General features: G+C 39.2%; 1 protein-coding gene across 4 annotated transcripts; it reads right to left on the minus strand.

The window, feature by feature from the left end:
• Positions 1-14,345: 14,345 nt before the first annotated feature.
• MAP3K1 (mitogen-activated protein kinase kinase kinase 1) lies at positions 14,346-97,165 on the minus strand. Of its 4 annotated transcripts, none has more exons than XM_053590322.1 (20): positions 96,752-97,165; positions 53,237-53,387; positions 49,595-49,795; positions 46,251-46,451; positions 45,731-45,847; positions 44,892-45,040; positions 38,786-38,907; positions 38,104-38,185; positions 37,832-38,015; positions 35,348-35,626; positions 31,801-31,922; positions 30,018-30,109; positions 25,699-25,888; positions 24,118-25,399; positions 23,607-23,759; positions 22,708-22,870; positions 20,904-21,035; positions 19,650-19,792; positions 18,813-18,944; positions 14,346-16,961 (listed from the first exon to the last, which is right to left on the minus strand). In XM_053590322.1, exons 2-20 carry the CDS (start codon positions 53,378-53,380, stop codon positions 16,812-16,814), a joined length of 4,038 nt encoding a protein of 1,345 aa, XP_053446297.1. In that variant the 5' UTR covers positions 53,381-53,387; positions 96,752-97,165; the 3' UTR covers positions 14,346-16,811. The 4 variants fall into 4 exon arrangements, with proteins under 4 accessions (XP_053446297.1, XP_053446275.1, XP_053446289.1 ...); XM_053590300.1 differs by lacking the exon at positions 96,752-97,165 and adding an exon at positions 95,469-96,021; XM_053590314.1 differs by lacking the exon at positions 96,752-97,165 and adding an exon at positions 94,430-94,920.
• Between the last annotated feature and the right edge of the window lie 47,014 nt (positions 97,166-144,179).

Here is a 144,179-nt window from a genome sequence, read left to right on the forward strand (position 1 = left end):
AGGTTAGCTTGGTAGACATGGAGATGGGTTTGCTGTCCAAATCTATCCTCTTCTTCTGACTCCTTTTTCCTACTTCCTATTTTTTCTAGTTTCCCCTAATATTCTACCCAATTGAGGATAAGGATGCATGAGCTGTATTTTTCCATTTAAAGCTCTTTTATACTATTTCATGTAGGGAATATAATCTTTAACATCAGTGCCCTAAAAATCCACAAATAAGGCATGTGTCCCTGGATGGATTGCAATTTCTATGGTTCAAAATGAGATGTAACTCCATCTTTCAATAATTTCTTGAGCTTCAACTATATCCCAGGCTCTCCTGCAGTAGACAGATACTAAGTGTCAGATAGTGATTAATGGCCTGAAGAAAGTGAGGCAGGGCACTGGGAAGAGAATGGGCTGAATATCGTATGGAGTCCCTCCAGATGCACTGTCCACACCCTGGGGGACTGACCAGTTTGCACATCATCAGTGTGTCCCTTGTCTCCTTGCTTTGATCAATGGGGACTGCTGGCAGGAAACTGTAGGGAAGGCAGAGAGGGAGGTGTGGGTCTCTGTGTATGGCTATATCCTGACCAAAGGTTCTTTTCGTATAACCCTTTGCTCTTTCTGGGTTTCTTTCAGGCTAGGGGTGGCAATAGCATTCCATTGGCTCTGGCTCTATGGCTTTGTACCATCTCCTTGTGGTTTTCCTCCACCCTATCCATGCCTTTATGCAATCCTCAAATTGTCCTGATCTGTGTGTATTGTCTGTTTCCTGCTGGGACCCTGATCTCTTTTAAAAGGTCACCTGCAGTGGGACTAGAGGTAGCGACTTTGGATAGGGTGATGCCATGAATGACTGAGACCAAACTGACAAGAAGGCACCAAAGTTGGAAAGAACCACAAGGAGAGTCTCTAAATAGCAAGTGCAAAGACTGTAAGGTGAGAAGGAGCTTATTGGTCAGTGTGGCTGGAACATGAGAAAGTGGAGAAAGGGAAAGATGAACTCGGGGAAAGGGAGGTGCCAAATCTCAGGGAGTTGGAATTCTTGGTGTGATGGGAAGTCATTGGAGGGTTTGAGCAAAGCTCTGATAAGATCTGATCCATGTTTTTGAAAGAACACTGTATTATGTGGAGAAAAAGTGGGCACTCCCCACACAGGAAGGCTAACCAGGAGGCTGATGCAGAGCTGGTGGGAGCTTAGACGAGAGTGGTAATGGGGAGATGGAGAGGGTGGGTGACTCAGGATTGTATTTTGGAGAAGGAACTGACAGGACTTGCTGATGAATTGGATATGGGAGGGTGAAGTTTTAAAATGCCTATGAAAAATGTAGGTAACTAGTTGAACATTTACATCTGGAGCTCTAAGCCATAGCTGGAGATAGACCCTACAGCCAGAGGAGGGGATGAGATCACCGGGGAGGAAAAAGGAGAGGGCAAAGAACATAGATCAATTAAGACCATGGATCCCATGAAATGCAAACCTGTGACATCTTGGTCAAAATCGGCTTTGGTGATGAGTTTGAGTGTGTCTGAGTGTGTTCAGGAGAAAATGTGAGGTGAGGAAGGGGAAACAAGTATACACATTTCTTTCAAATTAATTTTTCTGAAAGAGAGACAGAGAAATGGAGCCAAAAGTACAGAGGAATTTGCTAAGATTAAAGATGGTACAGCATATATGTATACTGACATATGGAATGGTCCAACAAAGAGAAAGATACGTGTGTGTGTTTGTGTGCGCGCGCGTGCGCAGGCAGGAGATAGAGGAAGTAGGAGACAGAACTTTGATTTCACAATTCTTTGGTGGAAGAGAGACTATTTAGAATGGTGGATATTCTGTAGGCTATTTGAATAGCTGTGTTATCTAATGTGGGTAACATAACTGGCAAATATTTACTCAGTGACAGCTATATGCCTAGGTATAGCTTCAAAAGATTACAGTCTAGTTGGGAAAACATAATTTATAAAGACTAAATATTAATTACCATAGGGTTTTAGTGTGAGTTACTGGAGTTGGGTAGTGCTTCAAAGACAAAGTAGAAATGGAAGGGCAGAGATAGTAGAGACCTGCACGTTTTGAAATTTGGCCTGGGGACAGTGGGGATTCCTAGGGTCTTTTCAGGAGTCTACAATGACAAAATTATTTTCTTAATAAAGATGTTATTGTGCCCGTAGCACAGTGGTTATGGCGTCAGCCACATACACTGAGGCTGGAAGGTTCAAACCCAGCCCAGGCCAGCTAAACAACAGTGACAACTGCAACAAAATAAAATAGCCGGGTGCTGTGGCAGGTGCCTGTAGTCCCAGCTACTTGGGAGGCTGAGGCAAGAAAATCACTTAAGCCCAAGAGTTTGAGGTTGCTGTGAGCTGTGACACCATGCACTCTACCAAGGGTGACATAGTGAGACTGTCTCAAAAAAAAAAAAAAAAAAATTCTTTGACAAGAGTGGAGTTTCCCAGACGTCACATGCTGTGGGATAAGACAACAGACAGAACACAGAAGCACAGTGAGACTCCAGCTGTCTTTAATTAAGCCAGAAATAAAATTAACGCTGGGAAAATATAAAAAATACCACTCTTCATTTTTTTTTGACTGGGGGAACTTGTTATTTTTCATAAAGACACGTTATCCAATTTAACATGTCATCGTTTTTTCTTTACTTGTAATGAATTAATAAATACATAAACATTTATCAGTTTTAATACTGATGCAGTAAATATCAATAACTATAAGCCACATTAAAAGAAACTCTTTGTGGGCTCTAGATAATTTTGAAAAGTATGATAGGCCTAAAGACAAGAATGTTTGGGAAGCTTAGTGTTAGAATCACCACGTATTGTGATTCAAACTTGTGAGAAGGAAATATGTAACAAGGCATTTCATCAAATGATGAAATTAACACTAATTCTGTGGATTACAATAGTATGTTGCATACTGATGAAATTAGAACAAAGTATTTTTTAAGTCATTTTGTGTTGCTGGACCTAAAATATTGCAGAAAGTGGGGGAGAAAATGGTCTCTGCTTGTGTGATTGAACAAAAGCCACCTCTTCCTCCAGCCACTTTACTGACATCTACTGCGGAAAAAAAAAAAATGTAACCGATATACAAATGTATTGGGATTCCAGTGCGCATGATGCCCCGTATAGTTGTTTAGGACACGGTCATGGCAGCCTTGAATGTCAGCTGGAAGGATTCTGTGGTAGCAGTTCGCAGCTGCACTGATACCAAAAAATTCGAAAACTACGAGCAAAGGTGCAGATGTGAGATAAAGTACTACGGGTTCAGAGAGCAAGAACATAATAATGAGAGCAGCAGAATAAAAATTTTGCATTAGGAATAGAAAATAAAGTTTGGGGCAGAATAAGGTCAGACCATTGGAAAACCTTGATGTTTGAGGTAGTATGCAATAGTCATTGAAAGTTCTTGGGCAGAGTGCTAGCTGGAAACAGAGTTTGGGAAGCTCAGTAGAACAATGGTTAGCAGGATGCATCAATAGATGCATGAATGGATATATGTGATGGATGGGTGGCGGCCAGCTGAAAGTAGTGGTCCTGAGGCATCAAGAATCTTGATGTAAAAAAAAAAAAAAAGAAGAAGAAGAGGAAGAATCTTGATGTAGAGGGGTCGGGTGCAGTGGCTCATGCCTTCAATCCTAGTACTTTGGGAGGTGGAGGCAGGTGGATTGCTTAAGCTCAGGAGTTCAAGACTGTCCTGAGCTAGAGTGAGGCCCTGTCTCTAAGAATAGATTGGTGTTGTGGTTGGTGCCTATAGAAGCTACTTGGGAGGCTGAGGCAAGAGGATCACTTGAACCTAAGAGTTTGAGGTTGCTGTGAGCTATGACACTAAGCACTCTAAAGTGAGACCTTGTCTCAAAAAAAGAAAAAAGAATCTCAATGTAGGGATTAACAAATTGTGGTATATATATATATACACCATGGAATACTATTCAATCATAACAAAGATGAAGACTTTAGATCTTTTGTATTAACCTGGATTAGTAAAGTATCATAAGAATGGCTCGGTGCCTGTGGCTCAAGCGGCTAGGGCCCCAGCCACATACACCTTGAGCTGGTGGGTTCAAATTCAGCCCAGGCCCGCCAAAACAACAATGATGGCTGCAACCAAAAAATAGCTGGGTGGTGTGGCAGGTACCTGTAGTCCCAGCTACTTGGGAGGCAGAGATAGGAGAATCACTTGAGCCCAGGAGTTGGAGGTTGCTGTAAGCTGTGATGCCACAGCACTCTACCCATGTACCAGGGCGACAGCTTGAGGCTCTGTCTCAAAAAAAAAAAACATAAAAAAAGTATCATAAGAATGGAAAACCAAATATTCGACATTCACAATACTAATATAAAGCCAGTAGATGATCTAATAGAAGCCCCCACAAGGGAAAAACTCAATTCAATTCAAGTTAGAGAAATGGAGGAGGGGAGAGGATTGGTGTGCTCCCCCTAATGGGCACAATGTAAGGGCATATGGCACCCTTTTTGGGTGTGGGGCACAACTATAAAAGGGACTCTTAAAACAAAAGAGAGAATCTTGATGTAACCTCTCCTCTGTTGTACAGTGTTGAAAGGGGGTGGGGAAATAGGAATATCCTGTAACAATAATCATCCAATCTAGGTTTCAGACAGGAAAAATGAAATTCTTAGTGATTGCTTTGAGTATTTTTTTCTGTTTTCTTAGAGAAGCACTGAGATTTCTGCTCTATTCCGGAGAAAGGTGTGAGGTAACATTTGATTTTCAGATGGTTGGCAAAGTCAACACACTGTTGAGAGCAACCTTAAATTAAAGAAAAGTTTTACTGTGCTGCCCTCTTCTGGATATCGCCCAATTATCTAATTCTACAGTGTTCATTTAGTAGGTGCTGGATTGTCACTGAAAAGTAGGAACTCAACTGCAGAAATAAAGAAAAAGAAAAAAAGGAAATCAAGATAAAGTACAAAAAGAAATTAAGTAAATAAAAGTATGCAAACTTAGAAGTAGTTTTTCAACTTTTTATTTTGAAATTTTTAGTGTGCATGAACTTTTTCTTTCTGTTTTTATGTAAATTTTACATTGGCTTTCCAAGAGTAATATTTTTCTACATAAGCCCAATAACCATGATCGCATCTTTTAAAATAAACATTAATTCAACATCATGGCTATGTAGCCCATATATAAAACCCTCTAATTGTACCAAATATATTTTTATAACTCTTTGTTATTTTGTAATTTATTTTTAAAATATGGACAAAAGTTCATATACTAGTCTACTTTAGTCTAATTTAATCTACATACTGTTTGTGTTTTTTCATAACATAAAACTTTTATGATGAGATCAGGCTTGTTGTTTGGTGTAATGTTCTATGTTCAGCATTTTTCCAAATGTTTTCTCATAATTTAACTCAGCTTGTACAGTAGACATACACACACACACACACACACACGTTCTCTCTCTCACACACATACATATTGTGTACTTCTTACCACATCAATAGTCACATAATTTCAGGCTGCCTCACTATGCTAATGCCAAATGTGCCCCCCATTTTTTAGACAGAGTCTCAGTCTGTTGCCCAGGCTAGAGTGTCATGGTGTCAGCCTACCTCACAGCAACCTCGGGCTCAAGTGATCTGCCTTCCTCAGCCTCCCAAGTAGCCCGACACAATGCCCAGCTAATTTTTCTATTTTTAGTAGAGACAGAGTCTTGATCTTGCTCAGGCTGGCCTCAAACTCCTGAGCTCAAGGGACCCTCTCACCTTGGCCTCCCACAATGCTAGGATTACAGGCATGAGTCCGTAATCCAAGCCCATCCCAAAATGTGGCTGCTTTTTTATTGTTGTTGTTTAGCAGGCCCCGGTTGGGTTCAAAGCCACCAGCCCCAGTGCACTGGGACAGCATTCTAACCATTGGGCTATAGGTGCCCAAATGTGGCCACTATTAAAAAGTGGCAACCAACAGACTTTCACTGGAAGATACTAGTTTCGTTGGTACTTAATAAGTAATCTAAGGCGTGAAACTCTGGCTATGTGAATATTCTGTTTCCCAACAACATTTTACTAAATGATTTCAGCATCAATGCGGATGCTTGCCTGAGTCAATTTTTACACTGAGGTTCACAAAATGATGCATTTTTATTCTATCACCCTTTGTGTATTTATTCAGTAGTTTCTTAGTTTTCTTCTGTAAAGAAGCGCATTCCTTGCAAATTAATACATTCCTTTTGAAAAGATGTTTGGAGAACACTTAGAGATCTAAAAGTAGATCTGCCATTCAATCCTATAATTCCTCTACTAGGTATATACCCAGAAGACCAAAAAGCACATTATAACAAAATATTTGTACCAGAATGTTTATTGCAGCCCAATTCATAATTGCTAAGTCATGGAAAAAGCCCAAGTGCCCATCGATCCACGAATGGATTAATAAATTGTGGTATATGTACACCATGGAATATTATGCAGCCTTAAAGAAAGATGGAGACTTTACCTCTTTCATGTTTACATGGATGGAGTTGGAACATATTCTTCTTAGTAAAGTATCTCAAGAATGGAAGAAAAAGTATCCAATGTACTCAGCCCTACTATGAAACTAATTTATGGCTTTCACATGAAAGCTATAACCCAGTTATAACCTAAGAATAGGGGGAAGAGGGAGAGGGAGGGGCGGGAGGGGGAGGATGGGCGGAGGGAGGGTGATTGGTGGGATTACACCTGTGGTGCATCTTACAAGGGTACATGTGAAACTTAGTAAATGTAGAATATAAATGTCTTAACACAATAACTAAGAAAATGCCAGGAAGGCTATGTTAACCAGTGTGATGAAAATGTGTCAAACGATCTACAAAACCAGTGCATGGTGCCCCATGATCGCATTAATGTACACAGCTATGATTTAATAAAAAAAAAAAATTAAAAGAAAAAGAAGCGCATTCCTTTTCCCACTCCTGCTCTCTAGTAATCACGGTGGACTCATGGATGGATCTTTTAAACTCAGTGTATTAGGCTCGGTGCCTGTGGCTCAAGCGGCTGAGGTGCCAGCTACATACACCTGAGCTGGTGGGTTCGAATCCAGCCCAGGGCCATAACCAAAAAATAGCCGGGCATTGTGGCAGGCGCCTGTAGTCCCAGTTACTTGGGAGGCAGAAGCAGGAGAGTTGCTTGAGCCTAGGAGTTGGAGGTTGTTGGGAGCTGTAATGCCATGGCACTCTACCCAGGGCGATAGACAGCTTGAGGCTCTGTCTCAAAAAAAAGAAAAAAATGTATGGGTTTTTTCACAAAGGTACTATTTATAAAGTTGCAAATGTAGGAAAAGCCACAAGGGACAGTGCCAGTGCAGTGATCCACTGCTGGTGGCATCCTGCATGTTTGTTTGTTTGTTTGAGACAGAGTCTCATTTTGTTGTCTTTGGTAGAGTGCTGTGGCATCACAGCTCACAGCAACCTCCAACTTTTGGGCTTAGGCGATTCTCTTGCCTCAGCCTCCCGAGTAGCTGGGATTACAGGTGCCCACACAACACCTAGCTATTTTTGTAGTCGTTGTTGTTGTTGTTGTTGTAGGTTGGCCGAAGCCAGGTTTGAACCCGCCACCCTCAGTATTGTCATTGTTGTTTAGCAGGCCCTGGGCTGGGTTCGAACTCACCAGTCCCGGTGTATGTGGCTGGCACCCTACCCACTGAGCTACGGGTGCCGAGCCTTGACATGCTTTTTGACCAAGTAGGCTGTGCTCATCACCTCCGCGTCCATATTTGCCTTGACACCTTCCCGCTGAGATCCAGTTTGCTCCACTGGAATGGTCCCTGCCATTCACCTTCTGAGACTTCAGTCCTTGTCTGTGGCTTTTGAAATTACCACACTCATCTTTCTTTAAATACTTTCTCCTTGGCTGGGCGCAGTGGCTCACGCCTGTAATCTGAGCACTCTGGGAGGCTGAGGTGGGTGGATTGCTTGAGCTCATGAGTTCGAGACCAGCCTGAGCAAAAGCAAGATCCCGTCTCTACTAACAAATAGAAAAACTGATGTAAGAGGATCGCTTGAGCCTGAGTTGGAGGTTGCTATGAGCTATGGTGCCATGGCACTCTACCCAGGGTGACAGCTTGAGACTCTGTCTCAAAAAAACAAAACTAAACTAAAAACCCCAACTGTCTCCTTTCTTGATTCCCCCGATCACGTGTTTGAACATCACCTCTTGTCTCCATCTATCCTGCCCCCTCTCCGCCTACGCTTTAAATCATCTTCAGGGTTCTGGTCTTGGTCATTTCTTTTCACTGAACGTTTCTCCTCAAGTATTCTCACCCAGTGTCCCTCACTGCTACCCATGGGTGGTAGGTGCTAGAAAGTCACCTACTTGATGTCCCTTTTTCTCCGACTGCCTTACAGGGAGGAAGTTCTGGCCAAATGAGGTCTGAGTGAAAATTTGCTAAGAATTTTTAGGAAAGTTTGTGTTTTCTTGACATAGACATTACTTTTTCATTCATTTTTTTTTTTTCCTCCCAATTGTAGACTGGAGAGCAGAAGTTGAGGCGAGGGATGAAAGCCTCCTGCTGAGAAGAGTGCAGTGGAAAGATAAAACCTGGTAACACTGATGACCTCAGAGGGCTGACACACCAGCCCTGGTCTGCCTACTCCTGGACTTTTACATATGTGAGAAAAAGATCTGTATGTAATCAAGTCCCTTTCCCAAACAACTGAATATAACCCTACATGGTACATCGATGGCTTCAATACCCATTTAAATGTTGAGAAACTAAAATATCTCTAAAGGTACTGTTGTGTATACACTGGAAATTTCTACTGGGACATCCTCCAGGCAACTTGCATTTAAGTGTCTAAAGCACATCATGTCCTCAAATCTACTCTTGTGGTTTCCTAGTACCAGTAATGGCACCACTGTCCACTCAGGTGACCCAGCCAGGACGGGAGAAGCACCCTCCTTCTCCTCATTCTCCTCACACCCGATACCATCTTAAGTTCTTTCAGTTCTGCTGTTGACATCCCTCAGGTTTGTTTCCTCCTGCTCCTTACCATGATGCTCCTCATAATTTCTCTCCTGGATCCTGAAACTGCCTCTGACTTTCTCCCTGTCTCTGTATTGCCCTCTCTTCCAGATGCTAAGACAGTGATCTTTCTAACAAACAGATGTGATCACACCATTCCCTGCCCAAGATTTTTTCAGTATCTGCTCATCCCTCTTCATTTCTCATCCTATACCCTTCCTCCCCATTTCATCTTGGGTACCACCTTGTCTCAGGATGACTCCATAGATGGTGAGAAATGTTGAGCAAATTGGCTTCAAGGAAAGCAAGCTATCACTTGGTAGCTATCTTAATAATGAACTCTAATAGGAATTTTAGCATCATGGGAAAAGGAACTTTGGGGCATGAAGTATTTGTCCCTTTCAACATCAGCTTAGCCTAGTTTTACCTCTACAGATGTGACAAAGCTGTAACTGAGGGTTGGGTGGCATGGGCCCCAGAGATGCCAGGGTGACTAGCAGAGATGAGATTGGCTTGGTCATGGATGGAGTTTTTTTTCAGTAACAGATTGTGTAACAGTGATCTATTGTAAAATAAAATCCACATTACCGCCATGGAAGCATAATGGAATGCTACATATGTGGATTTGGTTATAATTAGGCTTTAGTGATAAGCGTTTCACATCAGTGTGTATAATGAGACATTAGTTTTCTCTCAGACGTTAGTTCTCTAGCTTCTATAACTAGCATCTCTAATTCTATTCATAACTTAGAAGACAAAAATCTTAGCGCCAACTTCACAAAGTAGAGGCTCCCTTCCAATTTTCTACTTTCCTTCTTTTGTTTTATAAGCTTAGGCCCAGGTCAGATGTCAAAAAGATCAGTCTAGCCCCCAAATGAGTTTTGTCTAGCTTACAGTTCTTAATAAAAAATTTAAATTAGGGCAGTGCCTGTGGCTCAGTGGGTAGGGTGCCAGCCTCATATACCAAAGGTGGCGATAATGGGTGCCAGCCTCATATACCAAACCCGGCCCCAGCCAAACTTCAACAAAAAAATAGCCAGGTGCTGTGGCGGGTGCCTCTAGTCCCAGCTACTCAGGAGGCTGAGGCAGGAGAATCGCCTAAGCCCAGGAGTTGGAGGTTGCTGTGAGCTGTGTGACGCCACGGCACTCTACCGAGGGCGATACACTGAGACTCTGTCTCTACCAAAAAAAAAAAAAAAAAAAAAAATTAAATTCGTTTCCATTATTTAAAAATCAGGAAGTTATACCTAAAATTCAAATTTCCAGCTTCTCTTGGAAATTTGAAGGCTTTGGTGATACTGGGCTTTTATTCTGGTATGGTAACTATGGCTCTCTTGGACATGAATCTGACATGAACTCTCAGGTCTGCCACAGCCTTGCTAGGGACACTTCTAGTCCCAAAGGCTCCTTTTCTCTCTTATGCCAACTCAACCTGAGATTTATGCTTACAGCATCATTTATTTATAAAATTGACGAACCTAAAAAATGTCATGACATAGACAAGTGGCCATTTGTATAAGTTTCCATTGGTCACTGTTTTTGTAATACATTTTGTATTACAACAAATAAATTACTATGTCAGTTCCTAAATGCATTTCCACATGAGCACAGTTCCCCAACATTTTCTCAGGTTCTGTCTGACTTGCAGATTTGGTCATTTTATAAACTTACAAATACCATTTAAATATAATCAAGGAGCGATAGATTCCCTCACTTCATCTGAAACAAAAAGCTTTTCTCCGTGTTAATATTTTCTGAAGTGACAGAGTGCACCCTTTCACAAAAATATCCAAAACTTACTTAGAAGATGCATATTTTAAAATCAGATGATACAGACAACTTGAAAAAGGCTTCTGGACCCAGTGATATAAACCAGGTTAATGCACTTAATGCATTAACTTCAGAGTGGATGAAGTCTCATGAAGTTTGAGTGAGAAATGACTACAGAAATATGAAGAATACAAAGTGGAAAACAGCAACACATGACCACGGGGCACAGGCTGAGACTACATCTGTGGGCTAGACCAAATAAGTTCCTCAGCACAGTTGGAATTGCAGAATGATCAAACTGCCCCACTTCGACGTGCTCCAAAGTATGGCTGAAAAACAGTAGCTGGTGAATAAATCTGTATTTTCCCTCCCAACAGTGCAACCTTAGAAAATAGCTTTTATGCTTTTCTTTTTTGTCACTTTTTGGGTTTTCTTTTATCTTTGTGTATATTAATGCATTTGTGGGGTACAATGTGCTGAATTGATAAACAATGTGGAATGCTTACATTGAACTGATTAATGTAACCATCATCTCGCTTGCTTGTTTGTTGTGGTAAGATATTTTATACTCTATAAAATTTATACTCTATTTTTTTTAGGCAGAGTTTCACTATGTGGCCCTCAGTAGAGTGCTGTAGCATCACAGCTCACAGCAACTTCTAACTCTTGGGCTTAAGTGATTCTCTTGCCTCAGCCTCCCAAGTAGCTGGGACTACAGGCGCCCGCCACAACGCCTAGCTATTTTTTGGTTGTAGTTGTCGTTTAGCAGGCCTGGGCTGGGTTCGAACCCGTCAGCCTCGGTGTGTGTAGCTGGTGCCCTAACCACTGACCTACAGGCACCAAGCCATAAGGCCACAGAGTTTCACTATGTCCCCCTTGGTAGAGTGCTGTGGCATCCCAGCTCACAGCAACCTCCAACTCTTGGGCTTAAAGTGATTCTTTTGCCTCAGCTTCCCAAGTAGCTGGGACTACAAGTGCCCACTACGACACCTGGCTATTTTTTGTTGCAGTTGTCATTGTTGTTTTAGCTGGCCCGGGCTAGGTTCGAACCTGCCAACCTTGGTGTATGTGGCTGGCACTGTAACCACTGTGCTACAGGCACCGAGCCTATATTCTTAATAGTTTTCAAATGTACCATTGTATTATGCACATTAGATGAGGTCCCACCAAATGCCCTCCCTCCTCGTGACCTCCCCCCTCCCTTTCCCTCTCTCTCCTCTTCCCTCTTTCTTTCTGGACTACAGTTATATCATTCATATGAATGTGTAGGTGATTATATGTTGGTTTCATAGGGGTATTGGGTACATTGGATACTTTTTCTTCTATTCTTGAGACACTTTACTAAGAAGACTACTCAACTAAAAATAAACCTACTATTCGAACCTGCAATTCCTCTACTAGGTATATACCCAGATGATCAAAAATCATTTAGCAACAAAGACATTTGATCCAGAATGTTTATTGCAGCCAAATTCATAATTGCCAAGTCATGGAAGTAGTCCAAGTGCCCGTGGACTCATGAATGGATTGTGGTCTATGTACACCATGGAATACTATGGAGCCATGCTATGCAGCCATAAAAAGATGGAGACTTTACACCTTTTATGTTTACCTGGATGGAGCTAGAACATACTCTTTTTATGCTTTCTTACACCACATGATCTAAAGAGAACTGTGTTTAATCTGTGCCATCTCAGAACTGTAGCAGTATTTATATGTAAGTATATAACATGTCATATGATACATATGATGAATTGTTAATTGTATAAGTCATAAACTAGGTAAAAAAGTTTCTAAAAACTTAATTGTTTAAAAAGCTTGCTTTCTTGGGCGGTGTCTGTGGCTCAGCCTCATATACCAAGGGTGGCGGGTTCGAACCTGACCCTGGTCAAACCGCAACAACAAAAAATAGGGTGTTGTGGTGGGTGCCTGTAGTCCCAGCTACTTGGAAGGCTGAGGCAAGAGAATTGTCTAAGCCCAAGAGCTGGAGGTTGCTGTGAGCTGTGACACCACAGCTCCCTACCAAGGGCGACAAAATGAGACTCTGCCTTAAAAAAAAACAAAAAACAGCTTTTCTTCTTTTCGTAAACCAAGTCCTTAAATATTGATTGTGGAGACTGTATGTGAGGGGAGGGGATATATAGAAAATCTCTGTACTTTCCACTTAATCTTGCTTTTAAACCTAATTGCACTAAAAAATAAAGTCTATTTTTTTTTTTAAAGCTCTTAGGTTGTAGTGAGGGCAGTGGGGTTGGAGCAACAAAAGGCAGCTAAGTTGGGTGGGGATCCAGGCATTGGTCACATGTGGGGAGGAACCAAGCTAGTCAGTATGTGGAGAATAATTGGAGCCAGGGTTCTCATTACCTGAGAAAGGAGGTACAGATTTGGAAAGTTTGAATGAAACTTGGCATTAGATCAGAACTCAAAGACTGGTGTGAACACATGATTTTTATGTGACTAGTCTGCATGCGACGAAACTGTGCCTATTCATATATGTATGAAAATTATATATGAATTTTATATTATATATAATTATATAAATTATATAACGAATCTTAAATATATTTATATCTTATGAATCTTACAAATAACAAAATTATATATTAATTATACATATAGTTACATAAATTATATATGAAAATTACATATGTAATTTTCTAACCCCACAAAGAAGGCCTGGGAGCAGTGACACCCAGTAGTAATGAGCATATCTAGCAGCCACATCTTGGTTTTCAAATACTATTTTCCATTAAAGGAATTAGGGCTCTTTGGGCAAAAGGATGATCACAGGGCCACAGCAGATGGAGCTCAAAGTATGGAAGTGCTCAAAGAATGATGGCTTGCCAAGGACAAAGATGCTAGCTCTCAGAAGTTCCCCCTAGCCAATGTGAGCAAATATACAACAATATATGATAAAAGTAAATGAGAGAAGAGAATGCTCTTCCTTATAGCAAAGTGCCAATGAATACAATACAGAAGAAATGAAGGAACTGGAAGATCACCATTTGGCAACTAACAGAGAAATAATTCAGGCAAGAAAGCTAAGAGCAGAGAGCTAAAATTAGATAAGACAAATAGGATATTTATGTAGTCTCAAAGTATCACCCCATAGCATACTTAATATAAAGGTGGAAATTAATTATAAAGGGAAAGATAACTCTACAGTTATCCATCATGGTTAACATCACCAATGATGGGACAAACCGTCCTCTGAGCTCCCAGCTCTGATACACTGAGAAGAGCACAGCATCACCCCCTATGATTTTCCCACTAAAAATGTGTACTCTGAATCTAATTATGAGGAGTTTAGAAAAAACTCAAGTTGAGGGGCTTCTACAAAACAATAACCTAACATCCTGAAAAAAAGTTAAGGCCATGAATGTCAAGGAAGAACCAAGACACAGTCCTGGACTTGAATGAGACTGAAGAAACATGACAGCTAAGAGCAACATGCGGTCTTGGGTGGGATCCTCTTGCTCATAAAGGACAAAACTGGGCAGCTGCCAACAGCTGACTATGGTCTCTGAGAGAAGTGTATATATGAGTTCTTTGTTGTATTCTTGTAACTTTTATGGACGTGTAAAATTATTTCAAAATAAATAAAAGTCACAACTTTTGTTCAAAAACTTTTATTTACTATAAAGACAAAAACACCAAAATAGGTACAAATACTATAAAATTGGTTCAATGGGGTAAAAATTTTAATTAAAATATCTCGATATATTTAAAATAACAAAGGATACATTTAAGCCAAATTTTCTTAACCCAGAGATTTTTTTTTTTTTTGTAACATTTGCTTACACAGTAAGGTGCTAATAGAAGTTAGCCCTTAAGCCCTGGAAGTCTTAGGAATCATAGTCACACAGCAAATATAATTTCATTGTGAAAGTGAACTTTGGTAGAAGAAAAATCTATAGGACACCTGAGGTAGTAGAAAGTGGAATAAACAGCAGTAGACACTATTTACAACTTGAGTACCAAATAACATTAAGAACACGAAAATAATTACACAATACAATTTTCAGTCCAGCTTTGATCCAAAGAAAATAAGAATATTACATCACATTTGCACTGAAAACAAAACAAAAAACAAAACACCACAATTACCAGCAAGCTGAGGGAACTGCAAACAAACTCAAACACAATGGACTCTGACACTGATAGTTTGAGTTTGAAATGTGGTGGGCATGGTGATCTACAAAGTAATACTGATTAGCTGAGGTTCCTCAGTTTATACAGTTTACATTTCTGTCAGACACAGTATTAATCTGACCAATGATCTTCCAGTACATAAAATGGCAAGAGTGCATCCTTTAAAGCTTGCACATGAGAGACTTGGAAACAATCTCATTAGAATTGTGAAAATTCTAAGTAGTCAAAAAACAAAAGCCAACAAACAACACAAAAAAGAAAATAAAACAAGTCAAGTACAACACATTTAGAGCTACCGAACTTCACATTTCTGTTCTATTTTTTAACTCTTCAAATGTTGCCAATCTTGCAAAACAAAGGAATGTAAAATTTCACTAAGAAACATACACATAAAAAAACAAACTGCCTTTTAAAAATTATAAGCAATATAATCCCTGTAAACTTATCTTGTAACTTATTTCACTTCCAATTTGTGTTGTACATTTAAAATGTACTCTATATAGCTTATTTAGTTTATCCTGAGTCTTTGAGAATAACCAATTCTATTTCACACTGGCTTCTGAAGAGTTAAAACTAAAATCTCAAAGCTGTATTTATCAGTACTTGATTTAAAAGACTCACAAAAAAGGGATAAAGGAGCTACCATTTTCCTTCAGGATTCCATGCACCTGAACTCAACCCTAGAATAAAACCATTAGATAATTGTGCAAAATTCAAGGAATTAGTGAATAAAATTCAATCATTTTCTTTCTGAACACATTTTCCAAATTCAAAGCAAATTTATTGTTTAAAAACATTACTAATTAGTAGTTGAGTAATTAAGCTAAATTAAGTTAATTTTTGTTTTAATTATCAGCCAGGCCTACTATAAAGGGATGGTACACAGAAGAAGGAAAATAGTAGTTCCGTGTTATCATCACCAGTGGTGGTAAATGACGGATTGTTACACACACAGTAAGACCTAACTGATGTGAAGTTTACTAAAGCTGACAAAGGAAACCAAAACGTTATAAAAATTCAAATAAATTTCAAAGTAATCTTGATCTTGGTTGCGAGCTGCATCACAGAGAACAGTTGATTTTTCAGTTAATTTACATTGAACCTGCACTATAAGAGCAGTGACTGACTCAAATGTAGGTAGTACTTTATGATATTCCAATTTAAAAACAAAGTTAAATCTGTATTTAAAAAACTCTTGCAATAGCAAGATATTTAATAAATTCTAGTTCACACACCTAGTTCTATTTTTTTCTTATTTGCAAAGATCACCTTTCCCTGAATATTAAACAAAAATGAAGGTGAAATGAAAATACAGAACCATAACTTCCAAAAACGAAATGAATGGGCCAACAGTAAAATGCACAATGAACCACAATTTCCCAGGCATTAAAAAAAAAATAAAGGTCAACTGTGGGTCATAAAGAAGTTATCAACTTTTAAAAATATATGTATTTACTGCTACTCATAGCATACTCTGATTTAAAAGAGGCAGATACTGATTTTACAGCCAGTGACAAAAAAATTGAACGAAACTGCAGAACCCCCTGCTTGTGATAACTATATGAAATGGAATAATTATTGAGATATTAAAATAGATCCTGAGCCCCTCAGCCGCTAATATTGCTGAAAAAGTGCTCCAAAAATAAAATTATGTTTTGCTATTCAGTCATGCAAACTTCACTGTTTTGCTGTTCACCTAGGGCCAGTTCTTGGAAAGGCACAGTTTACAGTTCCTGCACAAGTTTGGACTTTTGCTTAGGTACAGATCATGATTTGTCAATCACATACTTAGGTAAGGGTTCCCCACTGGCCTGGTTCATAGCTGTTCAGTGGCGTGAAGGCCAGTCGATTATTGGCATGGCTCCCCACAAGTTTTTTTTCTCCTGTTGAGCATCCTGTCTCTACTGCAGTTTATTCGTGAAACTGGCTACCACGTAGTACGGAAGACTGGATGCTTCAGTAGCTCTCTTGATGGAGGTCTGTCCTGAGGTTGAAGTTCTAAACAACGAAGAGCCACATCTCGTAAACCAGGAGACAGGTGTGAAGGGATCGATGGGGCAGTAGTCGCACTAGCAATCTGTAGGAGATAAAGGCAGAGCATTGGTCCTTTCCACAACTGGAACTGCTAATACAGAAATGCATCTACTTTATAACCTCATTTGCATCCTGAATGTAGAGGAATTGAAGCACAAATGGGAAGACTTTCTGCTATCAAGAAATCTATGGAAAACTCACCCACTGGATGGACAGGTTTCCTCTAAGAGTCTGGCAAGTTTTAGGATTTTAGAATTTGATTAAATCAATCCTATTCAGTTGGATCTAGAGTTTTCCTTATTGTCTAAATGAACAAGGCTAAGTACACATCACAATGATCAGGTAAGGAAATTATTCACTCAAATGAATTCTGCTTTCCTCATATTCAGTCTCTGAGATGGTTTGTCCTTTTTGTGAAACATAAAACTTTTTCTATGTTTTCAGCACAGAGTGAGAAAGACCAGATCTGGTCAGTCTATTTAGTACATAGAAAACACAACTGCATTAAACTTTTTTCTTCAATGTTGGACAAATCCTAATTCTTAGTATCAAATATACTAAAAACAACTTTTTTTTTTTTTTTGAGACAGAATCTCAGTTTGTCACCCCGACTACAGCGCAGCAGCGTGATCATAGCTCATGGCAACATCTAACTCCTGGGTTCAAGCGATCCTCTCATCTCAGCCTCCCAAGGAACTGGAACTACAGACAAGGGTAACGATGCCTAGCTAACTTTTTATTTTTGGGGGAGAGATGTAGTCTCACTCTTGCTCAGGCTGCTCTCAAACTCCTGACTTGAAGCTATCCTCCTATCTCAGCCTCCCAGAGTGCTAGAATTGCTGGTGGGAGCCACTATGCCAGGCATGAAGAACTTTTTGATAAATCTAAATAATTTTAAGTCTAAATAAATTAAATCCACCTAACTACAAGAAAATCTTCCCCCAAATGTGGACTGTGCCAATTTGAAAATCATTTTTACTTATTTCTATGGTTTCACCAAAATACTGAAAATAAAATCAAACTTTCAAATTGATCCTGGCCTTGAGTATTTATTGTGCAACTTCTGTTTAGGTTTCTGTGGAAGGGAATAAAAATAAATCAGACAGGAATGGCCCTCAAGGAGACTCAGTTTGAAAAGGAAGATAAGACAGGAACATAAACAAGCATAAGACCAGCAAGAAAGTGTCAGACACAGGTACATACTAAAGTGTGACAGTCTGGAGAAGGACCAGACCCGTGTGCCACAGAGTGCCTGAAGTAGGAAGAGTGCTGAATGCAAACTTGAATTAGAACCAGAACCACACAGACAAGGGACAAGGTCAGTAAGGAAAACAGAGGAAAAGAGCAATAATAGCAATACCGCAAACTAGGTCCTGTCAGAGTGACTGAGGATCCTACACAGCTGGGGAGGAACTTACGGCAGGTGGGGGCGCCTGTGTGGGCTCAGTGCTTGCCTATGGCCCACAGGTAATTTTATCTTCATAATAATCTTAGAATGTAGGTGCTGTTCTTCTGCCTACTTTACAAATATGAGAAGGCAGGATAGATACAAAAGTAATTGTCTTATGGTCATGCGGCCCGTAAGAGCCAGGGTTTGAAACCAAGTCCGAATGACTCCCCAGCTTTTGTCTACAAAAGTTAACTATCTCAACCATTATTACTGTTCAGTGGTAGAAATGGAGAGAATGAATTTAAGGGTTGTAAGAAGGTAGAACTGGATTGCCAATTGACTAGGTGTGAAAAGTAAAAAAGTTGTTAAGTTAAATTCTGCCTGAATAAATGACAAGCAGAAATCACCCGCATATTTCAAGGAAGATATACCTTCATCTTAGAGTGACACTTAGGGAGAGCCCATGAAAATTTGCCCCCTGCCTATTTTAGCATAAATAATTACCTTAAATATCAAAGCAAGATGATTAGAGTGTTTTTCTGCATTCCAAGGTGGTTTTGCACAAGCCATTTCTATAATAGCACAGCCAACGCTCCACACATCACAGCTCCTACCGTACTGCTGGCCTCTTAGTACCTGAGGATAAACAAAGTCAATTTGGAAATGTGACTCATTTAAAAAAAAGGGAAAGCCATTTTGTAGTTACAAATTCTAGTTTTTAACTTCAGGGTAAATAATGGTACAAATAGTAATTATATGGATTACCTGAGATCTCATTTCATTAATACGCTTAATTTTCTGTGCAATACGAAGTATTCTGGACAACTTTGAGATTCTGTACTAGAGTGACATCACAGAATTTTGCTCTTAGCAAATTATGTGGCCAGAGTACAACAAATAATCCCTATATATGAACACGGAGAGTTACGAGCACTGCAGCAGAGGCTGAGTCAGCACGGCAATGCTTAAACTTTCCCACTACTGCCGAGGCTTTGCTCTGTGTGCTCATCTCTCTCTGGAGCAGAGAGAGAACTATTTAAAAAAATTTCTATTACGTGCATTTTTGGTTAACTGCAAAACAATTACTATAAAGTACTCAACAATTCTTTGTAAGAAATAGCCTTTCATAGCAAATCTATTAAAACCTATCTTTTTAAATTGTGTCATGACAAAGATGGAAAAGTAGGGAATAGGGTATGAAAGGAAAGATGTTATTGAAGTCTTATGTTCAGGGCTTGTGGACTTTTAATTGGTAAGTACGTACTGGATACCACCGCAAAATAAATCGGTATAGTGCTGTCATGAAGAAATACTTTCATCACACACAAAGCTGCTGCTCACCTCAGGTGCCATAAACGCAATTGTCCCCAATAACTGCCCCTGAAACTCTCCCGCACCAGTTCCTTTTGACGCCAACCTGGCTGCAGCTCCAAAATCTGCAATTCTTAGTCTCTGACCTGTACTGTCAATTAGCAAATTGGCACCTGTCAACAAACACAGCAAATGACCTTAAATGTTAAAAACAAAAAGAGAGATTAAAAATCCAGTAATATGTTACTAATGAAATAGGACAATGACAAAAGAAAGAAGTGGACTGCCACCTTCTTTTCCTTTCACTTCATTCCTACAGGTCTCCCTAGTTTATATATAAAATCTAAGTCTCAGAGGAAAAGTCTAAAAAACAGTATTAAGGTATAAAGAGGTCAAGACAGAGATTTTAGTGAAACTCATATTAATGAATGTTGAAAACCTTTAATATTTACAACTTTCTTCAAACTTCAATGTAATTTACATTTAAGACAATGTTTTGTTGAAACATGCTAATCTAAATCAATTCAAACCACAGTAGAAGCTCTAAAGCTGACAGCACCTCCCTACAGTGACCGTCCCCTTAAGCTGTCCTACTTTTCACAAACCAGACGTACATCACATGTGCGTTCACTGCGGCAGGCCTAGCTCCTTGTTGATGACCTCCACATGTCAACCCGTTTGTTACAGTCCTTGGGGTGGTCAACTTACAGAGATTCTACTGTATATGCTTTATTTCATAATTACACCTTAATAAAAAGCTAATGTTAGAAAATTACTTATATATAAAATTAGTATATATAATATACTCAATATATTATATCAAATACTGCCTAAAGAGATCCATGATAGAAAACCACAGTTGCTCTTAATAAAAATAAAGTGACCTGCAAAAGATCTGAGAATTTTTTTCTTAAAAGAAGTTTATAATATCCCCATTATCCTAAATAAAACCAGGAACAGGATCTTTCTGGGAGTCAGTATATCATGAGGCCAAGACAAAGAATCCCTGTACCTCGATTTTCCACTTTCTGCCATCAACTAGCAGTAAAACTGTGGGAAAAAATCAGTCTCTCTTATACTGAATATACTTTTCTATGAAAAGAGGAAGACAGATTAAATGACCCTTGAGGCTCCTTTCTGTTCCAGTACTTTACTGATTTGCGTTACTCGGGAGAACAATCCCATAGTTAGAAACTTAGGTTAGAAACAATAAACAAAGGTCCAAATTTTAAAATTACATTTGTTTTCTTACTGTCACTAGATAAAAATTAAAAGAATCCTCACCTTTAACATCTCTGTGAATGATCTGGTTTTCATGGAGATATGAAAGGCCACGAAGTAACTGTTCAGTATAGTTAATAACTACTGATTCTTTGAAGGCTCCATATTTACTCAGCAAATGAGCCACAGATCCTCCTATATGAAAAATACAAAACAGAAACAATTATCATAAACTTAAGCCAGAATTAAAATTGTTTATTAAACTTTGGTTCCTAAAGCTTGCACTGCATGAACTCACAGTCACATCTAAAATATTAAATTTATACCCTGTATCACAAGCAAAACTGATTTAAGAACACATTCCTATATTATCTTAAAAATCTATTAATTAGGGCGGCACCTGTGGCTCAGTCGGTAAGGCGCCGGCCCCATATACCGAGGGTGGCGGGTTCAAACCCGGCCCCGGCCAAACTGCAGCCAAAAAATAGCCGGGCGTTGTGGCGGGCGCCTGTGGTCCCAGCTACTCGGGAGGCTGAGGCAAGAGAATCGCTTAAGCCCAGGAGTTGGAGGTTGCTGTGAGCTGTGTGAGGCCACGGCACTCTACCGAGGGCCATAAAGTGAGACTCTGTCTCTACAAAAAAAAAAAAAAAAAAAATCTATTAATTAGAAGACATTTTCACAGATCCCTCATGTAACTAGTTTATTGGAGGGCCAAGATTTAAAAAAAAAATTTTTTTTGAGACAGAGTCTAACTATGTCACCCTTGGTAGAGTGCCGTGGTGGCATGGCTCACAGCAACCTCAAACTCTTTGGGCTTAAGTGATTCTCTTGCCTCAGCCTCCCAAGTAGCTGGGACTACAGGTGCCTGCTACAACGCCTGGCTATTTTTTTGTTGCTGTTGTTGTTTAGCAGGTCTGGGCTGGATTTGAAAATGGCAGCCTTGGTGTATGTGGCCAGTGACCTAACCACTGACCATGGATGCTGAGCCAAGATTTTAGAAAACTTTAAAGAAGTTTAGATGAAACTTTCTAAAATGTACAACTCACTTCTGTCTTCTTAACCAAAATAAAAAATGCCTTTATACTAGTGACTTCAATGCTAACAATGCTAACATGCTGTTTAGCAGAAGGCAAAGAGAACATGCAAAGGTTCCAGAAGATATGGAGTTAGGCTTTATTTCTTACCATTTCCTCGTCCTGACCTTGGACAAGTCATAAATTCAGTGAGTCTTATTAAAAAGTGTTTATAATAGCCAACCATCTACTTTGTATTATGAAGACCAATAATACATAATACATGTAAGAACTGACTGGTCAATGAAATGCATTCTTAAAATACACACAAATCTAGGAAGTTAAACTAAAGAATCTATTCACCACATCTCAAGTCATTTATTTTACTGTATACATTGTATAGTACAAAATAAAACTCAGTCTTTTATCTGTTCAAGTAGATGACAAGACTCAACTTTATACTTCAGTGCTGGTTCACTAATAGTAAGTTTAAATTGTATGTTTTTTTTTTTTTATTGTTATACTGAAACACTTCCTAATCTGTCCAATTAATGATAGTCACTTGGAAAAATATGGATCTTATAATATCAGGCATTAAAAAAATCATTCTTATAAACAATGCTACCCAATCATTTAAAAACATACTAGAAAAACTTAAAACATAGAGGTAGTGAAAATTTTACTTATGTTGACAAAAGACAAAACAAAGTATCTGCAGGTCATACTAATATATTAAGGGCAGTTTGTTTTTAGAAACTCAACTGTTTAATAAAAATAAATGTTCATTAGCTGTTTTTCCTAAATTTAACAGCAGAAAGTTAAATCTATGTTCTATTATTTGTACATGAACACACCTGCCATCCATTCGATGAAGAGATTGTAATTGCTCTTCTCACATGTGGCCCCCAACATCCTAATGATGTTCGGATGATTCAGATGGCTCATCATTCTTATCTCTTCTCTTAATGCTTCCACCACTTCTTCTTGCTCAGAAGATGTGTTTCTGACGTACGTCACCTGTTTCAAATGAACACGTTCACAAAGTTTTGAAGTTTTCACTAATCTGATTTAAAATGGACAAATCCAAATTGGCTTATATATAAGGAGCAGATGGCATGTATGTTCATGGATGTAGAGCACTTAAAAAAAAAATGTCAGACTCTCTTAGTTAAGAATCTAGTTTAAGAAGCAGTGCAATATAGTAAACATAGTGGGATACAGCCAGTATATTTCAAGTGTTTGAAGACAGAGAACAAATGAGAAAAGTCTAGTCATGGGAGAAGAATTAAGAATGAAGTCATTTTCCTATCCGGATTAGCACGCTCATTATAAAAAGCATGTGGCGCCTGTGGCTCAAAGGAGTAGTAGTACTGGAGGTGGCGGGTTCAAACTCGGCCCCGGCCAAAAACTGCAAAAAAATAAACTACAGGAACCCTAAGATGGCACTGCACCCACATACTGCTGAAAGAAGCAGGAAACCATCCCTTTACCAACCATAAAAACCAAGAACAAAAAACTAAAACTTCCACAAGCTTCATCTTGATATTGTATTTTATAATAATTATGCTTCAACTTTAATAATACAATTCATAATGTTACTGGTGCTTTGGCAATATCTACTTGAAAATTTAGTGTTTCTTAAAGTTTAAACAACTAAAACACATACACAGGACATAGCCTTTATTGTTTTTATTTGCTCATGCTTCATTTTGTAAGTTGAATAATTTTGTTGATATGCTCTCTGGATATTTACCTGCTTAACAGCCATTAAAGTTCCAGTTCCCACATCTTGAGCCTGATAACAAGAAGAAAATGCTCCAAGGCCTATCTGCTGACCTTTCAGCCATTCAGTGTCTTCTCTGTAGGGTTGCTTTGCTTTGGTATGTCCTGGTAGAGTCTCTGGTGTCTACATATTAAAAGAAAGCCACTTTTTAATTATTAAGTTAAAAGAGTAAGATTTTGTGACATTAGCCTGGCAAAGTATTACTTTATGTTTAGTCTGGCTTCCCAAACCATCTATAAACTTGACCTCTGAATGGGTGGTGCTGGTGACCAACATCAAATGTAGAAGTAATCACCATTATACCATCAATCAGAAATGCAAGGAGGGTTACTATTTAAATGATACAAACCTTACTGTTACGTAAGAATTCTATGTGAAAAACCTGTTTGCAATGATTAACTTGTTAAAAGCAGCATTTCTGAATGAGATTCATTTTAGCACGGTCCAAGGCAACTCTAACCTCGTAAGAATTTGTACTCACATCCTGTTGAATGATGATGATATCTTCCCCATTCTCAACCTGAAGCTGAGGAACTACGGGAAGGGCATCCTGAGATGCTGACATTGCCATGGCAATCGCTAAAGCTTCCTCCTCTTCAGCTTCCATCTTTTCTTTGCACTTCCGATTGTGATTCACATCATCTTTGTAGGTATCATCATTTTCAGCCTTTTCAGGAGAAAGGACAGCAACTTCTGACTTAAAAGTTACTGTCGTATCACTTGAAGGCATGGATGCTTCAAGAAGGTCCTCAATACTGGAGTTGAGCTCTGTATTGACATCAAGTCTGCATTTCTCCTCTACTGGGGTGAACACTGTCTCATCACTGGGTATGACAGCATTACTACTATTGCTACTGCCAAAGCTGTCATCACATTTGGTACTGTTCAGATCAAGTGTCATGCTGTTTTTTGAGACATCTCCCTGTTTACTTGCATTGCCTGGGGTAGGTCGAGATGGCTTTGGCCTGTGTATATTACTAGAGAGCAGGGGTCTTGACTGAGTAAAGATTGGAGAAACTTTACCCGAGTCTTTGTTTTCAGAACAGTTTCTCTGGAATTGTAGAGAAAACTTGCGCTGCATTTGAGGAGATGCAGAAGGTATTTTGCAGGGAATGAATCCTTGAGGTCTATGTTTAGACACATCTGTTACAGCGCTGGCTGGCACGGATGGGGCTGCTGCAGCACAAGAGGCTGACTTGGCTGGGAACATTAACTGGGAATGATGAGATAAGGGAGAGGAGTTCAAACACTGACTGTGGGGTCTGCCTTTTGTTTGAACCATTGGCTTTGGTTGCTCTGTTGTTGCTGCTGAACTAGGAAGTCCTACTGAAATGCCGGCCAGTCTGTCAGAAATGTCCTCTGAACTGGCACTCAATTTTGTAGCACATAATCCTTTTCCAGTTTTCTCTAAATGGACTGTGCACTCAAGAGAACCATTCTCTGTGGTTTCTGGACAGCTGTTAGGAGCAGACGCCTGCAGAAAGCTGTCCTGTTGCCCACTCAAAGTCTCTTCTATGCCCAGCTGGATGGCCTCGGCGATTTCCACCTCATCTGCAATAGCCATCAAGCGGCGACGCATCCTGGAGAAGTGAGTGGAGCTGGAAACACTCAGCATTTCTAACAGCTTTGAAAACACGTGGGGTACTGTAGTAACCATTCTTGCAGAACTCAAATAGATCCTTCGGGAAAGTTTGCCAACCATTGAGTGGGTATTATCAATGGACTGCAAAGCAAAGGTCAAGAGGGACAGCAGCTTCTTATACCTGAAACAAAAAAGCAAAATTACGAGACAGTCTGGATTACTGAAAAATGTATGTACATTTAAAAAAAACAGCAGTAATTTATAGCTTGTACAGTCCAAAATCCATTTTAGTATAAAGGGTCTACAACTTTCTAATTAAATAGATTTCAGGGTTTTATATGAATCAAATATTAAGGTATTAGTAATCTATGCTCCATAATTAAGAGTGTTTGATAAATCTAAAACGTGTCATTCTCAGGGAGAATGCAGGGTGGATAGGAAGATGCAAGTAATATGTGATATTTTTAAAAGAAAAGTTACCTGATTTCAACAGGCTCAGCTTGTGAAACTTCAGTACTGACAATATGAGGATAGAATTCAGCAGGAAATTCCAACAACAGTCTATCTATAAGACAAAGGCGGCCCAGGAGTTCTTGCCAGTTGTTGGATTCAGTTTGGTTTCCAAGAATACAATTTAAGACATAATCAACACCACCAATACCAATGGAGCCTACAAAAAGGAAAGTAAAAATGAATGATTAAAAAATAATCACATTAAAATCTAGACCAAACCATGATTAAATGGTAGAAGGCCAAAAAAAAAAAAAAAAAAAAAAAAAAATACTCCGAATTCTACCAGTTTCAAGAGTTTATCTCTTAGATTAATTCATATTTCTAAACTTAGCAGAGTAAATTAATTAATAAAGTTTCAAAATCCTGGAAATTTGGAAGATGGCCGACTGGTAACAACCCTCAGCAGAGGCTCCTGACCGGAGGGAGAAAAACTGGATGGAATCGGACTCCATGAAGCCAAAGGTGGAGAGCTGAGCCAAGAAAGAAGTTTGGCAAGCTGTAACTCCAAAGAAGAGCATTCAAGAAAACAAATTACAGGTACAAAGCCTATCGACTAGAGGACAGGAGACCCATTGCAAGCTACCTGTGAGCGAGCGGAGAACAAAAAGACCTCTCGTTTTACCTTGCTGGAGAGAGCCGGAGCATTCTGGTAGGGTGCATAAATGCTAATTCTCGAAATCTCTTCATGTTGGGTGTTTCCCTACAGTTTCCCACCCAAAATATGTAGTGACCATCCTTATCTTTCTTTATCTTTGTTGGTTTAAAGCCAATTGTATCTGCTACTAAAATTGTAACTCCTGCTTATTTCTGGTTTCCATTTGCCTGTATTATAGAAGTCCATCCCTTCACCCTGAGTCTATTTTTATCCTTTAAGGTAAGATGAGATTCTTGTGTACAGCAGATACCTGGTCTGAGTTTATGTATCCAGTCAGCCAGCCTGTGCCTCTTTAGAGGACAATTTAAACCATTCACATTAATTGAGAGAATTGATAAGTCTGATTGTGTTTGGGGTATCAGGATATTCGGATGTCCAGTGGACATTTTTAATCCTTTCACACTGTGGAAGTTGGGTTTTGTTCAAAAACTTCTGGGTGAGTTTACTTTGGAGGTAGAGCATTGTGCTGGTCATTGTAGAGGATGAGTCTAAAAATATCGTGGTGAGCTGGTTTAGTTATGGCAAATTTCTTCAACATTTGTATGTCATTAAAGTATTTGATTTCTCTATCACAAATGAAACTCAGTTTAGCTGCATACAGGATCCTGGGCTGGAAGTTGTTTTGTTTTAGGGGATTGGAGGTTGATGACCATCCTCTTCTGGCTTAAAATGTTTTGCCTGAGAGATTTGCAGTCATTCTGATATTTCTCCCTTTGTAGGTGATGGTTTTCTTATGTCTGACTGCTTGCAGAAGTTCCTCTTTCGTCTTAACTTTGCCAAAGTTAATCACAATGTGTGTAGGAGATGCTTTATTTGGATTGAGTCTTGTTGGGGTTCTGAAACTGTCTACTATCTGAAGTTCTGTATCTCTTGGAATGCTTGGGAAATTCTCCTCTAAGATCTCTTGGAGTAAGGCACCTACCTTTAGGATCATCCTCTTCTCCTTCAGGAATTCCTATAAGACAAATGTTTTATCTTTTGGATTGATCCCACAACTCTTAGGGAATGATTAGTTTTTGCTGTCCATTTGTCTGCCTCTTTGAGCATTTGGGAACGTTCAAAAGCTTTGTCTTCAGTTTCAGAAATCCTTACTTCTGCCTGCTCAACTCTATTACTGAGGGATTCTACTGTATTTTGGAGCTCCTCAACTAACTTTTTGTTTCCTGCTACCCCTTTTCTCATTATGTCCATATCTTTCGTGACTTTGTCTTTGAATTCATTTTCTTTCTTTCTTTTTTTTTTTTTTGAAACAGAGTTTCATTATGTCACCTTCGGTAGAGTGCTGTAGCATCACACTCACAGCAACCTCTACCTCTTAGGCTTAAGCGATTCTCTTGCCTCAGCCTACCAAGCAGCTGGGACCAGAGGCACCCACCACAACACCTGGCTGTTTTAGTTGTCATTGTAGTTTGGCAGGCCCGGGCTGGATTCGAACCCTCCAGCTCTAGTGTATGTGGCTAGTGCCCTAGCCACTGAGCTACAGGCACCGAGCCAGAATTCATTAATTTCTTGAGACAATCTTTCGAATCCAATTTCTATCTTTTCTTCCATTCTATTTTTATCTTATTTGCCATCCATATTCTGAATTCAACTTCTGACATTGCTGCTATTTGTCTGTGCATGGCATCTGCAGTTATATCTCCTTATCATTTTGGGGGGAGGGGGGTTGATCTACTCTGATTATTCATGTTGCCAGAGTTCTTCTGTTGGGTCCGCACCATGTTTATTTTCCACTGTTTGGTTATTAGAACTGGTAGGGTGAGATTGGATTGGGGTTCCCAGGTAATAGAGATAGCCCCTTACCAAAGTACTAAGCTTTGTGGTTGTGGCTTATCTCCTACAACCTTATAAAGGCCCCCTTCAGAGTTTTGGCCGGAGACTCTGAGGATCTACTTGGTGAGATAGTGCAAGCCTACCTCTGTTTTGATATCAGCCAACCTCTATCCTATCCTAAGAAGCCACAGTATTAGGTTTAAATCTCGGGTGTGAAGAAATACATACAGCTGCGGCGCCAGCCCCCGCCCTTCAGTTCTTTTCCTCTTTTCTACAGAACTTTGAAGGTCAACCTCAGAATGTTCCCGAGTAGACAGCCCCAGACACGAGTTCCAATTAGATTGTCTCAGGCAGTGCAAACCCTGCTCAACAGAAAGGGATTCAAGGGTCTCCAACAGTACAATTGGAGCCAGGGATCCCCACCCGCCAGACTCTGTCCACACTGTTGTGCACTTCCGTGCTCACAGACCCAGCTGGAGCCAGGGGCCACGCCCCCACCCACCAGTCTCAGTCCACACACAACTGGCCTCTGCTTGCCAGACCAATTGGAGTCAGGGGACCACGCCCCCACCCACCAGTCTCAGTCCACACACAACTGTCCTCTGCTTGCCAGACCAATTGGAGTCAGGGGGCCACGCCCCCATCCACCAGTCTCAGTCCACACACAACTGGCCTCTGCTTGCCAGACCAACTGGAGTCAGGGGCCATGCTCCCACCCACCAGTCTCAGTCCACACACAACTGGCCTCTACTTGCCAGACCAATTGGAGTCGGGGGCCACGCCCCCACCCACCAGTCTCAGTCCACACACAACTGTCTTCTGCTTGCCAGACCAATTGGATCAGGGGCCACGCCCTCACCCACCAGTCTCAGTCCACACACAACTGGCCTCTGCTTGCCAGACCAATTGGAGTCAGGGGCCACGCCCTCACCCACCAGTCTCAGTCCACACACAACTGGCCTCTGCTTGCCAGACCAGTTGGAATCAGGGAACCACGCCCCAGCCTGCCAGTCTCCACTGCCTGGCAAGCCTCTGTTTGCAGGCTCTGTTGGAGTTAGGGCACCACACCCTGCCCACAGGTCTCAGTCTTCACCCAGTAAGCCTCTGCTCATACCCTCCCCACCCCCAGACGGGGGACCACACTCTTGCCCTCAGGTCTTGGTTCACACCCAGCAAGCCTCTGCTCTAGGGTTCTGTTGGAATCAGGGGAACACGCCCTTGCCCTCAAGTCTCAGTCCATGCCTATCAAGCCTCTGCTTGCAGGCCCAGCAGGAGCTGGGGACTAGCCCTGCCTGCCCAACTCAGTCCACACAGGGCAACCACTCTCTGGCTGTGGGTGCCATCATAACACGGTGGGGTCTCAGTGTGTGACACATCTTGTACCCTCAATGAATTTATGAATATTTCATAAATATTGTTTATTTATGAAACAATAAAAATCTCAAGAATGGAAAAAAAAGTATCCAGTGTACTCAGTATTACTAAGAATATCAATATACAATCACCTACACATTCATATGAATGGCAAAACATAACTACAGTCCAGAAAGTAGAAGGGGAGAGGAGAGCGAGGGGAGGGGAGGGGAAGGGGAACATGGGAGGAGGGAGGGCAATGGTACATTTCAAAACTATTAAGAAATGAGTATAATTGTGATGGATGTGTTACTTAGTTCAATGTAAGCATTTCACATTGTATATCAAAGCAGTACCCTGAACCCCATAAATGCATCAATGTACAAAGTTATGATTTAATAAAAAAAAAAAAAAAAAATCAAAATCCTGTAAGAATCTCTCCTCAGCCTCATTTAAGGAAAATGATAAAAACACACTATGTAAATTTTAAGTAGAAAGTTATTACCAGCTTTTAGTATTTCTCTTCCAACTGCCAACTCTCCTGCTTGGCCTTTGCACAACTCCAGCAGTGTTGATATGGACAGCTGACTGGTACGGCTGAAAAAGAAAGGAAAGCGACATCAACCCTGGCTCTCAGATAACATACACATCAATGTTTGAGGAGTAAAGCGATGTCTTATGAAAAAGTGGAGAAATAATGTTTTTAGGAGTGCTTACTTTTGTACCAATAAAATCGTATTAACAATGTCACTGTAGGGCGGTGCCTGTGGCTCAAGGAGTAGGGCGCCAGTCCCATATGCCGGAGGTGGCAGGTTCAAACCCAGGCCTGGCCAAAAGCCACAAAAAAAATAATAAAATAAAATAAAATAAAAAACATTATTAGGCCTAATTTCTCAAATTTAACTTACCTTCCATGTTAACCAACGCATCTTTAGTACTGCCTCTTAGACAGCAAGTACTGATTTAAATGTCAAACTAGATAAAAGACTTACCAGATTTTTTAAAATAAAAAGAACGAAGACCCTGACATTTTGATTTCTAAACTTTCACTAAGAATCTCTTAAAAACAATTATTTTCCATCCCTTATATTCTTTTATATAGCCAGAATGAGTTATAAATACCACAAAATTTCTTCACACTATTTTTTATGGTTTTAAATCATTTAGGAGACCAGGTAAACAACCTACTTTAGAATTTCAGAAAGTAAATAACAAATGCCATGAAAACAATGATGTTCTCAGAAAAATACCCAGTCTAATAGAGAAACATGATTTTTCTCATGTATTCTACAAATTATTTGTTAATTTACCAATGTTTGTCAGATACATAATGTTTTCTTCTCTAAGCAATAAGGAACCATCTAATACAACAGATCTCTGTAGAGAAAACAATGAAAAGAAAAGATAGACCTCATGAGATAAGAAACTACTCAAAGCTAGGTATGTCATTTTTGGAACCTACAAACTGAGTCATATGACTTGGGGAGGAAGGAAATCGGATTGAGGGCTCAGAATGTGTGCAACAGTGGGGAAGGGAAATTCAATGCTTCTTGCTAACCAAGATCTGCTAGGATGGAGAGAGACGGGCAATGCCAAACAACTGTTTATAGTAGGATGCTTATTGAATGATAAGGGATCCTTCCTCCTTTCTGGATGGGGAAAACAAAAAGAGAACCATTGGTCTTAAAGAAAAAAAGCATGGCTTGTGCTCATTTTTACTGTCACCATACTACCTTGTTTCTCTATCTTATATATTTCCCCTCCAGTTAGGGTTGTTATTCTTGTTAATTTTCAAGGATATGAAGGAATATATAAAATTAAAAAAATTAACGAACACTGTCGTAAATGGAGTGAAATATTACACTGACAATAATGAAATGGGTTTAGTATTTTTTTATCCTGATAATAAGGCATAAGCAGGTATAATAATCTCAATGGTTCTTATACTGTGTAACTCATTCTATAAAATGGGATTATACTTTATGGATATACACATCAGCTAATGTTCTTATTAAATGAACCTTGAATTCAGAATGCTATAATCAATCAAAAGACAATAATGTGGAGGTCTGTGAAGTTTATTACCTTGGCTTTTACTTGCCATTAGTTCTTTCCCCTGGTCCCTAAGAACTTTAAGTGCTACATTTTAATTCTGAATATCAGATTTAAAAAAACCATACACAAAGACTCACTTAATACATGTGTATCAAAGACACTAGGTGTGAGGCTTGGTGCTGGGCACTTTTAAGACAAGATGGTTTTGAGGTGGATCACCAATATGGCCTTACCTATTGGCATCTGCACACTTGACTAGGATGGTGTCTACAACTGGCCGGAGAAGTCTCTGAAGTTTGATTCTTTCTGCCAAACTGTGGCAAGGAGTATATACCAGCATGGCTCTCAATGTTTTCTGAGGAAAAAATAACTGAATGTCAGGTTAATTACATTTAAAAAGTATCAGAGACAATGGCCTATTTTGACACAATCTGAGCAACAAAATAAATAACAGAAATGGATTATAACCCACAGAATTAAATTGTAATACATGACTCTATGATAGAGACAAATAACTTAATAAACCAATAAATGGTGTAGAAAAAAATTCTCTGGACTCTTTCTGCCTGAATTAATTTCAAAAGCCTGAATTAATTTCAAAATGGAAAGTTAAAAAACTGATTTTTAAAAAGAAAATTAGAACAGGAGCCCAACCTGAAAGAGTTGGGGGGAAAGCTAAAATAAGTGGGGAAAGCTAAAATAAGTGGGACAACAAAATAAATGACAGCAGCACTGAATGTAACCCCCAGAATAAATGCCCATAAGAATATGAATTATTATGAATGCCCATAAGAATATACTGATGTAGGGAGGCGCCCATAGCTCAGTGGGTGGGGCCCTGGCCACATACATTGGGGCTGGCCAGCTAAACAACAATGACAACTGCAACAAAATATAGCCGAGCACTTTGGTGGGTGTAGTCTCAGCTACTTGGAAAGCTGAGGCAAGAGAATTGTCCAAGAGTTTGAAGTTGCTGTGAGCTGTAACGCCACAGAACTCTACTGAGGGGAGCATAGTGAGATTCTGTCTCAAAAAAAAAAAAAAAAAAAAAAAAAAATCCTTCCAGTGAAGTCTGTGGATTTTAATTGAAATAAAAATTAAAACAGATCAGGAAAGGACACGAGGTGAACAGTTCAATGAATTTTCATAAACCAAATGATTACACTTGTCTAACCAACACCCAAATCCAGAAATAAAGACTATACTGATGTAAATTAAAAACTGATAGGTATATAAATGAGGAGATACTTCTTCTTTACAGAAGAATTCCAATTAACTAATGTAGAAGAAATGAGGAAAATAGAGAATCAGTATTACAAATACCATTTTTAATGGCATAGTAATAACTGCCACAGGCAAGATTCTCTTACAAATGCTAAATTCAGTGAATAAAATTTTGAGGAGGAAAACAGATATTTGCATAATCTTAAAATATCTCTCTGAAGATGTTTATTAATAATAACTTTACAGCAGAGAAACTCAACACACATTGCCTTAACCAGCAGCACAACCGATTATAAGATGCATGGCCACATGGTGGCTGACACAATGCACTAAGAAGGGGCACTTCACCTCAGCAGCATTCTTGTGAAAAATGTACAGTCTTCAATCTAATCATGAGAAAACATCATGAACACCCAAACTGTGGGACAGCCTACAAAGCTGCTGGCCAGGATACTTCCAAAGTGTCTGGGTCAGGAAAGACAAGGAACTGAGGAACTGTCACATGACGATTAAACGCAACATGGGATCCTGGTCCTGAAAACTGGTGAAATCTGAATGAAGTGTGCTGTTTGGCTGTAAAGGACATTATTGGGATTCCTGGAGAGATGTGAATATGAACTTTATAGTACACAGTAGCAGGCTGCTGATGATAAGTGCTCTTGAGTGTGCTGATTGCACTTGTATAGAAGCATAATTCTGGGTCTTGGGAGACACATGTAGTATGTGAGGAGAAAGTGCCATGATGCTTGCAAATAACTTCCAAATAGCTCAGCAAAAAATTACATATGGGGAAAGGGAGAGAAAAAGGGAAAGGGAAAAGAGGGAGGGGAGGATGGTACAAGAAAAAGCAAGGGGAGCTTTGGGAGCAGGAGCCATTTCTGCCTCCAGAGACCTGGCACTCTAACTGCAGAGGAACCAGAACACAGTGTGTCCTTCACATGGTCCTGTCCTGTAAGAGCTCATAGGCTGGTTTGGAATTTGAGAAGAAACAACCAGAGAGTAAGGGGGTACATGGTATGTGCAAAAGGAGTAATATGGCAGAAGGTAGAAGCTGGGAAGATCAAGGAAGGATTTGCAGAAAAGGTACTGACCATAAAAGATGATACTGAACAGTCAAGTATGCCTGAAGGTCTGTGTTGGAAAATACTAAGAACAAATGGTAAAAAGTCAGTCTTTATTCTAGAATGCTGGTTCCTCTAGATGCTACATGAAAAAACAGGCCACAGTCAAGTTAATCTGCCAAACAATGCATCCTGCCCTCACAATGTATATATTATCTTATGAGGGTTTCTCTAAGGCAGTGGTTCTTAACCTTCCTAATGCTGTAACCTTTTAATACAGTTCCTGTGGGTCTTGACCCACAGGTTGAGAACAGCTGCTCTAAGGTTTTCAGTGAAAGATCAGCACATCATTCAAGTATTCCAGTTGGGACAATGAATTGTGAAGTCACTTACTTCTGACCCAAACCGATGTTCATAACCATCATACTATACCACCTCAAAAAGAAGATTCATTAAGCATATTTGTTAGAAGACAGATTAGAAAAAGATTGAGAGAGGAAAGCTTAGAGACTTAATGAGACAGAAAAAAAGACTAGGTAAGAATTATTCTAAAGTAATGGTTCAAAAATACAGAAGACTTTGAGCCCCACTGCTTGGAGACATTTCTGCCTGTCACGTGTACAGGCATAAGGGTGGGGTGGGTTTGATACCTTGATATAGGTATCTAAGGAATAGAAGCCAGGACACTGCTAATCATCCTACAGTACATGGGACCAAACTCTGGTGCCTCCTACTCCCCAATAAACATTTATCTGATCAACCTGTGTTGAGGTTGAGAAATGCTGTTCTAAGGAGATACATACTCAAAATAAAGAAAGTCAAATTAGTCTTCCAAGTTAAGTCCCACTCATTAAAGACAACTTCTAACAGGTTAGACTGGAAAAACAACTCACTGATCTGTATCGTAGAACTCTTCTCTTTGAAAAGGTTCCTGAATTTCCATACAACAATGTGAAATGTTTATTAAAAATAATTTCCCCTTAATATATGCTGAAATTAAAAAAAATCGAAGTATCTTTGATCACTTTGCCATTCCATTAAGCATTTTTAATTTGGTCACATAGAAGGGACCTGCTCAGGAAAATGTAAAAGATATGAAAGGCAAGACATGCTAATAAAACAGTCTTTAAACATTAAAGTCTTTATTTATTTATTTTTGTGGGTTTTGGCCAGGGCTGGGTTTGAACCTGCCACCTCCGGCATATGGGACCAGCGCCCTACCCCTTTGAGCCACAGGCGCCGCCCGACATTAAAGTCTTTAAAACATTAAAACAGAAAAGCAAGCAGTATATAGGAAAATCTGAATGGATTAAAACAGTAAAATTCTAATGAACAGATCAAATGAAAAACTGAAATTTCCCAAGATTATAAAATAAAAATAAAATTTGGTCCAAAATTCAATAAAGGAACTTTACTGTATCGTAAACATAGTATCTATAAACTAACAAAAAAACCCAAACCCACAATGATATGGTTATGAAATACAGCTACTTACTAAAGCAGCAACATACACTTTGTAGACAGGGTCAGCACAGACCATTGATAAAACGCTGCAGCACGCCTCCACCACGTCTCCTGAGACACTGGGCTGGGAAGACCCACTGGCAGCTCCAGTGGCCGGGCTGCTTCCACCGCTGCCCCCAGAATTTCCAGTGCTCTCCCCATTTGCCAACAGCAGGGCCCCACTAACATCATGGGAAAGACGCCTGAGGGCCATCTCTCTTACATTCCAGTTTCTAGAAAATAAGCAGCCAACGAGTTCCATTCCAAACACCTGTATCAAACAAACAGAATGGATCCCATGAGAAGAAAGAAAAACTAATGAACACACAGGATTTTGAGTTAGGCATGATTTTTGATTACTAAAGAAAAACTGGACTTTTTTTTTTTTTTTAAAGAGTCAGGGTATTGCTCTGTTGCTCAGGTGGGAGTGCAACGGCATCATCATAGCTCACAACAGCCTCAAACTCCTGGGCTCAGGTGATCCCACTGCTTCAGCCTCTGAGTAGCTGGAACGCAGGCACATGCCATCATGCCCAGATAATTTTTCCATTTTTCTGTAGATATAGGGGTCTCATTAACGTTGCCTTAGCTGGTCTTGAACTCATGACCCCAAGTAATCTTCTCGCCTAGGCCTCCCAATGTACTAAGATTATAGGTGTTGAGCCACCTCCGGGCATTTCTTAAATCTTCACCATACTATAAATATTTCAAAAATTTCAAATACGTCACGTTATTTAAAAATCATAAGGAAAAATTTTATATTTAAGTTTAACTGGTAATTAACAAAAGTCATTAACATTTATTAGTTGAAGTGAAATTAATAGTAAATTACATTAATTAAATATATTATATACACACATATATATTCATGTCTATGCTTGTAACCCCCATGCTTATCAAAAACTCCCCCTCAAACAAAAAAAATCTGTGAAGAAGCCTAACTTTATCTTCATATTAAGGTAGTGTACAGAGAAAAAACTTCAACGCGACTAAAAAAAATAAAAGCCAAATCAAGAAAGGGAATGAAGTGGAGGTTTCAGGAGGTATTGTGTACTTTTTTTACAGATGACAGCAATAAGCAAAAAAGCAGTTATCTGATTTTGTCTAGTTCAAAAGCATTTAAAAAAAACTAGACTAGACAAAACAGTCTATAGGCCTATAGGCCGATAAGGAACAGAGTTAAAAATCAAACAACTAAAGAAAAATGCTTGTGTTCAAATCAGCAAAAGATAATAATAGACCCAGAATTAATGTGTTATGCTATTGCCATCATCATTATCATGCACCCCAAAGCAAAAGTCCACAAAGAAAGAAAGAGACAAATAGTCTTCCCAGGCTGGGCCAATTAACCAAAAGTAAGCTTAATACCTAAGAGAATTCATATGAGAAAAATATCTAAATATTAGAGATGAATAAACAAACAATTTTTTGGGAAACAAACCATGGCATACTTATTTACATGTATTCTGTTACAAAGGGATAGTAAAGGAACAAGAATACAGTGAACTTTCAGCACTGTTAAGTAGCACACTGTGAGTTTTAACTGTCTTACATAACATTCTTAATAAAAAACTGGGATTATATACAGGGTGGCCATAAAGTCCATGCGCAATTTAAAATAGCGTGCAATTTTAGACTGCACACAAACTTTACGGACACCCTGTATGCTGTCCAGTTCAATCTAAAGCTTAAGCAAGACAAACCAGATCACTGCCTCAGAAAGTGGTCATTGAATAGCTACGAATCAACTTGAGGGCTCGAGAAGGAGCAGGAGAGGGGCTACGTTAAATATCACTAATGAAGTAGATAAAATAATTAAGATGTGTTTATTAATTCTACAGATTTTATTAGCTTCATAATGGGTCACTAACATGCTGAGAGAAGAGAATTTTCAAGCTGAGGAATGGTTATCTTTACAAAAGAAAGGTAATTATCGCGTATTTTTTCTTATTCATCCACTCAGCAATTAATAATGGTCCTTAATAATAAGCCATTAGCATATAGAAAATGAGTTAAAATGAGTTAAAATGGCAGTAAATAAGAAATACAATGGAAATTCTCGGCAGGAATGGGGCTTAAAAAGTGAGAAAAAGTGAGCATTGAAAGATTCTGCTTTTTATCCTTGGATACTCTTGTATGTCTGTTAATTCAAGAAGAGATGTTTCTAGATACAGGAAGTGAAACAACAAACAATTTCTGAAGATTAAGCTGTATAGTAAGCAGCATAGCATTAGTGCCAAAAGTAGAAGTAAAATTAAAATTTTCGGTGGAGTAGGAGCCATGACAGAGGCAAGTAAAAGTATTTTCTCAAATTATGAACAACTAGGGCAGCGGTTCTCAACCTGTGGATCGCAACCCCTTTTTAACAATGAAAATACACTGCGGCATTAAGAAGTTGAGAACCACTGAACTAGGGAAAAGGGGACAAATATGTTAATTGATCTATAAATGTTTCTTACAGAAGTGAACCCCTCACCTGAATCCATGGCTCAGCTAAATCTTTGTAAGCAGGAGGGATTTGCTGAGTTCCATAATGCATAAGGTTAAAGTTGCTCTCTTGATTCCTTCTTTGTGCTCCAGCCAAAGGCTGCTGCTGGATGGTCTGCTGCTGCGCAGCTCTCAAGGGAGAAGGGGAATCCACGGGGCTTGACAACTCATGGCTAAAGGAAAAATAAAAAAACTTGCTAAAAAAAGAACATTTTAACTTTTTTATTAAACACACATAAGCCATTAATTGAAATTTATTACCTATAGAAATCGTGGGATCTCCACTTAGACCTACAAAGGGGACATATTAAAGGTTCTCTATTTCTTCTACATTCCTCTGCCCCTAAAAAATAAAGAAAACAGATCATAAAAAATATAAATGCTTAACATTATTTATATGTCATAGTTCTTCACAGTAATTAGTATAGGATTTATATGAAAGGAAACTCAAAAACTAATCTGATAGAATACTTATCTGAAAGCAGGCAAATAGGTTAAATTATTCTGACGCTTATACTTTGGAAATGCTATTGTATTAGTTGAGATAACATGCTTACTATTTTCCAAAACGTTCTGCCCCATTTGATTACCTAGGCAGGTGCCCCCCAAGCCTGGCTTTGACGCTAGGCCTTCTGAATGCCAGTCCAGGCTTTCTTCCACCTCCTTCCCTTCATGCACACCTTCTAGGCTCAGACTGTTTCTAATTCTATACGCTCCCTTCCACTACCACAAGTAGCATAATATACTGTGTTTCTTTGCTCACACAGTTCTTCTCCTAACAGACTCTAAACTCCAATTTGTTGAAAACTTCACATAGGACCTAGATATACATTTTTTCTTCTCTCAACAATGTCTCCACAAGCCAAGTGACAATCTTAAATAATCCAGTCAGCACACAGTGCAGCTTTGCTGAGTCAACCTGGGGCGCAAAGGAGCCACGTACAGATGGACATGCAGTGATGGTGCAGCTTGTTCCTGCAGCCGTCCTCACACACTGTGAGACTCTCTTCATCAAGCATGCCCAGCAAGCAAATAGGACACATCTGCTCCTCTTCATCTTTTATGCTACAAAAAGGGGAAGCAGAAGTATTGAGCACAAAAGAATAAAAGACAGAATTAATGTCATGCTAAAAGCAATTTCTGCTTCTTTAGAATATGAGCACGTTGATTATAAATTTTTTTTGTTTTGTTGATTATAAATTTTTAAGAGCATCTCAAGTAACTATTTGAGAGATACTTATTTCTGCTATTAATATACAGTAATTTTACATCAGATTCACATACCTGTGTATTCACATAGATTGTGCATGTGAGTTAAACTGTCCTTGCTATGAAAACAATTCAATATATAAACTGCAATTTTAGAAAGAGCATTTGTATCCTCCAAATTCTGTATTACATCTTCTGAATAAACAAAACTATCAGGTTTGACTATATCCAAAAATACACAACTTGATACCAGTTTTAAGTACTGGAGGACCCCAGAGCCCATCTACTCCACACAATAAATTTAAATGCCCATTCCAAACCCTTCTGGTAGAGGTAATATAAACTGATCCAAATCTAGAAACATACATCACTTCTAAATGTATACAACCATTCACCCAGACTTATAAGAAGATTACTTTATAGAGATAAATGGATGAAAAGTCCCACTGAAGGATTACTTAGTATAACGAAAAAATCAAAATCAAACAAACATCAAAAAGAGGTTAAAAAATTATAGCAGACCAAGATACTTATATAAAAAGGACAGAGATCAACAGATAAGGACAAAGAAAGACGTCCCTACTATAGGGCGAAAAAAAAAAAAAAAGGCAGAAATATGATGGTACTCTAACAGGTATAGAACAATTTCATTTATGACAAAATATGGCAAAACCACAACATATGATGGATAATTACATATATATTTGGATATTTCTAATATACAAGGTGCTTTTAAACATTGGTTAAGAAAAATACCAATAAATCAACAGTAAAATGGACAAAAGAAACAAAAAAGACCAAAGAAACTGGACAAAGGAAATAATAAGGCCACTGGAACAACAACAGAAAATAACCAATAAACATGAACAGAGAAGTACACAATGTATATTAAATTAATGAATACCTTATTTAACTTTTTTTTGGATAGTCTGATTGGCAAAAACTAAACAGACTGGTAACATCTGGCCCTGATAATGGCACAGAAGAAATAGGTTCTCATATTCAGTACAGCTGATGGGGAGTAAAAATGGAAATCTCCAGAAATTTTGTTAGTATTTCTTAAAATTCCAAATGTCGGGCGGCGCCTGTGGCTCAGTTGGTAAGGCGCCAGCCCCATATACCGAGGGTGGCGGGTTCAAACCCGGCCCCGGCTGAACTGCAACCAAAAAATAGCTGGACGTTGTGGTGGGCGCCTGTAGTCCCAGCTACTCGGGAGGCTGAGGCAAGAGAATTGCTTAAGCCCAGGAGTTGGAGGTTGCTGTGAGCTGTGTGATGCCACGGCGATAAAGTGAGACTCTGTCTCTACAAAAAAAAAAAAAAAAAAAAATTCCAAATGTCTCTATCCATGACCTAACAAATTCTACATTCTATAATGCTATCCTACAGAAATATTTTAAGTATGTAAACAAAAAATTAGGCCAACGAAAACCAGATGTGCACTTACTATTATAAGGCAAGGCATAGTGTTTCAACTTAATCTTATACAGATACGAAAAGAAAAAAACAAGTATTTTTGTACTGACTTGGGAAAATGTTGATACATAAAGTAAAAATAAAAGTGAACTGCAGACGGCATGACTTTCTATTTGTTTAAAAGTAGTAAAAAGAGCACTTGAGGGTATGAGCGAGTATGTATGCATGCGTGCGCCTGCTTTAGAATGCAAAGAAGAATTTATTTCCTTGCTTTATATTATTTTTAAAAGTTGTATTAAAGGGTTAACAGCAGTTATTTTTAAATAATACATTGTGCAGCCAGGCTAGAGAAAAAGCTTTTGTTTTCTCTCTCTCTCTCTTTTTTTTTGAGAGAGTCTCACTTTATCACCCTTGACAGAGTGCTGTGCCGTCACAGCTCACAGCAACCTCCAACTCCTGGGTTTAGGCGATTCTCTTGCCTCAGCCTCCCAAGTAGCTGGGACTTTTTTTTGTGACAGAGTTTCATCACTCTGTCGCTCTTGGTAGAGTGTTGTAGTGTCACAGCTCACAGCAACCTCCAACTCCTGGGCTTAAGCGATTCTCTTGCCTCAGCCTCCTGAGCAGCTGGACTCCAGGTGCCCACCCCAACACCCGGCTATTTTTTGTTGCCGTTGCCACTGCTATTTTAGTTGGCCATGGCTGGGTTCGAACCCACCACCCTTGGTATATGGGGCCGGCGCCCTGCCCACTGAGCCACAGGCACCGCCTCTTGTTTTCTCTTTTATAAATGCTTTTGTTTAAAGCTTCAGGATGTGATGAATAGCTTTTAAAATCAATAACAATACTTCCATAATAACATAAGGACAAGGCTCTGGAATGCTAAATGAGATTCTCCAAATCATAAAATATCTTTGTGGCAGATCTACCGTCAGACTTTTAAGTGAGAAGAATCTGCCATAACTTACTTACCTCTACAAATTCCAGTCTCTGCTAAGCTCAGGCTTTCCTCTGGGCCCAATATTGCACTTCTACTATCTCAAGCTATGATTCTTGAAAATTGTAAAATAATCAGTTTCCCAAGTGCACAAAAACCTTTCTGAAAAGCTGAACAAAGTCAAGTCACTATGTGTGACTCCTGAGGTGAAGGCACACTTGCTAGTCTCTCCCTTCCAATTTGCCCGCCCTCTTTCCATAATTAAAGAGCTATTCAGGGTGCATGAACTAATGACAGAAAATTAACAGCAACATCACAGAAATGATTTATACAATAATCTCTAGTAGAAGTATTAAAGACAAAAATGATATAAGTTCAACTAACTTTTCAAATTAGCTTATTCAAAAGAGGAAAAACAAAGTTTCATGATTTAGTGAAGGCATAAGTGCAACTTATAACTTAAAATGTTTATCTGACAATTGGGCGGCGCCTGTGGCTCAGCGGGTAGGGCGCCAGCCCCATATGCCAAGGGTGGTGGGTTCAAACCCGGCCCCGGCCAAACTGCAACCAAAAAATAGCCGGGCGTTGTGGGCGTTGTGGCGGGCACCTGTAGTCCCAGCTACTCGGGAGGCTGAGGCAAGAGAATCGCGTAGGCCCAAGAGTTAGAGGTTGCTATGAGCCGTGTGACGCCACGGCGCTCTACCTGAGGGCGGTACAGTGAGACTCTGTCTCTCAAAAAGAAAAGAAAGAAAGTAAAATCAAGGCGGTGCCTGTGGCTCAGTGGTAGGGTGCCGGCCCCATATACGGAGGGTGGAAGGTTCAAACCCGGCCCCAGCCGAACTGCAATAAAAAATATAGCCAGCACTGTCGTGGGCACCTGAACTCCCAGCTGCTCGGGAGGCTGAGCCAAGAGAATCGCCTAAGCCCAGGAGTTGGAGGTTGCTGTGAGCAGGGTGATGCCACAGCACTCTACCGAGAGTGATTAAAAAAAAAAAAAAAGAAAGAAAATAAAACCAAGTGAGCAAAGAGGAACAAAAAAGCCTGAGGCCTACTTTTATAATAAAGTTTTATTGGAACATAGCCATGCATATGCATTTATATATTGTCTACAGCTACTTTCAGGCTAGAAGAGCAGAGCTGAGTAGTTTCAACAGATACCCAGTGGCCCACAAAGTAAAGTATAAAAAAAGAAATGCACTTATAATAACACCTATTAATAACCCATTGAAATTTTTATTCCAATTTTTATGTGCCTTTAATACTTTTTTCATAATTCTATGTAAAACACTCATATATATGACTTGTACATTTCTTGGATTTTTTTTTTTGAAGTAAAGTACATTTACCTGATCAATGAATACAAATGTTTTAAAAAGCCATGTTAACTTTTTTCTTTCCAGAAACCTATACCACTTTACATACAATGAAGCATATCCTTGTAAGAATTGAACTGTTTTCTTATAAAAGTCTCTACTAATTCTGGTAACAAAAACTGTCTATTTTTTTTTTTTTAAGTGACATTTCTTTAGTTATTAGGCTGACTGAACAGTTTCCTTATGTTTGTTAGCCCTTTGAAATTCTTTTGTGGATATTCTTTTGTCCATTTATATACTGTTACCACTTTTATTCTTTTTGGCAAGGTTTTGTTAATTACTTTTTGTAAACATTTTATTTTTTTTTTGGTAAATATTTCTAATTTGTTTGCCCAAATTATTTTTTATTGTTTCTGATATACCATTTAAAATTTTATGTTACCAGATCTCCAGATAATTTTTTTTTTTTACAGTGTTTGGCTGGGGCTGGGTTTGAACCCGCCACCTCTGGCATATGGGGCTGGCGCCCTACCCCTCTGAGCTACAGGCGCCATGCCCCAGATATTTCTTTTGTTTCCTTTTTATTGATTTTAGCCTTTAGAAATAAAAATATGCAATTTCACAAAACAAAAACCTACTTACCTATCTACATAGGACAATCTCAGTATATCAAAACTGTAACTTTAGTGACTTCTCTCCATGGATATATAAATCCAAATAAATCAATAGGACCTCTAATTTATGGACAGTGTCAGAGTGTCTTTTTTTCATCTTAGTGACCAATTTTCTATTTTAACTTTCACTAGTTTTAAATATTTGTTATTTTCTCCAAAATAAAAAGTACAGAAATGCCAATCCAAAGCAAAAAGGCTTGAGAGTAAGTTTGGGTCAGTAAGCTTGAGAAATAAAGCTTAGTTTTTTCATTTTATTTAGAAGGGATGAGGGGTATGAATAGTCTAGATACCTAGATTCTGGTGATGCCTTTGCTCAAATAAGCTGCATGAGGCTTCACACTTACCACTGAACTACATAAACCAGAAAGTCTTTAATGTCCAAAACAATCTGTAAAATTGTAGGCTTCTAAAATCAATTCATTTAGTCAAAATTTTAAAAACTCAAACATTCACTTTTTCCATAGATTAAAAAACCTTTCTTCACCTAGCGTTTATTATATAGTTATCATTTCTCCATTCTCCATGAACTTTGAGGCACTTACAATACTTAAAATACTGATGGGATGAAGATGGGACTTTACTTGGAATAGTCCTTCTCAAACTGAGGTGTCTTGGGAACACATAGGTAGTGCTCTCATAAAAGCAGTAGCAATCCTTTTTGAAGTAATTAAAAAAATCTAACTTCTGCATTAAAATTAATTATGGAATAGAAAGAAAATTCACATGAATTACTATGATAATACTTGAGACCTGAAAAAACATTTACATCTGTTATTTTAAGTTATATCTTAGAATTCTTTAGGCCTATGAGTTCATTCTTACCAGCAATAGGCAATGGAAAAGTTTGACAAGCACTACAGATTTTAAGTAATAACTGTGATTTAACAGCTATCATACCTCTTACTTGCAACTTAGTCTATGTATTTAGAAGAGCATGCTATGCTCTCGCAAGTAAAATATCTTGTAATGAGGATTTCCTAAAAATATCCATAAAGTAGTAGAGTTATAAAATTAAAAATCTTATATTTGGAAGTGATTTTGGAAAACCACCTTGGCTTGTATATAATTTAGTTATAAAAGAACTACACACATTTCCTTCATCACACAGTGCTTTAGCTTCATTACCTATAAAACAGAAATAAAACCTACCTAATGAGAATGTGTAAGAAAAGAACGAGACAACACACCAGGTACTTGGCACAAAGTGATGATTGATAAACAGCTATGACTGATAAACCTGCTGCCTGATTTTTCTCATGAAATGGGACACTGGTTATATTAATATGTTATTTTTTAACACTGTTGTTTTTAGAATAAAACATATATATACACACACACATACATACACACTCATAGATGACCCTTTAATATCTTTAGCCTTGATTTTAACTTGAAAGACAAGATTCAATAATTAAAACATTTTAGAGCAACTTAACAAGTAGATACTTTAAAATTACCCCTAAAATTAGAACAATTAATGCTTTTCATTCATTAGAAAGTACTGACCTGTTTTCTGAACTAGATGTAGAAGTACTAGATGATGACAATGTATGAGAATTTGACATGCGTGAAACAAACTTCTGGATGGTATTACGAGATGGAGCTTTGATCCTTGAGCTACGCCTACTGTGATATTTCTGGAACAAACTCTCAACCTAACATCGGAAATAAGATAGAAACAATGATATCTGTGCCATAAATATACATATGAAGACTGTTAAGAGTTTGAATTATTCTTTTCTTTCTTTTTTTTTTTTTTTGATACGGAGTCTCACTCTGTTGCCCTGGGTAGAGAGGACTGTAGCGTCACAGCTCACAGCAACCTCAAATTTCCTGGGCTTGAGCAATCCTCTTGCCTCTGTCTCCCGAGTAGCTGAGACTATAGGTGCCTGCCACAATGTGAGGCTAATTTTTGTTTTTAGCAGAGATGGTGTGTGTGGGGGTCTCGCTTTTGCTCAGACTGGTCTCGAACTCCTGAATTCAAGCATTCCAACCACCTGCCTCGGCCTCCCAGAGTGCTACGATTTACAAGTGTGAGCCTCTGTGCCCAGCCCTTCAATTTTTATTTGAATACGTTTTTCATGAAGTTGATTTAAAAGGTGAAAAATAAAAACATATAGTTTACTAAGGACGTTTTTATGGCAGGTCAGTGTTTATTGTTTAGAAAAAACTTATTAGGCAATAACTCATAAAATAATTATTTATAAGCATCAAATAACTCTTACTTACCTTCACACTTTGAAAATGATCACTGTACATTTAAATGTAGTGCAAGGAAAAATTTCATGATTATACCATAAAAAGTTTGTTGACAATTTTATTCTAAAGCATTTCTAAAAAATTACCTCAAAATTCTTTAAAGTTTTTCTCCATAACATTGGGTCTGAAGGTTCTAGTTGAAATACCCGGAGCATAACAAACAGCAGATGAATACAAAATGTTCCACGCCCACAGCTACAGTTCTGAAGAGTTAGAAAAAAACCTACAGGTCAATAAATCTGTGGTTCTACCAGAACTTCTAAGTTATCACTTTAAAAAAAATATTTCCAAGTTTGTTATACTAAAGTTTCTATTAATTCATATTCTTCATCATCCTCATACATAAGAACACTCTACATCTTTTTCCATGAATTAATCTTGTAGTTTTTGCTAAATTTATTAAGTAGATAAAATTTGTAGTCTAAGATATATTAAGTCATAGTAAAATATTCATAAATACATTAAAGAAAAATATTAGCCTCAAATACATTTTAAACTCACTTTAGGTTATTGAAGGGAATTAACTGATCTAAACTTATGAACATTACAGTATATAAATTCAAGTCAGTACCAAATGCTATATAATAAAACAGTAACACATCCTACCTGAGGCCCAATAAACACCCGGTATTTATTGTCTGGGCTGTCTCCTCCAATCAGGAAGGAGTTGGGTCCTATTTGCTGTAGTAAATACAGCCTGGCCCGCATCACTTTGTTCACACGGCGGTTTGTTTCCTCGGGGCTGTACGGTGAGAAGCCATCTGGTGAAGGGGCTCTTCGAGGTGGTGTGATTCTGCCACTCTGAAACTTCACAACATTATCATTTACTGGGTAAGTTTCTCACTTCTTGATAAAAAACTATTATCCAAACTGGACAGTCATGTGGCAGATTATATTCTGAAAAATAACTCAACATATAAAATATGATAAAATAAAGTGAGGCAATATATGCTTGCCTGACACGCTCATCTCAGGTGAACTCTTAAAATCCCCGTCATTCCTATAATTGATGATAAATATGAGAGACAACTATGGGGTAATTTTACAAATTATTCTAGAAACATTTGAATTCTTTGAAAAGCATAAAAGCATATAAAGCAATAAAAAGCATAATAAGTACACACCATAAGTAGGCAAAATGGTTCTGTCTAAGGGTAAAAATTAACAATCTCACTTCCTGGCTCTACGTAGGCCTTTACCAAATGCTCTTCTATTACTGGTAACTTACAAACGCTGCTACAACACTCCTCCCAAGGTGCACTTTATAGAGACTCTTTCACAATTAAAACACCTCACTAGAAGCAGACAAACTCCATCACGTATGAAGGTAACATACAACACTCTCACTATGCTCTACTAATTTTCCTAGGACTTGATCTTTTCATCAATGTCCAGTAGAAATTCCAGTTGTTTAGGATGCCTAATAAATAGTTAAAAACTTGTGTGTGGACACAAATGTTCACAGCAACACAGCATTATTCACAATAGCTTAAAGGTAGAAACAGCTGACGTGCGCATCAATTGATGAACAGACAAAATGTGGTATACCTACATAATAGAATATTATTTTACAATTAAAAAATGAATATAGTACTAATGCATGCTGTAACATGGATGAACCTTGAAAACAAGATATCGAGTAAAAGAAAGGCAGTTGTGTAAGATCACCTATTATACAATTCCATTTATATGAAATGTCCAAAAGCTAAATTATTTAGAGATAGAAAACATATCAAGAATTGTCTAGGGCTGGGGAGAGTGCTAATGGAAATCTTCAGACAAAATAAATTTATGAGATTTGAGCAAATGATGATTCATGAACCGGGTAGCTCTCAAAACAGTATGACGTTCAGAGAGCTCTTATTAGCATCTTGAACAATCAGCTTTTATAGATTGAACACAAAGCAAGGTGTTTGCCTCAAGAGGTTCTTAGTTATATAACCAATAGGCTGGCTGGTTGTTCACAATTGGCTAAAGCTCGGTTTGCTTTCCAGGCAGAGAAACAATTTTAGGCTAATGGTGTCTTGATTAGTTTGCTGAAAAAACTGTTAACAGGGCTGGGATTTCTTCTGGGGGTGATAAAGATGTTTAAAAATTATACTGATAGCTACACAACTCTGTTAACATACTAGAAAACCCTGAATTATACAATTTAAATTGAATTACATAGCAACAAAGCCATTATTTTTTTTAAGACAGTTGCTAAAAAGTAAAAAGAAACAAACAAACAAAAAATACTCATGCGCATGTCACTGGCCATGCTCACAGATCTGCAAGATGATGTGTGCAGAGAAATACTTACAGAGCACTATTTTTAGTAAGAAAAGGTTAGGAAGATTGTAGGTGTCCAACAGGCACAATTGAAGCAGCAGCCTTGGACAACACAGCTTCAGTAGATGGCATGGGAGCTGAGAGAAATCACCTCTGCTGAGCCCTGTCTACTTTGCACATTGATTAGCTAATAACTGATTGTTACTATTGCAAATAAAACAAAATTAGTAGTTTATTTAAAGGAATTTCAACATATAGTCAGCAAATATTGTTGGGTATCTTTGGTTCTACTGTAAACACTTTTATTGTAAATATACTTTTTAAAAGATTTATTGCTTTAACAACTGCAGATCTGAAGAAAACCAGATCCTTGTGATCACTATCTCAATCATTGTTCCATTCACTCATTTGCTCTTTAAAGTTAGAAAGTAAGTTTTAATATGCATTTCCACCAGTAGAAGTTTCTCTCATGAATTTACCACCTATGTTTTTGGAAATATCCCTGATGTCTCGCTTAATACGAAAGACAACTGGATTCTCATTGCTGCTTCTGTATTCAACCTGCTGTGATAGGATACTTTGAATAAAGTATACGGAAGAAAACCTTATCTCACACATACAGCAGTAAAAGGAAAGAGTATTTTAATAGCCTTTTGAAACTATTCTAAGTATTCTTCTTTGGTACTACACCAAAGCTCAAAAAGTGGTTTCTTAAAAGCAGCTGTAATACGGAATCTGAAACCAGATCAACAAACTCTTTATACGGGTACATTAAAAATTCAAATGGTATATCTTACACCTTGAACAGATCTTTAACTTCTTAATGATTTTGTTATTAACATGCACTGTGATTTGGAAAATATTGGTTCACTAAGTTAGGCGTATCTCCCAAATGTTCACATATTTCACTATACAACATAAAAAAAAAAAAAATCACAGTTGCTATCATCAATCTCATGAGAAAAATCAATGGTGGATTTGAGTTTTCTAAAATTCTAATTTTTGCTTTGAATTCTCAAATTTATCGTTGGTAAAAACCACTTTAGTTATTTCCCTTGAAGTGACAGTCTGAATTCATCCTAAGGAAAATGTCTGCCAAATACCCAAGTTTGAATAATCATAGTTTGTTGGTCACTCATTCTTTCAAATAATAATGTTCCATGAAAAAACAACTAGTTCAACTAGCTTGCAGCTCTAACAACTGCACAAATGTTTTTCCTTGAGACAACGATTGTATTTTGGTATGTAGCAGAAGTGCTTTATGTATGCATCCCATTTACCACACAGAATATTAAAAAGGTGTGTATTTAGGAGTTGAGACTTAATAAAATTCTGTTTTTCATCAAAGGCACTCAAATGTGAAACTGACATTTTTTTCTTTACTGTCTAATACAATTTCTAGAGTCATAGCCTTAAACTGTGCAAAGGCACTGGGAGCTTCACTGTAAATATCAATTCAGTGAAACAGGCAAACAACACCTTAGTTTTACTATAAAATTAGTTTTGACCCATTGAACCCCAGGAAGGGTTTAAGGAACTCCCCTTTCCCACAGGGGTCTTTACATCATATTACATTTTGAAAATTGAGGTTTTAACAGATGGCTGGAATATTGTTCCCTATGTTGTAAATGAATCTAAAAATCACAGAAATCAAAGTATTTCTTGAAACATTAACTTACAGGCACTGGGGAAACTCTTTTTCTCCTTACTCCTGGAGATTCTGATTTCACTGTGCGACCTGATGGGGAGCTTCCAGGAGAAGGGCTGCGGCGGCCTTTGGGGGCTGGTGAAGTGGTGCTTGCCTGGCCCTCCCCTGAAGACTCAGCCACCAAGTTACTCATTTCAGATCCATCTCCTTTAATAGGGATTGGTTTTACCACCTGAATAAAAAATATTCCAATATTTTGACTACTTAAAAACATAAAAGGTAAGTGAATTTAAACACTGCAGACTAGAAAATGAACTCAATGAGTTTTTATTATCAAATAGTATACCAATATACTAGACAATATATCAACTTTTATTTAGTACTACTTTAAGCCATTAATGTAAAAGACTATTTTTTTATCTACACAAATTTCAGTCAGTTAGGACTTTAGTTAAAATGTTACAGTACAAAATTACGGAAATGGCGTCTGTCATTACATGCCCTCGCTCATTAAACATTCACAATCAAAAAAGAGAGTCAACAAATGTAAAAAATAAGCACTTATAACTTCTACTGTTATTCAACTAGATTGAGGATCTAGATGTCTCTTTCTTTTTTTTTTTTGAGACAGAGTCTCACTTTGTCATCTTCAGTAGAGTACTGTGGTGTCAACAATTCACAGCAACCTCAAACTCTTGGGCTCAGCCTCCCAAGTAGCTGGGACTGCAGGCGTCGACCACAACACTGGCTATTTTTAGAGATGAAGTCTCGCTCTAGCTCAGGCTGGTCTTGAACTCATGAGGTTAGGCAATCCATCCCAAATGCTGGGATTACAGGGATGAGCCACTGCACCCGGCCTAGATGTTTCTTTTTTATTTGTTTTCACAAAATGCAGAACATTGAAAATGATACAGGGCATAATTTCATGTGCTCAAATAGTCTGAATGATGAACAAGAAGCCATTTTGTCTTGTTTTTTCCCAAAATACCACATTATAATAGGTTAGATGTATATCGCAGAAAACCAAAAAGGCCAGAGTTTAAAGATCAACCTCTCAAGCAGACCTGCTTTTTTTTTTTTAAATATTAGAGCCTTCGGATTGAATTCAGCCATGACCAGAAAGCCAAACTGCAGCCTCAGCAGGCCAACCTTTCCACCAAACTTGCCTAACCTGCCCCTCTCCTGTGCTCCCACTCAGCTCTCCCGGTTAATCCTCACTTTGGCTGCAGTGCCCCAGGCAGTATAACTTCACCTGGGAAAACTTACCCATCTTTTAACACTCCATGAAAATCCTACCTTTGATGAAACCTCCCCAAGGCCACAGTTTGACATTCTTTCTCTTTCCTAATTTCTTACTGCTCTTCTGCCTCTCCTCATCTGGCATCTGGTCACAAACTGCTTTGTGATATTTCATTTATTATTCCATTTTTATTTGTGTGTGTAAGTCTTACTTTCCTATTTGCAGATATTTACTTAATAATTCAAGAAGGATTTTTATGCAACTGACATAAAACATAAAAACAGAATCAGACCTCCCAAGTAGACTGTTATCCTCTGAAGGGTAACAGGAAATCCGTAAAGCATAAAATGTAGGGTGGTGTAATTAAGCTTAAATTTGGTTTGTTAAGCACCTCATCCCACACATCTCTTCCCACTCCACTCCTGCCTCATATACAGAAAAGGTACTTAGGTATTTGCTAGGAAGTAGACAGAGAGAAATAACAAACCCTGGTCTTAGAAAATGGCTATTCTTAGTTTGAGTGTAATAAAGGGAAAAAAAGGCCAGGTGCAGTGGCTCACACCTAGAATCCTAGCACTCTGGGGGGCCGAAGCGGTGAAGTGCTTGAGCTCATGAGTTCAAGACCATCCTGAATAAGAATAAGACCCCCATCTCTACTAAAAATAGAAAAACTGAGACAAGAGGATCGCTGGAGCCCAAGAGTTGGCGGTTGCTGTGAGCTATGACACCATGGCACTCTACCAGGGTGACAGCTTGAGACTCTGTCTCTAAAAAAAAAACAAAAGGTAAATGGCTGGTTTCTTTTTACAAAGTTGTGATTTATGCCTCAGGGGTAGTTTTAAAAAGATTTAGGCTCTGTTTGAACATCTCCAGCTCAAGGAGCTCAAAAAGCAGCACATTTAGACTTTAGATGGCTTTATATTGATCAAGTAGAAATACGCCCCTCTAGCTTCCACCTTCTATAAGATGTTAACTTTCTCTTCTCCAAGACAAATCCTTGATTTCTTCATCTTCATCCTCTGACATGAATAACAAATGATGAAGGGTTTTCACCATACTACCTCATGTGAATGATAAATGGAAGAAATGTAGAAACTTAGCTGGAAAGAAAAGACCCCATAGACCCACAGTAGCTAAAAAACCTAGTAAATAGAATTATTTATTCTGTATAGATTTATTCTGTATATCCTATCTCCATGGGACAGACTTAGAACCACAGGACAGACCAGGTACGGCAGACTGCAGTTCAACGAAGAGGGAAGCCCACAGCCTCAGTGGTTGCTGAGATATTCAAGTCAGAGACCAGTCAGTGCTAGACATCTGAATGGAACTTTCTCAGACAATGGAAAATGCTCTGTAATTACACTGTCTAATAAAAGGCGACCATTAGCCACATGTGGTTACCGAGCATTTGAAATATGACAAGACTGAGGAACTAAATCTTTACTTCTATTTATGTTTAATTAATTACAATTTAAACTTAAAAACAGGCATATGGGATGAATGTAGGGCTAAATCATTTGGAAAGGGTGTAGTTTGGACTTCTACTGAACTTTATATGAATCTTAAGTTAACATATTTGCTTTAAAAGGACAAAACTAAAACTAGCTGGTAGAGACTGGTGCTGGGACACTGTAACAACTGGATCTACTTCTCGCTTTGTAAGCATGAAGACTTCATAATAGCAGTCTCGTACTTTAAAAAAGAATAACCATAGCAAAGGATGGAGTATCCTTGCTTTCCCTGATCTAGGAATCTAGGTTTTCTTTCACCAAACCCTATCAAAATTTAATTTATCTTAAACCCCAATGAACCTATTAAACTTTTTCTTTCCTGGAATATTTATGAAATTAAGGTCCTTGGATCCTATCTTAAACATAAAACACCTAAAATAAATTGGGAAAATTGCTCTTTTACAGTTAGAAAGTAGACCAAGCTAAGGAAGAGGGAGACCCGGTCTCTACTAAAAACAGAAAAACTAGCTGGGTGAAGTAGGAGGTGTCTGTAGTCCCAACTACTCTGGAGGCTGAGGCATGAGGATCACTTGAGCCCAAGAGTTTGAGGTTGCTGTGCACTATGACACCACTGCACTCTACCCAGGGCCAGAGTGAGACTGTCTCTTAAAAAAAAAAAAAAAAAAAGTTAGAAAGTACAGTATAAAACTCTAAAAACAGGGTTTTAGACACTGACAATTAGAGGGCAGTGTTGCTTTAAGCATTTAGTGCTCTACTAAACACAGTTAAGTTCCCAGACCATTTAAGTTGCTTAATGAGCATAGTTTTCATTATGATTTGTCTCAAGTAGCCAGACTCCCAAGCAAACAAAACTCCTGCATTTAAAATGAAGAAAGTTTATAAGAGGATCTATTTATGCTTAATCTTTCATCTTCTCCTATCCTTTCTTCTTGAAAGCAGGTGACCCACAGCCACTTACCACGGGGCCGCGCCTATTCCTCCTTTCCAACCACTCATGCTTCCAGGCTGGCATACAGGTTGCCTTCAGCTTCTCCCTGATCATTCGTTCCTCTGGGCGATCGTCCATTTTGTGCAACCCTTTGAGAGTTTCTTTATTCTCCATCTCGCGACTAAAATGGAGGGAAAGACAAGGAGAATGAGAAATTTATAAATGAGAAATAATTCCCAAGTACTAAAAGAACAGAATGGTTCTAGTTTATATTTCCAATGGGCATGTAACCAAAAATATAGCTGCTAAAAAAAATCCAAACCATTCAAGAAAGCGACGCATGTTGTAGAACCTCTGTAAGTCGGTCAACAGACAGAGGTGGTCAAGGAACGAGGCCTACTGTACGGAAAAATACATGCGGTACTAGCTGGACTACAAAAATTAGGTCAACTATGGAGGTTCCACTGTATCGTGAATTATATATTACTTTACTGTTCAACTTATTAAGTAGTACTGAATGTTGCTAATGAGTTTAACAGTGCCTTTAAAAATAAAGTTTCTATTTAGAAGGTGAAAGCTCACTGATAATACTGATGCAGACCTTTGTTTCCAGGTGGTCAACAAAATGAATTCTAAGCATTGCATTAAGCATATTAACAACTAATACATTCGCAAAGACTGGCTTGTTTCTAACTCTACCACCCTCACATACAAACCACAAACCTACTCAAGTACAGTATGTAACAAATACTTACCAGGGTATCTTACTACCCTTTATTTCCAGATTTCCAGTAACTAAGTCAATACAAAAACAATCTGACAGGTATGCTCTTTTTCTGTGAGCTAAATAAATACTTAATAAGTTGGGTGAAGTTTAATTACATCTTCTATGACCCTGAAATAATTTCAAAGTATAACTGATTAAATTTATATTTTCATAGAGCAATACTATAATTCCAGGAGAGAGTATTTGGGGTAGTCTATTTAAAGAGTAAAAATTACCTGTAGGAACATCTTGACCTTTACGTCATAAAATGGTGTGGATCTGCCATAATAAAAGAATCTCTCAAATAGGAACTTTTGAGAATTAACTCTATAAAGTTTAATAGGTAAAGCACCAAGTTCACAAAAATCATTAATTTTAAAATAAACTCATATCTACGTGTGCACACAGATACACACCCACAAATACCTATGCAGATTTTAAACCTGGTTTAACTTGCAGTTAAAGCAAGTATACTCTGGAAGAAGTAACAATTTTAAAAATACTAAGCTTACTTTTTTTTTTTTTTGCAGTTTTTGGCCAGGGCCGGGTTTGAACCCACCACCTCCAGTATATGAGAGCCAGCGCCCTACTCCTTTGTGCCACAGGCACCGCCCAATATTAAGCTAACTTAAATAACTATTTTGGAAAGTCTATAAAGCTAGAGAAGAGTGACTTTTCTACAGTAATAGGAAAAGGAAATACTCAAGAAAATACCAGAGACAATAACCTCAAGTTTACAACAAAGTTAGATTCAGATTCTCTAGAATATTTTCCAACTAATTGCAACTATGAAGCAGTATATAGAGACAGCAAATATATACACATCACATAAATATATAAAAATATAGAACATATATAAAACATACAAGCATACATAAATATATATTTTGTATATATAAAAATGTACTTAAAACCAAATATGCACTAGAGGAAATAGTTAAATTGGCTTAACTGAAGCATCAATACTGTGAGGGAAGTGGAAATTAGAATATTAAACACCTCTGTATCTGGCTAGCCTAGATACGTTTAGGAATACAAAAAGCACATAACGTTTGATTTAAAATGTGCAAGACTTCCACCACACAGATATAAAAACCATCACATAGACTGCAGCAATATGCAATTTTTAAGTTTTGGAAAAGGATTATTATCTCATGTACTTAGAAGTGTATGGTTACTTTTCATACTCTGTGTTATAAATGTTCGGGGTATGTGTAGGAGAAAGTAAGACGGAGGGAAAGAGGGAAAGCGAGAGGTGGGAGGAAAGGGAAAAGGGAAGAAGGCAGAGAAGGAGAGAGGGACAACAAGGAAGGGAGCGGTAAGGAGAATTTGTAACTTTATATTTTCAAATCTGGGGTAGAGACAAATGTTTCCCCCAAATCCATTCTAATCCAGGAAACTCAGATTTATAAGCAACTGACTTTATGAACTGATGGCATACCAAAAATTCACTTACAAATCTGTAGTATGAAAAGCTAACACTCCCTCCAGAGACAATGCTGCCAGGTGTAGTTTGGTTCTAGGCTAGTTCTCCAAAAGTAAGCTCTTTAGTGGAAATGCAGAACTTCTTACAGAAGTCCTCCACTCCTGAGAAAGGCACGCATCTTCCCTCCGGTCCGAAAAGTCTCTTTTCCCCCAAATCTGTTTCAGGAGCATCCCTTCCCTGTTCCGCATTTTTCTCTGGCACTCACCCAAACACACAGAGGACATTCCCTAAAGTGTTCCTTCAATGTATCTGAACGTCTGCACATATCTGAGATTATTTCTTCAGAATAAACTCCCAAAAATGGAATTGCTACCTCAAAAATGTATACAATTTAAGATTTCTGATAATACTGGCAAATAATCTTCAGGAACACCTATCTTCCATTCACAACCTCCACTGGTCTCAACTAGTAACAGGGTCCTAAGGCGGGCTGCACCCCCAATCTTAGTCCTATCCAACCCAGGCTGCAGCCACTCTCTCCACTAAGATCCTCTTGTGTTTTCCTCTAGGTTTAGACTAAAATCAGCAATACTGGGTCAGTGCATGTCACCCAGACCTGGGCCCATCCTTCTGCTATATCACTGCCTCAATTACTTCAATATCTTTCCTTTTTAGGAGCCTACTTTTTGCCTAATTACTGCCCACTCTTTAGGTTTACTCAACTCCTCAGAGACGTTCCTGATCTCAGCTAGGAATACCCAGTTCCATTCTTTCATGGATTTGTATTTCTACAAACTATCCCTCCCTCCCCTCATGAACTATAAGCTCCCTAAATGCAGGGACCAGGTGTTAGCCATCTGTACACCCAGCACCTAACCACGTCTGGCTCATAATGGGTATTAACACATTTTAAAAATCATTTATTAACATCTTTGGTAGTCCCAAAGACCATCCTAGTTTTAAAATTTAACAAGTATTCATATAATTAACTCTCTCTTTTTTTTTTTTTTTGAGACAGAGTCTCACTATGTCACCCTTGGTAGAGTGCTGTGGCGTCACAGCTCATAGCAACCTCCAACTCTTGGACTTAAGCAATTTTCTTGCCTCAGCCTCCCAGTCCCCTGTAGCTGGGACTACAGGCACCTGCCACAACTCCTGGCTATTTTTTGGATGCAGTTGTCATTGTTGCTTAGCTGGCCTGAGCTGGGTTTGAACCCGCTAGCCTCGGTATATGTGGCCGGTGCCATAACCACTATGCTAGGGCACCGAGCCATAATTAACTCTTTTTTAAGACTAAATGTGCAATTTGTATGTTACTCAGTATCACAACTTTCATTGTCCCTAAATTAACCTACAAATATAAACAAACCAAAGTGTTCTTAGTTTCTTTATAAGTAACAATTCTGTATATCATTAATTCTAATGTGTATTTTTTCTCATCTTAGTTATCTGAAATCTGAATGTCTCTTATAATAAGCAAATGTTGCTGCAACTTAATTGGCAAGTTTTTTCCCCCTTTCTTCACGGTATATAAAAAATGGAGTATAAATCTAATTCCGCTTGTCTGGAAGAAACCATGGTTTTAATTTTTACCACATGATTATATGTGTGTACGGCAGTACTTGTCATTCAATGACTATCACAGCTGTATAGGAAAAAACTTTTTTAAACCAAAGCTAATCTAAACAGCTGTAAAGTCAATGAAAGCTGCAAGCCACCTCTAATTCATATTGGCTAATCATGTATGTTTTACCATTATCTATTACCTAGAAACAAACTTGTTATTTTAACTAAAATAATAGGTTTTATATTTCTGATTTTTAAAGATAACGGATTTTAGCAAAACAAATAAGCATGTTTTAAAAAACTACCTTGAAGACTGAACAAAATTTTAGCCAGATAAATTTGAGAAATTTAAATATTGTTACAGAGGGAGCTTTATTTTTCTTTACTGTTTATTTAGGAAACATGAGGCTTCTAACCATTATTCAGAATGAATCTGTCACTAAGAACAGGAAGGACCCTTTCTCCTCTGGGTATCTAGTGCCAGACTCTGTCTAGACCTAAACAACTCAAGTGCTGAAACCTGCCAAGGAAACCGTTCAGTCCTCGCTTCATCCAACCCACTATGGGGCCATTGCTGACGATACTGTCTCTCTTCTTCTACAGCATCTTTTTCCCTAGTTCTGCATCTAATAATCTTACATCAGTTACATAAACCAGACCCTCTGCATGGAGCCCCTTAAAGGCCACCCACAGCACCAAAAAGCTTCCTAAGTATACCAGGATATTTCACATCTGTTTTTGCAGATGATTTTTCTTCTTTTCTTCGTCACCTCATATTCCTTCAGTAATGAATTTCCTGCCACCATTCCATGGCAGATAGCTACTCTTTCTTGGCATGCTAAATATTAATGATACATCATAAAATTAAGTCTATGTTTAGGTATAGGCCTCACTGTATTGGGAGCTCTTCCAGGACAGATTACATCTTACTCACTATTTTTCTATCATTGCCAAATGTCCTGGAGGGACCACAGAAGGTGCCCAACGCAGTGCCCCCTTCTGGGAAGCTGGAAGGCTGGCCCCGCCCCCTTCCGAGGGTGGTGGCTGATGGTTAGGGTGCCCTGTACACTAGAGCTCATCCTACAGCCTATCCTTGGCTTCTCCCAGAATATGCCTCGGTCCAAAGACCCTCAATAACGGGTGGTGTTGTGTGTCTTAGATCTCCGTATGAAAGCCAGACACATGCATATTGTCACTGCAGGCAGAATGGCATTAAATAGAGAAATAGCACAATGAGACAGAAGGAGGGAGAAGGGAAAGAAATCAGTCATAAGGAAGATGGAGAGATGGAGAAGCAATGAAAGTCAACGTGAGAGTTGTATCTGGGTCCCCTGTTAGGCTGCTAGACGACGAGAGCCACTTTACACCACCCTGGGGGATGAATGAGTAGCTTCGCAGGGGCCATGTGTACGTGTGCGATGGAGAAATCCATAAATCCATAAATCTCTTCATGGATTCTTTACTTTGGAGTGAAATAAACCCCAACATATCTCTACACCCTACAACCCCAAAGAGCTTGACTAAAGTTCTGCACAATGCCTGTTACACAGAGGATATTTAATAAACACTCAAAGATAGAACCCTATTGAGTCTATTATAATTTTTAAGTTGATTTTTGAATGGTTCATCATTAGCATGAAAATATTATATTCATCAACAGGTAATGATATGGAGAAATAACTGCCTATGTCATAACAGAAAAGTTACGTTACATGCCAGACAAGGTGTTAGGTGCTCACATGCATCCATTTACTTTGCTCTCCAACCCTCTGAGCTCGCTGCCATCTGAGGCCTGCAGAGGCTAGGTCACATGCTCACGTTCAAACAGTTTGTGAGTAGCAGGATTCAAACCCCTGTGGGTCTGACTCTAGAGCCTATTCTCTTCACTGCTCTGGTCAGTCACTGCCAAATCAGATTTTATTTTTGTAAGTCAGCACTCAGACATCTATGGTGATATCCATTTGATAATAATACAAAGTTTGGAAGTTTTTACAATGGTGACTATTTTATTACCAGAATCAGAGATTACAAGTATTAAAGAAGCACAGTAATTTTTTTCATTATCAGAGCATTTGACTGTCAGAGGAGCAATTAAGACTATAATGATCACATAAAACCTTTCTGGAAACGAATGAGATTTAACTTTAGTATAAATAAAGATTTCCGTAACACTTTAGATTATGGATAACTTTACAGAGAAAGAATCTTGATTCTCTTGGTGTTTGAGGAATTTCAAGGAACTTGGAATGCACTGGATTATTTAGGAGAAGCACAACTCAGAGGTAGCCAGCTGAAGTCCACTTGAGAAGTCCTCCTAACAGAAATTCACAGGCAACCGAAACTGACAAGCTTTGTTACTAAGGAAAGAGGAGAGTAGGAGAGAAACTATCTTCTTAAAAAATACTACTCCATTGTGGGACCTTTTGAATATAAGCTTCCAGGCAGAAAGCAAGAGAAGGAATGATTTGGGTAAGTGTGGGGAGAGACCATGATGAAACAGAAAGGCTGTAACAAGCCCTTCTCCAGGACAGGCGCTGTGCTAACAGCTCCACATGGGTTACCCCAGTCAACTCTCATAGAGTGAGACTCTCACTATCCCACTTTACAGAAGAGAAAAAAGGCAAGGGAGGTCAAGTTACATGTTCAAGGTGATAAAGTCTATAGATGAAAAAGACATGATTTAAACTATGAGTTTATGATATGAGTGACTTCAAGGTCTGTGTCTTACAACAAAAGTAAAATGAATATTTATAAGTGCTTATGAACCTAGACCCGAGTTGCAAACAAAAATGAAGCATCTATATCTCAATACTGGGAAAATTCTGTTTTTCAGGAAGGTAAGTGTCTCCAGAGATATATTACCATTGGCAACCGCTGGCCTGTTCTCTCTTTTGAGCAAGGCAGGATTAAATAAAACACTAGTAAGGGTAACTTTTCCATCTTTATATAATGCAGAATTTATAATATAGTTAGGTTTATGTAAGAAATAACAGTGAATAAAAATGGCTCACACCATAAAAATTAGTTTCCAAAAGATTTTATTCCAGATCATTTTCAGTAATGTTTGATGTTAAGAGCTAAAAGTGGCAATTTTTTACTTGTTTCTAACAATAAATAGGTACTACTTTTATCCCTCTATAAACTGCCCCCTTTAGCTCAATAAAGAATTGATGATTTTTTAATATGGGTGTGGCCCTGGTATAATCAGTTTTATAACATACTGGATGTCTGTAAGAAAGCTTTTTTTTGGGGGGGGACTATTTCTAGCATTGTCTAGAAACCTCCTTATTTAGTTGGAGGATATAGAAACGAATTCTCCCTCAAATGAAGGATTACATAAAAAGTTAAATAATATGGAAATCAAATAACAAAGACAATAATGTAATTATAAGCAATGAATGTTAAGTGCTTTAATAATATCACTGATTTTCTTTTTTTTTGGTTTTTGGCTGGGGCTAGGTTTGAACCCGCCACCTCCGGCATATGGGACAGGCGCCTTACTCCTTGAGCCACAGGCGCCGCCAATATCACTGATTTTGATTGACATATTTATAATATACTGTAAATGCCACACATACTATAAATCCGTTTACCTGACTAAAATAATAGATTCTATTAGAATATTATCCCATTTGAGTTTTAAAATTAAAAAAGTATTTTTCACCACAAACCACAGGATTCTGAAAAGTAGGACACAGTATAGAAACATAAAGCATAGGTATGAAATTAACTAAATTTAAACCAAAACAGCATATTAATGGATAATCATACTGCAAATGTCCACTGACCTAGACAAGGGAAGGGTAAGTTCTTTGAGGGCAGGGCTTTTTCCCCTGTGGCTACAACAAAGCACCCAGGGCAACAGACATCACACGCTTGATAAGTACTAGCTGACTCAGCGTCAGAGTAGCTGGTTATCACTTCTAATCTACCAAGGTCTAGGAAATAACACTGTAGAAGTTGTATCTTCACTCATAATGAACACACAACAGCCCTTAACAACCCAAACTCTAGGGCAAATTAGTGCCTTTGGGGACATGTAAACAATTTCAAAGAGAAAAGGAAGTTTTTCCTACTTCTAAATTAGTAATTTGTAAAAGATTAGTTTAACAGCCATCAGGCAAATATAACAGGGAATTTACAAAACTCAGAAAGTTACCAGTCAGTATCAAACTCTTCTAAAGGCAGCAACTCTGCATGGCTTTTTTTTTTCTGGCAGTCAATCACCTTTGACAACGTCTACATGAGCAAATCTCCCTTTAGAGAAGACAAGTGAATCACAAAGAAAACTGTGCAGTCGCTACACCGTTCTCCTACACGACACATTCTCATATGTTACAAATACATGAATATGCTGTACTTGAAGCAAGTGATATTCTACAGAGTACTGAATAAACTCTAAAGGATTTCTGAGTAAATTATTACTGACAACTCAAACTCCGTATGCTACAAAAATTTAAGACACCAGGAAAACATAAAATAACGTATGCAGACTAGGACACTGTTAAAATGAATGGAGGGTATATAGTTGAGTGAAAAGAACGATTCTCATGTGTCTTCTTTTAAGAGGTGCACTTTCGTTGAACTTTGCTCAAGACTAAATAGTCTTATAGATAAATATAGATAAATATGATAAAAAGGCATCTTTCTTGGTCACAAATATTCACAGAAATATTCAAAGGTGAATTTGAGAAAACTGCATGAAAAATAAGTCTCGTAAAATTAACATACACACGTTTTGGATATACTTCAGCAGCCTCTAAAGTTACTGACACATTTTACATAAAATGACAAAGCTGGACTTTTAGGGAGACATGCTTATTATATATAGTAAATATCATTCTGAAAACTCAAAGAGATTAGATGAATCAAGTTAGCCTGGAAATGAAATGAAAATTCTAGACAACTAGCAATTTGAGATCATGTAAGATGACTTTTTAAATAACAGCTGAGGAGAAAAAAGCAAGAGATGAGGGCAGACACTTCAAGTCAACACTCCTTGTGTGGGGACAAAATGAAAACCAATCAGCCCACAGTGAATCCAACATGTTTTTAGTTCTATAGGTGACCTGAGACTCGAGTTGAATGAAATCTGATGACTTGCCACAAATTATTAACTAACATTTGTTGGTAACATTCACATAGGCAAGTGATAATTGTAAAAATAGTAAGAACTGGGTAATAAAAGTTTGGTGATTCTGTAAGAATCCTCACTTCAGAAAAGATGTGAAAACCTAGTGGCAGAAGAAAAATGCTGCTCCACTATTTATGACAGAGAAAACATATGAACTGTAAAGTTCCTGGCTGGTTCTGGAAGGTTTACTACCACTTACACTATTTAAAAAAACACTTTTCTCACTCATGGAAGTAATCACCTCTGTAACTACTTCTGAGCTGCCTTTAAGCCCCCTTCCCTGGGTGAGGGATGAACGCTACTCTTTTCCTCTCCTACCGGAAAAACTTACTAGGCTTAATTTTCTGAGAGCCAGTGGTTTAGAAGGTGTTTAAGATCAATATAGTCCCATTTCCATTTGTTTCTTTCCAACAAAAGCCCATGAAGGCCTGCATTCTTCTGATATTTTGTGCTAAAAATTACCCTGTTTACTCCTTCCTTTGGTGTGTTCTCAGTACTTGACAAAAAACCTTCAGAAACCTTTGGGAAAACATGGGAGGCCATGCGCATCCTCTTCCCTCTTCCCTGTTACACACAGATCAGTAAGCAAGGAAAAGGAAGGTCTCTCTTGCTCTCTCTCTTTTTAAATAGTATTTGGCTAAAGGTGTATTTCCTTTTTTTTTTTTTTTTGACACAGAGTCTCACTTTATGGCCCTTGGTAGAGTGCTATGGCATCACACAGCTCACAGCAACCTCCAACTCCTGGGCTTAAGCGATTCTCTTGCCTCAGCCTCCCAAGTAGCTGCGACTACAGGCGCCCACCACAATGCCAGGCTATTTTTGTTGTTGTTGTTGTTGTTGCAGTTCAGCCGGGGCCGGGTTTGAACCCGCCACCCTCGGTATATGGGGCCGGCGCCCTACCGACTGACCCACAGGCGCCGCCCGGTGTATTTCCTTTTGAGAATTCCCCTTTTGTGCAAACTTGACAAAGGTAGGGCTGGGAATGTCTACAAGACAAATGATGTGTAAGCCTAGTGAGAGCTTAAGGTACACCAGAGAAGCAGGTCGAAGTCCCTGTCCCACGCTGAGGGTGTGCTCATCCAGGCAGTGCATCCTGCCCTCCCTCCGACAGCCTGGTACAGGGCGCAGGGTGCACGGCATGCTGCTGTCCTCAGAAAACAGCTGTTTCTTCACTATTTCAGTTTTCATCAGAAAAATACCAAGTCAAGTGTTATGTGGAGGCTTTGGTATATGTTCTTCTTTGGGAACTTCTCCAAATGGGTGTGTTGACTACATTTTTACTAAGTCATTTATCACTGAAGAGATGTATGGAGCAATCCAGTCTGAGCATTGTTCTAAGGGGTCAAGTGAACAGGGCTAGTATGTACTTAGGAAAGTGGTCTGTTACTGTGCATATTCCCCTCTCATATTTTAAGAAAAGCCACTTAAATATGTCTATTTTGAGTAACTTCTATTTTAATTAAAATCCCCTTAAATGTTTTTAACAGACTGAGATTAATAAAGAGGGCGGGATAGTGATTAATCCCTGCCTCTTTATTAATCATAATATATAATTATTATATTAATTATAATATGTAATAATTAGCATAGTTATAATATATTGATTTATATTATAATTAATAATCAATTAATATAATTATATATTATAATTAACAAAGAGGCAGGGATTAATATATATAGTTATACATAAGAACACAAAGCCATCTTACAGCCTTTGCTAGAAGAATGATTTCTTTCAAGCACCGTGCAACAGTGAGCCTTGTCCTACCTCCTTCTAGCTGGCAAAGGCCTGTTAACTGGGATGCTCAGAATGAGGAAGAATGACTTCCTGACAAATTCAGTTTTTCTCCTCAATGCTTTTAATGCTAGCAAACCACTCCATTCAACGAATGCTGGTATACCTCTCACATGTAAGCATTGGCCAGGCAATAGAGAATAAAAATAAAGAAATAAAAGATTAAATAAAACAGGGTCTATTCCTCTACATACTTAGTCTAGCAGAAGAAAACAAAATGTCATCTCTGCCACAACAACATTCCATAAATAGTTGTAAGATAGCGTGGTCTCCATCCTTAATTTTATCTAGAGGAGTCCTGGAAAGATCCACAGAGGAGGTAATGCTTGAATAATTTTAAAGGAAAACAAAACAAAACCAGAATTGGCAGGCATGGAGCTAGTGAAGGCTAAAAGAAGGTATTCTAGACAGAAGATGCAACTTTGGCCTATGTCTGTCTATAATCATCCTATGATTCTATAGAACATCTCAGAGCCTCTAATAAAGCCTTACATGAATCACAATTCTCCTGGGGAAAAAAAAGTACACAGCATTCTTCACACTTATTTGGCATGGGAAGTCCTTTACAGCAGAATCCCGATAGAGCAGTGTCCCCTGAAACACATGTACACTGTAATAAATCTGTACTGGGTCATCTCTACAGACCCTTTGGCTCCAGTTGAGTAAGCACTTCTTTGAAGAAAAATCCAGAGAAGAAACTAACACTGGCTGTCTTAAGGCGGGAGCACTGTGCGTCCTCGTTACTGGCAGTGACTGGGGGAAAGCAGGTGGAGTGGAGTGGCATCCATGCCCAACACAGGCAGTGAGACAACTGTGGCTGAGGGAGGTGACACCAACGGCCGAGGAACCAGCGTTGTCCAGAGAAGGTGACAGGGCAACTGACCAAATGTTTTCAACAGCACATGTAAGACCCACACTAGGGACTTTAGGAAGAACTGGGAGGTGGGAGGACAGCCACTCAAACCAGTATATCTGGGTAGCTTCCATCAAAGTGACCCCTTTAACAGCCTGGGTCATATACAGAAACTTGGGTTGTATCTACAACAAAATCAGAAGGGCTTCTTAGTCAATAGACATCACACAACCTAAAAGACATGTCAGGATAGGGCAGATAAGTAAGAAGTCAGACCACACATGTAAGAAGTATCATACTGTGATCAGGGGCATGAGCTCTGGAGTCTGGAGCCTGGGTTCAAATCCAAGGTCTGACACTTATAAGCAATTTGACCTTGGTCAAAGTTATTTAACCTCTCTTAATTTCCTAACTCACACAAAATGAGGATAATAGTACCTACCAAATGGCTATTAGCTAATATATACGTAGAGTACTTAGAAGAAAGGTTAACTTCCCAGATTTCCTCCCATTAATTTGTTCTATAAAACAGGGTAACAGTTAATAGCTAATAGTTATGACTCACCAACTATGTGCCATGCCCTATTCTAAGTTCTTCATAGATGGTTCTCAGCTCAGTTTTTTTTTTTTTTTAGATAGAGTCTCACTTAGTCACCCTGGGTAGACTAAATTAGCTCACAGCCAACCTCAAACTCTTGGGCTCAAGTGAACCTCTTGACTCAGCCTCCCAAGTAGCTGGGACTACAGGCGCCCACCATAATGCCTGACTATATATATATATATATATATATATATATATTTTTTTTTTTTTTTTTTATTGTTGGGGATTGAGGGTACAATAAGCCAGGTTACACTGATTGCAATTGTTAGGTAAAGTCCCTCTTGCAATCATGTCTTGCCCCCATAAAGTGTGACACACACCAAGGCTCCACCCACCTCCCTCCATCCCTCTTTCTGTTTCCCCCCCCATAACCATAATTGTCATTAATTGTCCTCATATCAAAATTGAGTACATAGGATTCATGCTTCTCCATTCTTGTGATGCTTTACTAAGAATAATGTCTTCCACGTCCATCCAGGTTAATACGAAGGATGTAAAGTCTCCATTTTTTTTAATGGCTGAATAGTATTCCATGGTATACATATACCACAGCTTGTTAATCCATTCCTGGGTTGGTGGGCATTTAGGCTGTTTCCACATTTTGGCGATTGTAAATTGAGCTGCAATAAACAGTCTAGTACAAGTGTCCTTATGATAAAAGGATTTCTTTCCTTCTGGGTAGATGCCCAGTAATGGGATTGCAGGATCAAATGGGAGGTCTAGCTTGAGTGCTTTGAGGTTTCTCCATACTTCCATCCAGAAAGGCTGTACTAGTTTGCAGTCCCACCAGCAGTGTAAAAGTGTTCCCTTCTCTCCACATCCACACCAGCATCTGCAGTTTTGACATTTTGTGATTGTTTTTGGTTGTGTTTTTTTTTTATATATATTTTTTTAAGAAATAGGGTCTCACTCTTGCTCAGGCTGGTCTCACCTCAGTTTTAAAATGAATGAACACAGATGAAGCACTTACAGCAGCACATGGTAAGCACACAATCAATGTAATCACGACGACTACTGTATAGAACACCTCCTCTGTTCTATGTACTACACGCCAAGTGCTGTCCACAAGGTGGCTCTAAGTCTCATCAAAGATAACAAGGTAACATTCATCATCTTTGTGATGTAGGTAAGGAAGCTCTTGCAGAAAGATTAAGCAGCTTGATTAACTCCCCATAGTAAGAGGAACACTGGGTTTCAAAACCAAGTCTCTCTGGCTTCAAAGCCCTGTCCTCCTTTTTCCTCTATGACGTTTCATAGTTTCTTTTAACAGTAGGCTATTTAAAAAACAGATGAAATGAGCAAAATAAAACTACTTTTCTGTTTTAAAAGATAACAATGTTAATGGGAGACATTTGGAAAGTGAGAAGTCTACCGTACAAGGCTGCTTCTGGGGGCGAGGAGGTAGAGAAGTGGGTCCAGGCAGAAGATAAAAGAGGCTTTCACTATTTTGTTAATATTCATTTATTTGAAAACAATACACACCCAACTGCAACAAATACAGCAAAACATTAACATTTATTAAACACAGGTGAAGGCTTTATGGCTGTTTATTATTCTCTAATTTACTCCCCTCTATATTTTTCTTTATGCTTGAAATATTTCCTTAAAAATAAACATGTGCCACTGAACTTCTAAACTCTATACTGTGGGAGGCTTCATGGGAAATAGAAAATCATAGGATTTGGGGGTCTGGAAATTTGTAGTTGAGTCCTGATTAAGCCATTAACCAGTGACATGCTCTCAGTAAGTCACAACCTTTTTGGAACTGAGGAACCTACAAAAATCAGACCATACTACAAAGCCTAGGGTTATTCAGGATGAACATTAAGATTCATTTATTGCCACCATGTTATGTTACTGCCAGGAAGATACACCACCAGAAAACAAAGTTCAACAGGAGCTATAAACTCCCATTAACTGTTATATCTGGAGAAAACCTCCCAACAATTTTTTTGGTATGAATTCTTTTGGGGGGATTAACAAGAGGGTTCATTACATCGTTTGTGTTTGTGTAAGGTAAAGTCCAAGTTGTAACTGAATCCTTCACCCAGGGAGTGTGCCATATACCCTACACTGCACCTGTTAGGTGGGAACTTACCATTCTCTCTCTCCTTTCTTGAATTTAATTATATTTTTCTCTCTTTTGGGCCTGTCTATAGTTGTTGATCCACTAGTTTCAACATATGTATGAAATAGTCTTGCCATTCCTGTAATCCAGTAGCTCCCAATGTTTTCAAGTGTGGGAATCCTTTCTAAAAGTATTGTCACCATCTATGTGGTAGTTATATGGCTTTGCAGACCCCTTGTGATGACTCAGGCTAGGAAATATTATAATAAACTTTCGGACTCTATCAATATTCACTATCGTTAAGAGCTATTCAAACTTAATAACTAACGGGGGCAAGTATAATGTGTAAAGAGACTCTATCAAAGCTCTCAGAAAGATCAGATTTCTAAGAGGAACAGAGAAAGTAGAGAGCACCAAGCATGGGTTTTAAGGTCGTTTTACACTAAAAATATTAACTCTTCTAGTCTTCTTTTAAAATAAATAAGCCAGAAATTTCCTTAAAAGACACCTCACAATTTCACATGTTTCACTGCTACGAGCCAAAAAGATGAGAAGAAATAGTCTGGAATGAGAAACAAGATGGGGCGCACTCTGAGCGCGGCTCGGACTCAGTCTGAATTCTCACTCCCCAGGCCAGGCTCTCTGCGGACACACACATTATTCTGTTCTCTAGAATAATATCATCATAATGTCACATCATAAATGTTGAATCTGTATCAAATTAAAGAAGTTATGGTTTGCTTTTTTTTTTTTAAACAGGAAAACAGATGGGACAATGATACTAGTTTTTTGAGTGCTAATATGAAAACACAATTACTGCTAAAATAGTTTCGCTTTTGTATTATTAAAAACTATAATGTTGAGACAATCACTGGAACAGGGCCAAGTATCTTCTTGAGAAGCTGATGAATAGGGTCACAGATTTGTAGGAACACTGAAGAGTGTGGATTACACCTGCTGGTGCTCTGCAATGGCGTAGACCCAGACCCCAGGCACAAAGATCGGACACGGACTTCACACACCTGACAGAGGAAAAGACTTTCTATCATCCTCCACTGTGATCTCTGAAGGCCACTGTGAAACTACCCTTGTGAAGTGCACTCGGCCATGTGACCTTCAAGTCATTTGCTGGGAAGTAAATGGAAGAGTGTGGTTTACACCTACTGCTGCCCTGGGATGTGGTAGACCAGGAACCCGAGCGCAGAGAACAGGCAGTGATGCACAGACCTCACAGGTCTGATAACTAGAATCCATAGACACTCGAACTAATCAATAAGAACAAATAACCCCATTTCTACGTGGGCAAGAGACTTGAACAGAACCTTCTCTGAAGAAGACAGGCACATGGCCTATAAACCACATGAAAAAAATGCTCATCATCCTCAATCATCAGAGAAATGCAAATCAAAACCACTCTGAGATGTCACCTAACTCCAGTAAGATGAGCCCACATGACAAAATCCCCAAACCACAGATGTTGGCGTGGATGTGGAGAGAAGGGAACACGTCTCCACTGCTGGTGGGAATGAAAGCTAATATGATCTTTTTGGAAAGACATTTGGAGAACACTCAAGGAACTAAAAGTAGACCTACTATTTGATCCTGCAATTCCTCTACTAGGTAGATACCTAGATGAACAAAAATCATTTTACAACAGGATGTTTATTGCAGCCCAATTCATAATTGCCAAGACATGGAAACAGCCCAAGTGCCCATCAATCCATAAATGGATTAACAAATGGTGGTAAATGTACACCATGGAATTCTATGCAGGCATTAAAAAGATGGAGACTTCACATCTTTTATGTTTACCTGGATGGAGCTAGAACACGTCCTTCTTAGTAAACTATCTCAAGAATGGGGGAAAAAGTATCCAATGTACTCAGTATTACTATGAATTTAATATAGAATCACCTATACATTCCTATGAATGGTAAAACATGACTATAGTCCAGAAAGTTGAAGGGAAAAGGAGAGGGGAGGGGAGGGGAGGGGACGGGGGAGCCAGGACAAGGGAGGGTATTTGGGGGGACCTCACCTAATGTTGCGTGATGCAATGGAGCATTTCAAAACTATTAAGAAAAGAATATAATTGTGATGGCTGTTTTAATCAGTTCAATGTAAGCATTTCACACTGTGCATCGAATCAGTTCACAGTTAAGATTTAATAAAAACAAAAAATAAAAAAATGAAGTATAAAAGATGAAAAAAACTATAATGTTTTCAGAGAATACTTGCTTACTTGCTTTTCAGCCAATTAATGTTTAAGGAACATGAGTAGATGTCACTGGCAAGGTATACAGTGAGTCCTCACTTAATGTCATTTCATGGGTTCTTAGAAACTGCAACTTTAGGGCGGCACCTGTGGCTCAGTGAGTAGGGCGTCGGCCCCATATACTGAGGGTGACAGGTTCGAATCTGGCCCCGGCCAAACTGCAACAAAAAATAGCCAGGAGCTGTGGCGGGCACCTGTGGTCCCAGCTACTGGGGAGGTTGAGGCAAGAGAATTGCCTAAGCCCAAGAGCTGGAGGTTGCTGTGAGCTATGATGCCACAGTATTCTACTGAGGATGACAAAGTGAGACTCTGTCTCTAAAAAAAAAAAAAAAAAAAAAGAAAGAAACCACAACTTTAAGCAGAAGGATATATTGAAACCAATTTGACACTAGGCTAACTGCCATAAATAAGAGTTAAGTTCCGTGGCATATTTCTGGTCATAAGAACATCACCAAACTTCTAAAGATCGAAAACACTTTTACCATTAAACATTAAAATAAATGTGAATTATATATACACTTAAAAATATTAACAAGGAAGATAATTATTCATCCAGTTCTTCCAGTTCAGGGTCACAGGTGGCTGAGGCCTATCCCTGCACCTCATAGCTCAGAGTGCAAGGCAGGAACCAGCCCTGGCCAGGATGTCATTCCATCGCAGGGCACACTCACACACCCACACTCACTCTCATTGGGACCATGCAGACACACGAATGAACATAACAGGCACACCTCTGGAACGTGGGAAGGAACCAGAGCCTGGAGGAAACTCACAGAGACTTGGGAGAATGTGCTAACTGCACACAGACAGTAGTCCTGATCAACAAAAGGATGCTGAATGAAACAATATTATCTGAGGGCCAGCTGTACTTTATAAACTGGAGGGAAAAAAGGTGACTCACCTTTGGTTAACACCTGGTGTTTAGGGACACAAATTTGACATATTTGGTTTAGAAAGCATAAACATTTTATGTGGAGTGAATTCAAGTATTTTATATAATTTTTTTTCACATCAGGATCTTAATACCATCCCTCACAGATTGTACAATTCATCTGTATCCTTAAGTATAAATCAAGTTAGCATACAGTCCACCTTCTCCAACATCACTCTCTACTTGCACAATCCAATCAACAAGTGGAAAAAGCTGGAGATGACTGACGTCTAGCAATAAATTGAGCCACAACTTCAAAAATGTTCCAATATACTCAAAATAATAACTATGTGAAACTCTCAAATAACGTCCCTTAATTCTGACACTAGTGTGTTTGCTGGTGTTGGTGTTCTCAACCTTTCACTGATGAAATAATATATTCTGTCAGGAACTACCAAAAAAGCACCATACGGATTACTCTGAAGTAGGTCTTTGGATTTGCAACTTGACTTCAGGAATCCCTCCAGTTTTTTATGGCCAAGTTGTGATCAAATGAGCTCTGTACTAATATTATCCCCTAGGAGAAACAAGCCTCTTCAGCAGATCTGACCAATGTCATATGCTTCTCAGTCCCCTTCAATTTTTTTTTAGAATACTTGTAGTTCGTTTCTTCTCAGATGTTTGTTCACTTATTCCTACTCACTGAATGTCCATGTACCTAGCCTAAAACAAACCAAAAACCTTTTGGGTCAGTGCATACATTAACATGATGGAAGGTTCTGAGACTTGCCAAGTGCTGACTCATGCTTATGTTTAGATTTTATGTACCTGGTTTCAGAAAAACAAATTCCCTCTGAAAATCCTAGCTACCTTACTCACTCTACTGGAAGACGGGATCACTGTTTGCCACAATCTACCTATTTATAGGAGTTAACTGTACCACACAGTTGGAGACACCAAGGATTCAAAGTGAAACAGAAGATTCTAGGAACTGAATGGGAGGGAAGGAAAAAAAACCTTCATTCGGTAGGTGGCACTCTTCCCTTAAAGATGTCATCTGCCCACTAATCACTTGAAAGAGAAGCCACTTTAACTCCAACATCCTGTCCTAAATATAGTATGAATCACTGTCTTCCTAAATATTGTCTTCCTCATTTCAATGAGATCCTGGAGTTGTTCATAAATATGCCCATTTCTTTTCACTATAGCAAAAGCTGCAATTTAGTAGAACCAAATAATTGCATTTACTTTAAACTGGCAGGTTTTGACTTATGACTGTACCTGGTATATGCTTCTAAAGACATTCATCATAACCATTTTCTAATTTCAAAGTTTTCAAATGTAAAAGAATGATCTCAATAGAAATGAGGAAAAAAACTACTTGTAATACAGCAATTATATTATTTCAGTATATTAAAACATGACTGCAACTCTTTATCATAGGCATGCATAGGAATGTTCTTTTTAACTAGAGTAACTATTTATTACCATTCTGGCTGATACTGGACTAAAGGTATCAACCTCGAAACTTTTAAATTAAGAAATGAAAACAAGGCTGATAGTTAATAAAATGTGAGTTTACTCAGCATATAGAAGTAGCAAAAAATGACAATAACACCCCAAATTTATCTAGCTTTCCTTAGGCACATCCCTTGGCCTTAATACCCTGCAGCTCCTTACTCAAGCTCTAGGGTCACCTGCTTCTTTGGAGAAACTGCCTCAGATGCTGCCTTCAGCCTCATCCACCGGTTACAGTCTATAACTCCGTGTGAAAAAAATCTCCTTTAGTCCTCACTCAGCAAATAACAGTTACAATGGCTTCTTACTTATGTTACCAACACTTGACTATGAGATCCCTGAGGACAGAAACAACTTTAAGTCTCCTGCTCTAAGCAGAAAGCTTGGCAGAAGGGAGGCAGGCAATAGTTGTGCTGAATACAAGAACAGACTGCTCTTTCCCCTCGGACTGCGTTTTACTCATGGGAAGGCCTTTGTCTTACTTTATTCCAGCAGTACTGACTCCTAAATGCCCACTATTTGTACATAGCAGGCTGTGAGGAAGCAAGGCCTTTCCAATATGAACCTCCACACCAGAAAGATCTCTAAGATGTAAATAAGTGTCACAGGGGGTTTTGTGTGAACCAAAACTCCATTACTGGAGGCACTGTAGAGAGAGCCCCAACACCACTCTCGGGGGAAAAAGACAAATTTCAACCCCAGGAGAACACTAAGAGATGGTCAGTGAAAGAAGCTAAGAACCATAAGTTTAGATCATTTATATTTCAGGGAAAACAAACTTTCCCATAACTTTAGAACATAGCCCTGTCTGTAATTTTGCTAATGGCTGTTGATTTTTCTGTGGTTAGTAGAAATAAAATGCTTTGAAGAAAATCCCATTGACTGTATGCCTTGGAGGGGAAAAACAAAAGCTATGAGGCTACACCCTATTGGGGAACTAGCTGAGGGGCCAGTGAGTAGGTGCTGTCCATGAAGGGGCAGTGCCAGGACTCGGAATCCAGATTCCTCACACCTGGGTTCTCCTTACCTCAGGTGAGGGATGCAGTTGGCAGGATACACTAGAAACCAAAACACGGGCATGAAAAATAGCACGAATAGAATTCTACTCCAAGATTTGTGAGGGGTGGCCCTATGATGGTTTTATGTTAAAAATATAAAGATAACTAAAATATACAATTCAACTGAATTAAGGTAAACCATAAGACTTGAGACTTGAATCAAGTCTGCTCATTGTTCTGAGTAAGCATTACTTAGCACGGCCAGATGCACAGCATGTTTCTGGGTCCCCTTCTCTCTTCTGGCTTTCAAATGGGGATTGCTGCACGTTCAACAAGCTGAATGCAGTTGTTCTCAACAACTCTACCATCACAATATGACATTCAAATACACAGACAAAACTTCAACACACTGCTTAGGGAGTGCAACAACGGCTACCCAAGTAGCCGCATATCTGCCTAAAGTCATCCTCCACTGGAAGCACAAACGCCCAAGTGTTAGCCATACCTCTGCCGCTTTCCATCCAGGAAAGCCCGTCATTATGCACAAAGACAAGTAATATCTACAGGGGTATTTCTAAACAGACTTAGTTATTTTTCTAAAAACTAATTTTAAAACTGACATTTTATGATTACCAAGAAAGTACTCTTGGATTACCAACCCAGGTGTTAAACCACACCTGTTCCTTGAACATTGAAATCTGGCCACCACTCAGGCACACAAGCTGACCTAGCTAAAATGTGGAAAAGGACAGTATTTCCATGAGGTATCTGAAAGTAATAATTATGAAGGGGGTAGAGAAATGCAAGTAGAAACCAGGTAATGGGTTGTACGCACACTTACAGCCATGTTTTTGTTAGAATGTACTTTTTCTTTTTTTTTTTTTATTGTTGGGGATTCATTGAGGGTACAAAGAACCAGGTTACACTGATAGCATTTGTTAGGTAAAGTCCCTCTTATAATTGTGTCCTTCCCCCAAAAAGGTGCGCCACACACCATTAGAATGTAATCTTTATGAGAAAAGAATTTTTTGTTTTATCACTGTTGTATTCCTAGGGCCTGCACATAACCAATTCTTAATAAATCTGTTGAGGAATGAATGTTTTGTTACAACACAAGCTAGAGTTAATTGAAATATAGGGAACGTCATCTACAAATTTCCTATTTCATGAACCATGGTAAGCTCTTCCTCATAGACTGGCTTCCAGTTAACCATCAATCAACCCTTCTAAGCCTCTGCCTCCTTGAGAAATGTCAACGCTTCAGAAAAGCATGCTCACGACTTGAACAACAAATAAAACTCCCTCCTTTCTTTGCTCCATGTCTTCAACCTGGAAACATTTCCCCCTCTTCTTGTCCTAAAACAAAACCAACCAACCCACCCCTAACTGCTCGGTGTCTGTACCTTCTGGCTTCCACTTCTCTCCCCTGTCCCTCCTCCCTGGTAGCCTGTGCTCCCACACATCCCTCTTTGTCCCTCACTGAGGTGCGGTCACTTTATTCCCACTCCCCCCCACTCCACCAAGCTGCTTTGAGAGGAGCCTTTGCAGCCCTCCCCAGTGCTGGTGCTACTGCTGAGCCCACCGGGCCTGAGTCTCCGGTCCCCAGCGCCCTGGGCTCCTCCACAGGATCCTCTCCTCTCTCTTTCAGGAAATACTGGTGCTCTTCAGGGAGGAAACTGAGCTAAAATTTCTCCCTTACGCTGTCAAAGGTTGAGCCTGGGCCTACTTATCAAGGAATTAAGATTGCCTGCAGGAACTATGCATTCATTTCTCAATCCTCAGTTTATGCCAGATTCTGAGCAACCCAGGGTTCAACTGACCAAAGGTATCATTAGAAAAAAACATTAGAGGCATGAAACTTTAATGCCGAAGGTGGACTACTATTAATGCAAGATACAATATTAAGCATATCTTACTTTACATTCAAGTTCTTTTCTTAAAAGCTGTATATAAACAAAATATGTTATACAGAATAATCATTTTTAGGACCCTCATACTGAATCATCCTTTATAATTTGGGGGAATGTCAACTCACATTTTAATTAAAAGAGGTTTCTTTTTTTTTCTCTCCAATGGAGTATTTATTAAGGTATAATTTACATATAATCAAATGAAGGGATTTCAAATGTGAGGTTTTTTTTAATTAATTCATTTGTGCATAGATCATGAATACATTTATGCCATTGTGGGATTCAATGTGTTGATTACTTGTACAAATTGGAGTGCTTACATCCTACTAATTAACATAGCCTTCACCTCATTTACCCAATTACAGTATTAAGACATTTGTGTTCTACACCTGATAGATCCAACTTGTACTTACAATATGCTCCATAGGTGTGGTCCCCCATTAACCCTCCCTCTATCAACCAACCCCCCTTCCTTCCCCTCCCTCCTTCATCCTAGGCTATAGTTGGTGATTAATCTTTCATATGAAAGTGTGAGTGATTATTAATTGGTTTCATAGTAGTACTGAGTACACTGGATATTTTTTTCCCATTCCTGAGATACTTTATTAAGAAGAATATTTTCCAGCTCCATCCATGTAAACATGAAAGAGGTAAAATTTCCATTTTTTTTAATGCTGCATAGTATTTGCATAACAGTATTTCTTTCATCTTTTTTCTTTGTCTACATTAGTTGTACCCTAAAAGTACGATTGATAGGCAGCATTCATTAATCTGTCCTCATATTCAGCATACACATGAATACTGTCAAATTCAGGTGGAACCTCAGTTTTTTCCAAGAGTGTCTCATGAACCTGCCCAGTAGTGATCAATCACTAGCTAGAGAACACAAGATCTAAACTCTCATGACCTGATGCCAGTGTTTACCTGGGCACGTCTTGGTCTCAATCACAGCAGTGTACACGTAGTAACGTCTATCAGTAAACACGCAGTGAGTTGAAGTGAGTAACGCAGTGTTAAGTTTCCACAAGCAGCTCACAGAAAAGATTTATGGTGTGGCAAACAATTATTACTGAAGAAAAACCAAATAATGAAATGTAAAAAACACAGTTAAGGGCAAAGATATTTATCTTGTCTTGAAGGAGATTGCAGTTTTACCTGAGTAACCTTTCTATAAACTAAAAGATAATCTCCTTTGTTGGGAAGGCACAGGGGTCAGGCAGATTACTGCATTCTCTCAGAGCCACTAAGCTCTTTTAATCATCAAGGAAAGTGCCTGCTGAACTTAAAATAAAGGCCCCACACTTGACAGGCAGATATTTGTTAACTCATTTCACTAGTAGAGAACAAACGTCAGTAAGAATAAATGAACTGAAGTCCACGTAGGCACAATTGAATTCTAGGTCCTGGCCTTAGATCTGTTATTTTTTCATTAAATTTAATTTTTTTTTGTTGCTGTTGTTGCAGTTTGGCCAGGGCCGGGTTCGAACCCGCCACCTCCAGTATACGGGGCCTGTTCCCTACTCCTTTGAGCCACAAGTGCCACCCCCAGATGTTATTTTCTTTACTCAACTTAGTAAATAGGCATTACCAACAATTAAAAGAATGCTTAAGTCTGCAATGAGCTTAAATTTAAAATCACTGGAAATAAAAACTAGCTCCCCCACCCATTTATAAAGACCTCTAATAGCTATGACTAGTTGCAAAGAAATAAATTTTAAAATACCTTAAGTACCCAAGAAAGCTGCCTGGGATTGCGACAAGGACACTCAGGTGTGAGCTAAGAAGGGGGCTGAAAAGGGAGTGTGTTGAATACAGTGGTGGATCACTTTCCACCCTTCCCCTTACCACCTTGTAAAGCTGGGTAGACCGCCTGACTTTCCCACATGTTCTCACCAACCAACAAGAGGAATGACGCCTTTGTGAGGCAGGGTCTGGACAAACACTCTTGTAAAGCTCTCCCAAAGTGTTAATGATCATCACTTTTAATGCATGTGCACACCAAGTATATCTCTAATTTTGCTGGGGAAGAAAACGTGAGCATTAACGAATTCAACACCATCTGTAGCCTGGAGATTTGCCTCCTTTCTAGTATAGCAAAAACAATGAAGTCTAAATTTTTTTGTGTTTACAGTTTGCGTTATTTTATAAGAACTTTATACAACCGAAAATGTTTACAATTTCTTACTGATGCTTTCTGGATTTTTGGAAGGCTTAACCAGATAATTTAAAGTTAACACTAGATATGACTTCTTCATATGCTATGTGAAGAACAGATAAAAAGCAAAGACAAAGAAATGAATAATTTCCAAGACAAGATAATGAAACTTTGTGCTCTGACATAACTCGAACTTATCTCCCTATTTAAAAGAAGAAAAAAAAAAACCCCACAACAATATGCATAAAAGGTAATTATAAAAGTTAAGAGAGAAAGAAGGCTTGGAGTTAAACTGCTGGGGACCACATTCAGGCTTCACTGCCCACTAGCTGTGTGGCTGCCTTGCGAAGGTGCTCCTCATTTGTAAAACAAGAATCAAAACTGCACTTACTTCAGTTGACTTCATAAGGATATTGGATGGCTTAAATGAGACTATCTCTAGAAATGTGCCCAGTACCAAGCACAGAGGAAGTTAACTATTATTGCTATTCCAAACAGCCCAAGTACAGCAGGAGAATGACAATGAACTAGGATGAGCCAGACTTGGTCCCAGACCCAGCACTGCACTGAAGTAGGAAAACTCTCAGCCAACAATGGCTGAGACTCCCTAATACCACTTCCATTACTCAGAGTTAGGAGGTTGTCCTTCTGAATTCTAAAACGCTGTGACCGTAAGTCCATACCCTTCTGATTTCACATGTATCATCTCATTTGCTCTTCCCAAATTTTGTAAGTACGAAAGGTATTATTTCTACTTCCAGGTGAGGGCTATCAAACTCAAGAGGTTAAAGTACTCAAAATCCTGCAGAAGTGGCAAGACAGGACTGGAGACAGGCCTCATGAGCCTGAGCCAAGGCTACACTTAGTCCACACCACAACAAGCACTCAGACAGCAGGTTAAACGTCTTCCTACTAATGACAATTGGAAATCCCTCTCTAAAAGCTAAAAGGGGAAAGAAGAAATCAAATATGTTTATAAGGGATGTTTAAACTCTTGAAATTAAGCTGCAATTTGATTAGGCTTTTCATTTGAACAGAAACAGTGAAGGAAACTGGAGTTTAGTGTCAGAATAATTTTGGTTCTCAAAGAGTAACCTACATTGTCCCACCTTCACATAAAGCAGGCTGACTTGACTCTTGAGAGGTCAAAGAATTACCATGGAATTCATTCTGTGTTTCTGCATTAATCCTCCAAAAGCAATCATAGAGATCCTGAAATAAACTAGAGTTCAAAGGGTTTTGTAATATTTAAAGTTCTAAAAGAAACAGTGATTCTAAACATCAATAAATGCAGAAGTTAATGTGCTACCAATTTCTGAAACAGCAAGCTAAATGCCTGTCTTTTAAAAATGAGTAATATGAACAGACAGGAAAATATTACTTAGAAATTAAGGGTGGCCAGGTCTTTTGTGCCCTACTTTCCTCTGTATCAAAGGCTACCAACTTAAAAGAAACCCAAGTCGGTTCTGTAGTTCACTGGGCCCCGAGACTGATTCTAGCCACCTTCCCTCTTGCTGATCTCTAGCCCATTCCTAACCCCCTAGGTGGGAATCACGGGTGATATACGTCTCTGCACTGACTAAGGTCTCTGAACTTCAAATTGACACAAATGATCCTAAAAAACTCAAAATTTAAACCCATTTTCATGGGTAAAAGAGTTGTGGAATACAGAGATGGAATGCCAAAATAATGATATTTAATGGTTTAAAAAATACTGTATCCAAAAAGATTAGACACAAGTGGCTGCCTAAATATTTGGGAAGGAATGAATAAACGTTTTAAATATATTATATTCCTTAAGCAAAAACTTTTTACAAAACATGTAAGTGCTGTTACCAATGCATTTAATGCGGCAATTTCCCATAGGACGTTAAAAAAATCAATCCTAGATTAGGTATTAAAAAATCAGTAACTGACAGCATAAATTTTTTTATGTCTTTTAAGAGGCTAACTTTTGTGACAGATTTTATCTTTGGCCAATACGTACATTACTAAGACGCTTTTGAGACAGACTGTGTTATGGTCTATTATTTCTGATTCACCTGTGTAAGTTTCAACTTGTCCAGCTTATCCGTGTTGCTGGTAGGGCTTCATCTCTTTCCATCTGCATGGATTCAGCTTCCTGATTTTTGTCTATCTCAAAACTTTCATAATGACCCAGGTATAAAATTTAGCTCTTGTGCTCTAAATACCCACAAAATAATACAGCTGCAGCAGAGGTAACGTAACAGTATGAAAACAGTAAGTCACTCGAGGAGTAAAAGTATGAAATAGGTAACCGAAAGTATAAAGCAGATGGGTAACATTCACTTACAAACCCAAAGTCTATCAATGCTCAATAAATGATTTATACAATGAGATTTATTTTTAATAAAGCACCCAGGAATTTACAGGAGAAAGCATGAGTGCACCAGCACATAAGCACCCTTGCTACAGCCCAGAATTCAGTGTAAGCAGTTTGGCTCACTCAAGATCCTGGACACCCAGTCCCTTGGCAGCAAGGAGTGAAAAGGCAATACTTCAGCAAGATCTGTATATGTCTGGGGCTGGGGGGAGGTGATATGTGTATGTGTTCAAGGGAAAGAAAGGGAGGGAGAAGTAAAAAAGAGAGACTGAACTTGAAAAATACCATTTCATTTTGGCTTAGGTGTGGCCAACGATTTCCTCTACTTAGATAAGAAATTTTTACTAATTTGTTTTCAGTAATTAAAATCTGTGACATTCAGTATTTTGGGGAACAGTCAACAAGAATGAAGCATTACATCACACAACACAATTCTGAACACTTTTCTTTAGCAAGTTGCTGGATTCAGAGATAAGCTGACTTGAGACACTAATGGTTTTATATTTTATCACCAAAACTTGCTCCAGGGAGTAAGAGGGGAGAAGAGAAAGCCAAACTATTCTCAAGCATAAACCTTTTCTCTTTAATGCCAAAACTGCTTTTTTGGACCTGAGCCCAAAAAGGGAAGGCTTTGTTCTCATTTGTCTTTGGCACTATTTAAAACTCTCCTAGCAAATCCTCTTGCAGTAGAGGGAATGTTCTACTATCCACTTATGAACTGCAGGATGATTTCAGTTTGCATTGTGCAGTTGACAGTTTAGCTGCCTTATTTATTGGTGACGCAACCTACAGCCAGCTATCATAACCAGTCACAACAGGTTAGAGAGTGGTGCTAAAGCGACCAAAATACAAAAGCACTTTATGCCTTTATGGCATGGCCTTATCTGGAAATCACGAGTAGCAGACACATAGCATAACATGTGTCCCAAATAAATAATCTGCACACCTGGTCACAGCAGAACTGGGGGAAGCAGGAAAAGGAATCTAGGATAAAAACTAATTACTCCTGAATGTTCGTGTGCTCAGCAATGAATTAGCAGTTTCAGTTCTATATACAAAGAATAGCAATGAGCAAGAACTTTTGTGTGAATATGATTCAAGTTGGTACAATAATAATGATTAAATCAGCAAAACAGTCTTCTTTCAAATCTACTTCAAAGTTATAATTTCCTAGAACTTGAACCCCAAATTAGATTAATAAAAAAAACAAAAGGTTTCATAGGAAAATTTACATTTTCTAGTAAGTGCCAACTCTTGTCCAATTTATGTGGAAAGAATCCCCAAAATATAAATAAATGTGAATTTTCACGATTAAACAATGCAACTAAGCGTCACTGAGTAATGCCTTTTTAAAGTTTCAGCTAAAAAAAAAAAATGCATCCATATGTGTGCTTATGAAAACATCTTTACAAACACAGAGAAAAATCAAAGGACTGCTATGCTTACAGGTTATCCCTGGTGAATGTCCTTTATATACAATTAACGTTCTGAAGAAAAAGGTAACTTTTAAAAGTAAAGTTACCAAAAATTAGATTTAAAGTTATTTTCAAAATTGGTCCCTAAGAATAGGTAGAATTTGCTAAACACACATGCTAGTTATTTTGCCCTAATTTTTCTATACTGTGCAAAATAATATTCTATCAGCATAGTTATAAGCTATTAAAAAGTATTTTTCTCGGGCGGCGCCTGTGGCTCAGTGAGCAGGGCGCCGGCCCCATATACCAAGGGTGGCAGGTTCAAACCCAGCCCCGGCCAAACTGCAACAACAAAAAAAATAGCCAGGCGTTGTGGCGGGCGCCTGTAGTCCCAGCTACTCGGGAGGCTGAGGCAGGAGAATCGCCTAAGCCCAGGAGTTGGAGGTTGCTGTGAGCTGTACCGAGGGCAATAAAGTGAAACTCTGTCTCTACAAAAAAAAAAAAAAAAGTATTTTTCTCATCACTCAATGTTGTTTAATAAATTTGATTTTTGTTCTGAGCCTTTGTTGCCCTTTATCTGTATTTCTCTGTGTAGTTGGTAACCCAAGTGTAAAATTCCATGAGTGTTTCAAGTTAAAAAAACGAATTGTTGTTTTAATAATTACAACTAACTGCGGCTGCAGGAAATAACTTTCAAGTTAAATTTTTGGCAGGTTGCTAGAGCTTGAAGGAAACGAAGAGATTATGGAAGTCAAAGTCTTCTTTTCATAGGTGAGAAATAAGACCCAGGAGACCTCCCTTACGTCACATAGAGATGAGAACTCTGATCTATCTACTACTGATGAAATGTTTTATCCCACATCACAGAATTTTGAAGGTTGCAGTTATCTATTTTTCTAGTAAATCATTTCAAAGTAACAGGGAAAAATGAATTGTTATTAAGATGATACATAATCTACACACACTACCTTTGCTAAACTAGAGGTAACTAGCATGGCAACCTTGAGCAAGCCTCTTAACCTTATCCTCATCTGTATGGCTAAAGGTTTAAGTAGTGAGTTTTCATAGTTATTTACTATATAAATAGTAAATAGTAGTATTATTCATGATTAACAATACTTTTCTGGGTCAAGAATCATGTTTCATTATTTTGTTTAATTACCAACACTAAACCCATTTTAAAGATGAGAAATTTGAGGTTCAGAGAAGTGCTTTCCCCAGAATCTAATAGGAAGGAGCTAACAGGTCTGACTAGGACCCAGGTTATTAATCATTACACTGTACTATCTCTGAGATGGAAATATGCAGTTCCAAAACCAAGTTCAGAACCAGAGTGGATGCAATCTGTTTTGCATGAGAACACTTCCCAACCTGTGAATGTCTGAAACTATGGCAAGATGCTGGAAATGCAAGACCCAGGCCTCCCAGACTTGGGCCTCACACTATCTTGCCCTAGCTCTAACATAACTCCTCCTCTGGGCCTCCTGACCTACTTTCTAGCACACTGTGGTTACCTATCCAGCTACAAAGGTTTTTTATTTTGTCCTAAGCACTGAGATCTAAGAATTGGCTGGGAGCAATATAAGACTCTGCCTGGTTCTCTCTCTGCCCCCAGCTGGGTACCTGAACCTGATCTATACCACCCCCATTCAGACGGGGGACCCTGAGCTATACCCACAGCTCTCCACACGGTCCTATGACTGTTGATGTCTAGGCCTGTGTGTCCTCCACCCACACCCAGGCCACACACCTCCCACAGGCTCCTTTCACCTATTCCACTCCCTACACTTCTTAGGCTATAGTGCTCTACCTCACAACTCCCATGGAACCCGCCCGACACTTCCCCCATGCCCAGCTGACCGGGGCCCTGAACCACAGGTAAACTGGCTGTAGGATGGAGATTTCCTCCCTGCTGGGTCCCTAGCACCTTGGTGCCCAGTTCACAGGAGTTACTAGGAGTGTTTCCAGAAAGTATGATACTTGTCAGGAGTGCCAGCACGACTGCCCACAGACATTAACCCAGGCATGCTTACTTCTCCGCTCTGTGGCTTCATTAGAAAGAGCACCCTTCTTAAGGGATTTGAGTGACCCCACTCAGTGAACACATCTCATGTGCTCATTTATCTGTAACTTTTCAGCTTGCTAGGACCTTGTCGGTGGAGGCCTGGCAGCTGACATGAACCTTGTGAAGAAGCCCATGCCATCATGGCCTTGGATCATTCTCAAGGACAGCAGCATATAACTGGGTACCAGAATGTTTCTCCTGAGATTATGCCTCTGAAATTTTAACACAAATTAATAAGAAAATTTGATTCACTTTATAATAAAGTGTGCTTTATAAACACCTCCTTAAACACCAAACACTATTGGTCAGAGAGAGATGACTACATGACCAAAAAAAAACCAACAACTTTGCTTAAAAGTGGCAAATCTAACTCAAATCTTGAGAAACTTCCAGGTGTGTCCAACCTGTTGGCTTCTCTGTGCCACAATGAAAGAAGAGTTGTCTTAGGCCACTCGTTAAATCCACACCGATTAAAAAAGGGGAGGGCATGAATAATTTTTGTGGTATCTGCTGCTACGAAAAGCAAAAGGGCCTCACATAATCCACATGGCCCACAGGCAGCACACTGGACACCTCTAAACCAAAGAGTTTGGAGTTTACAATATAATATTGACTTCTACAAACAGTCTCATATATTTTTAGTGGATATCAATAATTCTTTGCTGCAAAGGGAACAAAAACATATTTTAAAAATCTCACGGAGACGGAATGAGCGTTCCAGACGAGGGAAGGGCATTCAGCACACTAAGAAAGAAGTAGCGTCGGTTGGAGAAATAAAGAGATGAGTGTGGTACCAAGTATCTAGAGCAAGATGTTCTAGAAGGGGAGCAGAGTCGGATGGCCAAGGGCTTCTGAGCTACATCCAGCAGTTGGGACTTTATTCTGAGGTGAAGGAAAAGGCTGACAACAGCCTGACCCCGGGTTAGCAGTCGTGGCAACAGAGAAAAGTGGGCCGATTCTAAGGCTGACAGGAGAGAGGCAACAATAGAAGGAGCTGGACTGGAAGTGGAAGGCGAGAAAGTCAAAGGAGTAAGAGCAGAGAAATCAGGGAAATGGTGGCAGTGTTCACCTACATAGGCAAGGAAAACAACAGAGAGAGCTGAGGGTTCCGACATCTCACAGCTGCAGTGCCTGCCACGCTGGCCCTCCTAGAGGAACGAGCCCAGAGACAGATGCATGCAGGATTCTGCCACAGAAACCAATACATTTTAGGCACCAAAATGTCAGTAGAATGATTAAGCAAAGACATAGATGATAAGCTGACATATCCCATATCCTTTCCTTTTTGGTCAAAGACTGGCCTTCCTTTAATCCTTCTGTGAAACTTGAAATTTGGTTATTTAGGAATGTAGACCCTTGAAGCAAAAAACAGAGCAAAGGTACAGTACATGTACTTTATAACTTCTGAATTAAAACATTTTAATTCAGGGGAAAAAAGAAATATTTTTATTCAATAGTGCTGGGACAACTAGGCAACCGTTTGAAGAAAACAAAGTTAGAGCCCTAAGTCACCCCTTAAACTTCAAATGGATCTGAGACAAAAGTCCTTTTAAAATCCCATAAAAATACTATTAGAAGTCTTGCAGTAGGGAATAATTATAACTATTCTTATATAGTGTTCACAATTTACAAAGCAATATTTAAGAGCTACACAAACATGAACCCTTTCAGTCTTCACAACTCTAAAGTAGATACTATTATTATCTTTATTTTACTGTGAAAGAAGCTGAAGTGCAAAGAAGTAAAATAATTTCTAAGACTGCCTGACAGTGGTGAAACTCTGTTTTCTTAATCACAAGACAGCACTGCCTCTCTGGAAGGCCTTTTTACACCTGCCCTAAACACCGAAGTCATGAAGGAAAGAACTGAAATTTGAAAACAAAAACATAAAACTTCTTAATGGAAAAACACCATAATCCAAGTTTTAATTCGTAACATGACAAGCAGAGGAAAACAACTGCAACAAAGGCCACAGCTTATTTCTAATATACAAAGAGAGCATATAAATCAATAAGAAAAAGTAACAATGCTCTCTGGTGTGTGAAAGGAAATAGACAAAAGAAGTATGAAATTGACCATCAGTATAAGATGCACAAGGATGCTAAGAAACTAAGAATTGAAAATTAAAATGACAAACCACCTTTCATTTACCAGATTGGCAAAAATGGAAGATTCATGATATACAATGTTGACAATATGGGCAATGGGCATTTTCACAATCTGTGAGGTGAATGTAAATTGGCATCATGTTTTACAGAGCAATTTAGCTATATAATCAACTTTTAAAATATGCATGCCCTTTGACTCATCAATTTCACTTCTGAATATTTATTTTACAGAACTAAAATCCATGTACCAGGTAGTCACTGAAGCTTAATGTAATAACCAAAAGCAAACAATGTAATAGATGTCTAAAAGCAGGAAACCAGTTATTTAATGACTGTCACATGACGGAATACTATGCAGTCATTAAAAAGATAGCTCTGTGTTCACCAAGAAAACAAAATACTGTTAAGAAAAAAAGCAAAGAAAAAAAGCAAATTGTATAGTAGCAGCATGCACAGTATGGTCTTGTTTGTTAAATGACAGAGCTAATTTTTTTAAAACAAATTTTTCAAAATAAAGCTTTGCTGTTTCAAAAAATTTTGTTACTCAAATCCAGAAGTTTTGCTGTCCAATCACTTAATTAATGAAGTTTAATTCTATAAATTCTGAATCCCAGAAATACCATTAGGACATTGTAACAATGTAGCTGGACAGCAGAGTGATGCCAGTGCCCTGGAATACTTGAAACACATTTTAAAAAATTCAAAATACATTGACACTAAACACTAAAGCTTTTTCAGGAATACTAGTATCTACATTAATCTATCACACCTTTTTTTTTTTTTTTTGTAGAGACAGAGTCTCACTTTATGGCCCTTGGTAGAGTGCCGTGGCATCACACAGCTCACAGCAACCTCCAGCTCCTGGGCTTAAGCGATTCTCTTGCCTCAGCCTCCCGAGTAGCTGGGACTACAGGTGCCCGCCACAGCACCTGGCTATTTTTTTGTTGCAGTTTGGCCGGGGCTGGGTTTGAACCCGCCACCCTCGGTATATGGGGCCGGCGCCCTACTCACTGAGCCACAGGCGCCGCCCCTATCACACCTTTTTTAAAATCTAAGGTTCAATAAAAGTAACCTGGCTTATTACCCCCAAAGGATTTAAGAGTACTAATAGAAATCCAGAAAATAAGTAACACACACAGCCATGCTAAGTTACGAAATGCCTATTTCAAAACACAAGAACCATCTTACAATATGTAGACATTAAGAATGTTTTTGCAAGTAAACATCTCATTTAACCAAAAGCCTTGCAGTAATGAACTTGGTCAATGCTACACAGCTGGTGCTTAGAGCATGACTCCTCACCCTAACCAGGAAATAAGTCAGTATGTGTTGATGGTGGTGATTATCACCTATTTTAAAGAAAATGCAAGGTATAAAAATTACTCAGGCCAATAAATAAAGCAAAACAACTTTTCCACTCAGGTAATTCACAAGACAATTTCTAATTAGCAGCATCCAATTTCATGTAATTCTGAAACACACCTTATTTATTCAGTGTCATCAAAGCTACAACACTGTATCTTCCAGTAATTTAGAGGTTTACCACTTTAAGGATTATAATACTTTCTATAATAATACTTTTTATGATAATACTTTCTATGATAATTAACTTTCTATAATGATCTTAAGTAAATTTTTTCCTTAATATATAAGCTTCTAATTTTAATCCACAAAGTATATAGTAACATGGCAATTTTTTAATAATGAGCCATAGTTACCATTATAAACAAAAATAAATGTGTATAGTCTCAATATCACTAATTTTACAGTAAAAAACTGATGCCCCAAAAGTAATGTTGAATAGTACTGTGGTTTAATAAAATTCTAACTGTAGAGGTTACCCAGGTAGAACTAACTGTACCAACACCAGGTGGCTCCCAACTGCAATGTTTCAAAGTCCTCTTCTCCCCTCTCTCCCGACAGACACTGCTGCCTTCAGGTAACCTGCCTCTCACAGGACTCACACTGCTCTCTCTTCTAATTGGCTGCTTTTAATTGCTGCATGTTAGGAACACCAAGTGAACAAGACTACAAGGACATCTTAAATAAGTGCCAATCATGAAAAAATGCTCTTGGAATTCTTCTAAGTGTAAAATCAAAGAACTTCAAAGCATAGATATTGTTACAGGTCTTCTGGCTGCTCAGAGCACTTTTGCTTCTTACTTCTTAGTGCTAACCATGTTCTAGATAAGGGAGGTTACTGGGTTTAGTTACCACCAGTAAACTTTAAGACGTTTTCTGTTACATGGGTTCTTGGCTCCTGCACTCTCACATTGTACTTGCCTGGCAAATCTTTTCTTTAATGCAAATGTGAACCTCTATCCCAAGCTGAATTATGATCAAATGAATTTTGGATGAAGTAAGGTTACTAAGACAAGATCCTAAAAGTGGTACCTTAAGTTTACACTTGATCTTAGCCAAAAGGCCGAGAAGCGATGGTACCTTAAGTTTAGATAACATTCTGAGAACTTGAAAAAAACAAATAATTTTATATTAACGCATGACAACTTTGTGTGTGCTCATTCATATATACATATTCAACTCCTTAGTAAGAACAGAAGAATCATGTACATATATAAAGTAGTAGTTTATTTTACATATATAAAGTAGTAGGCTGTTTTCTCTATGCAACACTAAGCCATCCCCCTTCACTCAAGGCACTAAGTGTGTCTACAAGTCCAGATACCTCCCAGTGCATATATTACAAAACTACAATTTGGAGACACCTAAATTACATCTGAGCAAAGGGGAAGAAAAGATGACCCACTAGTTCAAACTTGCTATTGCCCCTCTCATTCATTTATTCAACAAATATTAACCAAGTGTGTGCCAGGCATTTTGCTAGCTGCTGGGTCCCAGCTACAGACCCTCCCGCTCAGTCTTATGGTTTTCTGGAGAACGCAGTCACTCATTAAATGAGATAACAGATCTAAAATCATAGCACTGACAATAGAGACATTGCTACAAAGCCAGTCTGAGTGATCAGGGAAGGCGTCCCAAAAGAAGTGTCATGAGTCAGAATCTCATCAATGAGAAGGGGACGTGGGGACTAGAGAGAAAGTGCTCCTGGCAAAGGGAATGTGCAAAGGCACTATGGCAGGAGGCAGTGCGGTGATTTTAAGGATCTCAAAGGAGGCCATTCCGCAGACAAGGGCAAGTGTGAGCTGAGATGGGCCTGAAGAGGCAGGCAGGGAACTGACCAGGCAAGGACTTGGTAAGGCATGTTAAGCATTCTCTGGTCTGTATCCAAATAACAACCATGTGAAAGTTTTACAATTTAATTTAATTTCTGGAGGGAGGAAGTTATGATCGCTCTGGCTGCATGGCATGGGCTGTGGATTGGAGAGCAGGGTAAGGGGAGCAAGGGAGGAGGCAACCACATTAGTCTGCAGGACGGAGGACACGCACCTGGGCTCAGGGTGTGCCAGGTCAGATCCCCTGAGAATGGACTGACGCTGAGTTGTGGAGAGGAACAGGAGGTGTCTGAGGATGACTCTGAAGATCATGAACTTGGTTGGTTTTAGACATCCGAGTAAGGAAGGACTTGTAGTCAGGACAGGTCTGGAGTTTAGCAGAGGTCGTGGCTAGGAAAAAAATTCTGCAATCATTTGTGAATGAATGGCCAGTAACTCATCTAAGGCCTTAATGATACTGGGGTGAGGGAGGAGACAGAATGACGAAAGGCTAGGACAACCCCAAGGATCTCCTATCAGCAATCTTCTACCTGCTCCTACCAGCAGGAGGATCACTTGAGCCCAGCTCTTCAGGAGCTTGAAGATGGGCTGCCAAGGAAGAACTGCCATAGTTAATAAGAAAAGCAGGAGGTCTTACCCATGAACTGAAATACTTACATACTTTCAAATACCAGGAACTCAATTCTCTCAATATTAGACAGTTTGAGCATAGCTCTAACTATTTTGTAACTATACTTAGTCATCAAAATGTACTTATTATAAGTTTTCCATTATATAAAATTGGTCAACATTATCAATGGCTGCTTGTTAAATACCAATTACTGCTACCAAATACTAGGAAATGTACAAAAACTCCTAAAAAGCAACTCTTACTATTAAAACTTGCCTTTAGCTAGATCATAATTAAAATCATATTACATACAGTAAGTTATCTTCTGATACACTAATTTCAAAATAACTACTTTAGGAAAGCTGTTTAATAATTCATGGTAACGTTCCTACGCACCAGTATTTATGGGTGTCAAACACTAGTCTAGCTGCTGGGAGATGGTATTTAGTACTCAGAATGCTCTTAGACCAGTCTGAAGATTATTGGATGACATATCACTTGAATGACTAGGCAAGAAGGAAAAGTAAAGCTGGGTACAGAGGTGAGCACCTGTAGTCCCAGCTACCTGGAAGGCTGAGGCAGAAGGATCACTTGAGCCCAGGAGTTCTAATTCAGCCTGGGCAATACAGCAAGATCCCATATGACCCTGTATGACGGAAGGGCAGAAGGACAGAAGGACAGAAGGAAGGGTAATGATTAACATTTATTTGTCAAGAGCAGAGCTTCCATTTACAGCTTAGCATCTACCCTCTTTATCTACCCTCTCTCTCCTCCACACACACCCACCATCATGTATCTATACCTAGTGAATTTAGTTAATGCAATAATTACAATGCTGTGTAAGCTGTGCCATGCGGCTCCACAGACTTCCTTCAGTCTTCAAGATATCTGATGGCCTCATTAATAATGCCCAGGTGACAGACTTATACTTTCAGAAACATATACTTTGTGAGTTTCAACCATTCTCCTTAGCATCCCACATCACCTTAATCAAACTAACCAGCCTGGTATTCCTAAGGAGTCCGTCACTAACAATACAGAACTCCCTTTCATTCCAATCATACCTGTATCAACTGTGACACGCCATGGAGTAAATAAAGACAAGGCTATCTTATTGATCATCTTATGCCCTAGAGTGTATTTTACATTTCCCTACGTTCTCATAACTAGCAGAGTTGCTGTTACTAATAATAAAGACTGAGTTTTAGAACTAGCATTGGCAGATACTGAATTTCTTGCTCCCCATACCCTCACTTTAATTTTCTCTTGCAAGAAAAAAGATAGGCATGCCTGAACTTGCAGTTCTGTATATATTCCTCTTAAGGTAGGAGACAGAAATAATTTGAAACTATTCTGTATCCAGATTTCTTTTCCCATTATTGTGACCCCAAACCATAGCATATATCTGTCCCAAGAGAAGGGAGAGAAATCAAAAGAAAGGGGCAAAAACTAGCAGGCCAGATGTAAAAGCAGAAGATAAGGACGAATCTCTTAAACACTGACCTGAAAAACTAATTAATTCTTCAGAAAGTTATAGAGTATGTGTAAGTGGATTCACCACAGGAATATAGAGGGAGTGCTGGAGAGGAGATTCAGAGCACTAACCATGGATCTCTCCTACAGCACTTAACACGGAATTGTGGAACACGTTCATACTACACTCCACCCACAGAAACAGAGGCTGTGCACTGACCATCTTTTTCTCTACCACCAGACCATGGCCTGGTAAGGGTTCATAAATACTGAATGACTGAAATCTAAAACAGTAACAAAGCGGTAGAGTCCAGCAATACCGAAAGTTTCTTCCTGTTTAATGATTAAGATGAGTAGTGTTGATTGCAGCTTCTTTATCGTTCACTTATCATTAATATAGCAAAATCAATAAATCCAAGACACATCCAAAACTAATCATTTATCATCTTTGCCTGACATGGTAGGGTGAACTAAATACAGTTTAACTGTATCACGTGCATAAGACCAGGTTACAGCAAGGTGGGAATTATATACACGTCAGCAGACAGACAGCACTGGGAAGAGATGTAGCTAGCAGCATATCATAACTCCTGCACAACTTTCTCCTTAAAAATCATTAATTAGTTTGATTACTGAATTGAAAAAGAAAATGGAGGAAGTGGAAAGAAATCAACTGTGGAGTCAGACTAACTTGGGGTTGAATCCCAGATGTCTTCCAGTTGTGTGATCATAGAACTTTTACTATCTCAGGTAAGTTATCTCCTACAAACAGGAATTACAGCACTTCGAAGGGTACAGTACTGATTAAATGAGATGTTATATATAATTTGCCTGACACATGGAAGGCAAGGAAGGAAGGTGACTATACAGAAGATATTTAAGTACATCTGTATGCTCAGTGAACATGTTTTAAGCCACAAGTAAAATCCTTGTATTTTTGCAATTTGAATTAGAGAACCTGCCTAATGTAATTGCTTTGTAAAGAACCATTTACTTTAATTCCAGTCCTGATTATTTCTTTTTCTTTTCTTTCTTTTTTTTTTTTTTTTTTATTGTTGGGGATTCATTGAGGGTACAATAAGCCAGGTTGATTATTTCCTTCTTGATTAAAAATGTTCTTAAAATGATTTCTTATTGAAGACAGCCCTGGGTTATTCCTAATACTGCACATTTCCTCACATTAATATTCTACCTATTTACATTTTTAAGTTGGTCTAACTTTTGAATTAGGATCTAAAAAGATGCCAGGACTAAGAAAAACAACCAAATATAAGGAATATACTTGGTATGTCTGATACAAGCAAAGCATTTTAAGGTTAGAAGTGCAATACATATGTAATTCTGAAGCAGCCTCCGGAGACTATTGTTTTCCACCACACATTTTCCCATTGCCTTCAGTACCAAGAGATACCCCTGAACCTAGGAAGAGGAATGGGGTACAAAGTTACAAAGAGGTGCTTTCTAACTCAGAACACTTTGTGATGCCCCTTATTTTCCCTCAGGGCAATCCATTCCACATTAAAAATCTTGCCACCCTATCATTTCTTCCCTTGGAATGCACACAGCCAGTGTCAAGAACTGATCAGCAGACTCAGCCTAGGCAAGCTGTAGCTGGTTTATTTTTTCTTTCTCTTGTCCAAATCAAAAGAATACTCCTTTCTTTTCACATTGTGAAATTTTCAAGTTGACAAGTCAGTGACCATTTCTCAGACATGCAACATATTATGCTTGAGGTGCTACAGAAGATGCGAAAGAATATCAATGAACAGGGCTACTTCCTGTTTTTCGAATCTAACAAAATGGAGTTATTATAGTGTATTGGAAATCATATATGAAGGAATGTTGGTTAACCAGTCACTCTTGCCAAAATCAGATATGAAAAGAAAACAAAAGTTGGCAACAATTCTAGCTCTGATATTTCTCTTCCAAAATTATATTTAATAAGGTTAATCTTTGAAGAATGCAATAATTTTCTTACCTGATTTAAAATGGAACTTGGGGACAATGCATAACTACAAAATTTACAAATTCATGGTCACTTATGTAACCCCTTCTATTTGTTTTATAAAATCATCAATTTAACTTTTTAAAATACTTACTTTTAGGTAATAATGTCCTTTTGTCTCCTTTCTAGTAAAGGTCACTAAATTATATTGTAGCCTAACAGCTTCTAAAAGGAAGTGAAATCTCGGGGCTATATGAGGATAAAAGCAGCCTATGAAATATCTTTAGTTTTAAACAAAAACTAACATTAACAAGTACAGCATATCTTGTTCTTTCATGGGGCCAGCAAATTGATAGTTTGGTTTTTTTAAGTTACAAAAATAGGATGGAGTAATTATATCTACCAAACTTACAATAGACTGTTCAATGGAGAGTAACACTGTAATTTTTCTTCAAAGACAGTAAATAGGAAGAAAAAGCCCTTAAATTCTATAACATAAAGAAAAATTCCAAATCCTGGGGCGCCACTTATAGGTACAAAACTTTCACTCATTTCAGCCATACCCTGGAGAAGAGGAACAAACGTAAAATCTTCTATTTTAATAGGCATATTATTTATATAACATATACTTCACATATGTATTCTCTACACTTCTTACAACCAAAAAAATCAGAAACTGAAAAAAATTCTAAAATCAAAAATCACAGAATTCTCTAAAAAAAAAAAAAAAATGTCTTTCTGCCCCTTAGACAGAAAGGGTCTTCAGGCTGATAATACTATTACAGAAACATAAAAATACCTCAAAATTAGTGTTAGATTTTCCTCTTGGAAGTATTGCTTAAAAAAGTAAAATGATGTAAAGTTCAACTTAGAATTTACTAAATTCCTTGTTCTAAGACTTTAAATGGTAAATAATGAAGTATCATAATCAATATACAAAACAAAATACCAAAAAAAAAAAAAGCCTTTTCCCCATAATCAAACTTTTATACCAACAGATTCAAATGAATTTCAACCCTGCTATTAAGGAAAAGGGGGGGGGATCACTTTACATATGACATTTGCAATGAACCAACAATATTCTGGCTAACAATATTAATTTTTAGAAAAAGATTATGCTTACTAGCCCATTATGTGCAATTATAATCCATCCCTTAAGCAAAGACTGGAAAAAACCTAGGTTATAAAACACAAATATTAAGCATGGATTACTCAGTCCTTGAATTCTATCTGCTTCCACCTTAGTCCTCTTATTTTTTGTCAACAGACAACACTATACAACTTCTACATACTGTTTTTACAGTGATTGTTCTTCTACGATATTCACAGTTCATTAAGATGACTAAAATGTTTACATTTCACAATTATTTACTGTATCCAAAAACTCACATCTAATGTAAATAACTAAAATTAATCTTACAAATTTAGGGTTAAAATATTTTATCTGGAGTTCATTTGTAGTAACAATCGCTTTCAAAGAGTTATTCTAAAGTTTTAATCCAATCAACGCAGAAGCAGGAAACAGGAGCATAACTAAGTTTCACGTGCAAGTGCGCACAGAAAACTACAACAGTCACAAATCTCCTTTCGTCTCCATATTGTCATGCTACAGTGCAGGAGTATAATTTTTAGGAGGTTTTCTTGGGGGGCAACTTTTATTTTATTTTTTTTCTCTTTAATCTTTTATTATTTTTTTTATTGTTGGGGATTCATTGAGGGTACAATAAGCCAGGTTACACTGATTGCAATTGTTAGGTAAAGTTTGGGGGGCAACTTTTAAATAATAAATGGGTCATGATTTTAAAGAAGTAATCAAGTGCACAAGAAAGTGACAAATCACTTTACATAATTAACCAAAACCAAGGACTCCTACTGTCAAATTCGTCTCACAATAAGACACACTTTATTACTATAATAAGGTCAGGAGGCCAGGGAATTCTACAGGACAACGGGTGACTATAACAAAAACATCTCCAGCAACTCAAAATACCCATCAAGACTTTGTGTTTCGCATACATTAGCCACTTAAAAAAAAATTATGGATGGCACACTTAGAAGAATTTCCTTTAACATAAAAATTTCCGGAAGCCAAAAAAGGGTGAAGTCAATGAACTATTTGCTGGTCTAAATTACCTTACACATATCGTGCTTCATAAGCATCAGAAGTCGTATCTGAGCCTAAGCTCACCGCACCGTGGCCCTGGAAATCGGTGGGCGGCCAGCGCAGCTGCCCCTCGCAGAAAGCACCGCACCAGCCCAGCGATCCCCGAGCCACGCCAGAGGGACTGCGGGGAGCAGTCGCCACTGCTTTGAAACTGAAAGGCTGACACATCCGGTCCTGGCTCTTAAACCAATCCGCCAAAAGCAAACTTCAAAGGCCAAATTCAAACTCCAAACAGAAGTCACTCAAATCTTAGTGGTGCAGTTCATATTCCCAAGAACACCCGGAGCCCCTCGGGAAACGCAATTAGAAAAACCGCACGTCCTAGAAGACTGCAAGCCCCCACCAGTTTGCAGCCGTCGCTGCATCGCTTTGACAGGAGTTACCGAGACGTCCACTCAGAGCCCCTGCGGCCAGGGCTGGGGGCGCACGGTCTGTGCCCCGGCCCGGTACCTGCCTAGCGACTCTAGCCCTGGACAGGCTGAGGGGTTCTGCCTGTCACCGCAGCGGTGACTTGCTGCTTTCTCCTCTACCCTACGTGTCCACTACCCCGCCCCTTTTCCGACCTCCGCCCGCCACCAGCTCCGGCCTCGCCCCCCAGCGTCCCCGCCCCGGGGACACCCGTCTGGAGGAGCCGCTGCAGGGCTGTGCCCCGCCCCCTCGGCCCGGCCCCGGGGTCCTCCGAGAGCCCCGATTCCAGGAGCCCTACAAAGCCAGCCGGGACCCCCACACCTTTCGCAGTGGGTCCCCTCAGCGCCGCTTGCACGCCTGTCACATGTCTGCAAACAATAACAAACTCTCCCGCACGTCCCTGTCCGGTCCCTCAGGCTGGATCCGGGGCGCCGCCCGACTCTGTAGGGGCCGAGAGTTCCCCAGGGGCGCGGGTCCTGGCAAGAGGCGCGTAGCCTAGCTGCACCGAGCCTGAGGACGCCGTGCGCGGCGCCTGAGATTCATTCATTGCCCTCTGCCCGCTCCCCAAGTCCCCGCCGCGCCCCAGGTCGCGTTGCTCACCCGGAGGGGGCCGCTGCAGGAGGTGGCTCGGCGGCAGGCGACCGCTTCTCCCCGGGCTCGGCCCCCGCGGGACTCGAGGCGCCGCTGTCCCGCACGGCCACCGGCTCGGTAGGGTGGGCGCCGCCGCGGCTCGCAACTCCGTGGGGTGCCGGCACCGCCACAGGCTGAAAACTGCTCCCACCAGCCGCCGCGTCTGCGGGCTCCGGCGACGGAGAAGTAGAGGAGGACGGCGGCGAGGCGGCGAGGAAGAGCGGCGGCTCGGGCAGCTGGTCCAGCTCCACACTCCGCACTTTGCGCAGCTGCCGCCGCCGCCAGTCCGCCCGCTCGCGGCCCCCGCTGCCCGCCTCCCGCAGCAGCCCCGCGGACGCTGCGGGCGCGCTGCTCGCCTTGAGAGCCCCTCCGCCGCCGCCCGCCTCGGGGCTCGGAGCCCGGGCGCCCGGGAATCCCGACGACGAGGAGCAATTCCCCGCCGCCGCCGCCATTTTCTCTCGCGGGCTACATTCGCTCGTCCCCGGCGAGGGAGGGAGGGGGCGGGGAGAGCGCAGGGGGCGGGCACTGCGCCGCTGGCGTAGGGTCTCCTGCGCCAACTGCGTGAGTGCGGCCCGCCGGAGGCCGGGCCTGGACCGACGGGCGGGCGCGCGAGGTCCGGTCCGCGGCTGAAGCGGAGGTGGAGGGCGGGTCGGCGGGGGCGGCGGCTGCAGGTGGGAGGGAGTGGGCTGTGCGCTTGGCCACTGCGCGGGCGGCCGCGGTGGAGTCGGCGGTGGCAGGCGCGGGGGCTTTCTGTGCTCTGAGTGTTGCACCCGCAGCGCGGCCAGGTAGTTCCCGTCGCACCGGCGAAAGGAGGAGCCTCGGCGGCAGCATCGCGCCGCTTCCCCTCTGCTGCAGTCTCTCCGGCACTCCGCAGGAGTTCTCCCTGCGGGAGTTGCAGCTTCCGAAAGAAGAGATTAGTGCAAACTTGGATTTATGGTGCGTGAAGGGGACTCAGGCAAGACGATTTGCAGTCTGTCATTCGCGCTGCCCTCCGCAGTGGGCATCGGGGGACCGCGGCGCGGACCTCCCTCCCTCCCTCCCCCACCCGGTCCGCACCGGACGCTCAGGTGGCGCCGGGGAACGCCGCCCGCTGCAAAGCGAAAGAAAGCCAACGTTTGGCGGACGTGCTGCAGCGGACCTGAAAAATAAAGTTTTGTATTTGTTTTCTTTTTAAAGAGAAACATTCCTTCTCTTTGGTCCCACTTCCACCCCTCGTGCTACAAATAACAAAACTTAAGAATTTCCTGTAATACCTTGTTCACGTCCTCAAGCCGCTGAATTGGGACTCTCCCCGTCTCCTCCCCCCGCGGCTGGAGAGAAACGGTTGGCCGGGGGGAGGGGCCGGGAATGTCCCTGGCGACCTTTAATTTTTCTTGGGCTGCCTTTGGGAAGGGCATCCGTATACAGGACCTCCTAGAGCACGTTTAGGGAAGGGATCACCGCTCTGCCAGGAAGTGCACGATAATGTCATCCTCGGCCAGGTCCCAGCCCTCCCCGAATCCGATGCCTCTTGTAGCACGTCCCTCTTCCCGGCAGGGAACAGGCAGGGTTCTCTCCACCCTCACCCCTGCGGGGTCAGGGTTGTCCTCTGCGGCGAGCAGAACCCATCCTGTCCCCGGAGTCTTGGCGAGAAGGTGCTTTTGGAAGGAAAAAGCAACATTTACATGTTGATGATTTTCGACCTTTTTTTTTCTTCAACCGTGTAGAACCGTGTTGTGTTCATCTCTCCCCTTCTTTTCCTGTAACCGTTTAGATGGGAAATCTCCCAGAAACCAGAAGCAGAGTCTCTGCGTTTATTTTGTGAAACATTAAGACTTGGAGGGACGGTTGTTCTTAAGTAGAGAAAAGAGACAGCTATCTTGACAGTTTTCGTATATTTAGACAAAAGCCTATCTGCTGAATGAGTCCTTTGACTTTTTGAAAATGAAAGCTCCCTTCCTAGGTATTATGTTAAATGAGCAGCAAGGTTTACAGGTGGGATTTTTTTAAGGGTCCTAATTTTATATTATTAGCTCCGTGTTTTGAATGCTGCTGTAACATCTGTCATAAAATAGTTTTAGGTCATTATATTTAACAGTACGAATTTTGAAGGTTTAGATAAATCTGTTAAAATGTTTAAGTCTACATTTAATCTATATTTATACGCTTTTTTAATGATAATCGAATGTATCATCCAAACCAAACAGTAGTTATTTCCCACATCTTCCTGTATTACCACACCCACCAAATCCTACATTGAAAGGAATAAACTTTCCTTGCTCCTCTTTACATCTAAAAACCTTTGAATTTCCACCAACATACTCGGGGGGGCCTGTGAGAAAAGTAAGTGGAAGCTTTTAACCTTTCAAATTGTTTCAATTTTGAAGTTTGGCCAGAGTAGCAAAGTAAAAAGGAGGTTCCAGCAAAATGTTGACTTTTGTCTCTTGTTTGTGGTGACTGAAACTGGGGATCAGAGAGAGAGCTACCAAATGCAATACTACCAACTAGCTGCGATGCTGTGACTGCCTCCATCCACCACTACCACTACCACTACCTAGGAGCCTTGGTGCTGGTCTTTTTAGTGCATTTATTCATTTTTTCCCTTTAATCCTCTGTGTAACTATTTGGAATATCATTATGCATGTGCATATGCGTACAGTGATTTTTTTGAGAGAAAAATAATCAAAGGACATGCTTGACTGAAAAGTGTTCTCTCCTACCATTTATTAATACAAAGTCTCCTTTGAGGGGCATTTATGGGATCGCTTCTCAAGTTTCTGAACATTAAGCGTAATTAAGACCCTAGCTTTGGTTTTGGTGCGGTTGGATTCTGCTTCTTTACATTACTGCACAGAGACAGGTCAATGTGATTTCTTTAATGACGTACAGGAGACTTCTATTTCTTCCAACATTGCTTCTATTCTGAAAACTCCAGTTACTATCTTCATTTTTGTGTCAACTTTGCAGTGATTTCACTCAGGCAATTTCATGACAATCTCGGTAGTCTTGATACCAGTGCTTTACACCTCTCTGCTTACACATAGTGCTTCTGGGAAGCACCAGCGTCACACCTCCGCTTCTAACTCAACAGTCATAGGCAGGATCCGGTTTGACACCGAATATTTCCTAATCAGACATAAATATCATAAGAATGAGCAGAAAATATGCACTGGCAGAAATATTTTAGCCTTTACATCATTCACACATATTTATTAAGCACCTATTGTGCACATGCAAGAACTTTTCTCTGTCTCTGGGGATATTGCTTGTTTTCATTTTCACAAAAAATGAATAAGCAAAATATTTCCATCCTCAAATATTTTCACTAATGGGTATCATGGGGGAAATGTATAGAATTTCAGGTCCACTAGTATGTGAATATGTTCACATATTCATGGCTCCGTTTGTGAGATTTAGGTCTCAGACATAAAAGAGTAAGAATGTAACCCTAAGAACAGGGCAAAAGCTAGTGTTCCTTCAGGTTTATAAATACAGATTGCAGAATATTTGCAAGAGAGCTGGGGCTACAAGTTAGTTTCTCTATGCTCTTGCTAGACAACCTGCTTCTCAGACCTTTCCAGATGTTCTAGGTCAGAAAATCCTGTCATCTGTGGGATAATTGGCCCCCAACAAGGGCACTGTAAGTGACATGGTAGCAGAAAGTCTTAACCAGCCTCCATTTAGCTGACTCATCCAGTAATAGATAGCAACCACTGTCAATGTGATGTGCAACATTCAGTCGTAGTACAGTACACACTCAGGCCTGTGTGCACCTGCATGCTTCTGTTCCCATGAGGTAGGTTATAAGCCCCATGAGTAACCATTGTACTTGTTCCCAAACCTGATTACACCTGTTATAGCTGTCCTTGTGGAAGTTAATTACAAATTGTTCAACTGATTATTAAATTAATAAAACATGAGTACGGGAGAGCATAAAGAAAATTGATCCAATGAAAATAAAGTTAAATGCTTTGAATGAAGGAAGAAAACCAAGACCCTGAAAAAATATCTCTCTAATTGTTGTAAAAGCTTGGGAGGAAAATATTCAAATCCAGAAGAATTTACTTAGCAAGTGTTGGTCACTACTCACTTTGCTTTAAAGAAACTAAATCTAAAAATTGTAGACAACCCAAAAGACATAGTAGAAATCTTAAAACAGAGGCCCCACACCCTAAAGATTAAGGCCGACAGCCAAAAATATTGGCTAAAATCCCCCAACCAACCCAAAGTAAACATTATTTGTTTATTTTAAGCTAAAGTAAAATATTTAAGATATATTTACATATGATCCCCATTTATTAAAAAGCCATCTCAACGTTTTACATGTGTTTCCATGCACTTAAATCAGAAACTAAATTTTGTACTAAATAATGAAAAACACTTGACTTGGGATTTTATATTTATTAAATTTAACCTATTTCACAGTTAGCAAAATTCAGCTCAGTTTACAACCCTACACTGATTCTTTGAATTCTTTGAATGATCCATTTTTTTTGATGCATGCTGAGATACTTTTTTCTTTTTTTTTATTGTTAAATCATAGCTGTGTACATTAGTGCAATCGCCTGTACCCATTCTAAGATGCACCATAGATGTGGCCCCACCCGTTACTCTCCCTCCACCAAAACCTCCCCCCTCCCTTCCCCTTCCCTGGCCCTTTCCCCATAGTCTTGTGCTATAGTTGGGTTATAGTCTTCATGTGAAAGCTATAATTTAGCTTCATAGTAGGGCTGAGTACATTGGATACTTTTTCTTCCATTCCTGAGATACTTTGCTAAGAAGAATATGTTCCAGCTCCATCCATGTAAACATGAAAGAGGTAAAGTCTCCATCTTTCTTTAAGGCTGCATAGTATTCCAAGGTATACATGTACCACAATTTGCTAGTCCATTCGTGGGTCAATGGGCACTTGGGCTTCTTCCATGACTTAGCAATTATGAATTGGGCTGCAATAAACATTCTGGTACAGATGTCTTTGTTATATTGTGACTTTTGGTCTTCTGGGTATAAACCTAGTAAAGGAATTATAGGATCGAATGGCAGGTCTATTTTTAGGTCTCTAAGTATTCTCCAAACATCCTTCCAGAAGGAACATATTAGTGGGCATTCCCACCAGCAGTGTAGAAGTGTGCCCTTTCCTCCACATCCACGCCAACATTTCTGGTTTTGGGATTTTGTTACGTGGGCTACTCTTACTGGGGTTAGGTGATATCTCAGAGTAGTTTTGATTTGCATTTCTCTGATGATTAAGGATGATGAGCTTTTTTTCATGTGTTTGTAGATTGTGCGTCCATCTTCTTTACAGAAGTTTCTCTTCAGGTCCCTTGCCCACCCTGAGATGGGGTCACCTGTTCTTTTCTTGCTAATACATTTAAGTTGTCTGTGGATTCTGGTTATGAGACCTTTATCAGAGGTATAACCTGCAAATATTTTCTCCCATTCTGAGGGCTGTCTGCTTGCTTTACTTACTATGTTCTTGGCTGTGCAGAAGCTTTTTAGTTTCATCAGGTCCCAGTAGTTGTATTTTTGATACTGCTTCAATTGCCTGGGGAGTCCTCCTCATAAAATATTCACCCAGGCCGATTCCTTCAAGAGTTTTCCCTGCACTTTCTTCAAGTATTTTTATAGTTTCATGTCTTAAGTTTAAATCTTTTATCCAGTGAGAGTCTATCTTAGTTAATGGTGAAAGGTGTGGGTCCAGTTTCAATCTTCTACAGGTTGCCAGCCAGTTTACCCAGCACCATTTGTTAAATAGGGAATCTTTTCCCCACTGAATGTTTTTAATTGGCTTGTCAAAGATCAAATAACGGTAAGTAGCTGGATCCATCTCTTGGTTCTTTATTCTGTTCCAGACATCTACTTCTCTGCTTTTGTGCCAGTACCATGCTGTTTTGATCACTATGGATTTATAGTACAGCCTCAGGTCTGGTAGCGTGATTCCTCCTGCTTTGTTTTTATTGCTCAGTAATGTTTTGGCTATTCAAGGTTTTTTCTGATTCCATATAAAACGAAGTATTATTTTTTCAAGATCTTTAAAGTGTGACAATGGAGCTTTAATAGGAATTGCATTAAAATTATATATTGCTTTGGGCAGTATGGACATTTTAACAATGTTGATTCTTCCCAGCCATGGGCATGGTATGTTTTTCCATCTGTTAACATCTTTGGCTATTTCTTTTCTTAGAGTTTCATACTTCTCTTTGTAGAGATCTTTCACTTCCTTTGTTAGGTATACTCCCAAATATTTCATCTTCTTTGGCACTACTGTGAAAGGAATAGAGTCCTTGACTGTTTGTTCGGCTTGGTTATTGTTGGTATATATAAAGGCTACAGATTGCTGGGATACTTTTTTTATTTGACTTTTGTGGCTATCATTTTTGCAGAAAATATTTGTTTATTTTTATTTATTCATTTATTTTTCTGAGACGGAGTCTCACTTTGTCACCCTGGGTAGAATGCTGTGGCATCATAGCTCACAGCAATCTCAAATTCTTGGGCTTGAGTGGTCCTCTTGCCTCAGCCTCCCAAGTGGCTGGGACTACAGGCACCCGTCACAATGCCCGGCGACAGGGTCTCAGGCTTACTCAGGCTGGTCTTGAACTGAGCTCAAGCAATCCATCTCCTTTGGCCTCCCTGAGTGTTAGGATTACAGTGAGCCACTATGCCCTGTTTGCAGAAGATCTTTGAAGACTTCATGCATTTTCCCAAGGTCCTCCTGTAATAATCAGTTACTTCCTGTGGATTAGTGTCCTTGTCTGTTTTTCTCTTCCTTTGAGGTTCACTAGTCTAACTCAGCTGAATTCTGCATTGGCAAGGCTTTGCATGTGACCTGAGAAGTTCAGTACCACTTTCCTTGGCTTTGTTCACTTCTGCATCTTTTGTAACATTTGCACCTTCACTTTGTTACTGATTTGCATTATTTAGGGATCAAAGCTTCTAAACATGTCTACAAAATTAGCATCTACTAGAGGAATGCTGTCCAACAAAACACAATAGAAGCCACAAATGCAAGCCACATATGTAATTTTAAATTCTCCAGTAGCCATATTTAAAAACAGGTCAAATTAATTTTAATAATTTATTTTACATAAAATACATAAACATTTTACATATTTTACATGTCCAAACTCTTATTTCCATGTGTAACCAATCAATATATGAAATATTATTAATGAGACATTTGACTTTTTAAAAATTAGATCTTTGAAATCTTGTGTGTATTCAACACTTGCAGAACATCTTAATTTGGACTGGCCACACTTCAAGTGCTCAAAAGCCATATGTAGCAAGTGTCTAGTGTATTGGACAGCACAGCCCTAGAGCTATAGTACCTAAGACCTACAAGTTTTATAGACTGTTAAATGTCTAATTAGGTCAGAGTGGTGTATAAGAAAAATCACCCACATGTTCAGGAAATAGGGAAGAAACACAATTGATATAAATTACAGTCATGTACCACATAACTATGTTTTAGCCAACAATGGACCCCATATATGATGGTGGTCCCATAAGATCATCATACCGTGTGTTTCCTGCATCTTTTCTATGTTTGATAAGTTTAGGTACATAAATACTTACCACTGTGTTACAATTGCCCATAGTATTCAGTATGTAACATGCTGTACAGGTTTGTAGCTAGGAGCAATAGCCATATAGCCTAGGTATGTAGTAGGCGATACTATCTAGGTTTGTGTAACTACACTCTGTGATGTTTGCACAACAACAAAATGGCCTAACAATGCATTTCTCAGAACATATTGCCATCATTATGCAATGAATGGCTGTGGAACATAACTAAGAATGGAACATAACTAAGTAAAGGTCTTTCTGTCTCTAGTAGTTACCTTTTCAGATATATTTTATTGTCACAGGAACCTTTGTCAACTGTACTTCTGATTCTGTCCTCTCTTCTTAAACTCTTTAATGGTTCCACATTGCATAGAGTATAGAATCCAAATTCTTTGATTCTTCAACAGCATTAAGTATACTACCTCCTACGTGCTGGATACTATGCAGACCCAGGAATACCCTAGAGAGATCAAAATAGAAATTACTCATCCCCTCATAGAGTCAATCGCCTCTACCATCGATGGTTCAGTTCTCACCATAGTTTATCCTAACCCAAGGCCAGCTACAAATATCTGTTCTCCAGCTACAAATATCTGTTCCTCTGGTCAGGAGCATGTCATGCATCACCCATGGGAACTTCTCCTGAAAACACTTCCTTAAATCCACTTCACTGCCAGAACCTTCACCACCTTCAACTGCTGCACCAAGCCCATTCTTAGTATGTGCAGGGCCAGAGAAAGCATACAGATGGAGGCCCCATACAACATTTTACATGATTTAAAAGTTAAAATATAAGCCAACAGTAAATAAAACTCTGTTCTAGGTTCTCATCTTGGTAAGCATACTTTTATAAAGACAAACTTGAATACTATATGTAAAGTTATGGTTTTTATATGACTGGCATGACAAAATATCAAAGACAATTGTATTTAATTGCATATATTTGGGTGTTCCATTGATGGGTTGATAATGTTTAGATGTAGAATAAAGACATAAATGATTTGTAATAATTTTTATGAAATTAATTTTCTAGTTTTTATTTTAATAAAATACTAATTATGTTGTCACAAGTAAGATTTTTACATAATTTGTGTTTGATCTCTGAAATATAAATATTGAAATAAATATCCATAATAAATATATTTATAAATATATTGAAATAATCCTGAAACATAAATATATTCATAAATATATTGAAATAATCCAATCATCTGTTTTTTTTTGGGACAGAGTCTCACTATATCACCCTTGGTAGAGTGCCATGGCTTCACTGCTCACAGCAAACTCTAACTCTTGGGCTTAAGTGATTCTCTTACCTCAACCTCGCAAGTAGCTGGGACTACAGGTGCCCAGCACAATGCCCGGCTACTTTTTCGTTGAAGTTGTCATTGTTGTTTAGCAGGCCCAGGGCTGGGTTCAAACCCACCAGCCCTGGTGTATGTGGCCAGCGCTGTAATCACTAAGCTACAGGCACCAAGCCACCAATGACCGATTATTAAAATACAAATTTGGTGAATATCAAAATGTTAAATAAAAATTATGTACATAAAACTGAATTTTAAAACTTGGGAAGATTTGATTAAATGTTAGCAAGTATTTCATTGAAACAAAACTATTTGAAATTGTAGCATTCAATATCTGTATCGTTGTCAATGTATGAAACAGCAGCACATTTCACTTTTTGTCTCAGTGTACAGAAATAAAAATCTAAGTCAGATATATTGCTTAATATTGTAAATTATTCCTTAATGGTTGTGTGTAAATATTGAGAACATTTCCCCTATAAGTGAGTAGTTAAAGACCCACAAAATGAGACATAAAGGGAAGCAGGAATAGGCTGTGCAGAAGATCAGGAAGTGACATGTTGTTATTCAGGAATCCATTATGCTTCTGTTATCTAAGGGGAAAGATTTGACAAGTTAGTGCATTTGTCCTTCTACCAATGGGTTACTCCCTGACTCCAAAGCAATATTGTTCTCCAACATCAGCATCAGCTTCAACACCCACACAATGTCCCAACATTTGAAGCCTTGGGGCAAGGAGTGTGAAGTAGTGCTTCCCTGGGGCTGAACGGTACTGGTCACCAGAGCATTTGTTTAGGGTTGTGGGTTATCTTGAGCCACCACTGCACACCACATCCAAGTGATCAGGGTGGCTGTATGTTCTTCCATTTGTTTTTCCAAATTTGTGACACTTTAAAATGCAGAGCCAAGGGCTGTCTCCTCCTGCCCAGGCCTAAGGGAGGTACTGCTAAGTACCTGCTAAGAGGAAGGCCATATTTTAGGTACTGGAAGGAGAGAGAATAAGACGGCACTCTTTTCCTCTCAGAACTTACAAAGCCCATTTCATGAGAGATACTTGTGTCTATCTGCTCAGTTTCCACCTGCTATGAGATGTTATAGGGGGACAATTCCCTCTTCATCATCCTTGTTTCCCCAGAGCCCTTCGCTCAGGCCTTGCCTGCAGTAGTCGTTCAGTAAACAGTTGATTTCAATGGCTACAAAACACCAACTGTCTAACAGTTCTTAGGATTTGAACTTGAATCATAAACATGCCCTTTCTTTCTCACTCTATAACCCTGAGTAGAGTGCTGTGGCATCATCTCTCACAGAAACCTCAAACTCTTGGGTGTAAGCAATCCTCTTGCCTTAGCCTCCCAAGGAGCTGGGGATAGAGGCACTTGCCACAATACTAGGTTAGTTTTTCCATTTTTAAGTAGAGGCAGGGTCTTGCTCTTGCTCAGGTTGTTGGGTCTTTTTTTGTTGATTAATTTGAGTTCTCTGTAGATCCTAGTTATCAAGTTTTTGTCCAATTCATAACATGCAAATATATTTTTCCCATTCTGAGGGCTGTCTATTTGCTTTGGTTGTTGTTTCCTTAGCTGTATAAAAGCTTTTCTTTTTCTTTCTTTTTTTTGGTATGTGGTGGTTATTTATTTATTTATTTATTTTATTATTTTTTTTTATTGTTGGGGATTCATTGAGGGTACAATAAGCAAGGTTACACTGATTGCAATTGTTAGGTAAAGTCCCTCTTGCAATCATGTCTTGTCCCCACACACCAAGGCCCCACCCCCCCTCCGTCCCTCTTTCTGCTTCCCCCCCATAACCTTAATTGTCATTAATTGTCCTCATATCAAAATTGAGTACATAGGATTCATGCTTTTCCATTCTTGTGATGCTTTACTAAGAATAATGTCTTCCACTTCCCTCCAGGTTAATACGAAGGATGTAAAGTCTCCATTTTTTTTAATAGCTGAATGGTATTCCATGGTATACATATACCACAGCTTGTTAATCCATTCCTGGGTTGGTGGGCATTTAGGCTGTTTCCACATTTTGGCGATTGTAAATTGAGCTGCAATAAACAGTCTAGTACAAGTGTCCTTATGATAAAAGGATTTTTTTCCTTCTGGGTAGATGCCCAGTAATGGGATTACAGGATCAAATGGGTGGTCTAGCTTGAGTGCTTTGAGGTTTCTCCATACTTCCTTCCAGAAAGGTTGTACTAGTTTGCAGTCCCACCAGTAGTGTAAAAGTGTTCCCTTCTCTCCACATCCACGCCAGCATTTGCAGTTTTGAGATTTTGTGATGTGGGCTATTTTCACTGGGGTTAGATGATATCTCAGGGTTGTTTTGATTTGCATTTCTCTAATATATAGAGATGATGAACATTTTTTCATGTGTTTGTTAGCCATTCGTCTGTCATCTTTAGAGAAGGTTCTATTCATGTCTCTTGCCCACTGATAGATGGGATTGTTGGCTTTTTTCATGTGGATTAATTTGAGTTCTCTATAGATCCTAGTTATCAAGCTTTTGTCTGACTGAAAATATGCAAATATCCTTTCCCATTGTGTAGGTTGTCTGTTTGCTTTGGTTATTGTCTCCTTAGCTGTACAGAAGCTTTTCAGTTTAATGAAGTCCCATTTGTTTATTTTTGTTGTTGTTGCAATTGCCATGGCAGTCTTCTTCATGAAGTCTTTCCCCAGGCCAATATCTTCCAGTGTTTTTCCTATGCTTTCTTTGAGGATTTTTATTGTTTCATGCCTTAAATTTAAGTCCTTTATCCATTTTGAATCAATTTTTGTGAGTGGGGAAAGGTGTGGGTATAAAAGCTTTTCAGTTTAATTAAGTCCCATGTGTTCATTTTTGTTGTTGTTGCAATTGCCACAGAAGTCTTCTTCATAAAATCTTTTCTCAGGCTGATAACTTCAAGTGTTTTCCCCACAGTTTCTTCGAGGATTTTTATTGTTTCATGGTTTAGATTTAAATCTTTTATCCATCTTGAATCAATTTTTGTAAGTAATGAGAGGTGCTGGTCCAGTTTCAGTCTTTTGCATGTGGTTATCCAGTTCACCAAACACCATTTACTGAATAGGGATTCTTTTTCTCAGGGTATGTTCTCGCTTGGTTTATCAAAGATCAGATGGCTGTAAGATGTTAGTTTCATCTCATGGTTTTCTATTCGGTTCCAAATGTCAATGTCTCTATTTTTGTGCCAATACCATGCTGTTTTGATCACTATGGCCCTGTAGTATAGCCAAAAATCTGGTAGGGTGATACCCCTGGCTTTGTTTTCATTACTAAGAATTGCCTTGGCTATATGGGGTTTCTTCTGGTTCTTCTACAAAACAAAGAAGTATGTTTTCCAAATCTTAAAAGTATGATAATGGTATTTTAATAGAGTATGCATTGAATCTGCAGATTGCTTTGGGTAGTATAGACATTTTCACAATGTTGATTCTTCCCAGCCATGAGCATGGTATATTCTTCCATTTGTTAATATCTTCTGCTCTTTCTTTTCTTAGGGTTTCATAATTTTCTTTATAGAAGTCCTTCTCCTCTTTTGTTACATATATTTCGAAGTATTTCATTTTGTTTTGTTTTTTGATGCTACTGTAAAGGGAATTGTGTCCTTGTTTAGCTTCTTATCTTGGTTGTTATTGGCATGTACAAAGGCTACTGATTTGTAGACATTGATTTTATATCCTGAGACATTACTGTGTGTTTCAATCACTTCCAGGAATCTTATGGTTGAGTCTTTGGGACTCTCTAAGTATAAGATCAAATCACTGGCGAAGAGTGAGAGTTTGTCCTCTTCTTCCCCCATTTGGATGCCCTTTATTTCCTTCTCTTGCCTGATTGTATTGGTTAGAACTTCCAGCAGTATGTTGAAGAGTAGTGATGACAGAGGACAACCTTGTCTGGTTCCAGTTCTAAGTGGAAAAGTTTTCAGTTTTATTCCATTCAGTATAATATTAGCTGTGGGTTTGACAAAAACACCCAACATATATCACTGGGCAAAAGACATGAATAGAACCTTCTCTACAGAAGAAAGATAAATGCAAATCAAAACTACCTTGAGAAACTAATCAAACAAATCAAATTACCTATCAGAAAAATGGAAATCAAAACTACCCTGAGATATCACCTAACCTTGGTGAGAATGGCCTCTATCACAAAGTCTCAAAGCTGTAGATGCTGGCATGGACGTGGAGAGAAAGGAGCACTTTTACACTGCTGGTGGAACAACAAACTAATACAACTTTTTGGGAAGAAAATACGGAGAATCCTCAAAAAACTAAATTAGACCTCCCATTTGATCCTGCAATCCCATTACTAGGCATGTACCCAGAAGAAAAAAAATCCTTGTATCATAAGGACATTTGTGGGCAGTGCCTGTGGCTCAGTGGGTAGGGCATCGGCCCCATATACCGAGGGTGGCAGGTTCAAACCCAGCTCTGGCCAAACTGCAACAAAAAAATAGCTGAGCATTGTGATGGGCGCGTGTAGTCCCAGCTACTCGGGAGGCTGAGGCAAGAGAATTTGCTTAAGCCCAGGAGTTGGAGGTTGCTGTGAGCTGTGATGCTATGGTACTCTACTGAGGGCGACAAAGTAAAACTCTGTCTCTAAAAAAAAAAAAAAAGGACATTTGCACTAGACTGTTTTATCACAGCTCAATTTACAATTGCCAAAATGTGGAAACAGCCTAAATGCCCACCAACCCAGAAATGGATTAACAAGCTGTGGTATATGTATACCATGGAATACAATTCAGCCATTAAAGAAGATGGAGACTTACACTGATTGCATTTGTTAGATAAAGTCCCTATTATAATTGTGTCCTGTCCCCATGAGGTGTGCCATACACTGTGACCCCTCATTCTTCTCCTGCCTCTCCTCTGCCCCCTCACTCATTCCCCTACCACCTCCCTTGTATTAGCTCATCTACTGCCCTCATGTTAGAATTGAGTACATTGGATTCTTGCTTCTCTATTCCTGTGATGCTTTACTAAGAAGAATGTGTTCCACCTCCATCCAGGTTAATACAAAAGATGTAAAGTCTCCATCTTCTTTAATGGCTGAATTCTTTGTACCCTCAATGAATCTCAAACAAGAAAAATAAAAAATAAAAAGAAAATATCAACCATAAAAAAATTAAAAAAAATAGTTCTTTGTGATGTCTCAATGGAAAAATTATAACATTTTTAATCTTCTTATATTTTAGTGGTAAATGGGATCTTATCAAACACCCGTAGAATGGATGTTTTAGAAAAGCCAAATGGTCAGTTTTAGAAGAAGGAACAGAACAGTTTAGCAGGAAGAGCACGTAAGCAAGAGTCAGGGGCCCCAGGTTGGGGCTCTGGCTGTCTGTGCCACGTGGGGCAAGTCCCACAGTTACTTCTCTTCAATGGGTTTTAGTGTCTCCATTTTCTAGTGAGGATACTGAACCGAGTGACACTTAACATCTAGTCCAGCTCTAACAGTTTTTGAAAGTCTGTCACATAAATACAAAGGCCCAAATTCAAATAATAACCATCATCTCCTGGTTCTATCTTAGCATTTCCAGAGCCATAAGATGGTAGGAAAACACTCTATCAGGTCCACGGACACTATCTGGGTGAAGGACATACTTGTAACTTTGGCTCAATTTGCGCAAACCCCCAAACATGTACCTAAAACACATATACCCTCTAATATTCTGAAATTTTTAAAAAAGACAGTAGGAGAAGACTTTTGATCAAGTTGTTTTCTTGGTATTGTCTGCCCTATGAAAATCAGAAAGTAATATTTTCATCTTGGAAAAGAAAAGGAGGCTACAAAGTGTTTTTCTAAGGTTTTAATTTTAGGAGGAATAATTCCTGATTGTGGCTTACTTGCTAATTTTTCAAAGTGTGTTTTATGTTTCACTTACTGATAATCATACATTAAAAGCATGAGATTTATTTCCTATCAGATTGACAACAGTTAAAAAGATGGCTAATGCCACGTGTTGCTGAAGAAAAGAAGAAACAGGCACTATTGGAAGGAGTTTAATCTGCACCCCCAGAAAGCAGACCCTGGGACAGAGGAACCGGAGTAGGGCAGAGGGAAACCCAGGCCTGCGGAGCCATATCCCGCTGGTGGCCACTGCTGTGGGGAGCCGGTCCTCCAGCCCTCAGGGACCGCCTGAGGTGCTATGCAACGTGTGCCTCACAATTGTGCACCTGAAGAGGGAGGGAGGGTTGGGTGGCATTTACCTACCAGCTCCTGTCCTCATTGGTGAAGCCTTGTGCCAGGAGGTGTTAACTTTCTTGACATCTCTTTCCAGGAGATGTCAAGCTTTGCACCTGTGCAAAAGCCGATGGGCTTACCATAGGCCTTCCTGATGTGTGGCAGAGATCAGAGAGAATGAGGTGGGGCTGGAGGTGCTGTCAGGCCATAGAGAGCCACTGCAGGAAGCTCAGCCAGAGCGGAAGGAAAGTGGGAGGCAAAGAAGATGCGAGGTGCTAAGTTCAAGAAACAAACCGGAAAACCAAAAAGTACAATTCATGGCGTGAGAGGAGCAATCTTGGGTTTTTGACTTAGCGTAGAACTTGTACGAATATTCTAAAAGGACACCTATCATGGAGTCGCATATCTGATTAAATTACTAAGAAAAATCATTTCTATAATGAAAAAGTAAGAGTTGTTGCAGCAACAGCTCTAAAACACAGGAAATCTCTGCAGAGAGCCTTCCCCCTTCACAAATATTTATTGGCAATTGCAGGATACATCTGTTGCCTCAGATGATTTAGTGGGCAGAGACTCTGCCCAGACAAGCTGCAGCAGAACATGACAGCATGTGGAAGCTTAGAGCACTTGCTCTCCTCAACCTTGGGGACTACAGAGCCAGTGAGATCCTGTCCCAGGCTGAGAGAAGCAAAGTAAATGAAGAATGGCTTATTTTTTTTTTTTTTAGAAGTGCTCCAAATGCTGGGACAAATCATAAAACTATCTTCTTTATCATTAAATAGATTAGTGTAAAGTCCATGTTATAATAGGTCACTAGTATATGAACACATTGGAATGCCAACTCATTTTAAGGGAAGAAAGTACTGGGCTAAGCCAAGTAAGACCATGGAAATAAGTTTTTCATGTTATTTTAAATCACTTTTGAGGTTCTCAAAATTGGTTTCCAAGATTCACCTCTTCCTTTATAAATAGGATATTGACACAATGAGTTGGATCTAATTCAGGGAAGATTTAGGCTTTAAAATATTTTTTCAAGTCACACTTTATGGGGGCAAGACATGATTGCAAGAGGGACTTTACCTAACAATTGCAATCAGTGTAACCTGGCTTATTGTACCCTCAATGAATCCCCAACAATAAAAAAAAAAAGAAAAAAAAAATATTTTTTCAAATATCAAAATGTTCAGGAATGAAATTATATAGGAGTGTCCTTGGAAATGAAAATCTTGTGAAATATAAGAACCATTCCAAGCTGATTTTTAAATGGCCATCTTTTTCTAAAAGCAATTCTTTACCTCCTCCCAAACAGCCAACTGTATTTGGTACTTAGATTCTGAATTGACAGCTGAGGAGACCCAGGAGATTTGCACTTTTTTATCCTCCCCCTGCGTTGCAGCCTTGCTGGCTGGGATTGGTGCCCCTCGCTGCCGTTTCAAGCCCAGGCCCAACTCGTCCTATTCATGTTTCACTTGCTGGTCATCATCTGGTCTGGCAGAAGGGACCAGGCAGCTCCTAAACTGTCTGGCCTGTTACAGACGGGAGCCATCAGTCTCCTGAGGGGCTGAGCGTCTGTTTAGAGTGGCCCTCTTCTAATTCCCCTGAATTTTGGCTTCTCCACTTGTGCTTCTTTCTTTTTCCTTGGATGGTGTTTTTATTTTGTTTGACGGGAATTATCTCAGCATCTGTCATACCGTCCATGCTAATCTAATCAAGGATGATCATAATGTTAGCTTAGGTAACTGTCAAGAGGCCATTCTTTATAAGAGGATGGCGTAAGATTGGGTTGGGTGCTTTGTGAAAATCTGCAATTGCCTTTCCCTGGGAAATTATTGGTGAATTCACTGCCTCCCTTACCAATGTACACTCAGGAGCCTGTGCTGCTCTGTGAGCTTATTAATATCTCAAAGAAGATTTTAATTCTTTTTGCTATCACGGCAATATTTAATATCCTTTTATTTTTGCTTATGTCTGTACTTTGCCCCAAATTAGTTGATTATTTTTTATTTATTTATTTATTTTCTTTAAGACAGAGTCTCACTATGTCGCCCTTGGTAGAGTGCTATGACATCACAGCTTACAGCAACCTCCAACTCTTGGGCTTAAGCGATTCTCTTGCCTTAGCCTCACAAGTAGCTGGGAGTACAGGCGCCCACCACAGCGCTCAGCTATTTTTTTGTTGGAGCTGTCATTGTTGTTTAGCTGGCCTGGGCTGGGTTTGAACCATCCAGCCTCAGTGTTTGTGGTCAGTGCAGTAACCACTGTGCTACGGGTGCCGGGCCTAAGTTGATTATTTTTTGCAGGGAGGACTAGTTGATAATTCAGAGAACAAAATTAATATATCAAAATTATTGGTGGAAAGACTAAAATCAGGGACAAACTCCTTCCCTGGAATGAGTAATTCAGGATCTGATTAACTGAGGGCCCCGTGTGTTGGGCATTTGGTACAGCGCCACTCCATTTGATTCTCCCACAACCCTTCTTCCAGGTAGGAACAGTTCTTGCCATCTACAGACTTGGAAATAAGAGTGTTAGAGAGCTTTTTAAAAAAAATCTTGTCCCAGGGCGGCGCCTGTGGCTCAGTGAGTAGGGCACCGGCCCCATATGCCGAGGGTGGCGGGTTCAAACCCAGCCCCGGCCAAACTGCAACAACAACAACAAAAAAAATAGCCGGGCGTTGTGGCGGGCGCCTGTAGTCCCAGCTGCTCCGGAGGCTGAGGCAGGAGAATCGCGTAAGCCCAAGAGTTAGAGGTTGCTGTGAGCCGTGTGATGCCACGGCACTCTACCGAGGGCGGTACAGTGAGACTCTGTCTCTACAAAAAAAATAAATAAATAAAATAAAAAAAAATAAAAAAATCTTGTCCCAAATTACTTAGCTTGCAAATCGACAGGATAGGTTTCTAACTCTTAATTCAGTATTCTTCCCACCATGCGTTGCTGCTTCCATAAAGAATAAAAGTATCCTTTGTGCAATAATCAGTCATGGCTTAATCAGTCAACAAATATTTATCAAACGCCTATCAGGTACCACACAGTTGAAGGTCTTTGGAGTAGCAGTAGTCCTCAGCCAGTCCTGTTTTGAGCCGTAGCACAAAATTTCCCAGCAGTTCACTGAGGTTAGAAATTTCGTCAGTGGCAAAAGTGAATTTCTTTTTTTTTTTTTTTTTTTAATTTTTTTATTAAATCATAACTGTATACAATGATAAAAAGTGAATTTCTTTGAATGATGCTGAGTAACTCAAACAGAATCTATGCCCGCCGTCTCCTCTCATTAGCATTATGCTCTAACCTGGGATCGGAATTTCAACACAGATTCTTACCCATTTCCCTAGAATTATCCAATGTGCATAGAGGGCCTTCAGGACCCTCAAATACTGATACAATACTTTCACTTTTGTTTTCTCAGTTTTGCTTTACATTCGCCTTCTCAGTAAGTCTGTTTTAAAGTTCAGCTCTATCTTTTCTTCCTTCTTCTAAAAATACTTGCATGGATAAGAAAGAAAAAAAAAAAATCTAACAAAGGTGCCAAGAAAACACTTGGCTTTATAAGGGTCTTGTAACTGAAGGAATGTTAATCAATCTTTCTCCCTACATTAAATTTTGGGCTGTCTCCAATAGGGAAAGCTCCAGCTGCAAAGTATATAATCCCAGGAATTGAGAATACCTGAAAACAGAGGAGGGTTTTACTTACTCTTCGTCTTTGATGCTAATCTTTGCTATTAACATCAGGTAGTCCACTAGAGATGGTAAGAAGGAAAAATACGTGAACAAAACGAGCTCATAGAAAAGCATTGTTTCATCACCAGTGAACAGTAGCAGATAAAAATCTTATTGTTCTTTAATTCTTTTTTTTTTTTGAGACAGAGTCTCACTATGCCACCCTCGGTAGAGTTCTGTACCATCACAGCTCACAGCAACCTCAAGCTCTTGGGCTCAAGCAATTCTCTTGCCTCAGCCTCCCAGGTAGCTGGGACTACAGGCACCCGCCCTAACGCCCAGCTGTTTTTTATAGCAGTTGCTTAGCTGGCCGGGGCCGGGTTTGAACCCCCCACCCTTGCTGTATGTGGCTGGCACTGTTACCATTGTGCTATGGGCTCTGAGCTATGTTCTTTAATTCTTAACTTTAGAAAAGTCTTTGGTGAAATGTCACCTCTCCTTCCTGATGTGCCTCCCTTTACTGAGTAATTAAAAATTTAATTGAACTCAAAAGGGCAGAATGGGCCCTAAGCATTTTATACTTGAGATATAATCAGTATCCAATTTGTTTAAATGCATGGTGAAATGAAGAGATATTATACAATAGTACTTGGCATTTTTTTTTTTTTTTGAGACAGAGTCTCACTGTGTCGCCCTCGGTAGAGTGCTGTAGTGTCACAGCTCACAGCAACCTCAAACTCTTGGGCTTAAACAATTTTCTTGCCTCAGCCTCCAAAGTAGCTGGGACTACAGTGCCCACCACAACTCCTGGCTATTTTTTATGGCAGTTGCCATTGTTGTCTAGCAGGCCCAGGCCAGCTTCGAACCCGCCAGCCACGGTGTATGTAGCTGCCCCATAACCACTGTGCTATGGGCGCTGAGCCAACTTGGCATATTTTAAAGTCATTTTTCCTCTGATACTTACATGTCACTAAATTAGGAATTATGTCCTAAAATGGCTTTAGCCAGATGGCCTGAAAGCCTAGTGACTACAACCCAAGTCTAGTTTTTTTTTTGAAACAATGATAAATCAGCTTTACTGTACTTGAAAACCCACCCTAGTTCTGTCTTTTCCTCCAGGGCGCAAGGAGAAAAGAAAAGAAGTAAGGCAAATACAGCAGAAAGTTTTCGAGAAAACTCAAAGGATAGTGACCTGATTCCAAGACAGGTGAGGAAGTGGAAATTTTAAAATGGTGTTTAATAATGGAACAAGGAAAAGAGCAGTTTCTATGGGTGGCAGATGGTTAAGTTCTAGCAGTGCAGAGTGAAACAGGTAGAAAAGGAAGGGGACAATTAATGCGGTATCTTGGGTCACGTATATCCCTTCCAGATCCTTAACTGACTTCTGGACAAGCCTGCAGGCCGTGGTTGCCATATCAGAGAGCTGGAGCTACAAGATCTCGCTGAAGCCCCACAGCAAAATTTAGAGCAGCCTTGCTCCTCTGCAGTGGAGAATTGTATCCCAGAACACCAAGGTGGAATTATAACCATTATTTTCTCCCAAACAGTCAGTAGGAATGTTATCCTTCTACTATATAATCAAGGCTAAACAAGTTTTCTGTTATAAGGTTTTCTAAATTGCAGGTCATAACCAGTTAATCCATAGGAAATCATGTTATTGGGTTGAAGCCATTTTTTTTTAAAGAAATATAATAGAAAATTATAGAAATATAATAGAAAATATGGTGCATCTTACAAGGGTACATGTGAAATTTACTAAATGTAGGATATAGATGTCTTAACACAATAACTAAGAAAATGCCGTGAAAGCTATGTTAACGAGTTTGATGAGAATACTTCCAATTGTATATAAAACCAGCACATTGTACCCCATGATTGCATTGATGTACACAGCTATGATTTAATAAAAAAAAAAGATTGCTTCCTTCTTTGGAAGCAAACCACAAAAAGAAAGAAAATATTAAAGTGCATTGCCTGAAGTAAGGACAATGTGAATCTTTTGTTTCACTAAATGTGTGTGTGTGTGTGTATGCACATGTAGGTAGGCTGTAAAAGGTATTCCTTGCTGTACATTGCCATAAAAAAAGGATTCAAGATTATTAGTTTAGGAACTGTAGAACCTAGCCAATGTTTACACATTTCAGTTCTAGGTGTTGAAGCAGGTCTATGCAGCAAAAACCAATGCATTGACTGTGAATTTGGCACAAGGCAGTTTATCGAAAATCAATTCCACAAATGAGCCATTTGCTGAATCATTAAGTTATTGTTTTACTGGAGACTTTTCCTATATTTCAGTTTCCTTAAAACTTTACTACAGCACTGTAGCTTGAGATTTGTTAGACATCTCAAATGACGATCAATTTTGGCGATCAATCTCACAGTTTAGATACTTCGTCCTTTTTTTCTTTCGGTTGTGTGTATATCTCTTGAGGCGACACAGTGGCAAACGTGTTTCCTGACAAATTTCAGCAAAAAAATCGATCATTTGATCAATTTGACTTATAACAAACCGATCTATTGCTTGCTTATAGTCTCTCTCCTTAGGAAATTCTTCCTAATCATTTCCATGCATAATGACCTCTCCCTTCTCTAAAGCTTTCCGCATTCTCTCTCTGAGCCACACTGCCCAAGATGATATGCTGTGCTAGTCTCTAATCATTGATATCATGTAATAGCATCACGCATGCTTGCATGAACATGGGAGGTATATATCTGAGTACAGATTTTGGAGCAGGATTGAGTAGGTGCGAATCTTGATGCTGCAATGTTACTGTGTAACATTGAACATAGTACTTAACATCCATGTACTTTAGTTTGCTCACCTGTAACCTACCCTGATGGGGTCAGTGTAAGAAATGAATGAGTTAAAATAGGTAAAGCACTTAAAACAGTGTCTGGAACAGAGAAAATACGACCTAAGTGTTATTATTATACTTCTTTATAAAGTAACATATGCGAGGTACTTATAAATAAAGTAACTTTAGAATTTATATAGCTTTGGATTTCTTCTCACTCATCTGCTATCAATATTAAACCTGCTTTTCTGCAGAAGTCACCAATTACCCATGGACTGTGCATAGGAAATCTTCTGTATCCCTAGATACGTGGAACCAAGCGGGCATCCAAAAATGGTATAAAGCAATGGAGTTTATAATATAATGAGAATGATGAAGCGCGAAAAGGATGCATGTAGCTCCGTACAAACAATGTGTTAAATTCTAGTTATATAATTAGAAAACAACACGGTATACAGTAATACTTAATTGTAGGAAGTTGACAATACATGCAATGTACTGTTAGTTTATTTCTGACTATATTCTATTCTCCCGTAAACTGGCTGCAGATGTCAATCATCTCAGTCTCTCTCCTCCACATTCAGGGCACTAAGCCTTTTTCATGTTTCCTAAGAAACTCCTTTCAGTTCTTCTATTTTTTCCCCAGGTCCATCCTTCCTACCAGAGTATTGTCTCAACTCTTCTTCTTCCTCCCCCGCCTTTAAAAAAAACTTTATCAGTACAAATAGTTGGTGGTCTTGAACAGTTCCACAAAAACCAAAGGTCTCATGCTTCCCCCACTCTTCAGAGGTAACCACTGTTTGTCTCTTAGGACTGGGGGCTTATTTTTATACTTGTCTTTTAACGTGCTGCATTGCTATTTCTCCCTTATTTCACTCTGGCATTCTCTGTTGTCTGTCCACAGAGTAGAAAAGGTCCTAGTCCACTTTCCTCCCTCCCCGCTCACCCTCCATCCTACATCCTCCCAGAAGAATTAAATTATTATTTAGCTGATGTAAGAAGTCAGCAATGATATGATTATGGCCACTATTCATAGTTAATCTATCAAAAACAATTGTTATTTTCTTCCAAAGTTAGTATTTGTGTTGCTGTTGCTGTTTTCATGTTTTAGTTTCTAAGTATCTTAATCCAGTTCTGCTTCTCAGGGGTGGTTATTAATTCACTGTTTAGAAGCTGAGCATTCATTCCTAGCCCCTATAGACACAGGAGTTTTGTTCCCAGGAATGAGTATTCATCAAGATTACTCCTGTGTTATAACATTGCCTTTCAAATAGTAATGACTGGTGCTGGTACTGTTCTAAAGTGTCAAGTAAGGAGGTGACCTCATCTGTGCTCCCGCACACCCCCAATGCCCAGGCGGTCTGTGCCAGTACATAGGCCAAAGTTAAAGCAATGGGGGGTTTTGTCAATCACAATGGCCCTTGCCATCAGAGAGCCCAAGACCAGTGCTCCTCTTGGCCCTTCCCCAAACCTGCTGCTCAGCTGGCAACAACTGCTACTGGTGACATGCCACAGTGGCCACCTTCTGAAAACCCTGGCTTCCCAACGAACCTTCGTCAGACCCTTTGCTGATTCCTCTGGTGGGAGATGAAAAATTTGTTTTGCTGAAGGTTGTCTCATCCAGGCAGGCCAATAATTGAGTACCTTTCCAACAGGTATTGTGTAAATATCTGGTCAACGTTCATCCAGTGAATATGTAGAAAAAGCAATGTTGTGCTAATAAAAACTGAGTATTTCAATTTATTTTCAAAATGCGAAGAGTGTATTCAAAAGTAGTAAAAGCAAAATATTTATTACGGGCATAAATAGCTGCTATCTCACTTGGACTGTCATGTCAGGTTTTTGTCACTTTTCCCTAAAGAGCTTTGGCCACTTATATTCCTTAAGAATAGTGGTAACTCACGCGGACATTGTTATGTCTGTTTCAAATCGTCAAACGGATCCTCACCACACACCATCATTTTTATGTGAGCAAAATGTTACTCACTTTTTCCAGCCTCTTTTTCCAGCTTTCTGGAAATTCTTACTTGCTATTTTTTGAAACAGATAATTTCTTTTTTAAAATTAATTAATTTATTTAAAACAGATGATTTCTTGAGATGTATATTAGATGGTTTAAAATTTTGGAAAATAGTCTGTTATTCCAGTGACCCCCCACCCCCATGCACTGCTTGCTTTGGAATTGTAGCTGACAGTCTTAAGTGGTGTCAGTCAACAGCTGGCCACTGGTCTCAGGCTTGGTGGCACAGCCAGTGTGGTGGCACCAGGGAACTTGTGTGCTCTAAGATGCAAAAACAGTCCACAGAGATAGCCTAATGCTGAAAAACTGATGAGGGACAGTTTTTTGTTTGTTTGAAATTGAAATGTTAACTGTGTGGGGAATAGAAACTGAATTTATGAGCCCTGTCGACTGTGCTAAGAGGGCAGAAGCCAAATTTACATTTTGCCAATGATGAAAGGTGTTGTGTGTAGAAACTTACATGGAAAAAATCTATATACATATACAAACGTATACATATATGTTTAAATATCTGACAATGATTTGTATAAATTAAGCATATGTGCACATAGCTACCCCATTATGATTTGTACCTGTCACTATGTGCATGTTTTATGTATATATAATTTAAAGATTTTTTTTTTAAAAGCCTGTTAAGGCATTCACTCAGTCTCAGATTTAAGCTCCCTGGAATTATCAAAGGTCTCACGACTTTAGAAAAACATTGCAAAGAGAACAGACCTGGGCTAAGAACACACTTTGAGGAAGAAGGAAGAACTGCCTCTATTACAGAAAGGGCTTTGTTCGGGTGAGTTGCCTCAGTCAGTTCCAGCAAGAGGGGATTTGGTGTTTATGTCAACCTCAAAAAGAAAATGACCAGGGTACCTTTAGAAAGAGGAAAAGGCAGTTTTTATGTAGAATTATCAATTGGACTTTGTTTTGAAATTAACCATAAAAAGAATACGTGGTTAAAAAAGTGAAATATATTATAAATCAAAAATATATGCAGCCAGACAGTCTTGAAAAGAAAGAACAAAGTGGGAAGACTCAAAGTTCCTGATTCAAATCTTACTACAAAGCAACAGTAATTAAGACAGTGTGGTACCAGCAAAAAGACAGACATACAAAAAAATCAATGAATGAACTGGGAATCCGGAAATAAATCTTCACATTTAGGATCACTTGACATTTTTATTTTATTTTATTTTTTGTAGTGGCAAGTTCTTGCTATGGTGCCCAGGGTGGTTGAAGCCTGGTCTCAAGCCATCCTCCATCTTGGCCTCCCAAAGTGCTGGGATTATGGGTGTTGGCCATACTCTGCCTCAATTGATTTTTGACAAGAGTGCTAAGAAAATTAAATTGAGAAATAATAGTTTTTTTGACAGATGGTTCCAGGACAACTAGATAGCCACATGCAAAAGAATGAAGTTGGATTTTAAATGAATGGGATATACAAAAATTAATTAAAAATGGCTAAAGAGGTAACCTTTAAAACTCTTGGAAGAAAACATAGAAATACATCTTTGTGGTCTTGGCTTTTATAATCTGTTCTTAGATGTGACACTAAAACTACAAGTAACAGCAATAACAAAATAGACAAACTGGACTTCATTAAAATTAAAATCTTTTTTGTTTCAAAGGACATTATTAAAAAATTGAAAGGACAACAACCCCGATAGAGGACTTCTATCTGGCATATATAAACAATTCCTTATATAACTCAATACCAATCTTCAGAGGTAACCACTGTTTGTCTCTTTGGATCGCTTATTTTTATACTTGTCTTTTAATGTGCTGCATTGCTATTTCTCCCTTATTTCATCCCAGCATTCTCTGTTGTCTGCCCACAGAGTAGAAAAGGTCCTCGTCCACTTTCCTCCCTCCTGCTCACCCTATACCCTCCTCTCACCCAATTTAAAATTGGGCAAAGGGATAAGGTGCTCTCACCTGTAATCCTGGCACTTTGGGAGGCTGGGACAGGAGGATCTCTTATGGCCAGGACTTAGAGACCAAACTAAGCAGTATAGTGAGCCCCCCATCTCTGCATAAAACATAAAACATAAAAATTATCCAGGCATGGTGTTGTGCACCTATAGTTCCAGCTACCTGGGAGGTTGGGGTAGGAGGACCATGCAAGCCCAGGAGTTTGAGGTTGCTCTGATCTATGATGATGCCTCTGCACTCTACTCTGGGCAACAGAGTGAGATCCTATCTCAAAAAAAAAAAAAAATATATATATATATAGATATTAACAAATGTTGGTGAGATCGTGGAGAAGTTGCTAGTGAGAAAGTAAATCATGTAGCCACTTTGAAAAATAATTTGGCAATTTCTCAAAATGTTAAATATAGAGTTACTATATAGTCTAGCAATTCCACTCCTAGGTATACATCCAAGAGAATTAGAAACATACATACAAACTTGTACATACATGTTCATAGCGGCTTGATTCATGATAGTCCCAAGGCAGAAACAGTCCAGATTTCTGTCAATTGCTAAAATGATAAGGTAAACTATGGCAAATACATACAAATGAAATACTATTCAACCATAAAAAGGAATGAGGTGCTGATTCATACTGCAACATGGATGAACCTTGGAACACAAAGGCTACACGTTGTACGATTCCACTCATATGAAATATTCTGTTCAGCATAGGCAAATCCATAGAGCCAGAAAGCAGATTAGTGGTGCTGGAGTTTGTGCAGAGGTGAAAGTGGGGTGAGCCCTTAATGGTTACAGAGTTTCTTTTTGGAATGTTGTTGAATGTTGTAAAATTAATTACGGTGATGATTGCACAACTATGTGAACATACTAAAACCATTGAATTGATACTTCAAATGAGTGGGTTATATAGCATGAGAATTATATCTTAAAGCTGTTATAAAATATGTATAGACAAGACAATAATGTGCATTTTGTAAGAGCACATGGAGACCTCACTTTAAAATTGGTAGAATGGCTAAGAGAGAAGAGGAAGGGAAACATGGAGATAAAAGGGAATAAGTCAGTGAATAAGTTAAAAAAAACAACAAACCCAGAAGGGCTTTGTATATAGTCCAATAATAGTGTGCTGTGAACTGGGGACATGATTGGGTTGGCCCTGTCTATACCTGTGTTTAAAGAGAAAGGAAAAATTGATCTCTAACACAAGGCATATATGCAAATAAAAAAAAGAGAGAGAAAGAGGAAAAAATTTTAAAGTGAGTTTAATGGCACTATGCTGTCAGTATCTGAAATGATAGATAGTTTAGTCTGCTCAGAGCCTGACCGTCTGGCCCATCCCTTAATCTGCTGTTCTTGCTCTTACCTCCTGTTCTCTGGAGGTGTATGAGGGGCTCCCTTGTCTTTTGGGTTTTCTTTTTTTTATGATTGATTTTTTTTTGTTTTCCAATTTATTTATTATTAAATTACAGCTGTGTACATTAATGCATCTTCTGGTTTTTCAACCACAGCTTGCTTACCCCAGTCTATTCCTCTGCTGTTCATTTTGATTCATATGGTAATACATAAATGCTCCAATAGTTTTGACCCATAGTTTTTCATTGTTGTTGTTGTTTGTTTTGTTTTGCAAGCATAAAACAAAGTTTATTGAGGAAGAAAAAGACAGATTTACAGAGTAAGAAAGCTTACAAAGTAGGATACATTTACCCTAGACAGCGAACAGGCCTCCTTTTGCCAGGCAAAGAGGCCTGACCCAGGTTCCAATGCTGGGTCACTAACACTAGCAAGCACTCTTGCCTCACTGCTCTGTGCTGCCCATCCTTCCGTGTCTCTTGGTTAAATAATAACATTTTTACACACATAATTTTGCTTTGCAATGACTTCTTTCATTTCTGAAGGCAGTATGTTTATTTAGTGTCATACCACTGATTTGACCACTGGTCATGCATTCCTTCTATCTGCTTTGGTGTTTTCTTATGTTGCAATTTATGTTTTAACATACTTAAGCCCTTTGTTTTCTCCTGATCAAATAATAGCTCTCTTGAGGGCAAAACCTGTACCTTATGCTTTTTGTATTCTGCACAGTAACTTTAATGATTCTTCCCATGTACAGTAGTTTCTACTTATCTGCAGTTTTGCTTTCTGTGGTTTGTTACCCCTGGTAAACTGCAACCCGGAAATGTTAAATGGAAAAATTCCAGAAATAAACAAGTCATAAGTTTACAATTGCACACCATTCTGAGTAGTGTGATGAAATCTCAAGTCATCCCATTCCGTCCTGCCTGGGACGTGGATCATCCCCTTGTCCAGTGTCTTCCTGTTGCAGATGAGATGCTCCCTGCCCTTGGTAGCCAGCTCGATTGTAGTGACTGATGCGGTGTTTCAGTGCTTGTGTTCAGATCACCCATATTTTACTTTATAATGGTCCCAGAGCACAAGCGTGATGTTCCTAGCATGTTGTTATAATTAGTCTATTTTATAAATTATTGCTGTTAGTCTCTGACTGTTCTTAATTTATAAATAAGACTTTACCATAGGCATGTGTGCATAGGAAAACCAGTATATACTGTATTAGGAAAACCAGTATATATTGTATAGGGCATTATTTGTTACTATCCATGGTTTCTGGCATTTACTGGAGGTCTTGGAATGAATTTCCCAAGGATAAGAGGGGGCGCTATAATTGCTCTTCAATTACATTGATTAACTGATGGATTGATTGGCAGACTTCTTGAATTTATCAAACTGACTCGTAATCTCAAAAAAAAGTGCTTTTAAAAAGTAGGTCTCTTGTGAGATTGTTGATGTGCTCTCTTTCTGTTTTTCGAATGTAGGCATCTAAAGCGATGAATTTTCCTCTCAAAACTGCTTTTGCAGTATCCCACAGGTTTTGGTAGCTTGTGTCTTCATTGTTGTTATGCTCAAGGAAGTTAATGATTTCCTGTTTTATTTCTTCCTTCACCCATCTGTTATTCAACAGAACATTGTTTAGTTTCCATGCCTTTGTGTGGGGTCGAGCATTTTTGTTAGAGTTGAGTTCCACCTTCAGTGCCTTATGGTCTGAGAAGATACAAGGTAAAATTTCAATTCTTTTGATTCTGTTGATATTTGTTTTGTGTCCCAGGATATGATCAAACTGCAGATGCTGGTGTGGATGTGAAGGGAAGGGAACACTTTTACACTGCTGGTGGGACTGCAAATTAGTACAACCTTTCTGGAAGGAAGTATGGAGAAACCTCAAAGCATTCAAGCTAGACCTCCCATTTGATCCTGCAATCCCATTACTGGGCATCTACCCAGAAGGAAAGAAATCCTTTTATCATAAGGACGCTTGTACTAGACTGTTTATTGCAGCTCAATTTACAATCGCCAAAATGTGGAAACAGCCTAAATGCCCACCAACCCAGGAATGGAGTAACAAGCTGTGGTATATGTATACCATGGAATACTATTCAGCCATTAAAAAAAATGGAGACTCTACATCCTTCGTATTAACCTGGATGGACGTGGAAGACATTATTCTTAGTAAAGCATCACAAGAATGGAGAAGCATGAATCCTATGTACTCAATTTTGATATGAGGACAATTAATGACAATTATGGTTATGGGGGGGAAACAGAAGGAGGGAAGGAGGGAGGGGGTGGGGCCTTGGTGTGTGTCACACTTTATGGGGGCAAGACATGATTACCTAACAATTGCAATCAGTGTAACTGGCTTATTGTACCCTCAATGAATCCCCAACAATAAAAAAAAAAAAAAAAAAAGAAAGAAAAAAAAAAGTAGGTCTCAGTTGGGCACAATGTAAGGGTATATGGCACGACTTCCAGGTACTGGACACAACTACAACAAGGATCTTTCCTGACAAAGGCAAACACCGTAACCTAATTGTTTGTACTTTCTTTTTTTTTTTTTGAGACAGAGTATCACTTTGTTGCCCTCAGTAGAGTGCTGTGGTGTCATAGCTCACAACAACCTCAAACTCTTGGGCTCAAGTGATCCTCTTGCCTCAGCCTTCCCAATAGCTGGGTCTACAGGTGCCTACCATAATGCCAGGCTATTTTTAGTGATGGGGTCTAGCTCTGGCTTAAGCTGGTCTGCAACTCCTGAGCTGAGGCAATCCACATGCCTTGGCCTCCCAGAGTGCTAGGATTCTAGGCGAGAGCCAGCGCACCCGGCTCTTTACCCTCATATAAATCTGAAATAAAAATAAATAAAGAAATAAAAATAGGTCTCAGTGGATATGTCCCACCACAGTATCACGTGTTCTCCTTCACGCTTTTCTTTAAAAAAAAAAAAAGAAAAGAAAAGAAACAGCATGGTGGCTGGGTGTGGTGGCTCATGCCTGTAATCTTAGTACTCTGGGTGGTCAAGGAGAGTGGATCACTTGAGGTCAAGAGTTCAAGACCAGCCTAAGCAAGAGTGAGATCTATACTAAAAAACAAAAAAAGAAAAGAAAAACTAGCAGGGCATTGTGCTGATGTCTATAGTCCCACCTACCTGGGAGGCTGAAGCAAGAGGATCGCTTAAGCCCAAGAGTTTGAGATTGCTATGAGCTATGACACTATGGCACTCAACCCAGGGGCACAAAGTGGGATTCTCCCTCAAAAAAAAAAAAAAGATCCGTATATTGACCTTTTTAGAATTATATGAATTTTAACTAATATATTTTTAATGTCTTTACATGATTTAAAAACAGATGAGTTGTTAGGATTTGCAATTTATCAAGTGAACATTTCTCTTACCATCTCATTGGTTGTCTTAATCAGTTTTGTGTTGGTACAACAGTATATCAGAGAGTAAGTAATTTATAAAGAACAGAAATTTATTTTCTCACAGTTTTGGAGGCTGAGAAGTCCAGGACAAAGGTGCTGGCATCTGGAGACAGCCTTCTCAATGCACTCTTACATGGTAGAAGGCAGAAGGGCTTGAGAGGCCCACTGCTGGATGTGGCCTCATCTTAAAGACCTTAATCCCATTCATAAGGGTGACCCCTCATGCTCTAACATCTCTTAAAGGCCTCCCCTCTTAATACAACACATTGGCTTGCCTGAATTTTGGAGGGGACATACAATGTTTAAACAACACAAACTACCATGTAGAATATCAGAGACAGTCCCAGCCTGCTGCAAGTTCATAAAAATAGAAAGCCCTGTGGTATGATTGCATGGGCTTAAAATTAATTGGTTTAAAGCTCTACCCACTAGTAGAATTAACCTTATTTCTGAAACCTAAATAAGGTTTGCATATGACCACGTGACCTTTATTTGCAAAGAGGTCTGTAGCATTGGCTACGAAAGGCATTTCAGCAATCTTATTTTAGTAATTGCATTATATCTGACATAACAAAAAATGGTTCTGAGACTGTAGAGCACAGTCTTTTCAAAAAGGGTTCATGTGGAATATTCAGAAGGTTGCAGGTCCAAATTCCACTGATATCTTACATTCTATAATAGTCTTGTGGCAAAAGAGTGGAGTGTGAATGAAAATTTTACTGGCAGGTTCAGGGTGTGGTATCATGTATTACTTACTCATACTTGGATGACTGCTGTTTTCAACTAGAATCTGAGTCTTGAGACCGGTGAGAAAACATGTGACTTCTAGTAGTTTTCCCTGATCACTTAGTAGGAGTAAAGTAATGAGTTGCCTTAAAGATCACGTTAGTTCCTTTATTGATAGTCAAACAGTGCAAGACTACCCTGAAGATTTTGATGTATTCAGTGCACCCACAAAGCAGAAGCACACTCTTCCTAAAAATAACAAGTTAGCATTGACTGATTTGTCCAGAAATTTACACTTGAAAATGCAGGAAGGAAATGTTTTAATTTCAGCATGCATGGAAGGTTTGTGTCATAATACGATTTAATACATTTTTTTTAATTGTTGGGGATTCATTAAGGGTACAAAGATCCAGGTTATATTGATTCCATTTGTTAGGTAAAGTCCCTCTTATAATTGTGTCCTGCCCCCACAAAGGTGTGTCACACACTGTGACCCCCCACCCCCTCCCTCCTCTCTCTTTGCTCTCCCCTTCCCCCACCCCCACCGTGCACTAGATCATTAATTGTCCTCATATCAGAATTGAGTACATAGGATTCTTGCTTCTCCATTCTTGTGACGCTTTACTAAGAATAATGTCTTCCACTTCCATCCAGGTTAATACCATAATACAATTTTGAATTACCATTATGGTGGAGTGAGAGGACCCTAGAATCATTTCAATGTTTAGAGTCTCCAAAGGATCCTGACTGCAAGAAATTACACACTAGATGTGTACAAAGTTTTGTGAACATTCTCTAACTCTCTATACATAAATTGAATTTTTGCAGGTGAAATTGAGACAATGTTTTAGAAGCTGAAGAGAATTATCAGAAGTGTGTATGGGATTATTTTGTCCTAACAATGAAATCACTTGGAATGAAAGCCTAGATGTACCTGAAAGCTGGTTCTCCTGTTTCAAATACCTAAGTATCTAAGTCAGTCAAAGGCCCCCGAGCAATGGACAACCTGTTCTGTCTCCATTCAAGCAGTACATTCTACAAACTGTCATTATGGTCCACTTTTCTTAGTTCTAGCCTTCAAATCCATTTCTATACCAGAAAAATACACAGAAAAGTTTCTTCTTTGGTGTTCATTCTGTTCCATAACCAACTAAAAAGATTTCGTTTGTACATTTTTTTGTTTAATAGCATCTTCATTTTCTTGATAATTTTATAGATATTTTATATCAAATAACAGTTGAGAAAAATTAGATGCTCTATTTTTTGTTAGTTGTTATTTTATTATTTATATATTTCTTATTATTATTATTTTAGTGTGACAAAAAGAAATTTTATTTAGGAAGAACAAAGAGTAAGTTTAGAGCACTTCCAAAGAGAATTGGAAGTGGGACCCTCTCATAAAGTAGATTAGGTGAGAGAGAGCTTTTAGTTAGTTTTTAAAGGATGCTTTTCTCTTATGTGCCTAAGAAAATACAAATTTAGTTGATGGCTTTACTTGGAATAAAATTTTAGGAACACAAATAAATGAAACGTATAATATTTTATGTTTTGAATTATTACATAGAATTACAAAAAGTGGTAGCAGTAGTAGAGAGTTAGAGATACTTACCATCCAGTTTTAATATGTGCTTATATTTTGCTGCTCTTGCTTCAAATATATACATACATATATATATAATTATTATTTATTTATTTATTTTTTTTTTTTGAAGAAACAAAGTGTAGCAGATACAGCTAAAGGCCTCCCCTTCCAATTCTCTTCCCTGGTCCCCAGTGGTAATCATTGGCCTGGGGTTGGTGTGTGTCCCTCTCATCTACCTTTTGGTGTTCTTACTATGGACATGTTTGTACCTATAAAGAAAATATAATATTGTTTTGTGGTTTGTGCATGTCTATCTTGAAACTTTGATCTTGAGATTTAATCATGTTGATCCAAGCACAACTATCTCACATGTTTTAAGACTCTACAGTGTTTCACCGTGTAAATATTCTTCATTTATCAGTTGACCCATCAATGAACATTTGGGTTACTTGCAATTTTTCCCTAGAACAAATGATACTACTGGGAAGATCCTTATACAGCTTTCCTGTGAAGCTATAGAAAAGGGACTGTAGGTCAGTTCCTACAAGTAGAATCGCTAGTTTGCAGGGTATGTGCATTTTCATTTTTACTAGATATTGCCAAACTTTACAATTTACTCTAAGGATGTTCACCTCTGTGCATGCTCAATTAGACTTTACATTCTTTGCCATTCCATGCAAAAATGGTATAAAATAGTGTTTCATGTTCTTTTTATTTGCATTTTCCTAGTTGCCAATGAGAGAGGGAATATTTTCACATATTTATTGATCATTCTTTTGTGAATTATCTGTTCTCACTTATCTTCGAATTCTCTGCAGGATTAAGAGTGTTTATTCACAAAGTGTATTTATAATAGTGCATAATACATACTGAACATTATTATGTAGTCTTGGGATTTTAGGAGAACGTAAAAAATCTCCCATTTTCTTCCAAAATTGTTCTATATGAGATGGATAAATGATCAAAATGTCACTTTTATTATTGATAAAAGTGGTTAGGGAATGCTGCTTTAGATCTGTGAAAATATGGCTTGCTAACATCACTCTCTTCTCTGTTCGGTTTAGAAGACATTGGGATTTAGGTAAAATTTGGATTTGTAAAGTAGATACCCACCTCAGCTTTGTACTTCATGTCAGCTATAGTTAAAAGGGACAAGAAAGAGTGAATCTCTAGGGCTTGGAAGAATTGAATAGATTAACTCCACTGAGAAGAGAAAGTGAGACCCATGGAATTCAGACATATATTTCCTATCAAAAACTCAGGCAAGGAGTGGGAAAAAAGAACTAAAGGGCTACTATGAAGAGAGTTACTATAGGAAAATACAGTGGGAGATTTCCACCAAATATTTAAGTCTTCATTTTTGCCTTGAAAAATGTTTATAACTTCCCCCAGAAAGGTCTTATACTTTTTTCTATTAAAATTACCATTTTCTAAGAGTTTAAATTTATATCTTAAAATAGCCCATAGAATTCTTTTACTACTTTAAAAAAAAACCTCTTCTGTATCTATAATGAGTGTTCTTTTTTTCCATTTCTATTTTTTTTTTTTTGAGACAGAGTCTCACTGTGTCACCCTCAGTAGAGTCACAGCTCACAGCAGCCTCAAATTCTTGAGCTTAAGAGATTCTCTTGCCTCAGCCTCCCAAGTAGCTGGGACTATAGACACCCACCACAACACCCAGCTATTTTTTTATTGCAGTTGTAATTGTTGTTTAGCTGGCCCGGGCCGGGTTTGAACCTGCCAGCCTTGGTGTATGTGACTGGTGCCCTAAACACTGAGCTATGGGCATCAAACCCTTTTTTCCCCATTTCTAGTGTTGATCTGGGCATTTTTTTTTTTAAGCCAGTCATACAGAGGTGTGTCTATTAGTCTTTCAAAGAACTTTCAAAGACATACAATTTGGTTTTACAATACTCTCATTTGTTTTCTGTTAATATTTCTTCTTATCTAAATCATTTCCTTCCATTAACTTTGAGTTTATTATGTCATTTTTTTCTAATTTCTTGAGTTGAAATCTAATTCATTAATTGTCATTTTTTTCTAATACGTGCATTTGAGTTAATCCATTTCCCTCTAAGCTCTACTTATCTGCATTCTTCCTTTTTAAATTGTTATTTTATAACAAATTTATTGAGATATAATTTACATACCATAAAATTCCCTGTTTAAAAGTATAAAATTTAATGGTTTTTAGTACATTTACAGAATTGTACAACCATTATCACTGTCTAATTTTAAGATGTTTTCATCATCCCCATACAAAACCCCATATCCATCAGCAGTCAGTTCCCATTTCCTCCTACAGTCAACAATCTACTGTCTGTCTCTATAGATTTGTCTATTCTGGACATTTTATGTAAGTAGAATCATATAATATGTGGCTTTGTGACCAGCTTCTTTCGCTTTTGAAAGAATGTATAATGTTGTCATGGTGCATCTATTTTGTAGCAGGAATCGGTAATTCATGCCTTTTTAAGGTCAAATAATTATTTCATTCTATGGGTTTACATATTTTTATCTGTTTATCAATTGATGGACGTTTGGGTTGTTTCTACCTTTGGAGTATTATGAATAAAGCTATTGTAAACATGATAAGTTTTTGTGTGAATGTATGTTTTCAGTTCTTATACTTAGGAATTGAGTTGCTGGATCATACGGTAACTCTGGGTTTACCATTTTGAGGAACTGCCTGTTTTCCAAAAATGGTTGTGTCATTTTAGATTTCCACAGGCGATGTGAGAGGGTACCAATTTCTCTACATCTTTACCAGCATCTATTGCTATCAGCCTTTTTGAATATCATTTTCCTTTTGGTTTTCCTTTCTCTAAGGGCTTATGATGTTGAGCATCTTTTCATGTGCTTATTTGCCATTTGTTTATCCTCTTTGGAGAAATGTCTAATCAGCAGATTATTTGTCTTTGTATTATTTTATTGTAAGACATTCTTTCCAGGTTCAATTTCCTTTGCACTGAGATAAAATCTTAAGTGGTCCCTTCAGCCAAGGTCTTTTGGATGGTGGAGTTTTTCTGTTTGAAAATATTGTTTTTTCACCTTTTTATTTTCATGTGGAAATTTGCTACACACTGGCTTGTGGAAACATAGGCCCTGCTGGGGGATTTCATGTTTGCTCAGGAAGCTTCAGGGGATCACTTTGGAAGCTTTACATCTGCACTGGTGTTAAATCACACTCCTCATGCATGGACAGCCCATCTGGGGATTGAAATATTCCACAGAATCTCTCTTTTTTCTACTTATGGCTTAGGCCAGTGATTCTCAACCTTCCTAATGCCATGGCCCTTTAATACAGTTCCTGTGGGTCAGGACCCACAGGTTGAGAACCGCTGGCCTAAGGGAAAGACCAGCCTCACCGGGTAGAGGGCAGAGTTTGATCTTCCTTTTACTGAGGAGGTCCTAGACTTATAGAGGAGTTTCAGTTTTAGTTCCTGACCTCATATGTTCCCAGGCCAGTGTTACATTCCCTCATGGGCATTAAACCCCAACCTCTGGGGCACAGTGTTGTTTGACCTATAGTTTTCCATATCATTTCTTAGATCTTAAGATTTTCTATTATTTCTTTGAAGCTTAGATTTATATTAAGCATTTCTACGTATTATGATATCCCCAGTCTCTCAGTCCTTCATGTTTTTGCAATCAATTTATAATGCTTTTATACTATTAAAAAATATTTATATCACACAACTCTATGGAACTGATGTAAATGAATGAAAAGCTGTTGAAAATGTGAGGAAATCTGATGGAGAATTATCCTTATTTACTTTATAAAGACAGCAGCAGTTCTCACATTTTAGCATGTATCAGAATCACCTGTGGTCTTGTTAAAACTGTAAAATCTGGGCCCCACCTTGAGTTTTTGATTCAGTTGGCCTGGGGTGGGAGGGGCCTGAGAATTTTCTTTTCTGTAACAAGTGCCCAGGGGATGCTACTGCTGCTGCTTGTATCCTCAGACCACACTTTGAGAATTATGTAGAAAGAGGAACCAATATATATGTATTTTTAACATCTGTTAGCATCAATCTTTGAGGAAACTTAATTTTAAATCTATTGTATAACAGAGGAAACTGGTGAGAAAATATATCAGGTGATTTTCCAAGGTTTGTCCTAACAAGTTAGAGTTGACAAACACTGGGACTTTTTTACTTGATTTTGGTTCCTAAAACTTTTATCTAATATCAAATCATAACAAGACTGAAAGTGGTTTTTTAAACAGAACAGTCTTCTTTTTTACTTGAAAATTATATATTTGTAGCCGGGCGTTGTGGCGGGCGCCTGTAGTCCCAGCTACTCGGGAGGCTGAGGCAAGAGAATCACCTAAGCCCAGGAGTTGGAGGTTGCTGTGAGCTGTGTGAGGCCACGGCACTCTACCGAGGGCCATAGGATGAGACTCTGTCTCTGCAAAAAAAAAAAGTTAAAGCAGAAAATTATATATTTGTATCTTTGATTCTATCTCTTAAAAATAAGTATTTCAAATGACAGTTGACTGGTGTCAGTAGTATTAAACATTGAATACATAAAATGAATACAAGGGTCAAATGTAAACATCAGAAAACAACTGAACTATAACCTTAATTATATAGAAAGAAAGAATCAGAAATCTTATGGTCTGCCTAAAATACAATAACAATCATAAAAGGGCTAGACATAGATTATCTGCTAAGTAAATCCTTACTTACTGATTACTTACTTTTCCTATTAAATCTCTTTGTTTTAGAAAAATTGGCAGGTGCAATATTGTCATGGCTCTTTCCTAAGCATGGTCTAAGCAAGGACAAGCTATATAAGGATCATCTGGAAACTCACTGAACTGCAGAATTTCAGTCCCCAACCCAGACTTACTCCATCCGAATCTTCTTTTTAACCCAAGTGGGTTCAAATGCACATTCAAGTCTGAAAATTTTGAGATTCTGCATTTCTAAGATGCTCTTCAGTGATGTTGATACTGCTGTGAGGATCCATTTAACCACACTTTAAGTGGCAGAGCTCTACTTCACTTTCTACTCATTAATGAAAATGAATAATATCTTTGAAAAAAGACTAACTTTGCTAAGTATTTCAACAGTGGTTCAGTTCAGAAAAGATTTGTGGACATTATGGTGGAAATATCCTGAAAAGAGAAACATAAAGACAGGACAGTTACAGCATTCAGAGTGAAATAACAAGTTTGGTAGGCAATGTTACAGAAAAATGATAATTGTATCCGATTGATAAAAAGAAGCCCCAAAGAGAAGTAGTAATCAGCCTAAATAAAAATGGCCAAACATAGTTATAAGAAAGGAAGTCTAGAATTCAGCTTCTGTAGAACTATTTTTTATTTGAAAGAATAAAAGCAACGGGTATTTAGATGGAACCCATCACATTACATTAAGTACACCATTTGATTTGTTAAAACAATTCTGCAGTCACTGTTTTGACTTAGAGGCCTTTCGAAGTTATGTATATAAGCAATTGGCATGAAATACACATTTTATTAGAATGTGCATTTGAATCAAAGTGCCCTTTTCCAGCTTCAAATACAGAAGAAAACTTTTCAAGATTTGGCTACTGTATCTCTGTGCTGATTGTGCCACTTGAAATGAAGGGGACATACTGATTCTCCTGGTTTGAGCACACCAGTCTCACAGCCTGGGTAGTTTGTACTGGGAAAGCATGTTGCTAATGGAACTATAACCATGAATGCTGGAGTAAGGCTGATTCCCCCTGATAGAATGCACGTTTATCATTCAGTCGTCCATTCAGCCATCATTTTTCCCGCTGGAGGTATCCAGGCTAAGTTTGTAATGAAGTAGTTTTCCTGTTGACTCCAGGGCACGAGGGCAGCTTCCCTTTTTATGAGACAAAACATGAATGAGACTCTTGAGAAACGTATTATTTCCATAAACGACATTCCTTTCTTTTCACCTTTTCACCATTCTCTAGGGATTGGAATGTTAACTATTCCTACCTGAACAGGCTTGGATAACATCAGTAGATTTTTTTTCTGTACATTGGTTTAGCAACAGAGTATTATCTCATTAAGAAGACAGTCTTTGAATATTTTTGTTGGCAAGATAGCTTTCTATCTCTATTTCAAGGACATTCAAATTCCAGTGGCTATCTAGCAATTTGGGGGTAAATCCATCTATTCATTTTTTAAATCTTTGTTTCTTAGAGACAACCATCCATTCAACAAGGGCTTACCATTTGCTTTTCAGTTACTAGGCACTATGCTCAATGCTGCTATGTAAATATAAAAATGCTTCAATCCTTGCTCTCAATGAGTTTCAGCCTATGGTGGGAGATAAACATTCAAAGTGACAATTATAATATGCACATGTGATTATGCAGCCATTATGGAAGCTAATGCATAAAAGCACCTATTACTCACTGTTTAGAGCAGCGGTTCTCAACCTGTGGGTCACGACCCACAGGAACTGTATTAAAGAGTTGCGGAATTAGGAAGGTTGAGAACCATTGGGTTAGCATTTAGCTTTGGCCTGTCTGAGTCTAAATCTTATTCCTGCTAGTTGATAATTGTGTAGCCATGGACAGGTTAGTCAGGTGACCAGTATGTGCCTCAATTTCATCACCTATGAAACGATGCATAAGACTTATCCTTGTTGCATAAGACTGCCATCAAGCTCAAAGAGGTTAATGTATGGAAAGCACCAGAGTTAGCGATATTTAGTAGTATTTACATATTCTATGTAACTGTTAATTATAATTATCACCCCTTATTTTCAAAATGAACTCAACATTCCATTAAAGCAGTAGTCGCCAAAGATGACCCAAGAGGAAAATACTAGGAATAGAATTCCTGTTGATTTTTCTTCTTCTTTTCTCTTGTGTCTGATAATGTATCTAATATGTTAGTAAAGAAGTGCACATATGTAATTTATTAATGAATGAACATATATAGATATGGGGGTAATTGTTAATTTTTTTAAATCGGTGTACTCAAGCAAAAACTTAAAGATGCCTGCATTACAGAAAGATGTGACACTCCTATCCACAGAAGGAACTTGTAATTTATAATTTATAAAACACTTTTTTTTATTTTAATTTTTTTTGCAGAGACAGAGTCTCACTTTACCACCTTCAGTAGAGTGCCATGATGTCACAGGACTCACGGCAACCTCTAACTTTTGGGCTTCCGCGATTCTCCTGCCTCAGCCTCCCAAGCAGCTGGGACTACAGGCACCCGCCACAACACCCAGCTATTTTTTGGTTGCAGTTCAGCTGGGGCTGGGTTTGAACCCGCCACCCTCGGTATATGGGGCCAGCACGCTACTCACTGAGCCATAGGCACCACCCTATATAAAACACTTTTACATATGATATTCCAAGTGCCAAGAAGTCACTGAGCATATTAGTAACTATGGACTTTTCACCTGCTTCTGATTCTTACCACATCCAAATGGACAGAACTGATACAGTCGTACCAGAGTCAATGACTTGAAAAGTCAAAGATACCTTACCCCCTGGTGAAGCATCTGGTAGGCTTTACAGGGCCTCTGAGAAGCTAGCTCTTATTTTTTGAGCCTATATTTTCATCACACACACTCAGCTCCAGCTTGGCAGTGATATTACAATATAAGCTGAGCATCACTAATCATTAGAGAAATGTATATTAAAACCACAATGAAATATCATCTTATACCGATCAGAAGGGCTAGTATTAAAAAGACAAAAATATGTTGGTGACAATGCAGAGAAAAGAGAACTCTCACACACGGTTGGTGGGAATATAAATTAGTGTAACCTGTATGGAAAACAGTATGGTGATTTCCCCAAGCTCTAAAAATAGAGCTACCATACTATCCAGCAATCCCAGTACTGGACATCTCCCCAAAGGAAAATAAGTCAATATATAAAGAAGATACCTGCACTTGTATGTTTATTGAAACACAATTCACCATGACAAAGATATGGAATCAACCCAAGTGTCTATCAACACAGAACTGGATAAAGAAAATGTGGTATGTATACATACTATTCCACCACAGAAAGAAATGAAACCACGTCTTTTGCAGAAACATGGATAGAACTGGAGGCCATTATCTTAGGTGAAACAATTCAGATACAGAAATACAAATACTGCATGTTCTCACTTATACATGGGAGCTAAACAATGAGGGCAAATAGAAGCAGAGTGTGGAATGACGGACAATTAACTCCAGGCATGGAGAGGTAGATGTGGGAGGTTGCCGGGTGGCTGTGTTGCTCCAGTGATGGGTGCTAAGAAGGCCCTGACTTCACCAGAATGCAATATATATCAATGTAGCAAAATAGCACTTTACCCCATAAATCTATACAAATAAAAAATAATATAAATTAAACATATCATTGGCCAACTTTTCTCCAGTTTAATAAATGAATGGTATTTTTTGGTGTTTACTTTTCTGAAGTTTTCCAAGTCCTCTGAGATGCACATACAAAAGACATCTACCATAGACAGCAATCTGGTCTTTCCTGGCTGTATGATTCATTTTCAGATTTTCTTGTGTAAAGGAAGCTGAAGATGCTAGTAAAACACAGCTGTTCAGCTATAAATAGGTAAAACAAGCTTGTCATGCAAGATTACTATTGAAGGACTTTATTATTTAAGCCAATTTATAAGTTCACAAAGGATTTTTCTTAACATTCACATTTACAGCCATTTAGGGAAGGCTCGGGGATTAAATGGGACCTGTCCCTTTTCCCTTGTTGAGAATTTGAAGATTAATTTATGCAAATAAAAAGGAAAGCCATGTTTACTAGAAATCCATCAGATCACTACATATTCAATTAGGGTTCCATAAAAACTTGATCATTAATAAGCAAAGACTGGAAGCTCCAAAGAGAGAGTTCTCATCAATCTCTCACTGACTGGAAAAATCAGACAAAGGAGGTAGTGGCAATTAGCAGGAACTTTGGGGCACGCAAATTACTAGCTTTCAAAATTCTATCCTTGGGCGGCACCTGTGGCTCAAGGAGTAGGGCGCCGGTCCCATATGCCGGAGGTGGCGGGTTCAAACCCAGCCCCGGCCAAAAACCAAAAAAAAAAAAAATTCTATCCTTAGCTTTAAAAAGATCTAGTCCTTTTACCAAAGCTTGTTTTACTACATTGGATTATTTTTTCTTTTGGTCTTGTTTTGTGTTTCTTAATTTTTAAGAAACAAAACTCCAAAGGAATTTTTTTTTTTTTATTTCAAAATAATATGAGGGTACAAACTTTTAGGTTACCTTGTTTGCACTTCCAGGGTAAAGTTCCAGTTGTAAAAAAGCCCTCACCCAGGGAGCGTGTTATACACCCTCACAATGTGCACGTTAGGTGAGATCTCAAGGGATTTCTTAACATAGAATCTACTTTCAATTGAGAGCTGACTGGGCCTGCCTTGGGCAAGTCATTCTTTACCTGCTTCTTCAGTTTCTCTCCATCCATAAGATAAGAATAATAATAAGGTCTGCGTCACAAGCCTGCTGTGTAAATTCATTAGCTAATGTTAGTGAAGTATTTCTGAAGATGGAATATATGGATTATCATTACTTGTTGTATACTTATTTACATAATTTGGAATATTCATAATTTTTAAATGAGAATAAACTTCAAGTTTGTCGTGTGTGTCCATGTGATTTTTATTTCAAATTAATATTAGGGTACAAACTTTTAGGTTACATTGTTCTCATTGTCAGGGTAAGGTTCCAGTTGTAAAAGAGCCCTCACCCAGGGAGCGTGTTATACACCCTCATCATGTGCACATTAGGTGAGATCGCAAGGAATTTCTTAGCATAGAATCTACTTTCAATTGAGAGCTGACTCAGCCTGTCTTGGGCAAGTCCTTCTTTGTTTTTTTTAATAAAAGGAAATATTATAAAATTGAAGGTTAATTTGTTAATGAAGTATGCTTTATCTTAAATTGACAGATTAGTCCTACATTTTGTTCATATGTAATATGCTTATAATACTCACTTGTAAGTGTTGCTAAGTGTGAAGACAACTGTATTGGCTTTTTACATATTTGCTATTTTTTGAAGTTCCAGAGTTTTCCTGTTTTCCAACAAAACAAAAGAATGTTGGAAGCATACATCTCAAATTATGTAAGTACTTCCTTTGATTCTTATAGATGGTGTGAATTTCATCTTTCTAACCTGAAACGTTCTTGTTTTTAAATTCTATAGCCACAAAACACACTAGACATAGTTTATTATCAATGAATCAACAAACACTGAGGGAGCCCCTTTGATATGGTTCTCTTAGAACCACTTGTCCACCTTATCAGACCACTTCTATAGTACTAGTTGTAGCGTAAATATGGTGGATAAGAGGTTCTCATAGTGTGGTCTTAGGACCAGCACCATCAGTGTCATCTGGAAAACTGTTTGGCCCCACTCAAAATCTTCAGAATCAGAATCTCTGGGTGGGGCCTAGCAACCTATGTTTTAACATAGGAACTTAGCTGAAGACTAAGAATCATTACTCTGGAGAGCACAAAGTTGAGTTGAATGGAGTGGCTGTAACTTGTAAACTCTCCATACCTGTTTCTCACTGCCAGGGTTTGGGCCAACATGGTCAGTTATTCAGGACATCCATCTTCCATGTAAGCGCATCTATCTACCAATTATGCACTTGTGCTTTCAAGGTTTAGTTTGAGAAATACTGTTCTATCACTTCTTGTACCTCTAGTCTATAAGCAGAGGTAGGTATTGAAGTTGTGCTGGGTGTGGAAGATACTCTCACAGGAATTCAATTTCTCTTGGATTCATGATCAGTCCCAAGCTGTGGGGGTTAGAACAGGGTCCACACCTGGGTAGCTGGATATTTAAAGACAATGAAGGGGCAGCCGGGCATCTGAGAGCAGCAAGATGGACCGGGGGAGTGGGAGGAGGGGAAGCTCTTGGCTGATTCCTCAGCTCTTGGTTCTGTGTCTTTGGAACATGCACTTTAGCTGGGTAGAGACATTGGACTGTCCCAGACAGATGCTACCTTCCCGCATGAATGAGATCTTTTCTGCCAGGCAACATGGCTTTACTCTCACATCTAAGAGTAAGTAGCTGGAGCTCTGGTCTCTGTGTGGGAAGGAATGATTTAGGAGCTGCCTGGCCACATTTTGCGGGGCTAGCAGGGGAGAGGGGTGTAAATGACTACAGGTATTTGGGCCTCATGGGGGGCTCAAAGTCCTCTAGGTAGGCTATCCTTATGGCTGATGTCCTGACATTTTGGGTGCAGGATGCTCTAAAACAGTGATTTTCAACCGGTATGCTGTGGCACAAATGTGTCGTGAAAATTTTTAAAAATCATTAATTAAATTATTTTTGAAAAAAGTTCAAAGCACAGTAGGTATGTTTTTGTTTTTACTCCTTTTTTTGATCAACATAATTAAGGTGTGCGGTGGAAATTTAACTACAGGTTCAAGTGTGCCGTGAGATTAAAAAAAGGTTGAAAATCGCTGTTCTAAAGTGTGAAACAAATAGCTGGTAGGTTGGGCAAACTACAGTGTTAGGAGACACAACAGAGCAAGTGGCCTTTCCTGGGTCATGGTGCCTGGGATGGTTTCCAGCCCCAGTACAATCCTTCTGACTTAACTCCAGGGGTGGGATGGTGGGAGTAGAGGAAGCTCAGTCTACTCTGGCCCGAGCGCACTCAAGAGCTGCCTCCACTAGCGGGTGTACACAAGCGGGGACTTTGCCCGGTCCTGCAAGGCTGCGTAGGTGTGGAGCAAGACGCCAACAAGGAGGTGGAGTTTTCGTACGTCCCCTGCGGGCCTCCCGGGATCGCAGCCTCCTGCAGCTTCCCCTCTTTTCCCCTCCAGGCTCCCAGTTCCTGCAGAGTCACTGGCTCCTCTCTTTTGAGGCTGTTCCTTTCTCGGGGACTTCCTTGATACAGCTATGGGCCTGGGTGCCAATTGACACCCACGCCACTGAGCTGCTTCTAGAGTTCCAAGACCATCGAAAGGGCCCCCAAAGATTCCTCCTGGGCTCTTTCCCCATTATCTTCTCATCCTACCAGTCAGAAAGAGGATCGTTAGTGGAGATCTACTGTTTACTCACATATTGGATGGAGGCGGTGCCCACTCTCATGGCAGAGGGAAGGGTCCCGCCTACCCACGTCTCTCTCACCAGCCTGGTGAAGTGCGCCAGTACCAAGCACAAGCGAGATACGGTGCTGCTCCTCGTGTCCCCCGCCCACGCGCAGCCGCCTCTGTTCCACCTGCCTCACGCGCAGGAGCCCTTTATCCCTAATGTGGAACAGCTGATCCTGGGAACCCCGGGCCAGGGTCACCAGGCGGGAGACTGCAGCTGGGCTAAGCTCCTCACAGAGACGCCGTGCCATCTGCAGGATCACCAGGTGAACCTCCATAGAGCTGCCTGGGGCGAGTGTGTCGTGGCCCCCAAGAGTTTCAGCTTCCCTTCCTGTCGGGGCACCTGCTGGGCCCTCAACAGTGTTTTCTCTCACCCCAACTTTGAGCGCTGTCAGGTAAGACATGGCGCCTCACTCTCTCCTTTCTGAGAGAGATCTGTATTGAGATAGCACTAAGTCTTGGGCTTCCCAGGCCTGACTCTTGAGCCAAACAAGCCACTGAAGGTGGCACTGATGTAGTGTGTCTCATCTTCTCCCATCACCACCTCTTCCCTTATCCTCGTTTGTAAGAAGCACCAGCTTCCTAACAACTGCTCTGAGCTGCTCCACCCAGGGCGTCTGTCCAGGCTGCCCTTGCCCACTTGTCTCTGCAGAATCTACTGACCCTCAAGCATGATGCTGTGGCTATGATGATGTTCACTCTCTGTCCTCTGTTCCTGCAGAGCGAGGTGCCCAGCTGTCCCTGGGTCTTCCAGGCCTACAGTCCTGTGAAGGTCAAGCTCTTCTCTTTGATGGTCCAGGATGACGAGTACAAGATGAGTGTGCACCATGTGAACATGTCCTGGACGGAAGAGTGTGGCTGTTCCTGGGATGCCCTGTGGTCTCCTGCTGCCTCTGTGCCTGGTCATGCCTCAGGGCAGTAGTGGGGTGGGGGCTGGTCCTCACGGCAGGACAGTTCTGCAGGGAGGTGGATTTGGCTGCAATGTGTCCCTGTACGAAAAGAGGATGGAGTTACAGAAGGGTCCCTGCTTCGATGCTTTTCTTCATGGGCAGAGGCCCCTCTGGTTGCTGTTCTTTCATTCCTGTCGTGGGCTGGGCCCACTAGGATGTCTGAGTATTTCCCTGTCTTAAATTGTATTAGTAGATGGGGCTTAGTGTCACCTGGGGCCACTTAGTTGGGGAAAGAAGAGCTGGAATTGGTGTGCCAGCCGTTGATGATGCTGGTATTTAAGCAGGGCTCTGCTTTGGATTCTCCCAAGCTGTTCTGCGTGCAACTGCCCTTCCCTGGACCAGGGCTCTGTGTTGGTCTTAGAGTGTCCATTTCTCCTCACCTAGCATCTGGCCTCTTCGGAGAGCATGAGGGGTCTGTCCAAGAGTGCAGTCTGTCATAGTCCAGTCATGGCTGCAGGGCACCAAGGCCTTCACCTCCTAGTGAGGCTGGAAGTTAAGGATGTCACTTGGCCTCATGGAAGGCTTGTCTCTCACTATCACTTAAGGAACTTTATGATGCTAGCTTTTATCTTTAATAAGACTCCATGGTATTGTTGTTGGTCTCACGCTGGACATCCGTCTTTCAATGTCCTTGTGTCTCTGAATCAGAATGAATGTGGAGTTTCGAGTCTTATGGTCAAGGCTCACAGAAAAGAGAAGCAACTCACATGTTTGTTTTGCTGCCTTTTTTTTTTTTTTTTTTTTTTGGCCGGGGCTGGGTTTGAACCCGCCACCTCCAGCATATGGGTCCGGCTGCTTTTTTTAATGCTCTGTAACAAGTCTGTACATCATACTATCCATTCAAATTATTTCGGGTTTTTAGGTTCTATAACCTAGCTGCAAAATAAAAGGGAAGTAAGGTCCTAGTCTAACATGGATGTTAATGCAAAAATTACTTGTTTGATTTAGGGGCAGATGAGATACTAAAAGGTGTACTGAGCATCTTAGTAATATGCGATCTATCCTAACATCTTAGAAAGGGAGGAACGTATCAGTTGGATGTCAGTGTAATCTTAAAATTGTGTCCAGTTTTCTTGGTGGATGTTCGCGGTTCTCTGTATTAGCCCGTGTCTTGCAGCATGTCTGAAAGGGAGGTTGGTGAGGGCTGTCCCTGCCTCCTGCCTTTCCCATGCCGTGTGGTAGATTTTATGAATTAAGGATGCACTAACTTTTCTCAACTGCTAGATGTTTTCTTTTTGCACTTCGGCAACTGAAGTCCTGACAAACCCAAGGAAGCTTGAAACTTAAAAGAATAACAAAGTATACAACATGAAAGGCTTACTTTCCAGCCCGGTGGTATTACAAGGTGGTGACTGTTAGGTCTGATATATTTCCTGCCAGGCTGCTGCTTTGTATGTGAACTCAGCTTTAAAGAAAATCCTGTAGCTCCTCAACAAGGTGTTAAGGGGGACACTTCAAAATTATAACACCCTATTTCTGGGTGCTAGTTATTATGTAGTATTTAAATAGTTCAATAACCCATTTAACTGATTTCCTTATTGGTGAACATTCAAAGGGCATTTAAAATTGCATGCTACTGCAGAGCTATGACCTTTCAATACACATCCTTATGTACAAGGAGAATCTTGGAGAGAATGGTAGACATGGAGCTACTATTCATGTGACTTGGTCTTTCCATATTACTGAGCTTCTAAGAATATAATTTTGTATTTCCTTCAACTGAGAGTCTTCATTTTTTTTCATGTCTTTTGCCTGATTTTTAATGTTTGTTTTCTTTTGCAGACCCCAGTATATCTTAAATGCATCTTTTCTACATGAGGGTTTTATATGGATAAACAAGTCAATCACAGCTTTTATTGGTTCTGGGTTCCATATTCTAATCTTTCCTACAGAGATCATGAATATTCTGTATTTTTTAGTTTTTGTGTTCATAGTCTTGTTTACACACTACTTCCTTCTGAAATTTGCTTCTGTGTGGGAAAGACACAGGCTCCTGGTGTCCAGGCAGGGCTGTGTGATGCTCTGGACAGTCAGGTATAGGTGGGAATCTGCAGGGTTTCCAGGAAAGCTTTGGCTTTAGCTTTGTAGCTGGGGGCCTAGTTAATAGTATTAAAGTGCCGCATTACTGAGGGTGATGTAATGAAGATGGGAAAGAGGACAGCTGGAAAGAGCTTCGTTTCCTGAGGACAGGAGTTGGCAAGCCCTGATATTAGATGTTTTAGGCTTTGTAGGCCATCTGATCTCTGCTGCAGCTTCTCATCTAGGCGTCATAGCGTAGAAACAGCCACTGGGGAGATGTAAACACACGAGCATAGTTATATTCCAATAAGACTTTACTCATGGGCACTAAAATTTAATTTTCACTTGTCACAAGATATACATCCCTCCACCCCCAAACCATTTAAAATTGGTAAAGACTCAGTTTTCACATTGTACAAAAATGTGACAGTTTGTCCTTGGGACCAAGCTTACCACCTCTGCCTAAGGGTATCAGGGAGCTGGTGAACCAATACTGGAAGCCACTTCTCATTTATGAGAAATTACATACCTATTTGTTTAGGGTACTGTTAATTTTGATTACTTGGAATCAAATGCATTTTTATCTAATAAGAGCCTTTTTTTTTTTTTTTTTTTAATTGTTGGGGATTCATTGAGGGTACAATAAGCCAGTTACACTGATTGCAATTGTTAGGTAAAGTCCCTCTTGCAATCATGTCTTGCCCCCATAAAGTGTGACACACACTAAGGCCCTATCCTCCTCCCTCCATCCCTCTTTCTGCTTCCCCCCCATAAACTTAATTGTCATTAATTGTACTCATATCAAGATTGAGTACATAGGATTCATGCTTCTCCATTTTTGTGATGCTTTACTAAGAATAATGTCTTCCACTTTCATCCAGGTTAATACGAAGGATGTAAAGTCTCCATTTTTTTTAATAGCTGAATAGTATTCCATGGTATACATATACCACAGCTTGTTAATCCATTCTAATAAGAGCCTTTTTTATAAGTAGCCAACTGTCCTAAACTTTTATTGACTATTAGACCTTCTTCCCATTGATTTGAATACATTTTTAGTTCATATTAAATCTCCCTTAGCTAAGTCTTTTTTTTTAGCATTCCAATCCAATAATCTTTGTCAATTTTTGAATCAATATCTA

Source organism: Nycticebus coucang, chromosome 1 (assembly GCF_027406575.1).
Source record: "Nycticebus coucang isolate mNycCou1 chromosome 1, mNycCou1.pri, whole genome shotgun sequence".
NCBI classification, from domain to species: Eukaryota; Metazoa; Chordata; class Mammalia; order Primates; family Lorisidae; genus Nycticebus; species Nycticebus coucang.

Bases quoted from the DNA above. Each gene is read 5' to 3' on its own strand.
- MAP3K1 (XM_053590300.1), bottom strand. From the start codon at position 95,950: ATGGCGGCGGCGGCGGGGAATTGCTCCTCGTCGTCGGGATTCCCGGGC. The intron at 25,889-30,017 runs GTAATAACTTTC...TCCTTTTTGTAG, and splicing joins AAGAGAAATACTAAAAGCTG to GCTCCATTGGTATTGGTGGT. The intron at 23,760-24,117 runs GTGAGTACAAAT...TTTAATATGTAG, and splicing joins TCATCATCATTCAACAGGAT to ACACCAGAGACTCTACCAGG.